This window comes from Alnus glutinosa, chromosome 12, assembly GCF_958979055.1.
Source record: "Alnus glutinosa chromosome 12, dhAlnGlut1.1, whole genome shotgun sequence".
NCBI classification, from domain to species: domain Eukaryota; kingdom Viridiplantae; phylum Streptophyta; class Magnoliopsida; order Fagales; family Betulaceae; genus Alnus; species Alnus glutinosa.
In genome coordinates this window covers 1,655,317-1,758,093 of record NC_084897.1, presented here as the reverse complement: position 1 = coordinate 1,758,093, position 102,777 = coordinate 1,655,317, and the positions used below count along the sequence as shown (strand labels likewise).

The 102,777-nt window shown below is 35.7% G+C and overlaps 10 protein-coding genes and 1 pseudogene across 13 annotated transcripts; 7 read left to right on the top strand and 4 right to left on the bottom strand.

The window, feature by feature from the left end:
* Positions 1–1,286: 1,286 nt before the first annotated feature.
* LOC133851844 (vacuolar protein sorting-associated protein 51 homolog) lies at positions 1,287–11,908 on the top strand. The gene is given in 21 exon segments (XM_062288439.1): positions 1,287–1,620; positions 1,825–1,964; positions 2,078–2,132; positions 2,249–2,356; positions 3,046–3,144; positions 3,274–3,351; positions 6,291–6,368; positions 6,639–6,785; positions 7,108–7,208; positions 7,335–7,402; positions 8,091–8,164; positions 8,310–8,376; positions 8,728–8,843; positions 9,310–9,576; positions 9,697–9,813; positions 10,309–10,380; positions 10,482–10,532; positions 10,754–10,981; positions 11,066–11,242; positions 11,391–11,477; positions 11,479–11,908. Coding segments are annotated over 21 exon segments (2,349 nt in total). The 5' UTR covers positions 1,287–1,434; the 3' UTR covers positions 11,512–11,908.
* Positions 11,909–13,558: 1,650 nt separating this feature from the next.
* LOC133851778 (bZIP transcription factor 53) lies at positions 13,559–14,713 on the top strand. Its single transcript, XM_062288354.1, has one exon. It carries the CDS (start codon positions 14,052–14,054, stop codon positions 14,478–14,480), a length of 429 nt encoding a protein of 142 aa, XP_062144338.1. The 5' UTR covers positions 13,559–14,051; the 3' UTR covers positions 14,481–14,713.
* Positions 14,714–26,286: 11,573 nt separating this feature from the next.
* LOC133851483 (uncharacterized) lies at positions 26,287–26,949 on the top strand. The gene has a single exon (XM_062287920.1). It carries the CDS (start codon positions 26,287–26,289, stop codon positions 26,947–26,949), a length of 663 nt encoding a protein of 220 aa, XP_062143904.1.
* An 8,241-nt stretch (positions 26,950–35,190) lies between these two features.
* LOC133851421 (probable glutamyl endopeptidase, chloroplastic) lies at positions 35,191–42,012 on the top strand. Of its 3 annotated transcripts, none has more exons than XM_062287844.1 (11): positions 35,192–35,583; positions 36,047–37,034; positions 37,286–37,414; positions 38,073–38,372; positions 38,455–38,913; positions 39,065–39,130; positions 39,687–39,747; positions 39,842–39,991; positions 40,159–40,296; positions 40,555–40,856; positions 41,695–42,012. In XM_062287844.1, the coding sequence occupies exons 1-11, from the start codon at positions 35,295–35,297 to the stop codon at positions 41,711–41,713; spliced, it is 2,901 nt and encodes a 966-aa protein (XP_062143828.1). In that variant the 5' UTR covers positions 35,192–35,294; the 3' UTR covers positions 41,714–42,012. The 3 variants fall into 3 exon arrangements, with proteins under 3 accessions (XP_062143830.1, XP_062143828.1, XP_062143829.1); XM_062287845.1 differs by having other exon boundaries at positions 35,193–35,583; positions 40,555–40,868; XM_062287846.1 differs by lacking the exons at positions 40,555–40,856; positions 41,695–42,012 and adding an exon at positions 40,405–40,494 and having other exon boundaries at positions 35,191–35,583.
* Positions 42,013–43,989: 1,977 nt separating this feature from the next.
* Positions 43,990–51,803, bottom strand: LOC133851875 (cytochrome c oxidase subunit 5C). Its single transcript, XM_062288480.1, has 2 exons — positions 51,646–51,803; positions 43,990–44,388 (listed from the first exon to the last, which is right to left on the bottom strand). Exon 2 carries the CDS (start codon positions 44,362–44,364, stop codon positions 44,173–44,175), a length of 192 nt encoding a protein of 63 aa, XP_062144464.1. The 5' UTR covers positions 44,365–44,388; positions 51,646–51,803; the 3' UTR covers positions 43,990–44,172.
* Positions 51,804–54,113: 2,310 nt separating this feature from the next.
* LOC133852270 (uncharacterized) lies at positions 54,114–57,351 on the top strand (annotated as a pseudogene).
* A 6,231-nt stretch (positions 57,352–63,582) lies between these two features.
* On the top strand, positions 63,583–66,930 carry LOC133851770 (uncharacterized). Its single transcript, XM_062288344.1, has 2 exons — positions 63,583–64,169; positions 66,273–66,930. The coding sequence occupies exons 1-2, from the start codon at positions 63,740–63,742 to the stop codon at positions 66,818–66,820; spliced, it is 978 nt and encodes a 325-aa protein (XP_062144328.1). The 5' UTR covers positions 63,583–63,739; the 3' UTR covers positions 66,821–66,930.
* Positions 66,931–69,984: 3,054 nt separating this feature from the next.
* LOC133851688 (protein trichome birefringence-like 6) lies at positions 69,985–72,674 on the top strand. The gene is made up of 5 exons (XM_062288224.1): positions 69,985–70,769; positions 70,857–71,049; positions 71,134–71,324; positions 71,617–71,775; positions 72,217–72,674. The coding sequence occupies exons 1-5, from the start codon at positions 70,081–70,083 to the stop codon at positions 72,524–72,526; spliced, it is 1,542 nt and encodes a 513-aa protein (XP_062144208.1). The 5' UTR covers positions 69,985–70,080; the 3' UTR covers positions 72,527–72,674.
* Positions 72,675–73,274: 600 nt separating this feature from the next.
* Positions 73,275–83,624, bottom strand: LOC133851505 (histone-lysine N-methyltransferase EZA1). 2 transcript variants are annotated; one of them, XM_062287946.1, is made up of 17 exons: positions 83,483–83,624; positions 82,885–82,986; positions 81,668–81,939; positions 81,280–81,441; positions 80,756–80,840; positions 80,448–80,603; positions 80,274–80,321; positions 80,123–80,194; positions 78,571–79,214; positions 77,495–77,648; positions 76,580–76,800; positions 75,288–75,419; positions 74,873–74,960; positions 74,714–74,761; positions 74,505–74,633; positions 73,912–73,989; positions 73,275–73,839 (listed from the first exon to the last, which is right to left on the bottom strand). In XM_062287946.1, the coding sequence occupies exons 1-17, from the start codon at positions 83,519–83,521 to the stop codon at positions 73,648–73,650; spliced, it is 2,622 nt and encodes an 873-aa protein (XP_062143930.1). In that variant the 5' UTR covers positions 83,522–83,624; the 3' UTR covers positions 73,275–73,647. The 2 variants fall into 2 exon arrangements, with proteins under 2 accessions (XP_062143930.1, XP_062143931.1); XM_062287947.1 differs by lacking the exons at positions 82,885–82,986; positions 83,483–83,624 and having other exon boundaries at positions 81,280–81,446; positions 81,668–81,808.
* A 2,542-nt stretch (positions 83,625–86,166) lies between these two features.
* Positions 86,167–92,038, bottom strand: LOC133851482 (DELLA protein RGL1-like). Its single transcript, XM_062287919.1, has 4 exons — positions 91,732–92,038; positions 91,378–91,670; positions 87,880–88,714; positions 86,167–86,801 (listed from the first exon to the last, which is right to left on the bottom strand). Exons 1-4 carry the CDS (start codon positions 92,036–92,038, stop codon positions 86,167–86,169), a joined length of 2,070 nt encoding a protein of 689 aa, XP_062143903.1.
* A 7,193-nt stretch (positions 92,039–99,231) lies between these two features.
* On the bottom strand, positions 99,232–101,954 carry LOC133852472 (DELLA protein RGL2-like). The gene is made up of 2 exons (XM_062289238.1): positions 101,006–101,954; positions 99,232–100,196 (listed from the first exon to the last, which is right to left on the bottom strand). Exons 1-2 carry the CDS (start codon positions 101,803–101,805, stop codon positions 99,452–99,454), a joined length of 1,545 nt encoding a protein of 514 aa, XP_062145222.1. The 5' UTR covers positions 101,806–101,954; the 3' UTR covers positions 99,232–99,451.
* Positions 101,955–102,777: the final 823 nt, after the last annotated feature.

Below are 102,777 nucleotides of genomic sequence, written 5' to 3'. Positions count from 1 at the left end.
CCTGATTGGATAAGTAGTTAGGTAACCTAAATTTTATCTGATCAGATAAGCCCCATAAGTGCTTTATCACAATCACCTGCCTGAATTTGAGAGATATTAGGGCAGAGAATTTGAGGGGATCATTTTTCCCAAAAAAAAATAATGGTTCAAAAAAGTTTGCGTCTCTTTCGTTGCCTCATGTTTGCGACGTTTTACAAGCAATTTTGAGAATGTTTGGAATTGATTTGAAAAATAGAGCTTTTAAAGTTAAAAACAATTTGTTAATAAGAGCTTCGTTTTTAAGCTTTTGTTAAAAGTGCGTTTTTAATCATTTTCAAAGTAAAAATCAAATAAATACTTTTAGAGTTTTTTTTATCAAATAGCTATTCCTATAGGAATGTACTATATTTCTCACAAAAAACCACTCATTATTTTATATTTTCTCTTTTTTTGTTTTATTTTAAAAAAGAAAAACGAAAAACGAAAAAACCCTTACAGTAGCTGGCCTACCACCTAAGAAGTCGGGGGTGGTCGCACCACCCCCGGAGCATTTGAAGGTGGCACAGGCCACCCATTGGTTTTCAATTTTTTTTTTTTGTTTTGTTTTTTTTTTCTTTTAATAATTTGAGTTTTTTTTTTTTTTTTTAAACTTTTTTTTTTTTTTTAAATAATGTTTTGTTTTTTCAGTAATTTTGATTGGATTCCAATTAAAGTATATGAATTGTTACTAAACTAAAGATTATGAATAGTTATTCAATTCCGCTATATTTCAATTTCCCAATGAAATACTCATTTCAAAAATCAAACGAATCATAACTTTATATTTGATACAGTTTTTTAAATACTAAAAGTACTTTTTGAGCTCTTCGACACAATTCCAAACATGCGATTTATGGTGTGTTTGTGATTGCTGATTTCGTAGACAATAAGTGCGATTTAGTTAAAATCGCAAAACATAATTCATTTGAGAACTGGGTTTTTAAAAATTGCGATTTAAAAACGCAAAAAATCTGCATTTTCAAATCGTATGTAATAAGGTGTTTTTTTGAAAACGCAGAATTTTAAAGGCTAATTTGAGATTTTGAAGACTAAATTGTGTTTTTAAAAATAACATTTTCAAGTCACACATTTTAAAATTATTATTTTAAATTACACTTTTTGAAATCGTAAACCTAAATAGACACTTAACACGACTGTGACAATGAGGTTTGCCTTTCGCAAAACGAATGTCGTTTTAATTGTTATCGAAGCTGCGAGTTTCTGAACGACATCGTTTCACTGCGCCGAATCTATCCGATCTTCCACCGGTTCACGGACCACAATTCAAACGTCTTCGCAACACCTCCACGACGCTCTCTACCTGATCCTCCTAGTGCCAAACGACACCGTTTTCTCAGTCCGTCACGGTCCAAATCTCCGATCGAAATCAACTCAGCAGCGAAATAGGAAGCGAAAATGGCGGCCGTCGACGTTCCACTGGACGACAAGGCCAAGCGAATGAGAGATCTACTCTCGAGCTTCTATTCCCCGGATCCTTCCATGTCCTCCTCCCCCGATACGACGTTGTCTTCCTCCAAACGCACCACCCTCGACGCCATCAACTCCCCCTCCTTCGATCCCGACCAGTACATGAATCTCCTGGTTCGCCTTAACCCTATGTTGCTTATGTTCAGAGCTCAAATGCCTGGTTCTTGTAGAAATGAATGCTATATAGTGCATTGATTGGTTAGTTTGAATTAGAGAGGGGAATCTGGTTGAAATGAAGTTGTGTGATGTTATTGAAGATGACAGGAGTTGATTGTGGGAAGTTTTGGTTCTTGAACATGTTTGATTTGAATTGTGCAGGTGGAAAAGTCGAATTTAGAAGGGCTTTTGCAGCGGCACGTAGAAATGTCAGCGGAGATAAAGAATCTCGACACTGACTTGCAAATGTTAGTCTATGAGAATTATAACAAGTTTATTAGTGCGACGGATACGATCAAGAGGTAATTCTTTCCATTTCTATGATATGCTGATATAGAGTTTGGTTGTTGTGGATCACTATTGTGTAATTTTGTTATATATAAAGAATATTAGTGTAACGTTGTGTTTTGTTTAGGATGAAAAGCAATATCGTAGGCATGGAGTCGAATATGGAACAGCTCCTTGATAAGGTGTGTGTGGAATTTTTCTTTGTTCTATGTTTGTTGAAATGGGGTTTTTGTTTTTGAGCTAAAATTGGAAAAGAAGCTTGGAGTAGGAATCACGTCCACTGTGCCTATGGATGCAGATAATGTCTGTGCAATCTAGAAGTGATGGAGTGAACACTTCACTTTTTGAAAAGAGAGAACACGTAGAGAAATTGCATCGCACCCGTAATCTCCTTCGTAAAGTTCAGGTATTCAAGTAGTAGTAACGAGTAAATGTTTAACAGTGGCACCTCCTATCTGTTGCTAGAATTTATGGTCTGAATTTATTTTTATTTATATATGTTTTTCATTTAGTTTTCTCCTCAATGAAAACTGAATCTGTCCCTTAAGGTGAACCTAAGCTTCTACAGCATCAATTGCAAATAATTAAGTTTTGACCAATGGGAAGGGCATATATGTTATACAATAAGTATGAGATGCCTTCTATCAGCTTTAATACAAGCTATTTGACTGGGGAACTTGCTGGCTTTCTAGAGATGACGTGTAGTAAGCTATACTATTCGATATTGGGGTTTTAGCACACATGCTCCTGTTAAGTTTACAGTAATAGTTGTATCTCAATGCAATGCTTTTTATCTTGGTTTTATTTTTATTTATTTTTGTGTGTGTGGGGGGGGGGGGGGGGGGGGGGGAGGGACTGAGAGAGGGGTTTAATGCATTTCTTTTAATCTTTAATGGGGGCTTGTATTGAGATCCATTGTGGCAAATTCTGATAAAATGGATACATTCTATGTAGCAAGAGGGTAAAGAATTGTTTTCTTTTTGCTCACAGCATGGCTCTGGGATTCGTTTCTGATAAATGTATGATACTTATATGTAATTTTTGGAGTTTTCCACGTATGAGTTACACAGATTTCATCTTTGTGATAAAGAGCAGTTCATTTATGATCTACCCGCTAGACTTGGAAAGTGTATCAAATCAGAGGCCTATGCTGATGCAGTCAGGTTCTACACTGGAGCTACGCCAATTTTTAAGGTTATTTGTTTCTTCATCAGGGTGTTTTAATTTTTGGGTTAATCTTTGTATCAATTTTGTTTTTGGGGCATTAGTTTCTAGTCACATTGTACCTCATTGGTGAACTGTTTCTCCATTTTCCTTCACTAGGCATATGGAGATTCATCGTTCCAGGATTGTAAACAAGCATCTGAAGAAGCAATAGCGACAATTATAAAGAACTTGGAGGTATAGTGTCCTTTCATTTTATACCGGTCAGGTTGGCTTTGTTCTTTACATGTCATTGCAAAGTCCCCTTGCCACCATGATTTCCAAAATTAGAGAAAAAATATGCGGATTTAAACTCACTATTCTTCACAACCAAATGGGTTGTCTTTGCAACAGATACACGCACAAAAAAATGAAAAGAAAAGATTTTTTTTTTTATTGCTAACATCCTCAGCTGAATTTAACAGTCATGTGATGACTCTGTTGTTCAATTTTTGGTAGTGACTTGTTGCAAAAAATATTTTCAATCATGTTTATGCTCTCTATATTTGGAGTGTATCATGAATTTGTAAGTGAGCTTTCTATTTTTTATGTGCATATGAAGCAGACATGCATCTATTAATCCATGGATCGATATAAAACGGCGGTAATTATGTAAAACAAGTTGCTACGAAAGAGAAATGAGAGCCTAACCCTAAGAGGTTGGCCCGAGTGATAAGTCACTTGGCCTTGGAGCCTCATGAAACATGAAGACTAAGGTTCGACCCCCTTTGAGTGCAAACAATTTCTTGGGGCCACGTCCGTGGGCGAAAGCCCAAGCTTTACTCGACCCGTGTGGAGGGGGCGCTTTGCACGATGTCCCAAGGATGTAGTTGGGGTGAAGCCCGGATACCCCGGTTATCAAAAAAAAAAAAAAAAACAAAGAAAAAAAGAAACGAGATCCCCTTCTGTTGAAGGAGGTCTTAATTTATTATGTTTGCTGTTAGTAATGATGTTGTACTTCAAACATGGGATACATATTCATTCCATATGCACATCTTAACGTTTAGATGTGAGCCTTAAGGCTGAGAATCTCTTCAAGTGAACTGCCACTGGTTGAATGGTTAGGTAGCACTGTTCTCATGTAGCGCTCCTGGAATCAAATCACAAAAGATTGGTGAATGTTGAGTTGTTGACAATGGGCAAGCTTAGAATAGAACCCACCCACAAAAGAAAAAAAGAAAGAAAGAAAAAGAAAATGTTGAGAATTTGTTGAAAGTGAACCTCTAAGTACAATTTTCACATGCTGTCACGGTGAATCCCCATGAATTGTACTTTGAGGCATACTGGACAAAATTTTATAGAAAGGATTCCAAGATATCCACTTAGCCAAAAGATTTTTTTTTTTGCAAGATCTGAGGATTGGAATTTATGGATACTTGTATGCTACAGCACCGCAAATATAACCATTCCATTGTGTTGAGCAGCAATAGAATGTACATATGAAGGTGATAGATAAATAGAAGTACAATTTTGTGCTGCATAACTTGCTGACAGAGAAAAAAAAGGCCCTTTTGGCGGAGATCCAGTCCCTTGATTTGCTAGAGGAGGATAGGTCCCTTGAAGAGGAGGATAGAGAGTTAAAAGGGCTGTGCTGAAAGCAGATTTGGAGAAAGTAGTTCTTATGCAAGAGTCAGATGGAGGTAGAAATCAAGGGTGACTTGCTTGAAAAAAGGGGATCAAAATACGAGATTTTTCCACCGTCTTGCAAATTCCCACAGGAGGAATAACTTTATATCCGGTCTTAGCATTGATGGTTTAGATACTTCCAATCAAGAGGTAATCAATGATACTATCATTCAATTCTATATGAATCTCCTTACAGAAATGACTATTTGGTGGCCCAAATTAGATGGTTTGGAATTTCCCTCGGTAGATGCTGGGGAAGTGGATTGGTTGGAGAGACCGTTTCAAGAGGACGAAGTCTATAAGGCGTTGCTAAGTATGGATGGAGATAAAGCATCGGGGCCAGATGGATTCACTATTGCCGTTTTCCAATTGTGTTGGGTGATTGTGTAGAATGATCTTATGTGAGTTTTCCATAATTTTCATGAGGACGGTCTATTTGAGAAGAGCCTTAACGCAACTTTCATCACGAAGTTTGGACAATTGGAAGTAAGAGATTTCATACCTATCAGCTTGGTGGGAAGTGTCCTATAAGATTTTGGCTATTAGAATGAAGCAGGTGTTGGGTTCACTCATTTCTATTAATCAGAATGCTTTTATAGAGTATAGACAAAGAGGCTTTAGTGTCAGATTACTTAGAAGCTCTAGGCTCTTATGCCCATTGGAATTCGAGTTTTCTCAGGGCGATCCAGGATTGGGAACTTGAGTCTCTTGTTACATTCCTCGATCTTTTATACTCTTTGGAAACCTTTTCGAGTGAGACAGATAAAATGTTACGGTCCCTAGCCCGTAATCACAGGTTTGAAGTGAAGAGCTTCTACAACACATTATAATCTGGAGATTCTTCCTTTATTCCTTGGAAGAACTTTTGGAAGGTGAAGGCCCCATCTCATATTGCTTTCTTCACTTGGACGGCAGGCTTGGGTAAAATCTTTACGATTGACAACCTTAAGAGGCGGGAACTTACTCTTGTCAACTGGTGTTGTCTTGATAAGAAGAGCGAAGAGACCATAAACCACCTTCTCATCTATTGCGAATTTACTAGAGAGTTATGGCACCTGGTTCTCATTCTTTTTGGAGTCTCTTGGATCATGCCGGGGACTATTTTAGAGTTACTTCATTGTTGGATGATGCAAGGGTGGCGACAATCCAAAGAGGCCATTTGGAAAGTCATTCCTTCTTTATGTATGTGGACTATTTGGAGAGAAAGAAATAGTTGTCTTTTCGAGGACTGCGAGACTAATGTGCTTCTCTTAAAAGCCTCTTTTCTTAAGCTCCCTTTTAAACTTGGCACTTTTGTTCCTAATTTCTCCTCCTCTAATCTTGTAGATTTTGTTAACATTTTAGATTTTCGATCCCATTAGGGTGGTTGCCTCTCTTGTATACTTTTTGTGTACGCATCTTCTTTTTCTTCTTCAATAAATTTTTATTCATAAAAAAAAACTTGCTGACAGTCATTAGTGTATCCAAACACTCTCCTAATTTGACTTTGTTTGTTTTCTTACTTTATCTAGGGAAAGCTATTCTCAGATTCTGAATCCATACAAGCAAGAGCTGAGGCTGCAGTGCTTCTTAAGCAGTTGGATTTTCCGGTTCGTACTGCCCTTTTCACAACTTTTTTTTGTAATGGAAACATTTGATGTATGGATATGTTGCTGAAAATGTTATTGGTGAAAAGATGAGGACTATCCTCTTTCGTTATTTCTATTTCAAAAGTCTCATGTTGCCTACTTGTTGTAGAATTTACAGCATAAATGTGAAATATTATTTGCTCAAGTGGATTCTACTCTTAAGCAAATATTATCAAGATTCTTTTGATCTATCGAAGTGCATATGATGACAGATTTCCCACATATTGGCAGGTGGAAAGCTTAAAGGCTAGACTACTGGAAAAGTTGGCACAATCTCTTGCAGAACTTCAGCTTAAGACTGAAGAATTAAGCATTGCTTCAGTAGATTCTTCTAAAGAAGGAAGCATTCCTGGGACAGCTCCTGCTGCTGCTCATGAGGTAAGTTGTGACAATGTAGCATCTTTTTCGTCTCTTAAGTTTAGCAGGTAGGATGTGAAGATTCGTATTCCCTACCCCTCCTTGCCAAAAAGAAAAAGAAAAATGAATCTTACTGTTATGGGTATTGAGTAGAAATTCCTATCTTTGTTTAATCAAAGGATGTAGGTTTTCTTTTTGAAAAAATATTTTTTTTTTTTCGTTGTTTTATGTGCTTTATGATGACTTTCTGTTTGGAGTTACAATGTTTATCACTTTTCTTAGCTGCCCGTAAACAATTGTCAGACTAATCGAGATGACACTTGTATCAATTTTCTAAATATAGGCTTCTGTTCGTGAGTTTGTGGAGGCTGTTCGTGCTTACCGAGTAATATTTCCTGATTCAGAAAACCAGCTAGTTAAACTTGCACAAGACGTGGTTACCAAGTAAGTGAGTATCTTCATCAATTTTCCCAATTTGTTTACGGTTTCTGCTTATTATTCATTTTGATTGATTGAAACACAGCAGCATGAAGAATTTGTTCAATTAACATGGTGTTTTTTTTTTTTCAGGCACTTTGAAATGACTGAGGAATATGTAAAGAAACAGATTTGTTCTGCTGAGCTATTGCATGTTCTTCGTAAGTAGAATAATTGTCTTTGCATCATGTTTTATCCTACAGCTGTGATTCCCTTCTACACCAGTATATACTTTTAACTATTTTTTTGAGCCTGTTCTTGTAATCTCCATCATTATAATAAATTTCTTGCACAAATGCTTTAGTGCGATGATCAATCCTCTTCTGCTTCCTTTTTTATGTGAGAATGTATTCAAGGCTAAGTTAACCAAGTGCAGATCTTTGTGTTATGCGTAAGCTGCTTTCATGTGGCACAACCATGGAAGTCCTTGCTGATACAAAAAAAACTGCCACCATAGCTCTGCAGAAGGGCATTGTGGCAATACCCAGAAGCTCCATTCATGTTAGGGTTATGAGTTCACCTTTGGACTAAGTTGCTATGCCTACCAACTTGGGATCATTTGCTGCATTTGTGTCATTACCTATTGAATGCTAGGTGTAGTGTCTTCCAATTGGCTGTTTGTAGTCCACTAGGGATATGAGAGGGTTTCTTTTGCTTCCTTCGAATGATGGTCTATGAAATGTAGAATGGTGCTTTAAAAAAATAGTATTTGCTAATTATGGAATAAATTCGGCCGTAGCTCTCTTATCAGTTATATTGCAGGTTTAATGAAAATAATTCAATATTATAATTTAAAGTCATTTCCTTATCATTTTGCATTTCTTGCGATGATTGCCAATTTGCATGCAGGAATTATTTGGACAGATGTACTCCTGATGGATGAAGTGTTACATGAGGCTGCTCTCCCTGATTATTCTTTGGAGGTTTTTCTTTGAAAATCATCTGAACTATTGATTAATGTTAATCTGTGCTTGCATTTCTTCTGCCCTCCCCTATCATTATATGTTCTTAATGATTTCCTGTTGAAGGATGAATTGGTACCACTGATTTGCCCCTGTATGGTTTCAGGCTGCCAAGGTTGCTCTCAGGCAGTATGTTGCCAGCACATTTTCTCATCTTCTACATAATATCTCAGGTTATTTATACTGTAATTTTTCCAACAAAATCTTAATTTTCCAATTTGATCCGAAAGGAAAGACATTAAAAAACACGGATTGATTTGTGTTTAAATAAATAAATAAAAATAAAAAAGAACAGAAAATGATAAAGAACTCTGTCCCACGAGTTAGCTGCTGGTTTATTGCTTGGGACATAGAAACACCTTAAAGTGGCATAGACTCTTATATTTAGAATAAATTGATGGTTGGCATATTTCATGTTATGTTGAATATTAGATCTTAATAGTCAAGCATCTTTGCTTGAGTTAGTTCAATCTTATCCTTGGAGAGGCTGAAAAGTTCTGAGTTAAATTTTGTTTGAGATGCAGGTTCCCTTACAAAAGTCCATGTGAGACAAAAGGATGGAGCAGAAGTGTATTCCTTGCAGATTGCCCTGGAGGCCAGCAAAAAAGCAGTGCTTCAAGGCAGCATGGATGTCTTACTGGTAATATAGATGCTTTGAAAATGAACTTGCTTATGCATGCAGGTTTCATTGGTAGATCTTTTCTGCTCATAAACCATATCATTTCAAATTAATGTGCTTCAACCTTAGATATTTTTCCACTGACATATTTTAGCATGCCGTCTGTGCTCTCTCTCTCTCTCTGACCCCAAACAAAAAAAAGGCAAGTATTGCTTGGACGCGTAGATTTAAAGTGCATGAAGTACTCTACAGTTTTTGGAACATGGATTTTAAATATCTTTTCAAAAGTTTCCCCAGTGTTCATTCATGTTAATTATTTTTATGATTAAGTTTTTTTTTTTTTTTTTTTTGGGTGCAAAAATTAGTGACTTACCCTTGTTTTTGAGTACCTGCTCTTTTTATGTATCATCGCTCTTAATCACCCTTTTTATTACGCATATGCATGCCTCTTCATTTAGGTTTTGAATCTCGTATTCTGTTTTTCCAGGACTTCCGCCAAATTCTTGAAGACAACTTGGATCTACTAGTTCAACTGAAAGACTTTATTATTGATTTTGTCCAAGAAGGATTTCAAGATTTCTTCAGGGCGCTTGATGATCACTTCCTTTTGCTTTCAGGAAAAAAGAATTCAGCCAGTCTAGGTCAAGGTTTTGCAGAGGGAACACAAGTAGACAAAGCTTTTGCCGGCCTTGTCCTGGTGCTGGCTCAACTTTCTGTTTTCATCGAACAAACTGCCATTCCGAGAATCACTGAGGCAAGGAGCCACCTGATTGTGTTTTATGTAGCATTTCTTTTAGAAGCATCAACTACTGCAATTATAGTTCTCTCATTGTGCTCAGGGGCTTGTTTTGAAGTTTCATCTTCTACTTGTCAGGAAATAGCAGCTTCTTTTTCTGGTGGAGGTGCTAGAGGCTACGAATATGGGCCTCCCTTTGTTCCTGGGGAAATTTGTCGAATTTTTCGTTCAGCTGGAGAGAAGTTTCTGCACCTTGTATGAGCTAAAACTTCTGTAGTTTGGTTTCTAGTTTCATTTGGGCTAGTAGATTAGGGAACAATGATGTGGGTTTTGGATTAGGAGATTACATCATGTTTTCCTTACATCTCATTGATGTGTCCTCTTTTTGTTCATTCATTTTCTAAAGTAGGAATACTGCACCTATTTTATGACGTTGATCTTTGATTTTGATTACTTATTCCGTCGCTTTGAAAAAGGATGATGGTTTCCAGATAGGGGATTGCAAATTGGCTTTATGTTAGCCTGCCTCTGTCTATAGAATACAAATCCACTTTGGAACTGTAAATATGCCTTATTCCATTTGGGTTAATCAAGAGTTCGTTGAGAGTGTTACCCTTGTGATGCCATTTCCCACTTACTGTCTGACGTATCTTTTTTGTATGCGCCTTTGGCTTTGGTCTGTTTTGAATATTTTATATTCAGTTGCTTAAACATATGACAACAGATAATAATCTTATTTTTTCTTTCCAGTATATAAATATGCGAACTCAGAGGATATCACTTCTCCTGAAGAAGAGGTTTACAACACCAAATTGGGTCAAGGTAAGTTTGCTTTATGGCTATGTTCCATTGATTTGAAGAAAATACCCACCATATGAATAGCTTGGTTTTGAACTTGTCTGATATTCGTAAAATTTGTGCAGCATAAGGAGCCCAGAGAAGTTCATATGTTTGTTGATTTATTTCTCCAAGAGGTAATTACATCTGTTGATTTTCATGTTTAAATTCTGTGGTTAATATCTTTCCAATTAAATGTTAAGATTTCTGAATTGTATGTATGACTGCCTGTTTTTGATAAATGTTACTTTCCTGCAAACCCCAAGTATTTAAACTTGTATTGCATGAACCCGTACATGCCAATTAATTCACAGCAAAATCAAGACACACCTTTAACTTCCTTTGACTTCTTTACTAGCTCGAAGCAATAGAAGGTGAAGTAAAGCAGATTTTGCCTCAAGGGCTGCGAAGGCATCGTCGCAATGACAGCAATGGAAGTACTACCTCATCAAGGAGCAATCCATTACGAGAGGAAAGGCTGAGTCGGTCCAATACCCAAAGGGCCAGGAGCCAGCTCTTGGAAACTCATCTAGCAAAATTGTTTAAGCAAAAAGTTGAAATTTTCACAAAAGTTGAATACACACAGGTACTGAGTTCTCTTAGTGTTGGTGGAGAAAATAATTGCATTGGCACATCAACAACATGAACTGAGCTCGCTTGTAAACTGCAGGAGTCAGTGGTAACAACAGTAGTTAAATTGTGCCTTAAAAGTTTCCAAGAATTCGTCCGACTCCAGACTTTCAATCGGAGTGGATTCCAGCAAATACAGTTAGATATTCAGTTCCTAAGGACTTCTTTAAAGGAAACTGTTGAAGATGAAGCCGCCATTGACTTTCTGCTTGATGAGGTAAAAGAAAATAGTTTGACCATGGGTTCTGAACATTTGACCTCCCATAACTTTTCTATTAGAAATTGTGTAAATATTTTCCAAGAGAGATAAAGGGGAAAGTTAGGAAACCATCTCTGATCTCTTTCTCTCTCTCTCTCTCTCTCAGGTGATTGTTGCTGCTTCAGAGCGTTGCCTGGATCCAAATCCTTTGGAACCCCCCATTTTGGACAAACTTATACAGGCAAAATTGGCAAAAAAACAGGGATCAGAGTCCAATCGCTCCATAAACATCTGATGGTGGTGAGATCGGTGATCACAATGACCTTTAATTCTTGGTCTCTCAGACTCTTCCTTATTTGAATTCCTGCACTAGGGTTTTCTAAATATGCTTTGTTGGTCAAAGTATCAAATGTATATCTGAGAAAATGAACGATTCTATGTAGCTTCTACCGACATCCTTGTGTTTCTGTGGGGCCGGGGGCCAATTGAGTTCATCTTCGAGGCCCATGATGCTCTCTAATTGTATTTGCCTTGGCCGTTGGCGGTGTAATAATTTACTACTGTATGAAGAGTACGGGAATTTTTCACCCATCGATAACTTGATAGCCCTTGGTTTTGTATATTTGATAATATATTACTGTGATATTCATGATATGACAGCTTCTTTTTCTTTTCTTTCTTTCATCAATTCCTTTAGAGAAAATTGTAAAATCAGTCCACGTGGGTGATCCACCGATTTGCAAACATCCTTGTGCTAAGCCAAAAAAAAGCAAATAGATGTGTCAGGTTAGATCCAATCGTACAAAAACATGTGTCACCCACAATAATAATAATTAAAAAAAAAAATCTAAGCATAAAATCTCCTTTAACCTCCCATCCCATCTCTGTGAATTTTGGTACCATATCTGTAATTTTTGTCAAAGTAGAGACTTTTGGATTATTTCCAACTTTATATGGGATAGTTAAATTACAAACCCCCCCCCCCCCCCTTTTTTTTTTCTTCTTCTGTTTTTTTTTTTAAAAAAAAAAAAAATTAGGAATCAAGATATTCATGATGTTGAAGCAATTCTTCCGACGGTTAGACCAAAATGATTCGCTGGTTCTCGGAAGAATTAAGGACGCTTCGATGCTTAAGTTAATATATTATTTGACAAAATAACTTAGTAAAAAAAAAAAAGCTTTTAGATATAGAATGTATCTGAGCATGGTCTTTTATCTTTGGGAGAATATTGGTGTTGTTTGGCAAATACTTGTATAGAACATAATAGAGGGTTGTTAATTTTGAAATTAGTAAAAAGTGATGGTGTGATATAAAGTAAAATGAATTTGTACAGAAAAGTGAAAAAATTTTGTATCATATAAATTTTTTATTTGAATAGTAATAAAAAAATTATTGATATGATATAAAAAAAAAAAGTTCGAATATTTTGACGTTGATTATTATTGAAAAATATAAAAAAAAAAAAAAAAAAAATGAATAATGACGCCTACTATTTTGTTCCGTTCCTGGCTTTTCTGAAACAAGCCCATTGTCTTTTAACATAAGAAGATCTGAAATGATGCATAGATGCTTGCCACATGATAGTCACATATCTCTTTGATTTTTGTTCAATTATTTTTTGAGTAATGATTGAATACCACCCAAAGACACAACTTTTCATCACCTTGCCTATGTGGCAAGGTGGTCCCCTACTACTTTTTGAATTTTTTTATTCTTTAAAAATAAATTAAGGTAGGGAACTACCTTGCCACATTGACAAGGTGATAAAAAATTATATATTTAACCTTTGGGTAGTGTTCAATCATTACTCTTATTTTTTATCTAGTGACAGTGGAGTAAATGTATAGTTATTTCCCATATAGCTGGCTACTTAAGTGAGGTCCACTAGTAATTTATTGTAGATTTCATAAGATAAATTTATGGTAAAATTTTTAAGAGATAAATGACAATTTTAAATATGAATTGTAAATATTTATGGTACGCGCTATCTTTTTGATTCAAGACAGCTTTAACTATAATTCTCATACAACTGCCAGGGCCAGCCAATCAGTGAGAATACAGAATAATAATATAGAAAAAAATAATTTAAGGAAATAAATTAACCTTCTCTAGAAAAGGAATATTCCAAAATAAAACCAGAATAAAAAAAGAAAAGGAAGAGTAGTTGAAGTGCCTTGAACGTGATCCAGCTGTCGTCACCGCTTACGCCAGCCTTGACACCGACACCAAACCTATCAAAATCCGCCACCTCTTTATTATTTATCATTATATTTCCTCACCCACCAACACCCGCACACGTTTTTCCTCTATAAAGCCACCTTTCCGGACCTTGCAAAACCTTCTTTCCCTTCGTATTTATCCATTTCTTTAATCTTCGCCTCATCTCCCTCTTCCACAAAGCGAAACGAAGACTTCTTCTTCTCTTTGTTCATTTAGCTCCTCTTGCAATTGCAATAGCAGTTTGGTTTTCTGATTGGGTTAAGATCTTTGATCCTAATCTCTGATCTGATACAAATCTAGGGTTTTAGGCTCCGATTTCCTCAATGAATTTAGATTTTCTATGACATACACCATCCTCATGCGTCGAATTCGTTTGGTCCACTCGTTCTCGGTTGTATTTCTGTACTGGTTCTACGTTTTCTCATTGAATTATTTCCAGATGTAATTGAAAATCTGTGTTTCTGATTGCTTATTCCTCAAATTTTTAGTAGTCTAACTCGTAGAACCCTAATTTTCCGTGAATTTCACGATTTTCGTTTCCTAATTCATTAAATTAAGAATTAAAACCCCCGATTTGGTGACTCTTTTTTGGGGGAAAATATACTAATGGCTTCGATTCAAGGACCTGCGAGCTCTGGATCCGACGGCGACCCGAGATCCGCAACGTTCGACGAGAGGAAGAGGAAGAGGATGCTCTCGAACCGTGAATCGGCGAGGCGGTCCCGGATGAAGAAGCAGAAGCAGGTGGAGGATCTGACTGGCGAGTTGACCCGGTTGCAGATCGCGAATTCTCAGCTGTTGCAGAGCATCAACGCCAAGGAGCATGCCTACTTGGGAATCGAGTCCGGGAACAACGTTCTCAGGGCTCAGGCGATGGAGCTGACCGATCGCTTGCGGTCCCTGAACTCCGTGCTTCAGATCATCGAGGAGGTGAGCGGGCTCGCCATGGATATCCCGGAGATACCCGACCCGATGTTGAACCCGTTGCAGTTCCACCGTCCGATCATGGCGTCCGCTGACATGTATCTGCTTTGATCAAAGCGATCAAGTAGCGTACGAACATCATCAGCAGCTCTTTCCTGTGCGAGTCATTTTGTCGTCTAGATTTACGTGGTTTTTTAGCTTTACCTGGTGTCGTTTTAAATAATGTCGGTGCGCTATGAAGCGCGAGCTTGATATGTGTATGTGGGTCGTCTTGGTTCTCTCTCTCTCTGTTTGGTATGTAAAAAGAGTTTATATATCATTTTGGCATTGTCGTTTGATTCCTATTCAGTTGACTCTAGCTTGCCGTTCGTGTTTAACAAACAATACACCAACTACATTTAAAAGATTTGGTATAAATATCTCATATTAAGGTTGGATGACTGTTTCCAAACAAGCCGTTTCCACAAAATTTGATTAACAAACAATTCAATGTTTGATTCTCTTCGTTGATATTGAAACTCAAATAATCGTTTTGATTCTAGTAGTCCATGGTGAAATTTGGATGATTGAGCTAATATCCTAAAATTAAGGTAGTTGAGAAACTTGGGACCTCCTTCACAAACTGAATCAATTGCCTCTTTATGGTAGTTTGATGAACTCTAAACCTCCTTCACAAAACAAATCAGTTTGAGTAACAATGGTATGTGGTATGACAGTTTATTCATCAATTTCGTTGATTAAAAAATAATGGTAGAAATCATATTTTTATTTTATATTGTGTCATTTATTGCTTGAAGAAGAAAATAATTTAAGAACTAATTAATAGTGCCACATCACTAAAATAAAGTAAAAAGAAAGTAAAAAGTAAATAAAGTAAAAAGTAAGATAAAAATGTAGTATATATCACAAGTGAATTTGGCTTTCAACCTCGGTTTCAATTTTTTTTCTTCTGGGTTTTAGGGTTTGATGGTGGAAAAAATGAGACGAGGAAGTTGGAAGGGTCTTCCAACTGGTAGTTATCCGAGAAAAGCCTCAATGGTTTGTGGAATACAAATGGCGGCACAACCTTATCAGCATTTTTGACCATTTTTGACCAGTAAACAATTGCGTAAGCAACTTCACTTTTCTAGCTGGACACCAATCATTCAAACGAGATGATTGAAAAGTGAAAAGTGATGATTTTTCCCCCCACCCCAGATGACTAATTGAAAACCCCTTTCCCGTCTCCCCCAATTTTTTCCCCCACCCCCGAGCCCACGCAGCAGGCTTTTGAGAATTATTTTTCACATTTCTGCCCTTTCACTCTCATCCAGCTTTTCTTTTTGCTTAGAAAAATCCAAAAGCTGCAACGGATAGTCGGATAGATATGACTAAAAGACATTATTGCCCTCCAAGAAAAAAAAAATTCCCCTTACCAAAAAAAAATAAAAAAAAAATAAAATTCAATCATCCATAACAGATCCAAACGTGCCCTTACAAAAATCACCATGACCATCTATGAGACGCAACAACAGTCTTTAAAACGGATCCGGCTTACTACCGCATAGATGCTGTTGTTTAAGACATAGGTTGTAGTTTAAAACTACGTCGTTTTCTGACATCCCAATAATACTCGCTCTGCCTGAAAAAGAGAAAGAAAAAAGAAAAAGAAAGTTAAAGAGAACACTTTCTAGTTCTCTCATCTTCTTAATTTCTTTGTCTATGCAACTGCAATGGCATTCCCCTACCCACAAAGCCCAAACCAAAACCAAGATTCCTAATCCTCTTGCTCTCACTGGTCATAGCCGCCATTTGTAAGCATAATAGTAAATAAAATGCTAATTAAATTCAAGGACAACCAGCGGAATTAAATATAAATACTTCTAGCTATTTTTGCTCAAACATATGAAGAAGTTTTAGTGATAAACAGAAATTTTGCAAAATAAAATTTAGACTAAAGATCTTCTGACCTATGCCTACAGGTGCCAATAAATGGATACACATGGCTGTTTATATAGGTAGGCCAGGGACCCTCATCTTTAATGGTTTAGTTGATTTTATTCCTCCCATCAAGGAATTAATTCGGAATAATTAATATAAAAACCGTTATTTTCATAAATCAAAATGTGGAATATAAAAAACCGTTTAAATCATATTGAATATATTTATTAGAATTACTGTTACAGTAATTAAAAGCCGTAACCGTTACATCAAATTAAATATGACATAAGGGACACTTATGTAATTTCTTACATTCTCCTACTTGGCCCTTATGACACATATAATTCCTTATGATGTCCGGTTCTTCAATATGATTATCACTTTATTTATTCCAACAATTCATGAAATCTTCACACTCACATAAGGAATACTACACATGAATCATAGCGGTAAAACTTTATATAATAAGTTGTCCCTTCCATGTATTATATATAAAATATTCCCGAAATGAGCACTATATGGGCAATCAAACTTTATGAATAAACTTCTCATAAGTTATTCGGGTCCTACTTTAGTTTTATCCCCATGGGTGATATAACAAATGTGCACAAAACTTTATAAACAATAACTTGATGTCTATAGACCAAATAGAGAGAAACTAAGCAAAAATGAATTAATGAATTTCATATACTCCGCATGACTTTATACTTTATTTACCGGTAAACTTTTAGTCATGGGATCCGCAATCATTAATTTAGTACTTATATGCTCAATAGACATTTTATGTCTCCTAATATTATCTCCCATACTAAGATATTTGATGTCAATTTACTTCTGCTTCTACTCTTTATTCTTATAAAAGAAAACTATAGTAGAATTATCGCAGAATATCTTTATGATCTAAGTGTAAAATCGACAATATTGAGACTTTTAATAAAATATCTCATCCATCATGCCTGTGTAGTGAAATTCATAGCATGCAAGAAATTTTAACTTTCTTGGTAGACGTAGTAATTATAGTCTGTTTTCTGCATCTTTATGATATATGCCTCAATAAGAAAATATATACCATAAAGTAGACTTTCTACTATCTACACAATCAGCAAAATTCAAAATCTGAATAACCAACCACCACCAAATGGTAGTGTATCTTTAGGTTAAGTTGTTTTCCTTGGTTTCTTATATATATCGCAAGACTTTATTTGCAACACTTTATTGACTCAGTAATCTTACTGTCAGTCCAATGGTTATAATCTAATGCAAGTCTATAATTGCATTAGGTTGCATGATGCAGATGCTTACAAAAGACCTTTCATTTGCCCTTTGTTCCAATACATTTTGGGACATTTAATATGTACTAAATTTGTCCCTCTTAATTGCTACTGAAGGTGCAAAATCCTTCATTGTAAATCTATCCAAAACTTATTCAATGTAGGCCTTCCGAGACAATATTAATGTGCTTTATGTCTCTAGTGAATCTTTATGTCAAAGACATAAGAGGTTTCACCCAAATCCTTCATTTCAAAGTTTTGTAAAAAATGAACTTCATGTAGCAAACCTGAATTACCACTTGCAAAAAATACTATCTACATACGGGTCTAGAAAGATTACTTCACTCCCATTGACCTTAAGGAATATACACTATTTAACAAGGTTTTCAATAAACAATAAAGGATTAACCTTGTAAAAAGTATATTATCGATGAGAGATATGTTACAACCCATAAATAGAATTCTTTAATTTGCAAGCTTTCTGACTGTTATTTATAAAACCTTTTGATTGTTTCATGTAAACCTCATCTTTAAGATCTCCATTCAAGAAAGTTGTTTTCGCATTCATTTGATGTAGCTCTACCTTAAAATGAGCTACTAATGCTATGATTATCTTGCTGAACCATTCTTGGACACTGGAGATAATGTTTCATGGTAATCAATGCATTTCCTTACGAGTAAAACCATTGGCTACGAGTCTGGCTTGACCTTTTAGCCATGGACTTATCTCTTACTTCATGGCATTGAACCACAATGTAGAGTTTTCTCCACTCATAGCATGTGAAAACAATTTTGGATCATCTTTATGTCTAATGTCAACATCAGACTCTATGAGGTATACAACATAATCACTAAGAATTGTTGATCTCCTTATTCTATAGGATTTTCTTAATTCTACTTCCTTTGCATTTTGCAAAGTCTAAGTAGATTCAAACCGAACCTATTATTCATGAGTTGACAATTCCAAAACTGATTGTAGTTCAAGGTAATCAATTTGATTTTCCATAAGTACAATCAAACATCCTTCATATGAAGGAGTCTTAGTCAACTCTCGTATTTCCTCTAAGTAAAACCTTTGAGGATAAACACTCCTACTAGGTTCAACATCCTCTAAAAATTTTACAATCAACAACTTTAGGATTCTATGAAGGATAATAAAACCTAGAACCCCTTTGAGTTCACTGTATAGCCTATAAAAAAATCCGCTGGTTGTCATTGAATTTAATTTCCTTAGGCAAGGATTATAAACCCTCTCCTTAGCAAGGCAACCCCTTATGTGTAAATTTAAACTTGGCTTCCATCTATTTTATACTTTAAAATGTGTCTTAAGGACAATCTTAGATAGAATCCTATTTAACATATACACAACGGTTTTCAAGACTTTACTCTATAAGGGTAATAGAAGATTAGTATTACTAATCAATTCCCCTTTTGTGTGTACCTACCATAATACTTTTTGCCTATATTAGATCTTATGATCTTCATGTTGTTTCTCTTCTTCTACCTTATAGGTATTGAAAGCATTCAATACCTTAGACTTATTATTTTAGAAGATAGAGATACATAAATCTTATATGGTCATCATTAAAAGAGATAAAAAAAATATCTTTGACCATTTAGGCAATAAGTATGAAAAGGTCAATACCTATCAATGTATATCACCTCAAGAATTTCAAAATGCTCTCTTTAACATCTTTAGTGGTCTTGTTGGTATGCTTTCCCTTATGCAGTCCACACAAGTACCAAAGTCAGTAAATTACCGACTTTTATTTTCTGTATGGAGATATATTTCAATCTCCAAAGCCATAACAATAGCATTTTTTTAAAATTCTCAAATACTCTACTTTACGTCAACAAATATGCATAAATAAACAATAAATTTGCTTCAAAGTTGGGATATAGATAAATTTTAATAAACTATCAACTAATATTCCACCCTAAATAAAAATTTCAAGTTAAAAAATTGAAATTTTATTTAACAAGCTAAAATATAAATTAAACTTTTCTTGAAAATTATGGAATATTTAAAACATTATTGAGGTCCAAAAATAACTGAATTTTAAAATTAATCTATAAATCCCAATAACCTTCAATTATAAACACGTGTTCTGCATTTGTTAACAATGTGGATTGTTAAACCATAATCAATTCACAACATATTTGAGTGAGTCACTAAAAGAGATTCATGACATACTAGATATATGAGATTATCTTTATTTTAAGTCATTTCTCATACTTCATGCAATCTTTCTTTATATGCCATTAATTTTCATTATTGCAGGAGAAATAGGTGTCTTGATTACTATAATACTTTATTGGCACCTTATTCTCATGCTTTTAACAGTTGGACATGATTGCATTTATCGGTCTTTTCCTTAACATGAATAACCATGTGAACACTTTATAGATTCTCTCATATTCTTGAACATACATGGTTAGAAGTTACTTTACTAATCATTTCTCCTTATGTATACCTCAAGATAAAATTCTATATTTAGTTAGAAGAGAGAATTCAAAAAAAAAAAAAAAAATGAAATAGACCAATAATGACTCAAAAATCTCAATCTTTAGGGACTTAGGCTAAGTTATAATATCCTTCATTCCTATAATGGGATTAAAAATACTTTAGAAATTATAAAAAGTTTATCTTTAAAGCTTTTTTCATTAGGGTGCTGGCCAAGTTTTGTTTGAACTAACATGAGATTTTATGAACACATAATTTAGATGATTAGATCACTCCCACCGTTCATACTTAATAATCTCATATGGCATACTTAATTTCGTGGGAGTAGGTGGTTTGTCCACACAGAGCGCCAAGTTTCTAACACCCCAAGGGAAAAAAAACATATTAATCATTTTTCAGTCAGAAAAAAATATTACCTTAAAGTATTGGAATATAAAACTACCAAAAGTAGAGTAATATGAATAGTTGCAATAACTAAGAAAATAAAATAAATACTTTAATGCTATGAAGTAACTTTATTTTAAATTAGCCAATGCCAATTTAAATAGTAAATAGTAAATTTCAACCTACCTGTGGGCAAATGTTGCATCACGCATGAAATTTACCCTTTATTAATAAGACTAATAGATTTAAACATTAATAAATAAAATTCTCCGTACCTGTGGGCCTAAGAGAAACTTTACTTTTAATGCTAAATTTATTATCTTATTCTAATTAAATCATAAAAATAAAAACGTCCATGTGAGGACAAGCAATTAAATTTATAAATTAATTACAACATGATGTTAATTTTTCTATATGAAGTTCAAATGTGTACGACCTTTATGTAATTATTATAAAATTAGGATGCTGTGGCTCTTCCAAAATCATAATAATTATGCTGCAATTCATGAACATCTAATAAATTATTTACGATGTTCATACGTGTAATCCTGATGTAATTATCAATAAAAAAATGGGATGTTGTGGCTTTTCCAATATTATTATGATAATTACGTGTGTGTAATCTTGATGCAATTATCATTCAAAATTGGGATGCTTTGGCTTTCCCAAAATTATCATAATAATTGCAACTTCATTAACATCTAACAACTTTATAGATGCCAACAAATGGTCCCAAGAATATAACAAACCAATACTTTAATGGGGTAAACATCATTTTCCAAGGTGCAACCAGGTGAGTTCCTAGGAAAGTGAAGGGGGTCACTTGGATACACTTAAATCCTAAGATTTTCCTAACCAGAACTTTTCTAAACATTGCATTATTGGCATTACTGTAAACACACCAGCATATATGGTATTGTTAATTATTCTTAGGTTTAGGCATCAAGCAATTTATATATAAATAATATAAATTAAACAATCAAATATATTCTCAAGATTGTATATTAAAGAAACAATAATTTTAATATAGATCAATGCAAATTATAAAATCGCAATATGATGACATAATAAAATACATGGCCCAATGGTTTAGTAGGTGGCCTTAAGCCTTTTACATTTGGTCAACCCAAGTTTTAGACCCCAAATGAGCCAACTTTTTATTTATTTATTTTTAAATTCTTGATGGGCTACTGAAATGGGTTGCTATATTGGATTAGTCCAACCGGGTCAACCCACTTAATCGGGTCGGGCCAAACATTCAAAGTAAAAAAAATCTGATCGGGCTTCTAGGTTTCTGTATAGGGCTAGCCCAAACCGGGTTAACCCACTTAAATGGGCCTTTTTTTTTAACATCTGAATTGAGTTGGGTCAAAATTACCTTGTTCCTCTTCTCTTCCCTCATTTCCACAAATGGGTTCTCAACTCTCACTGTCTTCCTCAAGAACCCTGGAAATCGTCTTCAACTCCAACAACTGGAACCCCCGCGAGAGAACCCACACAGGCCACGAGAAGTACTTGTACTGGGATAGCAGAATCGACTGCCCCAGAAAGCACTGCGACTCCTGCGAGGGTCTGGGTCACCAGGAGTCCAGCCTCAGGTGTGCCCTTGAGGAAGCCATGTTTCTCCAGAGGTATATATAACAGTGTTTGGGTTCGTGGGCTTGTCCTTGTTTTGCGTTTTGACGCTGGGTTTGGAGTTTATGGTCTGTTTGAATATTGTTGACAAAAATGTAGGAAAAGCTTGCAGAGATATAAGAAAGAAGATGAGAGAATTAAAAGGGTTCTCTTTAACTTTCTTTTTCTTTTTTCTTTCTCTTTGTCGGGCAGAGCGAGTATTATTGGGATGTCGGAAAACAGAAAACGACGTAGTTTTAAACTACAGCATCTATGCTGTAGTGTAAAGCCGGATCCCTTTAAAACATCTTAATCCAAGCCGACTGTCATTTTCTTTTCTTCACACACTTCTGATTCCTTTCACTCTAGCAGCACCGCTCTCCACCGTCGCTCGTGACTCTCCTCTCCAGCGTAGCTCGTCCGAAAGGTAATCCCTTAATATCTAGATGTCCAAACTAACTCAAACGTACACAAAGACATATTCCCAGTAATCCCTTTCTGGCCTCGGTTTCCCTTGTTCGTTGTCTTCGATCTCCATCCAATTTAGATTCTTCAGTGCATGCCAACCGCTTCTACACACACAAAATTTTCTTCTAAAAAAAAAAAAAAGGTGGTGCAATGGCCTCTCGCCACCATGGCCAGCAAATCTGTTTGATTTTTTATTTTATTAAAATATTTTTCAACTTTTTAATTTTTACAAAAAGTAATTATGTTTTTTTTTTACTTTTTTTTTTTAAATTTTTTTATATATAATAAAGAGTGAATTTTTCACCTCGCCTTTGTGCTTGACAGTTACCTAATTACTTTTTAATGCAGGGATACTGCAAAATAGCGTCCATTGATGAAAACAAATCTGGTTAGCCACTCACTCAAGTATGAAGTACCTGCCCAGCACATATCTATTATCTAGGGCAAGTTCTTCTTTTAAGTTGTTTTGTTGTTAATGATCATAGAAATAGATTGGCGTTGAAGGCGGAGCAGGAGTTTTGCATATTCAAAGGGAATCCAGGATGTCAAAAATTCATATTATTTTCCCTTTTTATTTATTTATTTTTTATTTTTATTATCAAATGTTTTTTTTGATATTGTTGATACTTTCCGAATATGTCAAAAATATGCTATATATTTATAGGCTAGGTCAGGGATTCTCAAATACAGTAAACACCGTATTGATCCTTACATCAAGGAAGCAATATTATTAATTGATTTTAAAATCAATTAAACGATTCCATTATAGTAGTTTAAATTAATAGAAATTACCATAACCGTAATACCGTATATTATATTTATGAATTAAAATATAATAAATACCGTATATGTGGTATATAGGCTATATATGAAAATAATATCTTACAGTTGAGTCACTTACCAAATTCACATAATATACCAACATTTCTTTTTTCATTTTCTTAGACTATTAGTTGCATGATTTCTTTAAGACTCTAACTCTTGAATTTTTAAAATTTAAGGACAAAACCAAAAGGGAAAAAAAGATTTCTTTAATGAAACAATTTAAGAAAATTTCCTTTGATGCCGTGGTGAAACACAATAAATTTAAGCTAGCATGTGGGAGATTTTTTTGGGATTTTTGTCTACTTATTCAAAAAAGAAAGTATATAAATTCTTGGAATATTATGCAATAATGCCTTTTGTGATTCTGATTTAATTGGTAGCCAAGATTTTGTGAATTATGACCAAGTTTTAAGGGGTCAAAACAAAATATTTCTCACATGTTTTTTCATAAAGAAGATTCATGAATTTATTCTAACATATCAACAAGAGAAAAGCTTGAAATTCCAACACTTCTTTTTAGAATTTGATTTGAACCTGATATGTCTTATGATATTGTGTCACATTTTAAAAAATAATAGATCTCATGGGATTGAGACACATCATGTTGAAACCAAATTCTAGAAAAAAGTGTTTGAATGTTTAACATTCTTTAATTGAAATTTAGATATTGGATTTAAAAAATTAAAAATATTCAACAATATATGAAAATCGGTTATCGATAACCGGTTTAAAATAACCAGATAACCGGCGGTGGGTAAAAACTGCAACCGGTAGACCGGTGACAGTTACGATTATTAAAATAGGAATAATCGAGAACTCCGATTACAGTTACGGTTATAAGCAAATAACCGTAACTGGTTAGACACCCTTCACATCTAGAACACTCTTGGCCAGCTGTGAAACGGATTTCCATATCGTCTCCTTTTCCTTAAAGGAAGTATAGGCCTTTGAGCGTTTCCGCGGCCGCGAATCAATTATTTCTGAGTAATTTTCTAATCTTTCATCAATGGCTTTGATTTTTCTGATTTCGTTCTTAATCTTAGAGTTCAATTTTTGGGGCATATGATGCATGGATTAGTTAGGGCTTTGTTAAACGAATTTCTTTGGCATTGTGTGCGGTTCATTATGTTTCTTTTGATGGAAATTTTTCCTGTGATGGATTGTCTAAGAAAATACATATATTTGTGCGAGCTGGTTTGATTTTGTTGCATGTTGTGCAATTATCAGTGGATTTCTAGGATTTTTCGTTTCTCATGCATGCATGTGTTAATACAAGGGCTGTTAAGAACTTGTGTTCCTATTACATATATTGGCAAGAACTCTATTTATTGAATCCTTCATCTGATAAACATTCAATGTCTTATGGATTGGAAACTTTTGTTATACATAATTAAGCATAACAGCTTCTGAGACAGACTGATTCTTGAATGAAATAAATCTTCTTGGCAAATATATTTTAAGATCTATAAACTGCATGAAATACTGGAACCATACTGGTAACTGAGCCTTTATCTTGAATTGATGACAAAAATTTATATGCTTGTTATGTTGCTTAGGCAGTTGTCTATTATATTATCTATGCCCTTCTAATTTGGTTTTGTATGTTTCTTTTGTAAAATTAAGAAACTGAATGAGTGCTTTCATTTTGTATGCTTTAATGTTGTATGTTTCTTTTGTATAAATAAATTACTGCTTTCATTTACTCTGGTAATGTTATAAAGAAAATTCTGCTGGCAAGAAATGGAACATTGCCATTAATTCTCTAGACACACGTTCAAGCGAAGTAGATTTTTGAGATTTTTGAGATGTATGAGATGTTGAAGTGGTTGATCTTTCAATTTTGATTTCATGATAGCTGGAAGTGGTTATTTTAAAACCAATAAAAAATAGTATATATTTAAAGTAGAGAATATTTAGAAAGTTTGGTATTTAAAGCTTTTGAAAAGTAGATAGCTAAAATAACAAAAGTGAATTTTCTAACTAAAATTTACTTAAACTTTGACTAGTTCACTAGGAATGCTCTCAAACCCTACCCATTAAGTGGCATTAACAAACCTGATTCCTACTAATCAGATTTGTAACTCTCTCTCTCTCTCTCTCTCTCTCAACTTAGGGGTTTCACCGGAAATGGCGTTCTTGCTTAACAAAACTGGCATCGTTTCTAATTTCTGATATCATATTTCCCATGTATGCACACTATCTCTCTTCTCTACGCAATTGTCCTGGCTTCGACGTCATTTTATTCCGATTTGTGCTCTGCTCTGCTCTGATAAAGCAGAAAACGGAGGACGCATTCTTTCTCACACGTCGTGCGTACCATATTGAACCCAGGCCTCGCAAGAAAGCCGTGAGTCTCTCTCTTCTATAATTTAAATAATTTGATTCAGGCGAACTCGAGTCGAGTGCTCAAACTTGAGATAGATCAAAATGATCGAGTTCGATCATGAATTTTACATTGACGAGTCGATCTTGAACACAAGTTTTAGGCTCGTGTTGAGCTCGAGCTTGATGCTAATTTAAACGAGTCGAGCTCGCACAACTGATACTCGCTCAGGATCGGCTTGATTACTCTCCTGTTCACGATGAACTCTCCACTTCTAGCTTTTTTATCAAATTTTTTTAACAAAAACTCACAAAAGATACCATTTAACAATAAGTTACAGTTATTTAACTCTTGATAATAATGCTTTCAAAAGTAGAAGTTAATTTTTTTTTTTTTAATGATGGTTCTCTTTCATACTTTTTGGTTCAAGGGATGATTTTACCAATAAAATAGAATATTTAGTTAAAGTGAAAAAATATTTTGAGAGTTTGATATTTAATGATTTTGAAAAGTACGTGGCTAGTTAAATCAATTAAAGTATACTTTTAGAGTTAAATTTAAAGAATTTTTGAAGAATTCAATGTGAACACTCTAATAAAGAATCCTAAGATAGTTTATTAAGGAAAATAAATTGTTTTTATTAAGCAGATGGCATTTAGAGGAGGAGGGCGAGGGCGAAGGCGTGGATTTGGAGGTGGTTCTGGTTGTGGATTTGCCAAAGAGGAGCCATTTGAGTTTTTTCCTGAAATCGAACTTCCTAAGGTCCCAACTATGACTAAGGAGCAAGAGGCCCTAGTAATTGAGCAAAGAAGGCTAGAAAACTTTTGGAAAACTTCTCCCTATTTTCTTGAGGAATCCATTTCCAAAGAGAGTATATTTTCTGACAGTTTTCACAAAAAGAGCCAAGGTGTAGATATAGAGAGATATTCTGACCGCAAAAGGCCAAACAACAGAATAGTCCGCGATTCACTTGGCCAATATTTAGTGCTCAGTAGATTTCCTAAGGAACTCGTTGAGGATTCGAAAGGGAAACAACCAAGCAGAAAAAGAGCTCGATGGAATTTAGACTCGGAGCTGCAGAAGTTAGATGTTTTTGAGAAGCTTGAACAAATGGCCGAGGGCGAAGGGGAGGATACAAAGGACAAGAAAGGAGGCGAAGATGGGGATGAAGATGAAGACGAGGAAGAAGGCGTTAAAGAAGAATCTAGTGATACTGATGGTGATTACAAGCAGAACATAGATTTCGATGACGATGAAGATGACTATATTGATGGCAATGGGGATGGTGGTGATGATGAAGGTTTTTATTAATTTGGTTCTCTAAATGTATGTTGCAATTATTATTACAGTTATTATTGCTCAGAAACCTACTGAAATACAAAGAACGTACTTTGATCGAAACCAACCATACTATACTAATGATCGTCTTCTCTTAAGATAAGAGAAAATACTCTTATTCTTATACTACTTCTACTAGCCAACTCAGATAACTAGCTACTAATCACGAGAATTATATATATATATATATATACTTCTACTAGCTACTTAGATAAATACTGCTACTCGAATTAATCAAGAGAATTATCTAGATATTGAACACTTATCCAGATCGATATAGATGCAATATTAAGTAATTCTCGTTACGGCGAAAAAATGATGTGACAAGATTCTTTCAAAATCTTGGAAAATAAGTAATTCTATTTACTCCTGGATTTGAGAAATTGCAGGATACTGGAAATCCCTATCCAGATTAATGAGCTCGATGTAACAGTACTGTTGTTTCAACCATTTACTTTTATTTGTTTGACACAAAGACTTTGGAATTTCTATTTCCAATTTATATGCTGTAGTTTTAAGGGGAGAGATGTGAAGATCAGGGCATGATGCAGGAACCAATATGCAGGGTTTGTTTGAATTTGTAATTTTAAAAAGTATAATTTAAAAATAACGACTTTAAAAATGTATTAAAGCGTTTGATAAAATTACACTTTAGCATTTAAAATTGTGTGTTTTCAAAAAAACATCATCTTGCATGCGATTTGAAAATATAATTTTTTAACGTTTTCAAATCACAATTTTTGAAAAACGCAATTTCAAACGGTCTATTTTTTGAGATTTGTTTTAAAATCACACTTATTTTTTACGAAATTGTAATTCCAAACGCACATGAAAAAAAAAAAATACAACTCCAAATGTGTGTGTGTGTGTGTGTGTGTGTGTGTAATCATAACCAGACATGCAACCAAAATATAAAAGCAGTAAAACAATTAATAGAGATATTTTGATAACGAAGTAGAAACTCTTTGCAACAAAGAGAAAAACCACTATGGACAGCAAAATCCAGGAAATCTACTATTCAGAAGAAATAGCTAGTTACAAGACATTCGTACTAACAAATCACATTGCAGTAGTCGTAGCTTGAATTCTAACACGTACATATACGTGAACGCCTCTCAATCAGACCTCATGTCTGAAGAGTTCTTTAATGGACTCCTTTAGTTTAGAGCTTATCCCTAAGCTAGACTTCAACCATTGATCAAATTACACACAATAAAACTCTAAGAGAGTTAGCACATCTAACAATATCTGCCTAAATACCCTCTCTTAGCATAGTGAAATTCAATACCGAATTCCTTACAATACACAGCCTCCAAGCCTTTTTAATTAGGCTCAAGAAATCGGATTTCCATAGGCGGCGTCTGGACAGGATATTGGGCGTCCAGACGGTAAGCAACATTCTTTATAAGTTTGCTGAAGTGCGTCCGGACCGGACAGCTTGCCCTTGCGTCCGAACGGTTGCCAATTGCTTCTTCTTCTATTCTGTGACTTTAGTTGGCCTGGGGATATCCCCAATCACATAGAGCTAAAGCTTGTAGCCTTTAAGAAAATTCCTCATAGATTGAGACCAAACAGTGTAATTGGTGCCATCTAAAGTAACATGAATATAAGCAAGAACCTCGTTTTGTGCCATCTGGAGAGGTCAAAAGCAGAAACAAACCAGAAAAATGAACGAAAAAATAAGAAGAAAACACCTGGTATGCGATCAACGGTCAATGGGGCTGACGTGGCACATTAGGTGATTGGCACGTGAGATGCACGCGCGAAGAGTGGCGGCGCGTGGGCGGGTGAACTAGTGGGCAGAAACTTCTATCGGCGCGTGGAGGCGCGTTCGCCGTTGGATGGGGACGATCTTGGTGTCCCTGAGCAGCTAGGAGGCTGAGCTATTGATCTGGGCAGCAACTTGAGTGATCGAACAGCTAGATTGGCGGCGAAACGGCAGAAGCGACTAGCGGCGGCAGAATCTTCAGGCAGCGCGTGTGGGAGAGTGAAGGCTCTGATTTGGCTGTTCTTGACGGCTCTGGCACGGTTGTCCTCCAAGGTTTCGATTGGTATATGAACTAGCTCGAAACAAGGACTGTGAGAAGGAGAACTGAGGAAGACATAGCGATGAGATATGACGGAAGCAACGACGGAACAGGAAAAAATTTGGGAAGAGGCCGAAAGAAAGAAAACAAAAATAAAAAAATAGAGGTGATTCAGAACCTATGCTCTAATACCATGTTGAGAAAAAAGTTGTATATTGAATCACATGTAAGCTGTACATGAGGGGCCTATATATATAGGCTAGTAATGAAAGAAATACACATAACAATAGCCCATGTGGGACAAAATATATATATATATATATATATATATATATACATAATCTAACAACGAAAATTTAATGCCCGAAGCGTAATTCATAATTGAGACTTGAAATGTCATTTAATCCAATACTTGCAGCACTGCGTATAGTGAGTTGCTAATAATAAAGCTCTTGTTCCAAATTATTTGTTGTCTAGCTTGTGGTTGTGACTGCACTTGTAAAGAGCTCATTTTCTCCCTTTTCCCTCCGCCCCTTTTCCGTTTGTTAATGCTTTTTAGAGTTTTATTATTATTATTTTTTTGTTTGAAAAAATGTTTATTTTTGCTCTTTGTATTTTAGATTCTGTAATTTATTTATTTATTTATTTTTATTTTTTATTTTTGTCTTTATATACGTGCTATTTGTTTGTATTTATTCTTACCCATCTAAATATTAAAAAAAAAAAAAAAAAAAAAAAAAGCGGATGAACATTTTCATTGTGGACAAAGTTTTACTCAATTCATTAAATTGTTATTTGTCTTTAAAACATGCTATATTCATATGGATGTAAGAAATTCATTCTCCAAAAATAATTTTTAGTTTAATGGACTGATTCACCCGACTCAGTGTGGTAGAATTTTTTTGTCATTTCAGTATTACCGTTTGATAGATCTTTAATTATTATTATTTTTCTATTCAAATGGGGAAAAGGTTATAAGGAACCGTTTGATCTTTTATTGAATGTCTAAAGTTATAATATTGTTCGAAAAAAATACCTCCGTCAAATAAAATAAAAAAAGTAAATAATTTTTTATACTATAGAGGGGTTAAATGTAGTAATCCTTTGGTAAACAAACTAATAATTTGGTAGTCCTAAGCTTTAATTTTTTATTTTTTGTTTTTGAGAAAAAAATAGAATAATATTCGGCTTTCGTGGAACTTTCGTGCTTTTAGAGGTTTTCAAATTCCATTTGGAAAGTCTTATTAGCCAAAAATATTAAATGAAAAAAAAAAAAAACAAACTTGCTTTTCATGAGAAAACCACGTTTTGAAGCAACGTGTAGCGCAACCTCATCAACGTGTCAAGATGATATTTATGGTTCGTTTGGATTTGTAATTTTAAAATGTTTGATTTAAAAATAGCGATTTTAAAATGTATAGTTTGAAAAAATGAATTTTAAAACCGCAGTTAAGCATTTGATAAAATCGCAGTTTGGCCTTTAATTAATGTAATGGGATAAAATTCCCACAATTTAAGATGAAACATAGATAAAATGTTTAAAATGCAAAATTTCATTTTGATAGGGAGATATAGCATTAGGGCTATATTCGAGCCGAGCCGAGTTGAGCTTGGAGCTGTCGGACTCGGCTCGAATACATTATTAGGGAGCTCGGATTCGACTCGAGCTCGAGCCGAGTTTAGAATCTATGTTTGAATTCGCTTGTCAAGAACCTAGTCAAGTTTGAACTTGGCTCGAACTCGGCTAGGTTCACGAGCCGAGACTCCAATCGAGCTCGGGCGGCACGAGCTTGATTGGAGTTTTGTAAATTTTTACCTTAAAAAAAAAAAAGAAAAAAAAAAAAGAGACTTCTGTTGCTGCAACACCCAACCAGCACAAAACCACCGTACAAATCTGTGACCGCGTGGGACGGCCACCTTGACATGCTCCGTGGCTGGAGACCACCCAGCAGTGGTCGTGCCACCAAAGCCAATACCGAAGACCTATCAACAACTTCTCTCAGATTCATGCTCACCCTGTCGATTCACCGCACGCCAACACTTCCCTAGATCGAAGATAGCGGCCCACTACCACCATGCGGCGCGGTGGCCATAGACGCGCCAACATTACCACCCACAGTGCAGACTGCCGAGTGCTCTCCCTCTCCCTCTCTCTCTCTTTGCATTTCCTTTCTTCTCTTGTTTTTCTTCTTTACGTTTTTTTTTTGGTCCTTGTCTAGTTGTCTTTTGTTTGACAGAACGAGGGGGGAGAAGAAATAATTCAGCCTGTGGCTGTGGCATTATCTTATTCTAATTTCTAGATGGCATTATTTTATTCCAATTTCTAGATGTTTCTACAAGATGAAAGACAAAATAATTTATAAAATCTGATTCCAGATTTTTCCAAATAAATTAAAAACTGAGATAAATTATGAATTAAATGAAAAATTTAGAACCAAAAAAAAAAAAGAAGCTATGTAGGTTAGATGGTTTCTTTTGTAATATTCTAATTTAGTAATTTAGACACTATATTTTTGTAAAAATATTGCCGAAAAGCAATTGATATATATTTTTTTGATATAAAATAATAATAAAATAGTTTAGTTTATTGGGCATATATTTCTTCAATTATTGGGCTAAATCTATTAACTAATAACTAGTAACATATTAAGTAATAAGTTAAAACTATAAACTATAGTATATGTCTTACATGACTACGTAAGTGACTAATACTATTATATTATATATAACTATTAACTATAGTATATGTATAATGTGAAAAAGTAGTAAGTCTATTATACTATATATAACTAATTAACTATAGTATAAGTATAGTATATAATTATATAAATTTTTTTTTTTTGACATGTCTATACAAGATGGGGGAGAGAAATTCGAACTAGTGACCTCCGCTTCATGACTCATGGTCCCCAACCGATTGAGTTACCCCTTGAGGACATAATTATATAGTTATATACTAACTATTCAATATAGTTATTTAGCATAATATACTAACTATTAAATATTTTAGTTAACAACTTAACAGTATGTCATAATATTATATATCATAGTTATAAGTTATAACTATAGTTAATATACACTAACACATTAATTATTAGCATATAATTATATTTTAAATATGTTATAACTAGTAATATCATAATATATATTTAGTTAACACTTAACTATAGTTAATATTTACTATTTAGTATGTTAATACTTATACACTATATGATTATAATTATACAATCTTATATTTATATATGATTGGGTATATATACATATATGTGTGTGTGTGTGTGTGTTATATTTATAAAACCTATTTTTATACATATATATTAATAAATATGTCTATATATGATTATACACGAGCGAGCTAACAACTCGAGCCGAACGAATCGAGTCGAACTTATACAAGCCGAGCTCGCGAGCTTTATCCGAGTTGAACCGAATTTATACGAATATGTCTCGTTTAATATTCGAACATATTATTGTGTTCATGAACGACTCATTTATTATTCGAACCGAGACTGAATCGAGTTTAACCGAATCGAATCGAGTCGAGTTCACGAGCAGCTGGGCTCATCTAACACCCCTATATAACATGCAATTGGGGGAAGTCAAGATGTCAATATAAAATATGTTAGAGTTACATATACTTGGGAAGTATATGTGGGAAAGTTTTCAAAAGGGATTACATGTAATTCAGTAATTGGAGAAATTTTAAATCAGGTATTAATATAACAAAATATAGTGATATAACATGTTGGGGTTATATGTACTTGGAAAAGAATCCAAGTGAGATATAATGTATTTATTTATATGCTGGGACACTTGATCCAGGAGATAACTCCCTAAATATTTAAATAAAGTCTTAATATAAGATATTAGAATATGTAAGTCTTAGCTCAATACTAATATAGTGTGCAAAGTTAAAAACCCTTATACTCCGTTTGTTTGAGCGTAAAATATTTTCTGTATTTTTTGATATTTGGTGCAATCGAAAATGATGATCAACGAAAATCATTTTCACTTTGACTGTAAAAGCCTTTTTAATTTTTGAAAAATGATTTATAGTTTTAAAAATCGAAATCGATTTCTAAATTTAAAAATTCTTCATTCTTGCAGGAATGTTTGTGGGAATCCGCCACCACTGGGCATTGAAGTTTGTTGGTAGCCCGAGTCTATTGCCGAAGGTTCCTGAATTTTGGTATTTGATCGTTGAATTTCGGTAAAACAGATTGGAATCTGACCGATGCCGAGTCTGCTGGAAACCAGAAACGTCCGGCGACCAGATTCAACATAAATTGGTCGAAATTCGGCCAGTTTGGCTGGAATCTTCGGCGAAATTTGGGTTGGACGGATTCCGGCAAAACTGACAGGAATCTGGCCAATACGATTGGAATCCGGCCGTATAGGGCCAGATTTCGGCGAAACTGTCCAGAATCTATCCATTGCCACTGGATTCTGGCCTTCATCGCTGGAATCCAGCAACAGTAACTGGAATCCTGTAAAAGTGGCTGAAATCTTGTCGGCCAGTGACAAAATCTTGTCACCGGTGATTTTTTTGTACGAGCCAAACGTCGAAAAATATTTTCAGGAAAATTATTTTTTCTGAAAAATGATTTCGTTGAAAATATTTTATAACGAAAAACATTTTACGTCAAAACAAACGGAGCATTAATGTTTAATTTTTGATGTGATAGAGTTATTTTAATCATTTTTTACATCTCTTCTATTGGGACACAATAAGAATTTATATTCTCAAATTATATCAAAAGGATTCTTAGTTATTATAGAAAATTTATTTTTCTCTATGTTTAAATCTTCTATAGAAGGGGGAGAGTTTGATATTACAATTTACAAATCATTCATTAAATATTTAAATTAAATATTTGTTTTCTCCTATTTACAAATATTATATCATCATATCAGAAGCCAACGTGAATCCCCAGTCAAATTTCCCTTTGTTTTTCCTCCTAAGTTTACTATTAAGCTTAGTTTATTAAGATAACATCACATTCACTACTTTACACCTAAGTTTATTTCCCTTATTTCTAACTAACCTGCTACCTTAACTAAACTAGTTATAGTCACGGTCATCTCACATCAAGGTACTGCATAAGAAAGAATTGCAAAATCCATAATCGAATAATTAAATTAACTAATCCCATCATTACAAAAACTTAAATATTATTTTGGCTTCACTATTTTTCACGAGTAATGCTACATATCATCCTTTTATTATTTTTTTTGTCCTCCCAAAATTGATGTGGCTCTTAAATTCACCATTGGATCAAAATCCAATAATGATCTATCATAAATTCAATGGTGATTTTAAGAGCCACATCAATTTTGGAGGGATAAAAGGAGGACAAAGGGATGATATGTAGCATTACTCATTTTTTACGGTTCCCAATGTTAGGTGTTACACTTTTAGCCACATCACACATGGGTGGTTTGGTAACCTTCCAAAGACCTATTTAAGGGTGGCTGAACCATCACTTTTAACCATTGGGGTGATTTGATTACTTTCAAATATCGGTTGGTCGTGGTCCAACTACCATTTTCACAATATGAATGATTTGGCCACCCTAAAATCTTAGATCAATAGTGACCTAACCACCCAAATTGTAGAAGGAAGTTGTTGAGAGAGAAAGAGAGAGAGATACACGCTTTTGGTGGTAGTAGTGGTAGACGGGTAGTAGCGATGATGGTGGAGTTACGGTAATCATGGTGGAGATCGGGGTTGGAAAGTGATTTTTTTATAAAAAAAAAAAAAAAGATTTAAACAACTATTGATGATTTAGTTAATTTTAGCCACGAGTAATGCTACACATCATCTTCTTATCTTCTTTTTGTCCTCCCAAAATTGATGTGGCTCTTAAAAACACTATTGGATCAAAATCGAAGAGTGATATATCGAAAATTCAATAGTAATTTTAAAAGCCACATCAATTTTGAGGGGACAAAATGAAGATAAGGGGATGATGTGTATCATTACTCTTTTAGCCACTCATTTAAAATCAACCACGTAAATTAAAGCAAAAAGCACCGTAGGACACCCTAAATATCACCATCTATCTTCTGTCCCCACCCTCAGAAGAGTTAGAACTCAGAAGCATCTTCTTTTGCCTTTTTAAGCATGCACTCTGGGCCATAGAAATTTTTACCTGGACCTCTGGAGTTACTTTCACGTTAGGCCCTAAAATGAAGATTCCAAGAACGACTCCACCCATGCACTCTGCGCCATATACGCCTACCAGTACTACACTGTACTAAAAAAGTAGGCAATTCAACGCATTAAAATCCATGATGCACCTTCACAAAGTCTATCACCGCACCGCTTCTCTCCTCTCTCTGTCTCTTTCGGTCTCGGCTCTATCGCCACCTCCCACTACCCATTCCTTTCTCTCCCTCACCCCTCCCGTCATCCTCAGACTCCGTCCCGTTCGAAACGCCGTCAGGTCCTTCAAGACCACCGCCGCCGCCATGACCGCCTCTAGATTGCGCAATCTCGGCCCTGTCAACGCCGTGGCCGGCGAAGACTCTAATGGCGCCGCTTCTTCTTCTACTACCGCTTCTCCAACTGAGAATGAAGGTAACTTAGAATAAAACAGGACTTTTTTTTTTTGTTTTTAATCGCTTTCATTTAATTTGTTTTTGAAAGCACTGGGAATGAGAGGCTGGGAGCCAACAGTTTGTTCAATTGAAGAAGCTGATTTTTAAGCAAGCGCGCGAGTCGCTTGATTGCTATATGGGTCTGATTCTGATTGCGAAATTGATTTATTTTTTATTTTGTTGAGTTTTATGATTTTGATTTGGACCTTGCTCCAGCTTAATAGTGCTGTATTGGTCAACTTGGATTTGTTACATTCTTGAGCTAGTCTTGTCATGCGTGTGTTGCTTTGAATTTGAAGCTAATTCTGTATTGGACGTTTATTGCAATGGAGTTCAATTGCTTTTTTGTATATCAAATTTGACTTGAAATGGTGTATATGGGTATAGACTATCATTATATATCTCAAGTGGGCGTCTTGTATTTTGTGATTCACATTGTGTAGATGATTCGATGCTGGGAATTGGGTATTGTCTTCCTCCGCCAGAGATTAGGGATATTGTGGATGCTCCGCCGCTTCCTGCATTGGCATTCTCACCACATAGGGATAAAATACTGTTTCTCAAGCGGAGAGCTCTGCCTCCACTGGCAGAGCTAGCGAGACCGGAGGAAAAGTTGGCCGGTATTCGTGTTGATGGAAAGTGTAATACTAGGAGTCGGATGTCATTTTACACGGGTATTGGGATTCATCAGTTGAGGCCTGATGGTACACTTGAGCCCGAGAAAGAGTTACATGGGTACCCTGACGGTGCTAAGATCAATTTCGTTACATGGTCGCATGATGGTAGGCATTTAGCATTCAGTGTCCGGGTTGATGAGGAAGAAAATGGCAGCGGTAAGCTTACAGTATGGGTTGCTGATGTGGAAACAGGGAAGGCTAGACCTTTGTTTCAGTCGCCTGATATCTATCTGAATGCGGTTTTTGACAATTATATTTGGGTTGATAATTCTACTTTGTTAGTTTCCACCATCCCGTTGTCTCGTGGTGGCCTACCAAATAAACCTTTCATTCCTGGTGGCCCAAAGATACAGTCCAATGAGCAAAAAAATGTTATTCAAGTTAGAACCTTCCAGGATTTGCTAAGTGATGAATATGATGAAGATTTGTTCGACTACTATGCAACTTCGCAACTTGTGTTGGCTTCCTTAGATGGGACAGTGAAGGAAATCGGCCTACCAGCTGTGTATACATCATTGGACCCCTCTCCAGATGGGAAGTACCTTTTGATTAGTTCAATTCATAGGCCGTACTCTTTCATTGTACCATGTGGAAGATTTCCTAAGAAGGTAGATTTGTGGACTGTTGATGGGAACTTTGTTAGGGAACTTTGTGATTTGCCCCTTGCCGAGGACATTCCCATTGCATTCAATAGTGTGCGGAAAGGGATGCGTTCTATTAATTGGAGAGCAGATAAGCCCTCAACACTTTACTGGTATGTAACAGATATTATACTCTTGTTTGTCTGTGGAAGACATTAGCTGTAATCTTTTGTGGCCCCACTCTAGTTGGAAACTGTTGTTAATTATAAAAGGTTTCATTGGAGTGTTTGTTTAGAATTGCATAAGATAATGCAGGATGATTCAATATGGAGGTTAGTTCCATCTCATTGTAAACATTCAGATATGTGTTTGACAATTAACATTTTTTAAATGCTTGGTTTGCTCTGGCTGTTGAGGTTTTTAGGGCAGAGACACAAGATGGAGGTGATGCGAAAGTGGAAGTTTCTCCACGTGATATAATTTATACACAGCCTGCTGAGCCACTAGAAGGTGAACAGCCGGCGGTCTTACACCAACTTGATCTCCGTTATGGGTATGACTATGAGCTATGTGATTGCTGTTTTATCCACATAATTATCTTCTGATAAACATCTAAAGCTGAATGTGTTTGGAAGAACTCTGACATTGTTTGACCTTTCTTCTATTTGTTTGGCAATGATGCATTGTTTCCCATGAACTTTGTTTTAGAAGACTTGCTAAGCACAAGAAGGTACTAATATAGTATGGGATACTTGATGATAGGTGTACTACGAGGCAGAGTTGGATTAGGGTCCACATTAGTGAACTTAGCCATTAACGAAGTTATATATATGTTTGATTACCATGCCTTAACATATCAAAACGAAATTTTTTGATAACTATACATTAGGTGCTTATTTTCACTTTAAAATTTGGGATATTTACTCTTCTTTCCAAGAGTGCTTATATAATGGCATTTGTACATAAGTTATAAGTATATGATTGATGCACTGCCTTAGACCCTTTTTTTTATTCCTTAATTTTACGGGATCATATAACATCCATCAAGTCCAATATATTGTCAGATGTCAGGGGTGCTTGCCTTTTGTGTCCATAGTCAAAGCCGCTGTCAGGCGCAATCTTAAGGCCATCTGTAGCTTTGTTTGCAAACCTGCGTGAAAGGTTGACCTAGAATCTCGTTTTAATGAATGTGAGCTTTTCTGTCTCCACAGTGGTATTTCCTGGTGTGATGATTCATTGGCTTTAGTTTATGAATCTTGGTACAAGACACGCCGAACAAGAACCTGGGTGATTTCTCCTGGATCTAAAGATGCTAGTCCGCGCATCCTATTTGATAGGTCATCAGAAGATGTGTACTCTGATCCTGGCTCTCCAATGTTGCGGAGAACTCCTGCTGCAACTTATGTGATTGCGAAGGTAAATAAGGAAAATGATGAAAACACTTATGTTTTACTGAACGGAAGTGGTGCTACACCAGAAGGGAACATTCCATTCCTTGATTTGTTTGACATGTAAGTGTTTAAAAATAATTTTTGGTGTGTTGCTTCCTAAATGCTCATTGCTGCCATGTGGTTCTAAACCAAATTCTTTCAGAAATACAGGCTGCAAAGAACGAATATGGCAGAGTGACAAAGAAAAATATTACGAGACTGTTGTTGCTTTAATGTCTGATCAGAAAGAAGGGGATTTGCGACTTGATCAGTTGAAAATACTGACTTCGAAAGAGTCGAAAACTGAGAACACTCAATACCACATTCTGAGCTGGCCAGAGAAGCAAGCATGTCAAATTACGAATTTCCCTCATCCATACCCACAGCTGGCATCATTACAGAAAGAGATGATCAGGTACGAGAGAAAGGACGGGGTGCAGCTGACTGCAACATTGTACTTGCCACCAGGCTATGATCCATCAAAAGATGGTCCTCTTCCGTGTCTGGTTTGGTCTTACCCGGGCGAATTTAAAAGCAAAGATGCTGCTGGACAAGTCCGAGGTTCTCCTAATGCATTTGCTGGCATAGGTCCTACATCACCCCTTCTTTGGCTGGCTAGAAGGCATGGTTTACCTCCTCTTCCCCTTGTTTGCTTGTACTCTCTTTTGGTGTCTTTCATGTGTCGTCATTATTCTCTTTCCAATTGCATCTATTGACGGTATGGCTTGTTGTGAACATGATGGACAAACTTTTGACAGCTCCTTTACTTGTAGGTTTGCTGTTCTATCCGGACCAACAATTCCTATTATTGGTGAAGGCGACGAGGAGGCAAATGACAGGTAACTTGAGACAATGTTTCCAGGAATATATGAATAGTTTCAAGGATATGGGAAGCCCATCCTAATCATATGATAAAGTAAATGTCACTATGGACTCGTTTGAAATTTTCATTTGATTGATGACATAAGAAAATTCATCCCATTGTTAACCAAATTTGTGAAACAGAAGTTGTGAAATGGGCGTGAAAAGACCATGCTGCAGTGGGGGAAATGCTTTAAAACTTGAAGGATTAAAACAAGTAGGCACTGAAATTTGAGATGTCCTAGAATGGGTGAGAAACAAGTGAAAAATGAAATTGCTTTTATAGTGGTTTGACACAAAAAACTAAGAATTACAAGCGATAAATATTATCCTCAAATCATTGATGTTTCTTTATTATACCTCAAATTGTACTAGAAATGTAACATGGGGCTTTCTTTTCTTCAGTCCTTTCTTCACTTAACGAGGACGTTTCAACTTCTTGAGCTTTCATATGAAGCCTGGTTGTATTTGGTTTTCCTTTCCAGCTATTTGAAAGTTTCACAAAAAAAAAAAACTTTGAAATTCCTTGAGCAGGTATATAGAGCAGTTGGTCGCGAGTGCAGAGGCTGCAGTTGAGGAAGTTACCCGACGTGGAGTAAGCTGCTTCATTCCTTTCTATATGAATTTTGTTTATGTAGTTCTGGGTTTGTACTTCTGACCCGAAGTATTCTGATGCTACCCTTGTTAAGGTGGCTCATCCAAACAAAATTGCTGTTGGGGGACATTCCTATGGTGCATTCATGACTGCAAACCTCCTGGCACATGCCCCGCATCTTTTCAGTTGTGGAGTTGCTCGCTCTGGTGCTTACAACAGGACACTTACTCCTTTCGGTTTTCAGGTAAGACACCAATGGCAGAAACTCTTTACTCAGCTAACTAGATGCTTAGGAGGTGAACCTTTTTTTTTTTTTCTTTTCTTTTTTTTTTTTCCTTTTCCCAACAGACATTGTGTCTAGTGTCATATCTTAACTCCTGATGGTTTAGTGAATTTATTATATTGGTGTAGAATGAAGAGAGAACTCTTTGGGAGGCCACAACCACTTATGTGGAGATGAGTCCTTTCATGTCAGCTAATAGAATTAAGAAGCCAATATTGCTTATCCATGGAGAAGAAGACAATAATTCTGGAACTTTAACAATGCAGGTAAAAGAGGAACCATTTTCCCTATTTAGTTTGTTGATTCTCCTGTCCGGTTCAACATTTTTCCTGTGTTTCCATTAACTAATGAATTATCGGAACATCCTTTGATAGATTTAAACTTACCCACTCATTAGTTTCAATTTTCCAAATAAGTCTTTCCACGAGCTGAGCTTGAAGCTTGATGGTGGTATGTGGCTAGCTCCTTTGTTCTTTACCTATTTGTTTACCCACCACTTAATTTTGTATTTGCTTGCCCTGCAGTCGGATCGCTTTTTCAATGCTCTGAAAGGTCATGGTGCTCTTTGTCGCCTAGTGATTCTTCCATTTGAGAGCCATGGCTATGCTGCACGGGAGAGTATCATGCATGTCCTCTGGGAAACTGATAGATGGCTGCAGAAATATTGTGAGTCAAATACTTCTGATATAAATGCAGATATTGATGCATCAAAACATGATGTAAGCAAAGGGGCAACGGATTCCGAAAGCAAAGCAGTTGCTGCAAGTGGTGGTGGTGGTCCAGAGGCGTCAGATTTTGAACATGAAGGATTTTACTCTGTGCCAAGGTCATCATTATGGTAATTTTTTTTTTTATGAATGATCATTATGGTAATTTCTTCACCATTTATAAGAAATTAGAAGAAAATATTCGGATGGAAAAAGTTAAATAACAAAATTTAATGTACCTTCCCAAGGCCATGACTCTTTTGTTGATATCCTTCTCATGCTTTTCATTTATGAAAAGATACCAATAAATATTATTTGACAAATTTGGTTCATTGGAATCAGCAGGTGCTTAAATATCAGTTTTCTATGTTTAGAACAACAAAACCAGTATTATAAGAGTCGTATATGAAAAATTTAAATACAACATGTTTACTTATCAAAAAAAAAAGAGTCGTATATGAAAAATTGGCTACAAACAGATTCCTTCAGAGTGTATCTCTTAGAACAAGGAAACTTTTGGCATTAGACTATTAAAAGAAAATAGAAAAAAATAAAGAATAAAAAATAAAATCAGATGGCTGGTAGCATTGACTAGGATATCAAACCATCACTGTTTTGTTCATGCCCATCCATCTGAACCCTCTTGATGTTGGCTATCCTTATCTGGCAACTGTGTTGCAAGTTGGGTTTTCAACATTCTACTTGCTAGTCATGTAAAATATAGGGGAATGTTGAAAACCCAGCTTAATATTTAGGCTATCCTTATCTGACAAATAAGTAAACTCAGCTTTTCATTACTAGAGAGTACTCCAGTATCATTAATTTGTTGCCTAATAAAATTTTCCATCAATACTCAGGACCTTTTTTGTCTTACAAACATAAACCTAAAATATATTAGACATTACATGCATCTTATCCACGTCAAATGTCTTAATTTTAATGACTTTTCTTTTTCAGAATACTTCGAACTATGTAGTGTAGATTGAATTGCTTATCATTGGCCACAAGGGAGTAAAGTTGGATCATGAATATGGTGTACAAATCGACGTCAGAACAGCACAGGCATACATCAAATTTATGTGGTGCTTGAACATTGCTTCGGAAGTATAATTCATAACTGAGACCTGAAATGTCATTCGATCCTTGTGAAATTCCAGTACGAAAATTTAATGCCCGAAGTGTAATTCATAACTGAGACCTGAAATGTCATTTGAGCCAATACTTGCAGCACTGCGTATAGTGAGCTGCTAATAATAAAGCTCTTGTTCCAAATTATTTGTTGTCTAGCTTGGGGTTGTGACTGCCCTTGTGAAGAGCTCATTTTCGCCCTTTTCCCTCCCCCCGTTCCGTTTGTTAATGCTTTTTAGAGGGTTTTTTTTTTTTTTTTTTTGTGGAAAAAGTGTTATGATGTAATATAAAGATAAAAGTAGTTTTGGATATTTTGTGCTTTGAGTTGTTTGTTAATTTTTTTTTGTTCTCTCTTTAAAGTGTTATCAAGCAAAGCTAACAGAAGAACAATAGTTTAAAGGATTGTCTTTGGGATGTTGTAGCATTCATATGAATTTAGAGTAATGTTATATACCATATTTTTATCTCATAATTATCTTGAAAGGTTTTAACTAACCTTTAATTTTTTTATTTTTTTTTAATAACAATGATTTATCCAAAGTGGGTTTAGGATTGTTAGAGTATTCTCACCAAATTTTACTCATCAAAATAGTTAAAAATCTTTTTTTTTTTTTTTTTTTTTTTTTTTTTTTTTTTTTAATTTCTGGTGAGCTACTTTATTAAAATTTCCATAGCAGCTTCACCATTTTAACTAGTCAATATTTACTATTCCATTTAAATAATAATTTTTCAGATTTTTTTTTTTATTTCTCTATTTAATATTTTTACAAAGAATCTTTCATATCCATAAAATAATGACATTATTGTGTGAGAGAGATGAGAGATGGGAGAAGAAAATGAGAGAAAAAAGGAAAAAAGTGTGCTGATCATGAGCATTCCTAGTAGCCTCACTAAAATCAATTTGATGAAAATCCTGAAAAACCACTCCCAGCAGCCTCACCATTTTAACCAAAAAGATTTGATGACTGAAATTACTAACCAAATTAGATGAGACATTTTCACTCAACAACTCACTGACCAAATTTTATTTCACCTTTCTCTCTCACATGATCAGCACACTTTTTTTCCTTTTTTCTCTCATTTTCTTCTTCCATCTCCCATCTCTCACACGATAATGTCCTTATTTCATGGATATGAATGATTTTTTGTAAAAAGATTATATAGAGAAAAAATAAATAAATATGAAAAAATTATTATTTAAATGGAATAGTGAATATTGATTAGTTAAAATGGTGAGGTTGCTGGATGAATTTTAATAAAGTGGCTCACCAGAATAGAAAAAAATGATTGCTAGTTATTTTGGTGAGTAAAATTTGGTGAGGCTACTAGAAATACTCTGAGAGAGAAAGGTGAAACAAAATTTGGTGAATGAATTGGTGAGTAATTTCACTCATCAAAACTTTTTGGTTAAAATGGTGAGGCTGCTGGGAGTGGTTTTTTAGCGTTTTCATCAAATTGGCTCATCAAAATAGCTAAAAAACTATTTTGATGAGGCTACTAGATGGCAATATTGTGAGATAAAAATATAGTTTCTAGTATTACTTGTACACTTATTATTATACTCTTGATCCGGCAGGATGAGCGCCTTGATCGGTAGTTTCAGACTTTCAGTCTTTCTCTTTATTTGCTTTGGGCCATCTTATATTCAACAAAATTATGGGAACAATTCCCATTTCGTTGGATGGTTCTAGCCAAATTTCAATGTGCATCTAATGATCTCGTATGGACTTTTCCTATATCAGACAACTGACAATAGATAGATATATAGGTGAATTCTTTCGATTCTTCAAATTCAGTCAATTAAATTAATATCTATCTTTAGAAACTATGAGTCTCACAAAAATTTAAAAAATGCACGTAAAAATTACTTAACTCTAAAAACAAATGTCGAGAATCACTTGTTATTAAAACAAATATCAGTTTAACATATAGAACTCGAGATTTCTTTTTCCAATCCAATTTGAAAGAAAACTGTCCAAATACATATTCACATGCAGACAGAGAATGCCTCATTTGCACCAGTCTGCTTTGTTTTAGATGTAGAAGTAAGTTCCACGTACGCAGTATAAAAGTGAGCAGCCTGGCATTTTCACTTGAGCAACCATAAGACAAACCACAAGCAAATACCATGAAACTTCATGAATTTATATCTAAAGCAAACACTGTACTCCACAAATCAGTACAATATGTTTATTCCCTTAAATTCCAAACTAAGCTCATCTTAGATTCAGGAGCCAAATATAGGGGAAAATAAAATGATCAAACTGCTGAATGTGTCCATAGACACATGACAGAAACTAAGAAGATTTATTCTTCGGCAACAACGCTAATCTCACCCTTCTCCAACAAGTCATAAAATTGCCTCACTTTCCTCTGCTCATTCCAGTGATGCATTTTCCAGAGGCTACCGGCTGCCAAACCAAGTGCCAGCCCAATGCATAACTCCTTGACAACACTTGGTCCTTTCAAGGTGGCATGAGCAACCCTAGAGCCAGCCATTGTGCTTCTTAAGCTTTGTACAGTCTGCAAATGGAGAGAGGCCATTTTCATTATTTTTTTCTCAAGAGGCACAAAGGTAAAATTAACAAGCCAATCAATTAAAATAACCAAACAATATTTCCAACGGATAAGTAAATGCTGGATTACAACTGTTATTATAAATTAATATCATACTCATATACGTTCAAAAAACCAGTAAGCGAATTTGTTATGGAGTATATTACAGATTGAAACAAGTCTTACTGCAGTCTATCAAAGAACAAGGACAAGCTCGTTATTGCAACTTCGATAAGGTGAAAATCTTGATACCCATGTGCTGCTACAATCAATCTTAATTGCAACTTGACCAGCATCATACTCAGGCATTGAGTTGTACGGTTAGATATTCAATAACCAAGGGCAGACTTCAACCAAGAAACCAGATTAAATTTGTTTATAAGAAAGCAAAGATCTGTGGGCAAACTTATAAACTTTTTTCAACTACTTTGGCACAATAACCTGGATCAGGATCTCTTATAATTTCTTTAAAATTGTAGATTCTCAAATTATGTTAATTTAGGTCATTTTATGTATCGAATATCATGAAAAATGCTACCTATTAAAAATGTGACATGTTAACAATGAGAATTGAATATATTTTTACCAGGTTCTTATAATTTATGTCGTAGAAAAGCTTTGAGCAAAAAACTGTCTTTTAGTTCAATAAAGAAGAAGCGTCTCTTCAAAAGTGAATAAAAAGCCTATTGGAATATTTTATTTATTTATTTATTGCCTCAGTAACATGTCATATCTTTAATATGTAGTATTTTTCACATCGTTCGATGTAAAAAAAAGGTCTCAATTCACATAATTTGAGAATCTAAAATTTCTTTGAAATTGTAGAGGATCCTAATCCCAATAACCTTTAGGTATATCATCACTGGTCCATCATACAATGTTCACTTTAAAGTCCAAATCTTTTCCTGTCAATTATCAGTCCCAAGAAAACATATACTTTCCTTTCCTCTTTCTTTTCAAGAAAACCCAAACATTCAGAACGCAAATCAGTTCAAATAACCAGAAAATAAAATAAGTGTTAAAAGCCAAAATAGAGAAATTACTTTGTTATGGAATTCATTTCTCAATCTTAGTACAGCCCATCAAAAGAACTTGCACAAGATAGATACTGAACATTATAATTATCTAACACATTCTGACGGCTAAAAAAAATCTTAGGCAACATCATACCTAGGCAGTGAGTAAATTTGTTTTACATCAACCGAGAATCCTATTTAACAAAGCTTAAATTAGGCACACCAACCTGGCTTGCCAAATCCCAATCTTCTTTTTATATACTCAGCCAAACAAATATGTCATGGGCCTATCAGGGGACTAGCCCATGGGTATCAATCTGCCATGGGTTATTACCAATAGACAGCTAAGAAGGAATGACGCAGCAGGAAGGTGTAGACCGTTGCAAGGAGAATTCTAGAAGTATTCCAGAATCTGTTATTCTTATTGTTCTTTTACTATTTTACCCTAAGTTTGTTATTGCTTACTGTCAGTCGTTTAAGGAGAGAGAGAGCAGAAGATTCCTAACCGAGTCTATATAAGAACTATGTAGTAAGGGAATAGAGGTACTTGAGAATTATTGCGATCCTTCCTTGGAGAGACTGAGCCTCTCGAATCGCTCAGAAATATCAATACCAGTATTATTCAGTATTTTCCCTTCCCATTTCCTCTATTAATCACAAATCCCCTTACATTTGGTATCAGAGCCGTCGCTCCTTCACCCACTGCTTCCTCACAAATTTTTTTTCCATTCTCCTTTGTCCTAATCTTTCCTCATGGCTGACGGTACCCGCTTGTTCCAGTTATCCGAATCCTTGAAAGAGTGTCAGGATGCCCTTCTTCAGCAGCAGACCACCACCAATGCCTTCCAACAGCAACAACTCACCCATAATACCTCCTTTCAGCAGCAACTCACCGAAATGTCCGATTTACTGCGCACCCTCGTCACTACTCATGCTCGGCTTCCTCCCGAACCACACCTCGTCGCACCTGGCCACTTTCCTCCTCAGGGAAATGTGGGTCATGACGTTCCTCCTGCTCAGGGGCTGGAGGCTCGTGTTGAGCCTCGGCAGGGCCGCGATGATCGTGGTTTCTTTGGCAACCCAGGCTGGCACCATCAAGATGACCGTCGTCTCCAGTTTGACGACCAGCAGGATCTTCAACCAGGCGACCGTTTGATGACAACTCGGGCCTTACGTCTCGATTTTCCCCGTTTTGATGGTACCAATCCTGCGGGCTGGACTTATAAAGTTAATCAGTTTTTTGATTACTATCAAACTCCCCTTTATCAGCGCCTTCGCATGGCCTCTTTCCACATGGAGGGCGAGGCCCTCATCTGGTTCCAGGATGCAGAGAAGTCGGGGCAGTTTCCGACGTGGGATGCTTTTGTCCATGCCCTGTTAACTCGATTTGGGCCAGCTTATGACGATCCGATGGAAGAGTTGATGCGGCTTCGTCAATCTTCTTTGGCGGCTGAATACACCACTCAGTTCGAGGCTCTATCTAATCGGCTTCGTGGGGTCTCTGATAGGAACCGCTTGAGTTGTTTTCTCAGTGGTTTAAAGGATGATATTAGACTTCCTGTCCGTATGTTACATCCTACCAGCCTTATTGCTGCGTTTGGCCTTGCCAAACTCCAGGAAGAATACTTGCAGAGTTTCAAACGACCTGTCCGTTCTGCTACGTCTTCTTTTTCCTTTGGCCGACAACAGAGCTGGACCCATGCGGGCACTGTGTCCTCCCCTGTTCCAACCGCTGCATCTGCTCCATTGGCTTTACCGGCCAAACCACATGCTGGACTCCCAATCCATCGTATTTCTCCTGCTCAAATGAAGGAACGCCGGGAGCGGGGCCTTTGTTATTACTGTGACGACAAATGGCAACCTGGCCATAAATGCAAGTCTCCTAGCCTGTATCTCCTATCTGGCTTAGAGCTACTTTCGGATGAAGCTCCAGAAGATGTTTATTATGATTCCACCGACACAGTTGAGCCTACGCCGGAGTTTGACGTAGTGGAATGCAAAGACCCTGAGATTTCCTTAAATGCTATTTTTGGTTCGCTCGGTGCTAAATCCATGCGGCTTTTGGGTTTTCTCCTCCAACATCGAGTAAGCATTTTGGTTGATTCAGGCAGTTCTCACAACTTCCTGGATCAGTCCTTGTTGCTTAAGGTCCCACTCTCCCTTGAACCTACTCACCGTCTTCAGGTTAATATTGCGGATGGCACTTCCATTCCATGTTCAGGGATGGCCTCTTCGGTTTCCCTTCGGATCCAGGGCCACACTATCATCTCAAATTTCTATTTGATCCCTTTAGGGGGCTGTGATGTTGTCCTTGGCGTTGAGTGGCTGCGCACGTTGGGCCCCATCTTGTGGGATTTTACCCAAATGACTATGTCATTTACACTGCAGGCCCAGAACCTTACACTCACTGGTGTACCCCCTGGCGAACTTTCAGTAGCTGACGGAGCCCACTTTCTTCAGTCCAACTCTGCCGCTACTAAGGGCCTCCTATTGAAGTTGCTCTCTTGTGATACAGCTCCACCCCCTACGGCCTTACCAGTTCCCATTCAGACACTCTTGGACTCCTTTACAGAGGTTTTTTCCACACCCACTGGTTTGCCGCCTTCTCGTTCCCATGATCACAGCATTGTTCTCAAAAGTCCACACCCTGTCAATATTCCCTCCTATCGCTACCCTTATTTCCAAAAGGCTGAGATTGAGAAGATCATACGTGAGCTCTTAAGCACTGGGGTCATTCGCCCAAGCCAGAGTCCTTTTTCGGCTCCAGTCCTTTTGGTCCGGAAGGCTGATGGCAGTTGGAGGCTCTGTGTGAACTATCGCGCCCTTAACCGTGATACTATCAAAGACAAATTCCCAATTCCGGTTATTGACGAATTGTTAGATGAACTCCATGGTGCAACTGTTTTCTCCAAGCTTGACCTTCGTTCCGGTTATCACCAAATCCGGATGAAGCCCGACGATGTTCATAAGATTGCGTTTCGCACTCACGAAGGCCACTACGAGTTCCTCGTCATGCCATTCGGCTTGACAAACGCTCCAGCCACTTTCCAGGCCCTCATGAACGAAATCTTCAGTCCATTCCTACGCTGTTTCGTTCTCGTCTTTTTTGACGATATATTGATCTACAGCCAGAATTTGGAGGACCATGTGCACCACTTAAAGGCAGTTCTGGAGGTTTTATTGCAGCACCATCTTTTTGCTAAACAATCCAAGTGCACATTTGCTGTGGCTGAGATTGAATACCTTGGCCATTTTATCTCTCATCAAGGTGTTCGAGCGGATCCGGCAAAATTGGACGCCATGCTGAATTGGCCTCTTCCGCAGTCGATTAAAGCCCTGCGCGGGTTTTTGGGCCTGACCGGTTATTACCGGAAGTTCATTCGGCACTATGGTATTTTGGCTGCTCCCTTAACGGCTTTATTAAAGAAGAATGCCTTCCACTGGTCTCCAGCTGCGTCGACTGCTTTTGATCAGCTCAAGAAGACGATGATGACTCCTCCGGTTCTCAGGCTTCCCGATTTTTCTATTCCCTTTGTGGTAGAATGTGATGCTTGTGGGACGGGCCTCGGCGCTGTTTTAATGCAGCAAGGCCGACCATTGCTTTTCTCAGCAAGGCCCTTAAGGGCCAGGCACTCCTTCTCTCTACTTATGAGAAAGAGTTGCTTTCCCTAGTCACCGCTGTCCAGCAGTGGCGGCCTTATCTGCTGGGACACTCTTTTACAGTACGTGCAGATCATCAGGCTCTTGAATTTCTGTTGGAACAACGGGTGGGAACAGTCTTCCAGCAGCGTTGGTTGTCCAAGCTGCTCGGCTACGATTTCCAAATAGAATACAAAAAGGGCCGTGACAATGTGGTTGCTGACGCCTTATCCAGGTTGCCCGAGTCTGACCCTTCTATTTCTCTCATCTCTTTTCCGACTCCTACTTGGATCTCGGATTTAAAGGATTCTTATCTCTTGGATCCATACACTGCTGCCTTGTTACTTACTCTGCAGCAGGGAAGGGCTGCTCCTAAGGGATACTCCTTGCAGCAGGGTTTGATCCTTCGCAAAGGTCGACTTTGGATTGTGAAGGATTCACCGTTTCAGCAACTACTCTTGGAATTCATCCACGCCAATCCCGCGGCAGGACATTCCGGGTATCACAAGACCATCCAGCGTGCCAAGGCAAATTTTTTTTGGACAGGGATGCGTGCTGATATTAAGAAATTTGTTCGTGAATGCTTGGTTTGCCAAACAAATAAGCATGAGACACTGCCCTCCCCAGGCCTGCTCCAGCCTTTGCCAATACCTTCCCGGATCTGGTTAGACATCTCCATGGACTTCATTGAGGGCCTTCCGTTGGCTCATGGTTTTTCTGTTATCATGGTGGTCATCGATCGTTTTTCCAAATATGGACATTTCATCTCTTTGGCTCACCCGTATACTGCTGCTACCGTTGCTCAAGCCTTTTTGGCCAATATTTTCAAATTACATGGGCTGCCGGCAAAAATTGTTTCAGACCGTGACCCGGTGTTTACTAGCTCTTTCTGGCGGGAACTATTTTGTCTCCAGGGCACTACTCTTGCCTTCAGCTCAGCCTACCATCCCCAGTCGGATGGGCAAACTGAGGCTCTCAACAAGTGCCTTGAGACTTACCTTAGGTGTTATGCGGGTGCCAAACCAAAAGAATGGAGTATGTGGCTTCCTATGGCTGAGTGGTGGTATAATACTAACCACCACTCCTCTACTGGTCTTACACCGTTTGAGGCGGTTTATGGCTATCCACCACCTTCTCTTCTATCCTACGTTCCTGGCACCTCAGCTAATCTTGCAGTCGACTCCCAGTTGAGGGATCGTTCTACTGTCCTTTCTATTCTTAAGGAGCATCTTCGCGAGGCCCAGCATCGGATGAAGACTCAAGCTGACAAACATCGCACTGAACGTGAATTTCAGCCTGGCGACTGGGTTTTTCTGCGCCTTCAGCCTTATCGTCAGAAAACCGTCGCTCTACGCCGAAACCTGAAGCTCTCTCCTCGCTTCTTCGGCCCATTTAAAGTCTTACGTCGCCTTGGGTCGGTTGCATATGAACTGGACCTGCCTTCTGACGCGCGCATTCACCCAGTATTTCACGTGTCTTGCTTGAAGAAGAAACTGGGTCTACATATCACACCTCTTTCCACCCTTCCGCCAATCGATGCTGCTGGTGAAATTCGCCCCGAGCCAGAGGAGTTGCTTGCACGACGAATGATCAAACGCCGCGGCAAAGCGGCTACAGAGGTCCTTGTTCGCTGGATGGGTGCTTCTTCGGCCGATGCTACTTGGGAGCTTTTATGGGATCTTCAACATCAGTACCCGCACCTTGTGGGCAAGGTGCTCTGATGGGAGAGGCCTTGTCATGGGCCTATCAGGGGACTAGCCCATGGGTATCAATCTGCCATGGGTTATTACCAATAGACAGCTAAGAAGGAATGACGCAGCAGGAAGGTGTAGACCGTTGCAAGGAGAATTCTAGAAGTATTCCAGAATCTGTTATTCTTATTGTTCTTTTACTATTTTACCCTAAGTTTGTTATTGCTTACTGTCAGTCGTTTAAGGAGAGAGAGAGCAGAAGATTCCTAACCGAGTCTATATAAGAACTATGTAGTAAGGGAATAGAGGTACTTGAGAATTATTGCGATCCTTCCTTGGAGAGACTGAGCCTCTCGAATCGCTCAGAAATATCAATACCAGTATTATTCAGTATTTTCCCTTCCCATTTCCTCTATTAATCACAAATCCCCTTACAAAATACATGTACAGACAAACCCTAACTTTTAAGCAAAAGACGAGTAAAAACAAATCAAAAGCAAAACTTCCCATCAAAATTTTTTCTGCCTTACAACCTGAAAAAAAAAATATGAAAGATTCGAAATCCAAGCATAGAAGAATGCGTGTTTGAGACCCAGTTAGATGGGGTTCTCTTTTTGGTCTTTTCCGATTCATTAATGACTTAAATCTGAAACCCAATACTAAGATTTCAATAATTCTCGATCATTTTCTCACCAACCAAACATACAATTAAATTTATATATTATTAAAAAAAAAAAAAAAAAAAAAAAAAAAAAAAAAACAAGAACAAGAACAACAAAAGATCAAGAAACAAACTAAGCAGATTGAAAGACTGAAAAGCTATGTAGAACAGCGAAAATCGTATATAATAAAATCCAATATCGTAAAGAAGAGGTTACCTGAACCTAAGTGGTAGACCGAGTCGTCGTTGGCTGAAGAATCAGATTTGTGATTTGTGAATACCACCGAAATGGGAACCCCTTTTCAGCGGTGGCTGTGACCTTGGCATTGGTTAAATCTCTGTTATGCCCCCCTTGTTCTGGGGGTGGTGGGGTCCTCTAGAGGCAGTGTTTGTTCGTTGGTATTATTGTATTCTGCACCGGATTTGGATTTCTTTTCTCCTTTTCTTTGTTGGGCTCTAGGACATTACTCATGAGGCTTGGCCCAAAAAAGTGAGCATGATAATCAGGGGCCGAACCCGATTTGGTATGTGGGCTTTACCCCAATTACTCTTCAAGCTCGTGCATGGATGAACGAAATGGAGAGGATCCATTTTACGGTTTATGTTAAATTTTACAGATTTGATAGTAAATATATTATTATCTTATTTTAAACTTCTAAATAATATGATACTCTATACACTCTTAGATCAACAAAATAAAATTTGAACCGCAACAAAATATATTTATTTGGTTTCCGCTTTCCAGCCCGCCCTTGGTTAAACGCCTCCCCACCCGCCCCCCCGCTCCCCACAAAAAAGCCATAAACTTGTTTCTCCCCAAAAAAAAAAAAAAAATTCACCGTCAAAAACTAATTTCGAGTCTGTTTGCAGGGGTGGAGCCACTTGAGGCTTTGCAGCCACCCCTAGCCTCAAGTTTTTTCCAAAAAAAAAAAAAAAAATTAAAAAAGAAATTTAAAGTTTTACCCCTAAATTTGTTTTTTTTTTTTTTTTTTAGTTTTGACCCTCCAAATTTATTTTTTTCAATTTGGCCCCTCCAAATTGTAAAACCTAGCTCCGCCCGTGTCTGTTTGGAATTGTATTGAGAAATAGAGCTTTCATGTCATAAATATCGTTAGAGAGAAAACTTCATTTTTAACTTATTCTAAAAGTGCATTTTGACATTTTTTTAGAGCAAAAAAGTAAAATAAAATAAAATGTATTTTTTTTAGTTTTTTTTACCAAATAAACCAATTTTTGTTTTGTACAATTTTTTATCTATTAAAAATATTTTTTTAAAACTCTTTAACGCAATTTTAAATTGGTTGTTTTATTTATTTTATTTTATTTTTATTTTTAAACCACTCTAAAATTCCTTGGCCTAGGGCAGGGTTGGTTTGCTAGGTAGGTTGACTAATATGGCAGCTACGGACCAGGATTGTGATTTCTATTAAACAGAATTAAAGATTGGTCCAAATGTCAGTTCCAGTTGTCACTCCTATATCTAATTGTTACTATCGGAGGGCTTCTGGCATAATTTGAAGCATATTATTTTCTCACGAATTTACTCTTTTTCCTTTCTCTCTCATATTGACTTCCTCAATTAATTTCCCTACAAGAGAGGAACAGCCCCCTACCAAAAGAGGGGTAGCCTTTCCTCCCCACTTATTTGCTTGTGTGGTTTGTAAATTTTATTTTCTATTTTTTAAATTTTAATTTTTATTATAGGTGGTATTTATGGTATGAGAAAAAATAAAAATTGTACTTCCATTTATTTTTCTATTCAAAATGCGACATATGATCACATTATTTTTTATTTTTTTAATTTTAAGGCTTTTAGAAAAAATTAAAACAAAAAAAAAAATTGTAGAGGCGGCTGAACCGCCCCCATAGGCCACGGAAGTAATTCGGCCACTCCCGTGGCCAAATGGAAAAGAAAAAAAATATATATATATTTTTACCTTGGGAGTGGCTGAACCATCCTCATTGGCCATGTGGCCAATCTGGGAGTGGCCGAACCACCTTTTTTTTAAAAAAAAAAAAAAAAAAAAAGTAGTGTGGCCACGTGTTGCATTTTAAATGGTGTCACTTGGCGTTGACGTGAATTTCTGTTAGTTTTAGATGAAAAAATGAATGAAAGTACCGTTTTCATTTTTTCTCATACTATAATAAAAATTAAAACTATAGAACAAAAAATAAAGTTTACAAACTATAAAGATCAATTTTGTATTTAACTCACCATACAGTACAACAACAATAGGCGGCCGCTTCACTACGAGGAGAGGCCACCTCTTATGGAATTTAGATCCTCTTCATTTCTCTCAATTTAGTTATAAAGTAAGGATATAATTATCTTTTTATATTTCATACAAAAATAACTATACATCTCCTTTATAAGGAAATGAAGAGAATCCCCTCCATTTTAATATCCTGTTCCCCTCTTACGAGGGGCATGTAACCCCATTAGTTATTACATATAATTCTCAAGATCCAGTACTATTTTAGTAAATAAAAAAATTTATTTTATATCATATCCCAATAAAATATTATATAATAAAAAAAATTTATCCCACAAAAATTTTATAATACTAATGTGATTATTAAATTAAATATTATTAAAAAAAAAAAAATCTTCCTACCCCTCATGATCGATCTATTCCCATTCCTCAGTCACAGTGGCATACCAACTTCCAACTCTTTTCACTCACATTCCTATAAGACAAGTTGTTTTGTCTCTTAGTTTGTGTGTACGTGTCATGGCCTTGTGCTCCACCAGAACTCTGTTCATCCTCTTCCTCCTCTCAGCGATACCCATTGCCTACCTCATCTCTCTGGAGCTCGCCAAGCCCTCAACCCACGTCTACCGCTACCACAGCTCCGGCTGGCTCCGCGAGTGCGCCAAGTGGGATGATCTCAATCGTCGATTCCTCGTCTCCTTCATCGAGGGTGGCGTGGGCCAGGTCTCTGTCCCTGACCAAGACTCCGCCGAGACCGTCCTCGAGGAGTTCACGCTCGTCAAGGACGTTGACTTGGCCGGAAATGCGTCCCTCGGGCTCTCCATTGACCGGCCAAGGAACCGGCTTCTGGTGGCTGTCTCCGATGCCATTCGGAACCGGTACAATGCGCTGGCGGCCTATGATTTGTCCACCTGGAAGCGCTTGTTTCTAACCCACCTCGTTAGTCCAAGTAAGTATTAGTTTTTTTTTTTGACAGCTTATGTAATTATAAGTTTGATGATCTGTAAGTATTGTAGGACAAAGTTTTCCTCCCGTCCCTCCTTCGTCATTTTAGTCATTTGTAATTTTATAATCTTTGTTTCAATGGAAAATATTTTTAACCAAAAAATAATAATTTTTTTGAAAATATTTTTTGGCATTTGGTTTTTACGAAAAAATCACCAATGACGAAAACCACATGAGATTTCGTCACTAGCTGGCAAGATTCCTATCACTTTCACTGGATTTCAGCTATTGTTGTTGGATTCCAAAGATGGAGACTCAAATCTGGCGGCAATGGCTAGATTTCGGTCAGTTTCGCCAGAATCTGGCCTAGTACGTCCAAGGTTGCAAGAATCCGGTACAAATAGCCAGATTCCGGCCAAACTGACCGGAATTTAGCACAGTACTAGTCAGATTCCAAATTCCGGCAGAAATTTTCAAATTTTAGCACTGGCCGGATTCTGGCAATCATATACAAAAATTTGGAGACCTTCAGTGATAGATTTGGGCTACCAACAAACTCCAATGTCCTGCGGTGGCGAATTCCTAAAAATATGCGTGTAAGAGTGAAGAGTTTAAATCCAAAAAATGATTTACGGTTTTCATAAATCGTTTTTCAAAAATTAAAGAGACTTTTACGGTCAAAATGAAAATGATTTATTTTGACCATCATTTTCGGATGCACAAAACACTGAAAAAAACAAAAAATATTTTACGCCCAAATAAACAGAGCATAATAGAGCATGTAAAATACGAAAAATAAACATAAATATCAATTTAATTGATTGAGACAAAAAAAACTTGATCTAATTTCGTTTAAAAGAAAACTATTTCCATGATCGAAATCTCCTTGAGTTGGAAATTTTAAAGATTTTTATGATAGTTTTATATTTAGTGATAATGATTAATCATATTGGTAAGAAAATCAAAATGTTAGGTTAGGGCTGTGAGCATTTAGATGCTCTCCGGTTCAAATGAACGGGAGGGGATCCTATTAGTGTTATTGAAGGAGTAATATTTATTACTCCTTCAATAACACTAATTGGACCCTCTCCAATTCATTTAAACTAGAGAGGATCATTGTTTGGGCCGTGAGGCAGTTCTTCTTACTGACTCAGAAGTCAACACGGACATAGCCTATGGAATTAAAATATGATTGCATTGTAAATTAAGCTATTACTCTAAGGTCAAATATGATTATGGTACATAAACTATATATATTATATTGGACAGAAATTTCCTACAATCCACATATAAGATTGACATGTGTCTCTTGGCATGTGAGAATCACATATTATTTAAATAGCATGTATTTTTTACATGTTTTTTTAATAACATTAATAAAAAAAAACATGTGATTCTCACATGTTAAAAAAAAAAAAATGAAAAAAAACTGAAAAATATAAAAAAAATAAAACAAACGAAAAAGAAAACCCATTTTTTTTTTTTAATATAACTTCTTATTATTTTAGATTTTTTTGAAATAATATTTAATTTTTTTTAAAAAAAATTAATAATTTTATAAAGGGTATTTTTGTCATTAGGAGAGACATTGACATTTTTCAGTAGTTTAAGAAAGGAGATTGACACAATTGATAGTTTGGAGGAGATATTGACAATGAAATAATTGTTTGAGAGAATTATATGCATTTTTTCCATAGTAAAATAAATTGCAACCTATATATTGCGGTCAATAACATTGTGTATTGTAAGTCGAAATTATAATTGCAAAATCCATGATACTCTGAAGGGGGCAAGTGAAGATTTCAATTTTTTTTTTTCCTTTTTTTTTTTTTTCCTTTTTGGTTTTTTCTTCTTCTTCTGTAATGGATGTGGGTGCAAAGGAATTTTGCGGGGCAACAAGAGGGAGTACTTTCAGCATTCCATTGTTTAGTCCAAAATGATTAATCATGCCGCCACAATAATGGAATTTGTTTTTTTTCTCATAATTTACAGTGTTTTGATGACTCGTAGGTGATGAGAAATCGTTTGCGGATGATGTAGCAGTAGACGCAGAAGGGACTGCATATGTTACTGATGTAACAGCTACTAAAATCTGGAAAGTTGGGGTTGATGGGAAGCTTCTATCAGTCATTAGAAGCCCGCTTTTCTTTCCAAAGGAGTGGTACAAAGCTTTGATGATCGGACTTAATGGAATTGTTTACCATCCTGACGGTTTCCTGATTGTAGTTCATACGGTTAGTAGCAGTTTGTTTAAGGTAGATTTAGCAAAGGGAGACGAAGTTAAGGTAATAGATGTCGTCAATGTCGTCGGGGGGGGCCCCTGTCATTTGCAGATGGTTTGGAATTAATCTCTGCAACTAAGCTTGTAGTTGCCGGGAACCCTTCTGGGAGATTGGTGGAGAGCTCCGATGGGTGGGTGACAGCTTCTGTTGTGGCAACATTCTCCGGGCCAAGGCATCGTTTGGCCACATCAGCAACCGTGAAGGATGGAAGGGTGTATCTCAGCCACATGATCGGTATGGGATACCCTAAAAAGAAGCATGCTATTATTGAGGCCGTTTTTTCTGCTTGAAACTGGGAGGATTTATTTCATGCCTGGTTCCAACCTATGGTGAGAATATTGCGGTTATATTTTAGGCACATGCATCATATGAATATTATTCTTATTCGTATGATTATTGTGGTAATTATTCGCTATCTGCATATGAAGTAATAAGCGTTTTGAATTACTATCTAAATCTATATGGAAGATTAAATAATGCGATTAATACTATATGGAAACTTAAATAAATTAAGATTTCATTTGTTACATAATTCACGATTATCAGCCACAGATGATCATTATTTTATAGAGTAATCGGGATTTGGATTACCCAAAGAAAAGAAGAAAAAAACAAAAAGTAAATGTAGTGAAATATGATTTTGAAATGATAGTGACAAAAACCTAATATAACTTAACAGTCTTAAACTTACCAAATTAAAAAGACTTGTTTTTGTGAATTTAATTAAATATATATAATATATGTTATCTAGAAAGGAATGCGGATGTCCTAAAACTGCTATCCGCATATGCAGATAATGAATTTTGATAACCGCACTGGCATATGCGGATAGCGAATGCGGATGATCATTATCCGCTCGCATTTTCACTCCTACTAACCATGTTAGATTTTAAAGATCTAATAGTGTAATAGTATATATGTTGTCTCGTTATTTAAACATTTCAAATGACATGATATTATATACACCATTAGATATACTAAAATAAAATTTAGACAATTAAAAAGAAGAGGATCTTTATTCCCTGTTTAATATGCATCGAACAATTATTAGGCCATGTAAAGATCTTTGGGGTTTTCAAACTTTTCCACTATAGGAGATGGCTTTTTTCAGAAAAAACAAGTAAAGCTTTCAGACTTTCAATAATAAATCAAGTATTATCAACTTGTGCAGTAAGTACAACATCATGAATACAAATAGGATAGTTTTGAATCAAAGCCTACCATGATGGTCTCTCTTTTGATGCATTACATTTGTCCAGACAGATAAATAAGGTTTCTCTTGAACATTCTATAGCTTGGCAACACCTTTTCGATCTCCCGGTTGTAGAAAAGTGGACCCCTCCTCCATCATCTACTTTCAAAATCAATTTTGATACTGCTATACGGGACACATTTTTAGCTTAGGCGGCTGTTTGTAGTGACGATCATAGACAAATCATCAAAATGGACACTCAAATTAGCCCCCCTTGCCATCCAAATATGGGAGAGGCACTAGCCGCTAAACTTGCTAGTCAATTGGCTTTATCTCTCCATCTTACGTGTTTTATCCTAGAAGGAAATTCCCAAATCGTCATCTTAGCTCTTCAGCATATGGATATTGCTCAAAATTGGCATATTTCTTCCATCATCCACAATACCATTGATTCGATTCCTGCTACCTCCTCCTAGTCAACGCGAAAAGTTAATAGAAGTGCAAACTTCTGAACCCATTATGTGGCACATTGGGCCGTAGCCAGAGTCACATCTGGCAGCATTCCCTCCTATCCCCCCCGCCCGCGCCCGCGCCCGATTCCCTCCATTCAAATTGTTAGCGGAAACGATCCACCCACCTAGTTTTTTTATATGTTTAGCTTGTTTTTCGTCTGTTTCTGTACTTTCTTAAGCTATATTTTCTTATGGCTTTTGGTTGTTGTTTTCTTTTCAAAGTATCTAAAAAAAAAAAAAAAAAATCCAATGATTCCTGATTAGTTGCCTTCGCTAGGTGGTGAGCTGCAGAGTTTGTTTACCTGTTGATGCGTTCCGCATGCCGTGATTGAAAACAGTTTAGCACCATCTTTGTATTATCAATCAGCTGTTCTTATCGATTCCAACAACTTTCTTCTCTTTTCAAAGCTTGCACAACTTCCAAGTTTCACAGCCTTCCAAACAGCAAACGCTTTAGCTATTAATGTGGGGTCTGTCCTTTTAGTTTTGTGGGCATCTGTTTTAGAAGGGCACTAATAGGTTATACCTTAATTGGTGATTTAATACGAGAGCATAAGCTAAAATAGAGTATCATGATTAAAATAATAATAATAATAATAAAAACACTTCTCTATCCCCTAAATTACTACGACTTTTTTGCTGTTACCCATGCTTAGCCTACATGGCCTTAGGCTGTATGGGCTCGGTTGACTATTATGCCAGCTACGGACCAGGATTGTGATTTCTCCACAGAATTTTATATTGGTCCAATGTCACATTTTTCCTCTGAGAGGACTTGGTGCATTAAATGGTCCGTTTGGGTGTTGAATACGAATACTATTCGAATATACTGTGCGAATTACGAGGTTTGACTTTGTGAGATAAAATTTGAAAAAATTTGAAAAAGTTAAATAAAATATGATTTATTTTTGAAAAAAGTTGAATATTATTCAACTTTATTCAACTTTTTATACGAAACAAACACACCATAATCAGGAATCCAAATCCAGTACTTTTGGCAAAATTTGAAGCATACGATTTTCTCATGAATTTGCTCATTTTTCTTCCTCTAATAAGGATTCCTTGATATTGGCTTCCCTAATTGTATAATTTGAGCAGCCTCCCGGAAGGGGACTACATAGTCTACCTCTCCAAGGAACTTAGTATGAGATTAAGGGTATGTTTGAGATTGCGAATTCGTAAATAAAAAGTGTAATTTTAAATCAAATCGCAGAAAATAAATCTTTTGCAATTTGAAAATACAGAAAATCTGTCTTTTCAAATTACAAGTAAGACAGTTCTTTTTTGAAAATGCAAAATTTTAACTTACGATTTAGAATGCCAAACTGCAATTTTGCCAAATGTTTAACTGTGTTTTTAAAAATTGAAAAGTGTTACAAAAACACTCATTACACACTCCCTCATACACCCAACCTAAAAAAAAAAAAAAAAATTCCCTTAAAAAATTACTTTTTTCAAATTTCACATTTTAAAATCGCTATTTTTGAAATCGTAAACCTAAATGGACCATATGCTGTTCAAAGTAAGTGAGTTTCGCATCCCCTCTCTGTAAAAATATCTGAATTACGTGCAATTTGAAAAGCCAATTGTAAAAAATCTCAATCAATCATAAAAGGTAATAAAATGTATTTTCATATCCTTATGATTGATTATGAAATTTTATTACAATCACAAGAATACAAAAATATATTAATGTAATTGTCTTTTAATTGGAAATAGTTAAACACAAGTTGGCTAAATTTATAAATAAGAAAGACATTTATTATTAAAATACCAACCTGTCCTAAAGAAGTGATGCTTGACTTCATTTAAACAAAACGCAATCATGAATGATTTAGGCCTGAAATCTATTTGTTAAAGGAAAGCTTAGTTTGAAAATCATTGTTAAACATGCTGTCATTTTCCACGTTTTGGAGTTTGGCGGGGATATAAGGTTAGTTTGGATTTACGATTTTAAAAAATGCTATTTAGAAACAACGATTTTAAAATGTGTGATTTGAAAAAAAATGATTTTTAGAAACGCAGTTAAACGTTTGGTAAAATCGCAGTTTAACCTTTACAATTTTACGTTTTCAAAAAAGCACCCCATTGGCTGTGATTTGAAAAAACAGTTTTATGCATTTTCAAATTGTAATTTTTTAAAAACGCAATTCTCAAACAATTCATTTTCTGAAATTTAGTTTAAAATCGTAATTTTTGTCTACAAAATCGTAATCCCAAACACATCCTAAGTAACCACGTAGGCTCATTCACACTGTCTTTACATGGAAAAGACGTATGGCTTAGGTGTTTTAGTTTTTTTTTTTTAAAATGCTTCAAATTTAATTTAATTTCTTTTTTCTTTACTTATAAAAAATTTAGAATTAAATATAAACCTTACATATATATGGTGTAATTGTTTTTTTTTTAACCTCATCTGATACAAATCCATGGAAAATAGTCATACAATTACATGTGGCCATGTGCCAAGCTTAGAAGATAATGAGTAATCTACAACTCACCATCACCCTTACAAAGAAATTCACTCAAAACTCATAAGGAAAATGATTCTTGCACAACAATTGTACACAACTGTTGTGTAAGGTCTTAGCTTAGAAATATAGAGTGAGTTTCATGTGATGGGTTTCACCACATGAATCTCACGTAAAACCCATCACAACAGTTGTCTCATAAGCTTCTCCGCAAAAAACCTATTTATTATCCCTAACCACCAACAACTAACAAACCAACAAGAAACATCACACCCAACAATAACTATATATAACCTCCGGCACTAATTTTACCATGTTAAATCATTTCCAAGGAACCTCTCACATTAACATGGCACGCATCCCCATATATGCACGTAATGTTCTTCTTCCTCGCTTTCTCCGTTTGATTTTCTCTCTAGAATACAAAATAATTTAAGCATGGAAAGCTCTCTCAATTCTTTAGAGTTCTGAGGACTTTCTTTTTTTTTTTTTTTTAAATAAAATTATTAAAAAAAAAAAAATTGCTTGAAGAGAGTATTTTACTCATTTTTCTACAAAATTGAGTCACAGAATGCAGGCGCAAGGGAAATGTCATTGTAAAAATGAATCCTTGTCCCTATCTCGTCCTTTGTCATGACACTTCGGTTTAACTTGCAGGTGGCACCCATGTACACCTATTGCTATAATTTTATGGGGTTTGATTCCTACACTTCACCGGTATAATAATTGTACAACAGCTTCTCATATGGGGATGGGCTCTACACACTGGGTCCCACCCCAATATAAAGGGTTGTTGTGTAATTGTTGTGATGATGTTGTAAATCCATCATTTTCCTAATTTTATTAATATTTTTAAGAAAAACAAAATTCTTATTTAGTCCCTTAAGCTTGTAGTTGTACCAAACTATCTTTTGACATATCAAAAGTATTTTTAAGGATATATGGAGTAAGCTATTATTTTTCTAAAATTAAATGATTCTTGTCGTTCAGCTCCTCAAGCCTCAACTTGTTTCCATTTTTTTTTTTTTTTTTTTTAAATGCCTTTATAACCTTTTTAAAATAAAATTTTGACCCTCAAAAAAGTTTCTTCTTAACTTTGCCCCCACGCCTAAAATTTTAGTTTCGTCCCTGTATGCGATCTATATATAAAAACTAATTGTCGATTGACACGTTTTATAACCAATATGTCGACTTATTGCAAAATTACAATTTTGTTGTAAAAAAAAAAACCGCCCCTCAAAGAGGATAGCCTTCCCTCATCCTACAAGAAACAATCAACCGCTTCACAATGAGGAAAGGCCACCTCTCTTGGAATAAGGATCCTCTCATTTTCATTTGAAGTGCTAATATTGACATCATATATATATATATACACACCGATAAATGTATTAATTTTAAATGTTATACTATCCAAAGAGATCCTAGTCCCTTCTCATGAGGAGCTGGCATCCCCTAAGTCCATATCATGGAGTATAGAAATGTTACATAGAATTCTCTTGATCCAATAATTTCTAAGTATACCAGCTTCTGGAGCTTCTTTCTCTTGTTTATAGAAAGATGCTCTAAAAACTTTTAGGCTTTCATTCGTCTGTTTTGAGACTTGCTGCCTCCTTCTTGAGTGCATTTCCGAGGAGGAGGATGGGACCCCTAGCCTCCTCTCCTCCCTTTTTTCCTATTTCTCTTTGTGTTTCCTTGTTTTTCACTGGTGGATTTTTCCCCGCCGTCCACCTGTACGTTTTCCGTTGCTCCATGTCCCACCTGCGCCCTACTCCAACGCATAGTAGCTAGCCTCCTCGAATGGGATTTGATTCTTCGATTTGGTTCTAATCCAGGCCTGTTAATCCTTGCATGTCCGGCCACCATACGTGCCTCTACCTGTATCCCTTTTTTTTTTTTTTTTTTTTTTTTTGGGAGTTTTTGAGTATAATCAAAGGGTTTCGCGAAGGTCATGCCCCTACCCATTCGAATAAGGTTGAAGGTCTATGCCCCGCCCGAGTCCGCTTTCATTGGGGCTTTGGGTAGCGTTGAAGGGTTCCATGGGAGTCATGCCACTACCTTCCCCTCTTTTGGTGCCTTTAACGCTTTATGCGGCCTATTTCTTAGCTTTTGCCCAAGATACATAGGATCGAGCTATCTTTGATCCATTTGGGGTCATTTCAGAACCCATTTTCTGATTTGTGTTTCCTTTTTCAGCATTATTTCTTTTGATTTGGTTTGTTGTTGGGAGCTCACCCATCCTTTTTTTCTTTTGCAACTCTTTACTTTTTTAAGGAAAAAGATAAAAAAAACTCATTACACACACACTCACCCTCTCACAAGGAGTGTGATCCACCTCACATGAGCTCCACCTCGCATGAGAGGGCGGGTGTATAATGAATATTTTTATAACACTTCTCATTTTTTTTTAATAAATGTTGTACTTACAGAAAAAATAAAAAATAAAATAAAAAATAATTTTGCAGTAAATATATAAATAAAGATATTTCTATATATAAATAGCATTGATCACATACCAAGAAAAGTTCATCTATAAATGAACAAGCTAGAAAAAGTCCAAAAGAGAATCTCCAACCCCTCACCCATTCACATTCCTCACAGTCGCATACCAACTTCCCACTCTTCACCCACATTCCTTCCTATAAGACACAAGCACAGACACCCATATTAGTATATTACTCTCTCTGTTTGTGTGTGCCATGGCCGTGTGCTCCGCCAAAACTCTGTTCCTCGTCTTCCTCCTCTCAGCGATACCCATCGCCTACCTCATCTCACTGGAGCTCGCGAAGCCCTCAACCCACGTCTACCGCTACCACAGCTCCGGCTGGTTCCGCGAGTGCGCCAAGTGGGACGATCTCAACCGTCGATTCCTCGTCTCCTTCCTCGAGGGTGGTGTGGGCCAGGTCTCTGTCCCTGACCAGGACTCCGCCGATACCGTCCTCGAGGAGGTCACGCTCGTCAAGGACGTTGACTTGGCCGGAAACGCGTCCCTCGGGCTCCTCGTTGATGGGCCGAGAAACCGGTGCCTGGTGGCCGTCTCCGATGTAATTGGGAACCGGTACAATGCGCTGGCCGCCTATGATTTGTCCACGTGGAAGCGCTTGTTTCTCACCCACCTCGTTGGTCCAAGTAATTAGTTCGAAACTCCACATCTCTTATGTTTAAGGGTAATGCTAGAATTATAACAAGTGCACATTTTCGAGACATATTGGGGTGGAGCTCACATATGAAGCCTACATTGTGTGGGTTTCACCCCAACATGTCTTGAAGTTGTGTACTTGCAGGACATGGATCAAAATTTTATATTTAATACCTCGTACGAGGTACATTTGTTAGAGAAATATTACTTTTGGATACATGTTATTTAGCATTCTCTCAATAGGAAAATGTTAGATTTACAACACCAATATAACAACTGTATAACAATCCCTCACAAGATACTGGGGCCACCCTCATGTGAAGGGTTGTTGTACAGTTATTATATTGGTGTTGTACAAGAATCAAATCTCTTCTTCTAATATTCTCAATTGACATTGTATGCTCAATACATTTTTAGATCGGTCTTAATTAAAAAGAAATAATTCAAGATTTGATTAAACATTTGAGCATGTCACGTCAATTTAGAATGCCGGTAGAATGCTAAATAACATTTCTCTTTCTTTCGTGTGGTAACAACTTTATTGCCTTAGTTTATTAAAAGAGTAATGTTATAATTATATTTTTATCTTACAATTATCTTAAATGCTGACGTGACAGTCCTAACCAATTTCTGTTATTGTTAAAAAATAAAATTTAAGAGTTGGTCGGGACTTTTACGTCAATATTGTAGATTAATTATGAGATAAAAATGTGATATATAACATTACTCTTAACTTTTATTCTGTCTTTAGAATATGTGATTATTAATTTATTATACGTATTTTTTTATAAAATTAACAAAGCACGTAAAATTCTTCTATTCTATTTTTAATAGGATTAATAGGATATTTGTCAATATAATATACTGTGATGAAAAAATTTCATCTAACCCAATTTGTAGAATTCTTGAAATCTCCGTGAGTTGGAATTTTTTTTTTTTTCAGATTATTATAATAGTTTTATATTTTAGTGATAATGATTAATCATATATATTGGTAAGAAAATCGAAACGGTAGGTGAGGTAGTTATTCTGAATGACTCAGAAGTCAACACGGACATAGCCTATGAAATAAAAATATGAATAATGTATTGTAAAGCTATTACTCTAAGGTCAAATATGATTATGGTACGTAAACTATATATATTATATTTCTATTTCGTCCGTGAATCATCCTACCCTACAATCACCATATGAATCCAATTTTTGATGGGTCGGGCTTTTCTTTTTTAGTAGTATTCCTTGTTGTGTTCATTCCGTATTGGTCTAATGAAAACAGATGTCAGTTTAATAGATTAAGTTAGAAGAATTTTCTCTGACTCAATTTGAAAGAAGACAGATGTCAGTTTATTACTTTGACACATTCATTTGTATGATTTTTAAGGTTCTTTGATTTGTGTGGCATTCTGGCCATTCAAATATCTTGAATATGAAAATTGATATATGTGTACCATTGTATTTGGTTTATAAAGCTTTTAATTCATCCAAAAAATAATAACAAAAAATAATAATTAATTGGTATATGGGTGCAGAGGAATTTTGTGGGCAACAATAGGGATTTTTTTAATTTTTTTTCACCATTCAATTGTTTAGCCAAATTGTTTTTCTCTAATTTGTATGGTTAGTCTAAATATTATGAAACCGAATAACCATGCCACTGCAATAATGGTTGAAAAATGAACTTTACAAGTAAATTACTAGGAACTGGTAAATCACCACTTATTCTAAAAGCTTAAGCTAATAGAAAATGATTGATTTAATTATTTAATTAATATTCTATCACGTACAGGATCAATCTTCCTTTTAATAAGTGATTCACAACACTGAAAATGTGGTGACTTGATGGAGACAAGATTTGTCGAACTCATGACCTTTGTTCTGATACTATGTTAAATTACCACATATCTCAAAAGTTCAAACTAATAAAAAATGAATACTTTTAATTATTATTCTTACATGAACATGCCATTTGCATGACATGATTAAATAATGTATGTATGCAGTCCTCACTATAAGGGTGGGATCTACAGCTCACGATTTTCTGTCAGATATTATTATATTATTTTCTCATAATTTACAATGTTTTGATGGAGTAGGTGATGAGAAATCTTTTGCGGATGATATAGCAGTGGATGCAGAAGGTAATGCATATGTTACTGATGCAAAAGCTAATAAACTATGGAAAGTTGGGGTTGATGGGAAGTTCATATCAGTGATTAGAAGCCCACTTTTCACTCCAAAGGAGTGGTACAAAACCATTGTTGGACTCAATGGAATTGTTTACCATCCGGATGGTTTTCTGATTGTAATTCATACATTCAGTGGTAGTTTGTTTAAGATTGATATATCGAAGGGAGACGAAGTTAAGGTAATAGATGTCGTCGGGGGGCCGCTGACATTTGGAGATGGTTTGGAGTTGATCTCTGCAACTAAGCTTGTAGTTGCAGGGAACCCTTCTGGGAGATTGGTGGAGAGCTCCGATGGGTGGAAGACGGCTTCTGTTGTGGCAAAATTCTCTGGGCCAAGGCATCGTTTGGCCACAGCAGCAACCGTGAAGGATGGGAGGGTGTATCTCAGTCACTTGCTCGGTATGGGATACCCTAAGAAGCAGCATGCTATTATCGAGGCTGTCTTTTCTGCTTGAAATGGGAAGATTGAAGCCGTTTAATATCAAAAATAGATGTAGGAGTATTGTGTTGTTTTCGGATTTTTGGATTTTTGAATCTATCAGTAATTAACATTTTTCTGTTTTTTTATTTTTATTTTTCAGTCAATTCCTTCCAATTTTATGCTTCGTGCACAAGTGATTGATTGTTTATCTGGAGGGAAATGGCCTAGACTTTAGGGACTCAAGTCTCTACTAGACCCTGAATTGGTGTATAATATTGGTTGGGCTGGTCCTGGTCTACCTCTAATTAGGCCTCTTTTTGCACTGTCTCCTACGCTAACCTTGAAGGGCTGCATGGGTCGAGGCACAACATTGGTCTGGTCCAACCGTCCAACTAGTTTCTTCTAACTTCGAGAGCCTGAAGGACCCTCGGTACTTGGGTTTCTAACTTGGAGGGCCCAAAGGGCTCTCGGTAATTGGGTATACCACATGTTAGTCTACATTTTATAAAAATGAATGTCACGTGAATTGTAATGTGACAATTTATATTTTAGCGACTAACGTGATAACTGATTAGTGTTATTCAAACGGTTAAATTAGTTTGTAAATATGAGATAGGCCATATAGCCTGTCACGTGTGAGTTCATCTTTTAATGATTAACGTAACAAATGCCATGCAGGCTATCCCGTCATATTCTAAGAAACTTTAGTAAAAACCGTAAGATCACTCTATTTATTCTAAAGTTTAATTTAGAGAAGATAATCTTTGGAAGTGGCACGTGGCCACCCCTAGTTATATATATTTAATATATTTATATATTTTTTTTTTTATAAAGAGTGACATGTGTCTTTTTTTTATTTTTTTATTTTTATGCTGACGTGACACCTAACAAAATCTGTCAAATATTTTAATAGAATTTGACTCTGTGGAGTAAATTATTTCTTTGAAGATTTGTTAACTGAATAACTTTTACACAACAATTGTACAATAATACTGACATGTAAGTGAATTTTAATTTTAATATATATATATATATATATATATATATATATATATATATATGAGAAATGATCTCTACACCCATTTCTCACAACAGCCCCACAACAAGTTGACGTGGCTGGTAATATTTTATTATTTTTTTACAAAAAAAAAAAGAAAAGAAAAGAAAAATAATAATAAAATATTACCAGCCACGTCAGCTTGTTATGGGGCTGTCGTGAGAAATGAGTGTAGAAATCATTTCTCTATATATATATATATTAAAATGATGGATAACATTAGGAGAAAGAAAAACTCACTTACACGTCAGCATTGTTGTACAATTAGTGTAAAAACAGCTAACGACATAAAAAAAAAAAAAAAAAAAAAAAAAAAAAAAAAAGAGAAAAAAAACCATTCAATTCACTTTAATAGTTTAATATGACAGAAAACAATTTATAATTCAGACGAACCAAACCCTATAATATTATTAGATTCCGAGACAAGCGCGCACATAAACCCACGTACACATAGGGCACACCAAACCCAAGAACGCGCACAGAACAGACACACGTATAAGCCGCCACCGCATTTGCGCTGGCTTTGATCCTGACGACGCACCATAACGTAATCCTGGAACCGCATTTTTTGGAAACGACAACTGTGTAGCGTGTAACCCGTACTTTATCTTTGTTCAGTTAATGAAGAGTTTTTTTTTCAAATTGAGTTGATAAAACAATCTTAAATTTTGTCTATCGAAATAATATCTGTCTTTATACTATATTATTCTTATATACATTTTAATATATATATAAAGACATTAATTTAATAAATTCAATTCAATTCAAAAAATTTATTTTTCAACAAAATAAAAAGGTGCATGACAAGGAGCGCAGGCAAAGTCACATCATAATATATATATATATATATTCCAACACTGAACAGGTCAGGGGTGGCACGTTAAATCCCATCCAAATTTTATTTATTAATGCACACCTTCAGCATTATAAATTATAATACTCACGTCCAGTCTTAAGTTCTCAACTCTGCCTCGAATGAGTACCAAATAAATAAATAAATAAAATTAAGATTCGGTCACAGATGTCGACATTATTATCCATCCGGGGTAAAGTCTGGTTCTTGAAAATTTGTTATAACTGTTAAAATATAGATTAAATAATTAATTTTTTTTTTTATTAAAAAATATTTCACTAGTTGAGTCTTATTTATTAAAAAATAGTTTGAGTCCACACGTGAGATGTAATGTTAAAATATTAATTAGTAATTAAATTTACATATTCCTATCAAATTAAACTTTTGAAAAAAATTATGATTTAAGAGTCTCATCCCTTCTAATTGGTAACATCAATTGCAGGAGAAGCAAAGGCAACACCATATTGTCATTTTATCTTGTAAATTAATTGGTAATAAAAATTGAACAAAGAGAATTATGAGATTATTTTGGGCAAAAGGGTAATAATAGCATAGGCAACTTTGATAGAGAGATCATTCATCTTTTCTTTTCTTCTTCTTTTTTTTTTTTTTTTTGGTTTTAGAAAATGGCAAAGCAAGCATCCATCTAAAACAGAAATACTTAATAAAAAAAATAAAAAACAGAAATAAACCTGTTGGATTAAGATTTGGAAAATCAGGAATCTTCTTAGACCACAAAGCAAGGTGCTTTAAAAGGACTTTTTAGTTGTTCTAAAAACTTAGAAAAGCTATTAACAAATGCTTTGATGCTAATTAAAGTCCAATCTAATCCAATAAAATAAGGAATACCCAAAAATAAAGCAACAACCTTGTTCTGAAGCGAACTCAATTCCAACTTGAATCCTAAATTTAAAAAACGTTATAGATGTTCTCTGCGTTTGAAGTTTGTAACGAATGCAGATTTCATGGAAAAAAAAAAAAAAAAGAGGTAAATTTTTATTTATTTATTTTCACAGAAATTTCAAATAGAAAAATAGATGAGAAAATAAAAAAATGCAGAAAAATACTATACCAAAGTATATATATATATATAAGCAACATGAATAAGGGAAATGCATTATTAGATTTAAAAAAAAAAAAAAAAAATGAAGATCAGAAAAACCTGGAGGGCAGTTTTGGTAAATAAAGTTAGCGTTACTTTCCCGTCACCCCTGCCTGCGTCTTCCTGCTGCAAACAGTTAATACCCCGTCACATGCCACGTAATGCTTGTTCTTGAATTTTTTTTAATGGAAATGCATGAGTCCTTGAGGCCACCAACTCTGTACTGTCTGTCTTTGACTCTTTGGTTAAAGCGTTCATCTCAGTCTTGACGCCCAAGCATAGATGGAGAAGCAGAGAAGTTTCTCCTTGAAACCCACAAGACTACTGGTATTTTCCTTCACAATCACTTCCTCTGTCGTCTTCTTCACCTTCTTTACTATCTGGGTCATCAAATCCACACCTTCAGTTCGCCAAGAGACCCTTTTCCGGTTCAATGAATCGTCCCTCCGTTTGGGTCTCAGATCAGTAACTGTTCAGACATTATCTACTTCCGGTGGAAATTTTTCAGCAACTGGTGAGAAAAAGTCGATTGATGCCCACTATAGGAGACTCGAAAATGTTTCTGGGTTCGCTTCGATTTCAGTTTTTGGTGGGCTACGGAGAAAGGAAGATGGGCCTGGAGTTCCAGTAGATGGAGGAGGCAAAGGTGATTTGTTAAGAATGCATGAGAGTGTACCTGAGACTTCGTCTGAGAAAATTGAACTTCCAAGTAGTAAGAGGGGTGCGGATAAGAGGATTCGTGCAACTTCATCCGAGAAAATTGAAGTTTCAAATAGTGAGAAGGTTGAACAGAGGAGAGTAAAAGATTGTGATTTAACAAATGGGAGGTGGGTTTATGATGAGAGCTATCCTTTATATACAAATGGTTCGTGTCCTTTCATAGATGAAGGTTTCAATTGCAAGCGTAATGGAAGAATGGACAAGAACTACATGAAGTGGAGATGGCAACCACAAGATTGTGAGATTCCAAGGTAATACTTCCTTGCTTATTACTTTTCAGTCTTTACTGCAAATGCAATTTAGATGTAGTGAGTTCCTGATGTTGGGCTGTACTATAGGTTTAATGCAACGAAAATGCTGGAATCGATCAGAGGGAAAAGACTAGTTTTTGTGGGAGATTCAATCAATAGGAATCAATGGGAATCCATGCTGTGTATGTTAATGGGAGCTATTAGAGATCCAAAGAGGGTTTATGAGATCCATGGGAGGAGAATTACCAAAGAGAAGGGAAATTATAGTTTCAAATTTGTGGTAATTCTGCAGTACTGTTCTTGGCTTTCCGACCTTTTTGTTTGTGGTAATTTCGAGTGTTTGAGTTTGAGGTTGTTTTTGCAGGATTATAAGTGTACAGTTGAATACTATGTGACACATTATCTAGTTCATGAGAGCAAGGCCAGAGTAGGTCAGAAGCGGGTTCAGACCTTGCGAATTGATAGCATCGATCGCGGCACATCAAGATGGAGAGGTGCTGATATTTTGGTTTTCAATACTGCACATTGGTGGTCACATTACAAGACAAAAGCAGGGTAAATGCAGCCTTTAGAGATTCAACCTTTACTGTTTGAAAACCATAAAAACTTATATAGAAGTTTTGGGAGAAAGCATAGCTATGCTTCATTGTTTACATGATTTTCATGTATATTCAGCTTTTAAGGATGTTTTAACTATAGTGAACTTGTACTAAATTTCTTGTAATGGAAGTGTTTAATTTGTTGTTTGTTTGCTGGACTAAGTTGTAATAATTTGCATGTGTAATGTTTAGGATGCTGGTTTTTCATGTTCTGTTATTGTTTGTAACCTCTGCTAGTCTCATAACAGGATCAATTACTACCAGGAAGGGAACCAAGTTCATCCCCGGCTTGATGTTTCAACGGCTTTCAGAAGAGCTCTGATGACTTGGGCATCATGGGTTGATAGGCGCGTCAATCCCAGAAAAACCCAAGTTTTCTTTCGAAGTTCATCACCTTCCCATTTCAGGTTTGCCCTGATACACTGTCATTGATATTGATGCTGGTTTTTTATGGGACTGGCAATTTTTGACAAAACTCACGAACCTAACACGAAATTAGCAGGTTAAGATTGAAGAGTCTGACCCGTTTAATTAAATGGGTTGGATTGGGGTTGATATAGTCACATCCTCATGTCTCGACACAATTTGAATCCGACATTAGGATTGACAATTTGTGACACGAACCACGAACCCGACATAAACCCAATACGAAATTAGCGGATTAAAGTTGAGAAGTCTAACCCCATTTAATTAAATGAGTCGGATTAGAGTTAATCTTTATAGTTTTATAGTTGTGTCTCGACAATCGACACGATCCGAACCTAACACGTGAACATGAATTGCCATCATTAGTTTTTGAATCTCTTCATTCATGCCGGATGCTGAGTAGTGTGTGATGTAATGAATAGGGGAGGGCAGTGGAATTCAGGTGGGCATTGCCTGGAAGCTACTCAACCCCTCAACGAAACTTCAAGCATCAGTTACACTGAGAAGAATATTATTGTAGAGCAGGTCATAAAGCAGATGAAGACTCCTGTTACTTTCTTGAATATTACTGATTTGTCAAGTTATAGGATAGATGGGCATCCATCCATATATGGAGGAAAATCAGGGAAGCGCTCTTCTTCAACCATTCAAGATTGTAGTCATTGGTGTCTTCCTGGCGTTCCCGATACATGGAACGAGATTTTGTATTTTCTTTTGCAGTCTCAACGATAGAAAATCCTTTTTCTTTTTCTTTTTTTTTTTCTTTTTATTTTTCTTTTTATATTTAACGCCTGTTTGATTTAGGCTGGCTTGTATATTTTATTTTTTCATTTTTTTGGGAGATGTACAAATACAAATATTATTCTCACTTATTGAGGTTCATGTCATTGGAACAAAGAAAATACTTCGATCCTTCTTGTTATTACTAATTGAGAGCATTAACATTCGGCAAAGCAAATTTATTCTCTATTTTAACTAAAAAATGATTTTTCTCTATTTTAACTATTTATTTTTTTAAAGCATTTTCAAAGTACTTTAGATCCGATCCACTATTTTAGCTATCAAATCTTATTATTCTATTTGTACTAAAACTCTTATTATTCTATTTAAATATTCATTTTCAAGGATTTTTTTCTTTCTTTAAGAGGAGAGAGAATGTTATATATATATATTTTTTCTTTCCTTCAAACTTTGTTAAGAGAAAATTCTTCAAATGTAGTTTATTAAATCAACATATATTCTTAAAACAAATGATCATTACTTGCATTTTTAAAAGTGTATAGAGAATCACATGTTCTATTAATCTTGTTAAAAATGAATGTGATTCTCCCATGTTAAAAGGTTAGAAGACCGATGTTAGTTTAATAAACTAAATTGAATGAATTTTCTACGAATATGAGGAAATATATTACCCTTGTCCACCTATCATTGACTGCAATTCAAGTCTTAAAATTACTTCAGAAAAGAAAGAAAGAAAGAAAAAAAAAAATCAATCTTGAAATATCACAACAATTCAAATCTTAGTAAACGCCTAAACGGCATAAATTCATAAACAACTTTATATGGCAAAGAAAACAATTTACATTATCAAATTAACAACGATGCATGCATGCAGCCTCCAGCAGCATTGTCGAACTCCTCTACTTATTGCCTATTATAGTTTTGAAGTATTAGAAGAATTTCTAGCTTATTTCCCATACAATCACAATGATTTGACATTATTACTATAAAATCTTTTTGTTCAATATTTATTATATCTTTTCTAGTAGAGGTGATGGATTAAAAAAAAAATCCTCCGGGGGTAGCCAGAAAAATGGGCCACTAGTATGTACATCCTGAGCCAGGGCGAATGTCTAATGAGATTGGTGTTTCTTTGCTCTGCCTTGCGAGAGTGATGAATCATCTCTCTTGGAACCCTCCGGTTTTCGAGCCCATGCGGGTGCTTGATCCGGCCCGTAACGATAATCATAGAAAAGCTCCTCACTAGCTTCAATATGCTCCTTGGCAAAAATGCCTACTCGATGATCTCCGGCAACCAGCATTACCTGTACAAGCAAATGTATTAGTTCAACCGGCAAGAACTAATTCATCAGGGAAGTTAAACAAAGTCGCATTACCTTCGCATAGCAATTAGGGTTTGATGAGTGGTTTGCGAATTTCAGCTTGTCTCCTTTGCGGTAAGCATCAAGGACAAACTGTGAACAAAAGAGCTAGATGCTTTGAGATTTGAGGCATTCTATGACACTAAGAGATGGAGCTACAGCGTATATTATTTTGCTATGAAGGCAAGTTTAAGTAAAAGACACCAAGAGAAGCAAACAGGGAAAGCAGGAATTGGAGAAAGAGGGAAGCGCTTGAATTTTCATTCAAAGCTAAGTTGTTTGTTGTATAAGGGGCATCCCTCAGGCACATAACTCCAATTATATGCTGTATTATGATATAAAATATTTCCTTTTGTAGACCCCTATCTTATTTATTGATTTGAAAAAAAAAAAGGCCTAATGAAATGCACATGTTTATCTAAAAGCCTGCATCAAAACTTTTCTAATGAAGTGATTTTCTGTTGAAAATGATATTCAACAAGAACAAAAAGTCTCCAATCTGTTGATCAAGTGAAAAGGGCTGGTAACCTTTAACTTGTTATGATGCACGCCTGACACCTCAAATTTTTAAAGAATCATGGAGATAATAAACAATGAAGATCACTTACCTGATCATTCAAGTCAAAAAGGAATGATGAGTTTGCGCGATCATAGATTTTACCCCGCTTATCTGCTTCTCTATGGGAGATCAATTCACCAGTATACTCTCCAAGATAGTCATTTTTGTTCACAGGGTTCTGCAATCATATCATCCAAAATTCAGGGAGGAGACTTGGCTGAAAATTATTAGGAAGCAAAAAACAATTCATCTTCTAACCTTCAAAAAGGCCCCCCATCCAGCAACGTCAGACTTCGCCAAGAGAATCTGGCGATCATAAAGGAGAGAAAAAACAAACGTTATGGTAAATTCGCAATTGTTTTAATCATTTTGATGGGCACACTATCAATTTGGTTCTAAACACTAGGAACCACTCACTCTCTGTTGCTGCCTTAGAAAGAGCCTCATGTTTCCACATTGGCCGTCTCCACGACTGGGTGGCTCACCCAATAAACCATCTCCACAACTGCATCATGTATGTGATTTTAAAAGCACCGCTAGAGATATAAGGAACAACATAAAATGATACTAAAATTTACACAAAACCAGAAACAGTTGTTACAAAACCTATATCTTATGTACTTCAATTTACAATTGTTAAAAGTAAAAGTGATCTATAAGAAACTCATCAAAACCGGCAACTGTTAAAGACAGAAAAAATTGCAAACAAAAAGAAAAGATACCAAAAAATAAAAGAAATAAGATGCCTCATAAATAAGGGAAGACCAATCAATAAGATGAAGTTTATCCAGCGTCTGTGAAGTATTTGCATCAAATATATGAAACTCATTACCTAACCCAGCAATTTCGGCAAACATCTGGGTCACACTCACGTCCAGCAGCAAAGCAAGGGCATTGACGACTTCTGCATTGACTTTTTGCACAATGGCATCCCCTGAACCGATTTTTGCAACTCTTTGAGCACCTGAAACATGTATACAAATTCTATTTCAATTCATTTTTCAGGTTCATAATATGCAACTAGCGAAACTTTCAGCAAGCAGAGGAAAAAAAAAATCCAAGCAAATGATTCACATATCATGTTTAATTTGTAACCAAATGCAACTAATTAATTTTTTAATAAGCACAAAATGATTTACTTTAAAAAAAAAAACTCCAGCATAAAAATTCTACTTGATGTGCGCTGCAGGATATCTGTTTGACCACCCCAAGGCATATCAGTAATTTTGTTCGGTCCAAGGGCTAAGCTAATTTGTTTTCTACATTTTATTTGGAACAACCATCTTGTTAATTCACATGGAAATCTACAAATGCCATCGTGTACCTGTGGGTGCTTCCAAACAACTTATAAAACATGTGTAGCTTGCTGCGGTGGACCTTTTTTTTATTTTATTTTTTTATAGGTAATCGCAAATTCATTAAAAGCATAAATGTGCTGTTAAAGTATTGATTAAATGATTAAATTTACATTTTCCTATTAAATCACCACTTATCCCGAAAGTTTAAGTTGATAGGAAGAGATAAATTTAATTATTTAGCCAATACTTTCACATGTTAAATCACTACTTATCCTAAAAGTTTAAGCTGATAAAAAGAGGTAAATTTAATAATTTAATTAATACTTCAACACTCCCCCTCATGTATGGGCTCAAACTCTCTTTTTAATAGGTGAGACCTAACACGTGAAATATTTAATTGAAATGGAATGTAAATGACAGTTAAGGTTCAAACTTAAGACCTTTGCTCTAATACCATGTTAAATCATCACTTGTCTTAAAAGTTTAAGCTTTTAGAAAGTGTTAAATTTAATAATTTAATTAATACTTTAACAAGCGCAATCCAAGTATACAGGAAGTATACAAAAGAAAAGCCTAGCAAGGAGCGGAGAAGAGATCTAAAACACATGTTTTACAATTATATGGAAGAACCTCTAGTGACTTCACAAGCAGGCTTTGGTTTTTTTTTTTTTTGGTTAGTTTACCAGCAGGCTACCTGGCACCTTTTATACAACATATCTTAAATTTTGGCTGGAATGTTTATTGACCTTGATAAAAATGAAAACATTTTCACAACTTCAACAGCGATATACATATATTTTTTTTTTTAAAAAAAAAATCAACATACCCGCAATATTTTTCACAGCAAGTTCCATTATCTAGACAAGGGCATTGCTTTCCACACATGGACTGGCATCCACATGGGGAATATTGCTTAGAAGACTGGTTTTTCCCATCGGCAATTCTTTTCCAAATTGATGGGTGGCCAGCAGATTTCCAAGAATACTTAAACTTCCGTGTTTTCCCCCTTCTACGAAGCAGCCGTGATCTTGCTGGCATCTCTTGGTCCTAACACAAGAGAATACAAATAAAAGAAATGAAGGCTCTATGTTGCAGATCTAGCTAATGGCCACAATGCCCACAGCCTCTAAAAAATAAACGGTAACTAATGCTAATAGGTTAACAAGCAATTGCTGAATAAAAATATCAAAAGTCAAAAGATAACTTGCAGCAACCATGTCAGTTCGATCACCTGTTATCCATTCTATTTTTGGGGGCAACATATTGCTCCAGATGATTCTTCCACTCATAAGGTGTATGGGCTAATTTACAGTAAGTAAATCCCATACTGCTGTAGCGAAATAATAGTTACTACAGTTTTCAGTCAGTTGAAGCACATGGAACTCCTTGGTCAAATTAGTCATGCTACGTTTGGTAATATGATTAATTGGAAAAATTGTTAATTCAAATGGTTGAATCTTGATAGGTGTAGGCTTACAGTCGTGCATAGTCAACCCTTTGTGCTTAAGAAATTTAAGAATGTTGAAGATACATGAGTAACTCACAAACAATGGCCATCTGTAGGGTAACCATTATACCTTATTTCTCATCAGTCAATAAGAATACATTTACAAAACAAGCTCGATATGAAGGGGGAAGAACAACCCCTGCGCTCAACTAGTAAGGTAGTGATTCCACAACCTGGTTTGAATCTCAATGGAGCTACAAAAAATCAAAAGGAAAAAAGAATTGGAATGCTTACAGTAAATTCCGTATCAGCTTTCCCATTGTCTTCCGTAATCGAATTTGGCACAACCAGGGATCTGTGCAGCATGGAAGCCCCCCCATCATGCATGTAACTGGATACTTCTATGCAAGTCCTTAAGCCAGAAAGTAAGTTCCTGGCTATGAGGCAACTGCAAAGCATGAATCCTACATTAAGCGCAAATGAAGAATATCCACATTGCAAGAAAATTTAAATCCAATGTATTAAGTCAGACATCTACAAGAAAAAAACAGTACAAGCATATTACATTATATTTGTCTTTGATCTATTAAATGTCCTCCTTTCATGGCCAGTCAACCTCCATGGCTGGCCATGGATATGGATTTTTTTTTTTTTTTTTTTTAAATGTGTTATCTGAGGGTATAATTGTAAAAAAAAAGAACAGAAAAGTTATTAGATGAACCAGACTGGAATATCTGGCTCTGTATAAACATTTGTTTTCTTTCAAATTCAAGCCACTTATTCATTTCTCATTTGTCTAGCCATTATTTTCTCTCCCTCTCTCAAATTTTTTTGTTCCATCCACAGAAATGACAATCAACTAAGGGAAGCATGCTTCATATGCGACTGACATACTTCCTAAATAAGAAATGCATCATAGAACCCACTGCTCAACCAAGTATTATGTTTTATGTAGTTGTTGTATAGGCAGGTGATAAAGTGGCACTTATCACACACCAAAATTATCCTATCAAGTTAATGTAAAACACTGACATTAACTTGTCATTACTTTAGAAAATTAAAAAGGACACTTATTTCAGTAATGGACAGACATAAATAAACAAGCCATTCTAAGAAACCGAACATACCAATGAAAGTCTGACTTCATATTGATTAAAAAAAAGCTGGAAATTTCAAACATAAATAAGCACCCTTGGAAACTGAATTGGATGCTATCCCCGAGTTCTTCTCTATGACATTGCACTTTTTTTTCCAAGTGACTCAAATGGCAGTCATCGATACCAAAGAAAGAGACTATTAAGATCCTTATTCTATATCATTATTAGACACAAGCAAATTGTAAAAAGAATGCAAAGCAAAAGGCCCCATACCTGTTTCTTCCAAACATCTCTATACCCTTTAAATACAGTTCTTTCTCAATAGGTTTCCACTCAGAACCACATAACTCCTCAACTCTTCTTACTATGGGATTAGATGAGTGCTTCAATTCAGGCACTTCTCTGGTGTCTTTTGGTCCATCTCTGATATTTTCCTCAGACCTATCATGGGAAGCGCTAACAGAACTGACAAATTCTCTTGAAGTATGTTCAGAAGGTTCTTTCGGAGAGTATTTGGGGTTTGTTTGGCTTTCACTATTGTCACTTGAAGTGCAATCCAGAGCTGGTGTAACTTCACTACCTACAATTTCTACATCCAAAGCTGATAATTTCTTCTGTTTCTTACTGGAACCCTGGAAATCATCAGAAAGCAATGTTGAGTTATGTAGCGCTATATCAGTGTGCTTCATGACCTTGCGCTTCCCCATACTTTGGTTGTCTATTGCTGTGACAGACGTATCTGAAGTCAAGGCAGCAGCTTCAGAACCACAAACAGCTTCTGAAGCAACAGGTACAATTTTTCCAGAAATGCATCTTTCATCCTGTATAATGTTCATACTATCATGAGCACCTGGCTCTCCAGCATTACAGGACACAGGAGTCCCAACCCTGTCATCTGAAGTTGTACCTTTGAACCTCTGCAAAGCATTAATAGTTGAAACTTCTAGCAAGCCTTTGACAATTCTTAACAGCAAGAATGTGTGACATGAAAGTCAAACTTCACAAGCAAGAGTGGCAGAAACCCGTATGAAAAACATGAATGACATATGATTATGAGAATAAAGAGGATTTTAATGAAAGAAAAAGATGAAGGGGTTTGTGTGGTCAGCCATCTGTTGAGTTGAGTAGGGCAGTCATTTATCATAGATGAGCAAAACAAAAAATAAATTTATGCAAAAGTGACAATTTTGTGTAAATAATAAAAGCACTTACAAAAATGGATTTTCTTTTTTCTTATATATATAAGTAATTGGCCCCAAAAGCAGGGGAAATGGGAGATTCGAAATAGAGACCTCCGCTTCTTGAGATGTGGTCCCCAGCCAATTGAGCTACCTCTTGAGGTTTAGATTAAAATGGATAATATGCAGAAAAAGTATGTGTCTCATTGATACACAAACATACATGAACACATTTGCACCTAATCAGTGCCAGCGACCATAGTGCTAAGTAAACTTGATAACCATGGCCTCCCAGATTTTAAAACAAATTGCCAATGCATGTTGTTTTATTCCGGAGACTCCGGGAACTCCCTCCCTCCCTCCCTCTCTATTTCTGATAAGTATCATTAACAAACAACCCCTATAGCCAGATGCTAGTCATCTTCAAGAAGGCACCAAGTGTAAATATGTGGCTGCCATATTTACTTGAGTGTAAAATGAACATTATCCAACATCCACATCAGCACGCGCGCGCGCGCTCACACACACACACACACACACACACAGAGGACTAAGGTGTCTCATGCATGGAATAGCAAAGGACCAGAAATAAAGCAAGAAAAAAAAAATCAAATCACGTCTTCTAACATCTCAAGTGCAGTCCATACCTGAAGGTAACACTGAGTACTGCAAGGAATCAAGTCTCCTTCATGTTCAGACCAGAATGACTGCTTTTCAGTCTGTCAAGAAAAGCCATCAAGTAAATAATGAAGCAATATTCAGATTTAGTTCAGAACTATAAACAATGCTGCTGCTTACAGGATAGATTAATGCTTGAGAACAGCCATGCAGGCGGCAGTCAAACAGCTGTTGGATAGATGCACGCAGATAAGCATATATGTAGAAGCAATTCGAGGATTATATCACACACTCCAACACTCATGATTCTCTTCAGAAAAGAATAAAGACGAGAAATGGTCTAAGACCACATACCATACAGCGGCGACAGAAAAGGTTATCAAAAGAATCTAAAGCAGCACCGAGGCTCTTGTCCAAAGATATGCCCTTATCAGATCCACTCTCCCCAGAGTCTTCAGAGTTGAGGTCATGTTTCTCATGATACTTCTCATTGAGTGTCTCATACCGCTCCTGCAATTTAAAACACAAAAACAGAACTCAGCAATAGAAAAGATGACCACAACAAATTCACATAGTGCTGATCATTTTCCAAATAAAGGAGCAAGAAACTTAAACTATCATCCAAAACACAATAACCAAGGTCTTATGTTAAGCCAAATTACCTGGATTTCCAAAGTGGTACCTTCAATAAACTGGCTCACAAAATTTACTACTTCATCACTGAGCCCATGCTCCTGAAAAGCCATCCTGCCAGATTCAAAACAGAACATACTTAAAAGAAAAAATATTTGTAGTACGGAGACCATGAAAACCTTGAACTGGATCCTCAATTTAGTTTTGAATTCATACAAACGTGGCATATAAGATAAAGTTGGAATTTGATGAATACACAAGCATAGAGAGTAAATAGGACCGAGCTTTAAACATATTTGACGATCACTATATGCCTTTCTTTGTCCCAATTATCACTTTGATATATGCTTGTGCTCAAATCATTTTCTCCTCAGAAGGATTGTCATTATCAATAATGTAAATTCCAAGAACAGGACGCGAATAAACTGCTCTGTACAACAATGTAATGCCAAGATCTTCCTCTGACAAGAGTTGGACCACCAAAGTCTATACTGGTTTCTGTTTAGAAATAACATTTCTCCTTTGCAAAGTATAGCATCTCATTTGAACTTACCATAGAATGCGATCTTCAATCTCAGAAAATTCATGCTTCTCTTCCTCAGGTTCTGTAATGTCATCCTCACTGTCACTACAGACCAGTGCTTCGCCACCATGTTGATCATAGTAGATTCGTCTCTTACCAACTACTGACTGGTCGTCAGCCATTCTCTGATTTCTGTGCTGTGTGCAACAAGTTTAAGATAGGAGGAACAGAAATAAAATCTTCCCATGAAACAAAACAAGAGAAGAAAACATATTTATTCTGTGCTCAATATGATTCCGGATTTCTTCTTTACAAAGAGGTAAAAGAAAGTCTTAAAGAAGAGCACTAAACATACACATATCAGTGAAAGGTCCAATCCAGTATACCCATATATAGAGGAATTTTTTTAACTCCATACCTGTCCAAAAATATCCAAGTTGTATAAGGTGGTAACCTCTCAACATGTGGAAGTTTGGTACTCGTTGACAGTACCACTTCATGACCATTAAAATAGTCCTTATCTCCCAAACCTTGTGCAAATCCATTAAACTTACAGAGAGGACGTTCAATTCTTGAAGAAAGAATTTTAACAACCCCATTCTCTGTGGATGAAGCCTCTTTTCTTGATGTCACTGATATGACCTGAGAAACGTGACTTTCTAGCTTCCTTCCATTCGTCTCAATTTTTTCCTATGCAAGATATAAAAGGATTTAGTCAAAAAGGAGTTAGGCAGGCTTCTTCTCACTCCTCGTGGATTAAGTGATATGTAAAACCAAATCCAATGACATGCTTGTAGACTTGTAGTCATTATAGTCAAAAAGAGCAAGACCTATTTCCACACAAAAATTCACAATCAAAGGCCCAATTCCAACTGAGCTATTTGGTTGCTTTATATAACAACGGATAAACACCAATGCAATACACTTAGAGCCTGTTTGAGATTGCATTAGAAAATAAAGCTTTTGTCTATAAAAAAGCCTAAAAGAGCTTTTTTTTTTAAAAAACCTCATTTTGCGTTTTGGGCTTTTTTAGAACAAAAGTCAAATAAGTTTTTTTAAAATTTTTTTACTTAACAAAAAAAAAAAAAAAATTAAAATTTTTTACCAATCGAACCCATTTTTGCTAGGCACAACTTTTATATACAAAAAGCACTATTTAATCTCATTAACGCAATCCCAACCCCAAACAGGCTCTGAGTCATACTTTGCACAACAGACAGGGCCTAAGAATTCCCCGAACCATATAGAGAACTTACATTGCCATAGAACCAAAGAAATGTATGATTCTCCCTACTCAAATAAATCATATAAGATATAAAAATCGGTAAAGTTAAGCTTTTGGTTAATTAGCATACTACTTGATAAAGTTTCGAATTTGATACTAACTTTTCTATATCAAAGAACAACTATGGATTTTTTTTAATTTATTTTATTTAAAAAATAAATAAATTGGGTTTGCTCCAACCAGTGCAAATGCTAGTAGAAAATGGACTAAACTATCTCCAACACCACCACCACCACCACCACCACCACCACCACCACCAACAACAACAAATATAATCAAGCAAGTAAAAACACGAGACTGTAACACTGAGAGTTGCATTGGTCTCAAAGAGCATGAAAAATGAGACTTACTTTGATCGAAACAATTCTCTCCTCTTGAATTTGCTTCTTAAGCTGATTTATCTTATACGACAAGTCTTCAAGAGCATCACTTGACTGTTCTCCACTTGATTTCTGTCAATACATACATAAAAGTAATTTTTCTTTTTATCAAACCACAATAAATTTACTTTGTCCTGGCAAGTGTCTGTATGGTTGAAGAGAAATTATGGCAAAACAATTCAAAAGTTGTTAAATGTAACAATAATTTCATTTTGAGCTGAATGTTTGTTGTTAAATTCTAAATAGTTTGATTAAACTTCCCCTAATGCCCCGTTTGGCTGCAGAGAAAAATAATTTCTCGGCAAACAAACGGAGCTTTTGTACGACGAGAATAATGATGAAAGCGCTACTCCTAAACAAAATTTCGAAATTTTAGTTCACGAAATTTAGCTACTTGATATCAAATCTGTGATCCAAAAATCCAAATAATAAGATAATTAATTGTGACACTGATAAGAGAAGCTTCGGTAAATAAACGAATCAAAAGCACTACAGGAATTGGCGGATTCGACGATCGGAGGAGAGACACAGAGGAGAGAGAGAGAGAGAGAGAGAGAGAGAGACTGACTCTGAGCTTCGTCGAAGAGTCGCTTCCTTTGGACACCATGGCAGCTCTGCTCTGCGACTCCAGCGAGCAAGAGAGAGAGAAAAAAAAAAAAAAGAATTAACATTGGGATCGACACGTGTGAAGCCCGGTGACGTGGGCTACACGTTGAGAATAGCGTTGCCTATCGAGATATGCGTTTGATATCATTCCAAGGTTTTTATTGACTTTTGAATAGGCGTTTGTTTGTTGTTTTTTTTTTTTTTGTCAAATTAAAATATTATTTTTTGTTTAAAATTTTTAACGACATAAAATGTAATAATATGATAAAAATATAATCAATATTTATTATTAACATATCACATTTTTAATATATAGTATTTTTTATGTCGTTTGATGTATGAAGCGACCTAAATTCATATAATTTGAAAATCTATAATTTTGTCACATTCTTAATATTTAGTATTTTTCATGTCATTTGATATATGAAACGATCTAAATTCACATAATTTAAAAACTTATAATTTTAAAAAAATTGTAAGAAATAACCCGGATAAAAGGCAAAGAATAAATGTGTCTTCAATTATTTAAAGGACACAAGCTACACAGCTTAGAAGATAAAAACACAAGAAGTATTTTCTCAATTATTCATTATCAGAATTGTAAAATTTACATTACACAGCTTTATCTCCGGTATTATTGTATTAATACATTTTTTTTTTTTTTTGACATGTCCACACAAGAAAGAGGGGGGTTTCGAACTAGTAACCTCCGCTTCATAAGGCGTAGTCTCCGGCCGATTGAGCCACCTCTTGGGGACAAAAGGAAAGCTTGTGTTAATACTAAGATGAAAGCTTTGAGCAAAAGGAAAACTAAGCCCATTAAGGAAGTTCCTACAATAAACGAAAATTGAAATCAAATAAAATCCTAATTTAAAGAACGGAATCAATCAAATAAAATCTTCAACAAATAAATTCCCAACTGGGCAATCACGTCTTTCCTTCTTTGATTCTTGCCATTAATGCGCCAACTACTCATAATCTACTGGTCACAGGAGCTCTTGGAGTGGCCCCTCAGAGTGGCCTCTCGGAGGGTCTCTCGGAGTGACTTCTCAGATAACATCTCGAAATAACTTCTTGAAATGGGCCAATCACTTCCTTCCTTCGACCCCACCAGTGCGACACATCTTTTTTTCTTGTACTTCCATTCTCAAAGATTGGTTGTTATCTTTCTCAACCAATAAGGGATGCTTGACTTGAAGTCTATTGTTGGAAAGAATCCATTGTTGGGTTCCAAAGGTAAAGCTTTTCCGTCGTCACCGCAACTTGTTAATAACCGGACAACCAAGCTCTTTGACCAAGGGTAATGTTGCTCATGAATAAGCCCGCTTGTTGGCAACCCCGCCGCCACAACGAACTCCTCCCGTAAAGGCCCCTTAATTGGCAAGATGAGTCATTCGGTAATATGAGCCCCTCGACAAAGGCCTCTCGACAAGATGATCCCTTTGGTAATACGAGCCCCTTAGTAAAGGCCTCTTGTCAAGATGAATGCTTCGATGATACGAGCCCCTTGATAAGCTCTTCACAAGGCTCCAACCGCTCTCTGTACAGACCGCTATGTGCTTCTTGTTTGTGCCCAACAAGCACCGCGGGGGGGGGTACTTGTCCTACATCATTATGTTTTCATCACCTAAAACAAGAGAAAGGGTCCAAATAAAGATGAATGCTACAAATAAGTAGTGTTATTTTTATTATACATAAATATTAGATCAGAGCATTCCTAATAGCCTCATCAAATTTTACTCACCAAAGTAACTAAAAATCACTTTTCTCTATTATGGTGAGTCACGTTTTTAAAATTCTCCCAGCAGCCTCACCATTTTAACTATTTATTATCATTATTCCATTTAAATAATATTTTTTAATATTTTTTATTTTTTCTCTATTTAATTTTTTTACAAAGAATCCTTCATGTCCATTAAAGAATGACATTATCGTGTGAGAGAGATGGCCGGGGGAGATGAGAGAAGAAAATGAGAGAAAAAAGGAAAAAAGTTTACTGATCATGTGAGAGAGAAAGATAAAAAAAATTTGGTGAGTGAGTTGGTGAGGGAAAATGCCTCATCTAATTTGGTTAGTAATTTCAGTCATCAAATTTTTTTGGTTAAAATGGTGAGACTGCTGAGAGTGATTTTTCAATGTTTTTATCAAATTGGCTCACTAAAATAGTTTTTTGGTGAGGCTACTAGGAATACTCCAAAGCTAATTTAAGATATTGGAATTGTAATCCGATTTGTAAAAGAATTGTAGTACTCAAAACATTTTCCTTTTAGGTAAACAAAATGAGGAAATAAAATAAAAATACCATCCCATTTTATTCTTCTCAGCACAAGCCTTACACTAGCAAGGTACCACATACTTAACAATAATGGTTAGAGTATAGGGTAAATATATAAGTAATAAGACATGTAATTTTTCTAGACATTGGCTTTTTTGGATAATCATCTTATTCCACATCTAAAATCATTCCCCAATATTATGGCTTTTGGGAATAGCTATAACTTTTACACTAACCGAGTACATGTACCCTTTAACTTCATATATTTTAAAATTAATATTCAAATTCATAACCATAATTAAACATGGTACGGAAGCTTTTTCTTTATTCTTAGAAACCATATATTATACAATATTTGTTCAAGAAAATTCTCAAGGGAACTTCCAAAGTGAAAGGGAATGAATTGGGGTTCCCTTCCACCCAACAATTAGACATTTCCCATTCTGATCAATTGTGCAAGAACTCCTACAAGCAAACAGTTTGATGAACGAGCTAGCTTGAAATAAGGATGTCTCACTAAATCCAATTTCCACCATTCTAAACCTTGCGAAGAACACCCTCCAAACATCCATGGTTACATTTCGTACAGTCCTTTCTCTACCCTCCTTTGCTACAATGTTTCGGATCTGACCACCCAAAGCTCTTTCGATTCTCATCCTGTCCTCATCGTACTGTTTCATGCATGTCTGGAGGCCATCATTGAGGGCACTGAAATAGAACAGTGCTTCAATGAAGCGATTCACAAATGTGGGTGAATTGTGGTTTGCTTCGATCTCAATGACAACCATCATAGATGGGTTGAGGCTTTTGATAACTGTCATCAAGTTTTCCAAGCAACTAGGCCTTGACACCATTATCCTCAATATTAAGGGAGCCAAAACGATCACTGCTTCATCATCTTCAGTTTCGAATAATTCTTCTTTGACATGTTTCATGTCTGATAATAGAACTGACTTGAATGAAAAGGGCAAGTTCAAAGACTCGGCAACACTGGCTAACCTCTTGCCTGAAGAAATTGATCACAAGGCTATGGAAATATTAAAAGAATAGCGGAATAAAAGAAAATAATCACAACAGATTTACGTATGTAGTTTTGTCTATGATTTATGTCCACATATATTAAAGTCTTAGAGGCTATATTTGAAATACAATTGTATTGGTATCCTCTGTGTAACAACATTCACTACATATACAAAGTATTTCCTATATGGTATCATAGCTAAATTTGAAAAACTTCAATTTTTGTTCATCTCAAAATGGCCAACCTCCACTTCTTCCATTACCTCTTCCTCTCCTTATAATATGATCGTAATTATTAGATATTTTCTGTGTCGTGCTAGAGTTCAATAAATAGTATATTTCTGTTTATTTTATAGTTTAATAAGAAATAGATTTCTAATTCAAAATCTTTCCATATTAGAGTTGTCATAGTCTTAAAAGTCAATACCTAATTAGTCTCTTATGTAATTAGTATATAATCTATTGTTTCTCTACTTAAAGGGGAATTATCAATAAGAAAAGTATGGAGTTGATTAATTGTTTCAAAATACAATTTAGGAAGTCAAAGGCTCTTTCGAAGTAACCCATTGAAAATCACGACTCTCTCGAAATAGCGGATTTATCATTTTTTTATATTTTGTTACTAGTGAGCTCGCATCACTAGTAACAAAATTTCCTCAAAAAAAAAAAAATTAGAGGTATTTTGAAAATATATTTTGACACCCTTCTATTAGGATTTAATGAAAAATCCTAACGAATATGTGAAATTGAAAAAAAAAATTTAAAAGATATATATAATAAATTGAAAGTTTTTTAAGTTTATAGGATAATTACAAATGTGATAAAAATTTACAAAAGTTAAGTGGAGTTTCCCTATTCTTAACCATCCCTATTCTGAGCTTATTTTGTCTTATTTCTAATGAGAATACAAGTCCCTTTCAAAAAACACCATCCCTAATATTTATAAGAAAAAAGCGGTAGATAAATATATATATATATATATATATAAGGTAATGATTTGATTACCTTGTGATTGATAATCAATCGCAACGATTTGATTGCAATAAAATATATTCGAACATTACCTGTCTCCTCTATGTCTGTTGATGATCCAACAGCAGTTATCTTAAGAAGCTCAATGGGGCAATCCGGTGTTCTCTCCGCAAGAGCCTGCATCAAGATTGTCCAGTGGACTCCACACCTGATTCCCAAATCTATCAAATGGATCTTACGCTCGAAAGCTATGTTCTCGAGTATGGCTTGGATGCCTGCGAATAGTAATATTTGCGTGAAAGGAAGCTGTTTGTAAACTGTAAGGAACGTAGGAATGATGATCATTTCATTCTTTTGCTGGAATCCCTTTAAGGTGTTGACACTTGCTGGAGATTCGTTTTCAATCCTTTCTCGAAGCGCTTGAGCAAAATGAAAAACAACTCTCTGGACCGGATTAGCTCGGGCAGAAGACATCCATTCACAACGTAAAACTAGTCTGCCTGCACGATCATATTGTCGGTAGCCGACATTATCAGCCGCCGATAGAAGAAAGTGCACAAGTTCCACGTCACTTTTCTCATCCTCGGACAGACCCGAAAGAGCAAAACCAAAAGGGTGCATGGGCATGTAATTATCATCGTACATCTTTATAGAGAATTGTACGTACCTTGCTCCAGCCACCCTCATGGCTTCTTCCGTTGACAAGCCACAAGTTTCAGTATCACTAGTACTTCTTATGTCGTTTGATATTAATTCCCTCTTCCCACTTCCATAATTTCTTAGGAGCTTTAAAGAAGCTGACGACAATGGATGTTGTGTCATTTGTTGTTTATCGATCGTGTTCAACAAATTCTGAAACTGTTTTCGGCGCTTGGGGTAGTGCTGCAGTTGATCTTTCAACAAATGAGCTCCTTTCTTAGCTATGTCCTATTGATGAAATTCATATTGATCATCAGTACAGATAGGATTAGCCTCGCCTACTTCTATTAATTCAGACACGTGGATTCCATGAAAATTAAATGTTGAGAAACAGAAGAAGATATTAGCCGCCATACAAGAGCAAAAAGCCAGAAATTGACAATTGGCAATTTCATTCGATGGAGACAATGTAGTTACATTGATCTCAGAAATTGGAGAATAAATTAACCGGAAATGAAACATAGATTCCTAGGCGGCAACCATGAATGTTGATGTCTCGATATATCCATCACAGCCAGCGGCCATGCATGAAATGCCAGGGATTTGATTAAGTAAAGAGGTAGCTAGGGAAATTCATGTCTGCAGTCACAAGGAAATTTGACTGTACTTAATTGATCATGTTTTCATCGCCTAAAACAAGGAAACGGATGCAAACAGAAGATGAAAGCCTGAAAAATAAAAATAAAAATTAGAAGTAGTTTTACTAAAAACATTCCACCTAGAATTCCTAAGAAGTTCAGCCTGCTGGCTAGTACAGACAAAGTTAAAGACTAAAGGGAAAAATATAATTAACCCCCATGAAGTTGGACCTTTTTTTTTTTTTTTTTTTCGATCCGGTGTCTAATGTTTAAAAAGTGACAATCGACTTCTCCTAACTTTCAACCGCACATTGGCAAGTTTGGCTATCCGTTAGGCTTTTCCGTCTTCCTTGATTGAAAATGAACCACGTGCGTCGCACATGAGTTTTTAAGGGATGAAGTCCCCAAAATGCCCTTGAGGTACGTAAAGTGTTTAAACAAATAAAAACAGACAAAAAAAAAAGTTGAATAAAAATTGTTTTAAAAAAAAAATTGTTGAGTTTCATAAATCATTATTATTATTATAATACATCAGTGTGATTTTCTGCCTTATTATTTTGACAATGACTCTATTGCATACTGTTGCATGTGGACTTCTAATTAAATCTTTTATAAATTGCTGAGTTTACCACCTAAAGACATTTTTCATGTGTATTTTATTCACCGAGTCGTGGACTTAAAGTTTGATCTGTTTCCACATATAACACATTCTTATTTTACTGCGAACCTTTCCTTAGAGGATGGAGCTTGGGGAGCTAAGCAGGAAGTTGATGACTTTGAAAAATCTTGCCATACTGGTCTTTGAGGAGTTGGACCATGGCTTGTAGGATTGGTTGTGGTTCAAATATCCCCATGATCATTTCGGTTATAAGTTCATAGGAATTAGTTTGTGGGTGTGGTACAATGTGTTTTGTCGCACCAATTTGAGGACTTGGACATTTTTTTATTTGTGATGTTTCTTTGATTATTAGACTTGATTTGTAATATTCTAATAGTTGACTTGGTGATCAGTCTTGACCGAAATAATTAATGATCTCCCTATGTTTAAGTTATGTTATTCTAGCTACTTTAGTTTTCGCCCCGGCCGGTTGTTATGTAATATGATGTTGAAATGGCTATCTTGTTTTACAAGTAATGTACTTAGTCTTCCACTGTGAGCCCTTTGGTCAGAGGGTCCAAGATTTCTCGAAGCTTTTTTACCTAGTAAATAAGTTTGGGGAGGCATGCATACTAAGTTAATTAATGTTGGAGGCGTTACAAAATCAAATGCTATATGAAACCAAATGCTCATGTTATTTTTTATGCATGCATGATTGGATGTTTTGTGTCATTATATACCCTATTTACAGAAAGTTTCTATATAAGAAAGAAGAAGAAGTAAAGAAGGAGCATATGTTAAGGTAGAAAAATGTTTTAAGAAACTATTAGGCCTAACAAATGAGAGAAGGCACAACACGATACTAGCCTGTAATGGAGAGCACCACATTAAGAGATCGATGTTTAATTAGTTAAGTGAAAGTGTTGCTAATCACCATGTTTTTCCAAGTTGAGTGCACGATCATTAATTAGATGGTCAAGGTGCATATGCGGCCACATATGTTGCTAGGTCGTTGAAGATTGGATCGCGCAACCTCATGTATACGTGTGTAATAGTATGCAAGGCGCCATACGTAAAGTGAAGAAAGACTTTTTTACGAGTTCAGAAGTTATGGCTTCAATTGATCACTTCCATCCTTACAATTATTTTCTCATTAATTGAAAATGCAATTTAGAAAATTAATTAGTACATTACAACATTTCCATGACTTGGGAAATTTCCCTAGACACTGAAACCACATTATTTGCAAGTAGAGAACAAAGAAATTCCAATTGGCATCTATCAAGACATGAAAACCTAGTTTGACTGGAATAAACAAACCAAGAAGAAGCAACTAATCTAAAAACAAGAAAGAAGCAACTCTTAAGAGAATCAAGACCATACTAAAAAATGGATAGAATTTATTTATTTTCCCTTGTGAAACCATGATATTACACATGTTTACAGAAACACACCTACCCTCACATGCATGCTCGGATCCTCCTCTGTAATAATCGAGAGAGAATCACTTATAATCATTTATAAATCACAATCTCACTTAGTAAAGAATCAATATACGACCAGCACTCATGCATGAGTGTCATTATATATGATCTACTTATTCTACGTAAGTTATTCATCTTTTCAATATGAGATTGAAATGTTACTCAATCTCTCTAGCGGAACTTCCAAAGCGAGAGGGAATGAATTGGGCTTCCTTTCCACCCAACAATTACACATTTCCCATTCTTATCAATTGTACAAGAACTCCTACAAGCAAACCGTTTGACAACCAAACTAGCTTGGCTCAAGGCTGCCTCGCTAAACCCAATTTCCACCATCCTATACCTTGCGAAGAATGCCCTCCAAACATCCATCGTAACATTTCGAATATTCCTTTCTGCACCCTCCTCTGCAACAATGTTTCGAATCGCATCACCAAAAACTGTCTCCATTCTCATCCTGTCAGCATCGTATTGTTTCAGGCAAGTGTCAAAGCTGTCATAATATGCACTATAGAAGAACAGAGCTTCAATGAAGCGATTCAAAAAAGAGGGTGAATTATGGTTTGCTTCAGTTTCAATGACAACCATGATCGACGGATAGAGATTTCTTATCACTCTCATCAAGTTTTCCAAGCATGTAGGCCTTGAGATCATTGTCCCCAGAATATGTGGAGCGAAAAATGATGACATATTCATCATCTTTAGTTTCGAATAATTCATCCTTGACATCATTCATGTCTGGTAATAAAACTGGCTTAAACGAAAAGGGCAAGTTCAAGGACTCGGCAACATTTGCTAACCTCTTGCCTGTCTCCTCTATTCCTGTTGATCCGACAGCAGTTATCTTAAGAAGCTCAATGGGGCAATCACGTCTCTCCGCTAGAGCCTGCATCAAGATTGTCCACTGGACTCCGCACCTGTTAGGAAATAAATTAAAATATTAAATTTATTTTTTTATTAGTTTGAGCTTTTAGAACAAATGATGATTAATTAACATGGTATTCGAGAAAAAAATTATGAGTTTGAACCTTATCTTCGTTATTCAATACTGTTAGAAAAGTAATAAAAGCAGAAAAACAAAATGCTCTTAAGATGCGTTACAACGCCACTTTTCTTAAAAAATTATTTGCCCCTACCAGATGTGGTATGCAAAGGGTTACATTAAATATTTTTCTAGAATACAATGAAACTCACAAATCATCTGTTGTATAGTTTCATTTGTCCAAAACAAAACTAAATGTGAATACTTTCAGATTTTTCTATTCTAGCAAGAGACACCGAATACCAGTTATTTATGTATGTTAGATCAAAGTAGATTTGACCTTACAGTTTACTTTAGTAATGGTCTAGTAAATCCAACCTCTGGATGTACCCAAAAAGCATATTATGGTTTAAATCAAACCTCCATATTGAATGATCTTGACAGTTCAAAATTAAATTGTCATGATCAAAGCGCCAATACTAACGCCCTACAACTCACACGTGTGTCGGTGTGTGCGTCTCGTACTAGAGTATCCATAAGTGTGTTGGGCCTTTTAAATGCCAAGTTAACTATTTCTTTTCTTTTTTTTCACGGCGGATTCTCTTCATTCAATGCTTTTTAATACCTTCCATTTAAAAACAATCACAAATCACAAAATAAATATATGCATTTTGATTTAATCAATAGACCCTTTATGTCTCTTAATGTTATCTCTCGTACTGAGATACTTAATGTCGATTTACTTCTGCTTCTACTCTTTATTCTTATAAAAGAAGATTATAGTAGAATTACCGCAGAGTATCTTTATGGTCTAACTGTAAAATCGACAAGATTGAGACTTTCAACAAATGTCTCAACCATCATGCCTGTGTACCAAATTCATAGCACGCTAGACTTTTAGCTTTCTTGGTAGACGTAGCAACTATAGTCTGCAAACTGCATCTCTAGGATCTATCCTTCAATAAAAAGATATATACCTTAGAGTAGACTTTCTACTATCTACACAATTAGCAAACTCAAATCTAAACAACTAACCACCTTCAAATGGAAAGTGTATCCTTAGGTTAAGTTGTTATTCTTGGTTCCTTGCATATACCGCAAGGCTTTATTTGCAGCACTTTATTGACTCAATATACTTATTGTCAGTCATATGGTTATGTATAATGCAGACGCTTAAAACTTTTCATCTGCCCTTATTCCATACCTTTTGGGACATTAATCTGTATTTAATTAGTCCCTCTTAATTGCTACTGAAGGTGCAAATCCTTCATTCTAATTTTTTTTTTTTTTTTTTTTTTTGTCCAAAACTTTTTTCAATGTAGGCCTTCCGAGACAATGTTAATATTCTTTATGTCTCTGTGAATCTCTATGTCAAAAGACATAAGAGGTTTCACCCAAATCCTTCATTTCAAAGTTTTGTGAACTTTATGTAGCAAACCTAAATCACCACTTGCAAATATAGGACTAGAAAGATTACTGTACTCCCACTGACCTTAAGGTATATATACTAATCAACAAGGTTTTCTATAAACAATAACCTTGTAAAAAGTATCTTACCATTGAGAGATCTATCACAGCCCATAAATAGAATTCTTTAATTTGCAAGCTTTCTGACTGTTATTTATAAAACCTTTTGATTGTTTCATGTAAACCTCGTCCTTAAGATTCCTATTCAGAAAAGTTGTTTTCGCATCCACTTGATGTAGCTCTGGATAAAAAATAAGCTACTAATGCTATGATCATCTTGATGAACCATCCTTAGACACTGGAGAGAATGTTTCACGATAATCAATGCTTTCCTTATGAGTAAAACCATTGGCTACGAGTCTAGCTCGACCCTTCAGCCATGGACTTAACTCTCACTTCATGGCACTGAATCTCAATGAGGAGTTTTCTCCATTCATAGCATGTGAAAACAAATTTGGATCATCTTTATGTCCAACGTCAACATCAGACTCTGGGAGATATACAACATAATCACTAAGAATTGTTAATCTACTTATTCTATAGGATTTTCTTAATTCTACTTCCTCTGCATTTTGCAATGGGAGAATAGATTTTGAACCTGTTCTGTATGAGTTGGTTGTTCTAGAAGTGATTGTGGCTCAGGATAATCAATCTGATTTTCCTGAATACAATCAATCATCCTCTATGAGGAGGAGATTTGGCCAACTCTAGTGCTTCCTCAAATTCCAATTTATGTGAATGAGCACTCCCACTAGGTTCCGTATCCTCTATAAATTTTACAATCAACAACTCTAGGCTTATATGAAGGATAATAAAACATTAAAACCCTTTAAAGTTTACTAGATAGCTTATAAAAGATCCGCTGATTGTCCTTGAATCTAATTTCCTTAGGCGAGGATTATAAATCCTCTCTTTAGCAAGGCAACCCCATATGTGTAAATAATTTAAACTAAGCTTCCATCTATTTCATACTTTAAAAGGTGTCTTATGGACAACCTTAGATGGAATACTGTTTAACATATACACAATGGTCTTCAAAGCTTTACTCTATAAGGGTAATAGCAGATTAGTATTACTAATCATTTCCCTTTGTGTGTACCTACCTTAATACTCTATGCCTATATTAGATCTTATGATCTTCATATTGTTTCTCTTCTTCTTCCTTATAGACATTGAAAGCATTCAATACCCCAGCTTTAATATTTAGAAGATAGACATACATAAACTTTATATGGTCATCACTGAAAGAGATAAAAATATCTCTGACCATTTAGGCAATGAGTATGGAAAGGTTAACATATTTCAATGTACATGATCTCAAGAATTTTAAAAGGCTCTCTTTGGCACCTCTAATGGTCTTGTTGGTATGCTTTCCCTTATGCAATCCACACAAGTACCAAAGTCAGTAAATCACCGACTTTTATTTTCTGTATGGAGATATATTTCAATCTCTAAAGCCATAACAAAAGCATTTTTAAATTCTTAAAGACTCTACTTTACGTCAACATCACTATGCAGAAATAAACAAATAATTTTGTTTCAAAAATTGGGACGTAGGTCAATTTTAAATAGACTTTAAATAAACCCCAACCAATATTCCACCAAAAAATAAGAAAAATTTCAAGTTTAAAATAAAATTGAAATTTTTAATAAGCCAAACTAGAAAATAGATTTCAAAAAGATTATGGAATATAAATCATTTTTTGAGGTCAAAATTATAACTGAATTTTAAAATTAACCTATAGATCCCAACAAGCTCAAATTATAAACACGTGTTATCCATTTTAAAAAGGACTCTGCATTTGTGTTGACAATGTGGATTGTTAAACCATAATCAATCCACAATATATTTGATTGAGTCACTAAAAGAGATTCACGACATACTAGATATGGAGATTATCTTTATTTTAAGTCATTTCTTATACTTCATGCAATCTTTCTTTATATGCCCTTAATTTTCCTTATTTCATGAGAAATATGTATCTTGATTGCCATAATACTTTATTGGCACCTTATTCTCATGCTTTAAGTGTTGGACATGATTGCATTTATTGGTCCTTCCTTTGACATGAATAATCATGTGAACACTTTATAAATTCTCTCATATCCTTGAACACACATGGTTAGAAGTTTATTTACTAACCATTTATCCTTACGTGTGTTACAAGATAAAATTCTACACTTAGAAGAGAGAATTCAAAAAATTGAAATAGACCAACAATGACTCAAAAATCTCAATCTTTAGGGACTTAAGCTAATCTATAATATTCTTCATTCCCATAATGGGATTATAAACACTTCAGAAACTGTAAAAGGTTTGTCTTTAAAGCTTTTTCTATTAGGGTGCTGGCCAAGTTTTGTTTGAACTTACTAAATGTTCATAAACAACCTTTATAAAACTTTGGCTCTAAAACATTCAGGAATAAATCCCTGATGACTTTAGTGACATGAGATTTCATGAACATCTAACTTAAGTGATTAAATCACTCCCACCGTTCATGCTTAATAATCTCACGTGGCGTACTTAATTCCGCGGGAGTAGGTGGTTTGTCCACACGGAGTACCAAAATTTTTAACACCCCAAATGAAAAAGCATATCAATCATTTTTCGAGTCAGAAAAATATTATCATAATGTATTGGAATATAAAACCACCAAAAGGTAGAGTAACAGGAATAGCTGCAATAACCCAAAATTAAAATAAATACTTTAATGCTATGAAGTAACTTTATTTTAAATTAGCCAATGCCAATTTAAATAGTAAATTTCAACCTACCTTTGGGCAAAGGTTGCATCACGCATGAAATTTACTCTTTATTGATAAGACTAATAAATTTAAATATTAATAAATAAAATTCTTCGTACCTTTGGGCAACCGAAAGAAATTTTACTTTTAATACTAAATTTGTTATCTCATTCTAATTATGTAATAAAAATAAAAACTTCCCTTTGGAGATAGGTAATTAAATTTATGAGTTAATTACAATACGATGTTAATTTTTCTATATGAAGTTCATGTGTACGATCCTTATGCAATTATTACAAAATTAGGATGCTTTGGCTCTCCCAAAATCATAATAATCACGCTGTAATTCATGAACATCTAATAAATCTTTATGAGGTTCATGCGTGTGATCCTGATGTAATTATCATACAAAAATGGGATGCTTTGGCTCTCCCATAATTATTATGATAATTACGTGTGTGTAATCTTGATGCAATTGTCATTCAAAATTGGGATGCTGTGGCTCCCCAAAATCATTATGATAATTGCGACTTCATTAACATCTAACAACTTTATAGATGCCCCCTTAATAGCCCCAGGAATATAACAAACCAATACCTAAATGGGGTAAACAGCATTTTCCAAGGTGCAAGCAGATGAGCTCCCAGGAAAGTGAGGGGGGTCACACCGGACACACTTAAATCCCAAGACTTTCCTTGCCAGAACTTTCCCCGACATTGCATTCTTAGATATTACTGTAAACACACCAGTATATATGGTATTGTTAATTATTCTTAGGTCTAGGCATCAAGCAATTTATATTTAAACAATTTAAAATATATATTCCTCAATTCATGTATTAAATAAACAATAATTTTAATACACAGTACTGTAAATAATAAAGGGAATAAAACTTTAATATGATGACATAATAAAACACATGGCCTAATGGTTTAGTAAGTGGCCAAGGCCCTTTACACCTGGTGAACCCAGGTTCTAAACACCATAAGGCCTAAATTCCCCTTTTAAAAAGAACTTGATGGGTTATTGAAAAGGGTTGCTGTATTGGGCTGACCCAATTGGGTTAACCCACTTAATTTGGGTTGGGTATCTGTATTGGGCTACTATATTGGGTTGGGCTTCTGGGTCACAAGACTCCAAATGGGCTACTGTATTTGGGCAATTGGGTCAACTCACTTAATCGGGTCAGGCCTCTGGGTCTATGTATAGTGCTGGCCCAAACTAGGTCAGCCCACTTAAATGGCCCAAAACTACATAGGTTTTAAAAAACCCTACCCGAAAATATATCCAACCCAAAAACTTTAATGGGTCGAAACCCTACCCAGTCACCAACCAACCCGACCCGTAATGTTCCAGATGGGTTGAAAACCCTAAAAATGGAACCTTAGCCGCCACCTCTTTATGAAAATACCCATATCAAAATTACAACAACTCAAAATTAGGCAGTATATCATAATACACAGAATAGTGATAAAACAAAAAATAGTTTTATCAAATTTATGGGTTTTCACAAACAGTACGTGAACAACAAATATTCACAAAATAATCGCTAATGCGTTTCTATCATGTCACAAAAGACGAAATATTGCTCAAACAATATTGACAAACAGAAGTGAACAATACCAAATAGAATATACTTGATTCAATATTGATAACCAATAGTAAAATTATACGCTAAGCAAAATAGCACAGAGGATGGCTCTGATACCACATGTTAGAAATAATCAACATATTATTTAATCTAACATGCGCAGCGGAAAACGAATAAACAGGATTCAGGCTTACCTCTAGCCATGTTTGCTCAAGCGTCTCCACGATCCATCTGAAGAACAAGAAAGATTATTTGAGGGATCTTCTAACCTATGCCTATTGCTTGATGGCTGTACTGATGGTGTACACAGGCACTCTATTTATAGGCTAGGTTAGGGACTCTCAAAATGGTAAACACCGTATTTGTTTCCTTCCATCAAGGAAACAATATCGTTAATTGATTTTAAAATCAATTAACCGATTCCATATTTACGGTAATCTAAATTAATAGAAATAACGATAATACCGATTCCATATTTACGGTAATCTAAATTAATGGAAATATCCATAATGCCGTATATGTTTATTGAAAAAATAATAAACATAGTAAATACCGTAAATGTGATATAAAGGCCACAACCAAAAAGGAATAATATATTACATATATACCCTATTTACAGAAAGTTTCTATATAAGAAAGAAGAAGAAGTAAAGAAGGAGCATATGTTAAGGTAGAAAAATGTTTTAAGAAACTATTAGGCCTAACAAATGAGAGAAGGCACAACACGATACTAGAGCTGTAATGGAGAGCACCACATTAAGAGATGTTTAATTAGTTAAGTGAAAGTGTTGCTAATCACCATGTTTTTCCAAGTTGAGTGCACGATCATTAATTAGATGGTCAAGTTGCACATGCGGCCACATATGTTGCTAGGTCGTTGAAGATTGGATCGCGCAACCTCATGTATACGTGTGTAATAGTATGCAAGGCGCCATACGTAAAGTGAAGAAAGACTTTTTTACGAGTTCAGAAGTTATGGCTTCAATTGATCACTTCCATCCTTACAATTATTTTCTCATTGAAAATGCAATTTAGAAAATTAATTAGTACATTACAACATTTCCATGACTTGGGAAATTTCCCTAGACACTGAAACCACATTATTTGCAAGTAGAGAACAAAGAAATTCCAATTGGCATCTATCAAGACATGAAAACCTAGTTTGACTGGAATAAACAAACCAAGAAGAAGCAACTAATCTAAAAACAAAAAAGAAGCAACTCTTAAGAGAATCAAGACCATACTAAAAAATGGATAGAATTTATTTATTTTCCCTTGTGAAACCATGATATTACACATGTTTACAGAAACACACCTACTCGATCTCACATGCATGCTCGGATCCTCCTCTGTAATAATCGAGAGAGAATCACTTATAATCATTTATAAATCACAATCTCACTTAGTAAAGAACCAATATACGACCAGCACTCATGCATGAGTGTCATTATATATGATCTACTTATTCTACGTAAGTTATTCATCTTTTCAATATGAGATTGAAATGTTATTCAATCTCTCTAGCGGAACTTCCAAAGCGAGAGGGAATGAATTGGGCTTCCTTTCCACCCAACAATTACACATTTCCCATTCTTATCAATTGTACAAGAACTCCTACAAGCAAACCGTTTGACAACCAAACTAGCTTGGCTCAAGGCTGCCTCGCTAAACCCAATTTCCACCATCCTATACCTTGCGAAGAATGCCCTCCAAACATCCATCGTAACATTTCGAATATTCCTTTCTGCACCCTCCTCTGCAACAATGTTTCGAATCGCATCACCAAAAACTGTCTCCATTCTCATCCTGTCAGCATCGTATTGTTTCAGGCAAGTGTCAAAGCTGTCATAATATGCACTATAGAAGAACAGAGCTTCAATGAAGCGATTCAAAAAAGAGGGTGAATTATGGTTTGCTTCGGTTTCAATGACAACCATGATCGACGGATAGAGATTTCTTATCACTCTCATCAAGTTTTCCAAGCATGTAGGCCTTGAGATCATTGTCCCCAGAATATGTGGAGCGAAAATGATGACATATTCATCATCTTCAGTTTCGAATAATTCATCCTTGACATCATTCATGTCTGGTAATAAAACTGGCTTAAACGAAAAGGGCAAGTTCAAGGACTCGGCAACATTTGCTAACCTCTTGCCTGTCTCCTCTATTCCTGTTGATCCGACAGCAGTTATCTTAAGAAGCTCAATGGGGCAATCACGTCTCTCCGCTAGAGCCTGCATCAAGATTGTCCACTGGACTCCGCACCTGTTAGGAAATAAATTAAAATATTAAATTTATTTTTTTATTAGTTTGAGCTTTTAGAACAAATGATGATTAATTAACATGGTATTCGAGAAAAAAATTATAAGTTCGAACCTTATCTTTGTCATTCAATACTGTTAGAAAAGTAATAAAAGCAGAAAAACAAAATGCTCCTAAGATGCGTTACAACACCACTTTTTTTAAGAAATTATTTGCCCCTACCAGATGTACGTGGTATGCAAAGGGTTACATTAAATATTTTTCTAGAATACAATGAAACTCACAAATCATCTGTTGTATAGTTTCATTTGTCCAAAACAAAACTAAATGTGAATACTTTCAGATTTTTCTATTCTAGCAAGAGACACCGAATACCAGTTATTTATGTATGTTAGATCAAAGTAGATTTGACCTTACAGTTTACTTTAGCAATGGTCTAGTAAATCCAACCTCTGGATGTACCCAAAAAGCATATTATGGTTTAAATCAAACCTCCATATTAAATGATCTTGACAGTTCAAAATTAAATTGTCATGATCAAAGCGCCAATACTAATGCTCTACAACTCACACGTGTGTGCGTCTCGTACTAGAGTATCCATAAGTGTGTTGGGCCTTTTAAATGCCAAGTTAACTATTTCTTTTCTTTTTTTTCACGACGGATTCTCTTCATTCAATGCTTTTTAATACCTTCCATTTAAATACAATCACAAATCACAAAATAAATATATGCATTTTGATTTTGAAAATGCTTTAACATTTTGTAGTTCTATTTTAATTAAATATTTTACGTATTGGATTTAACAATATTACCTGATTCCGATATCTATCAAATGGATTTTACGCTGGAATGCTATCTTCTCCACTATGGCTTGGATTCCTGTGAACAGCAAGATTTGCGTGAAAGGAATCTGTTTGTAAACCGTAAGGAATGGGAGATGGCTACTGATGATAAAACCCTGAAAGATTTCATCAATATTTGGCTCAAATACTCCCTTCCCTGTGGCCCTTCCTATTTCCTTTTCGATCCTCTCTTGAAGCGCTTCAGCAAAACGAAAAACAACTCTCTGGACAGGATTAGCTTTGGCAGACGAAATCCATTCACAGCGTAAAAGCAGTCTGCTCGCACGATCATATTGTCGGTAGCTCACCTTCTCAGCCGCGGCAAGAAGAAGGTGGGCAAGCTCCACATCTCTCGTCTCATCCTCCGACAGACCGGCGGCCGAGAGGGCAAAACCAAAAGGATGCCCGGGCATTAAATAATCATCGGACATCTGGGTCGGGAATTGTACGTACCTTGCTCCGGCCACCCTCATGATTTCTTCGGTTGACAATCTGTGGCTGACAGCAGGAGTACTTTCATGAGCACTTTTGTCGCTTAATATAATTTCCCCCTTCAACTTCTTGAACCCATTTCCATACTTTCTTAGCAGCTCAAAAGAAGCTAAAGAAGATGGATCTCTGGTTGGGATTTGCGCAAGCTCTGTAGGTGGGAAAACAGAGTCGAAGTGAAATTCATCCAATATCACATCATTTGAAATGGGTTGATCTTTCAACAAATGGGCTCCTCCATATTCAACAGTAGAGATGGGATTAGCCTCTTCTACTTCCATTTCAAACAAAATGGTGTGTTTTTTGTTCTCTTTGTACACTGCTTTGTCTTTCTCAAAGTCTTCAGGAGAATTAAGCACAACTGCCTTGGATTCTATGATTCAATCACAATCAACCGTTATATAATATCGACCCAAAGATATAGATTATCTGCTAAGCTCTCGGCTTAACAAAATAATAATTCGGGAAAATTTTATCTCTTGAATCAATATTGTAACTATTATTTGTTCAACTTATTACTGTTGGTTTGGGTTTACAATTTTAAAAACTGTGATTTCAAAATAACATTTTTAAAATCTGTGATTTGAAATTTTGATTTTTATAAACGCAGTTAAACGTTTGATAAAATTGCAGTTTAGGATCCTCTCAAATTATTTGTTCGAATTTGAGAGAATTCGGACAAGTGATTGTGAGAAACCACTTATGAAACCTACTTGACTTAATAAAAATTAGGCTGCCCAACAACTTATCCGGTTAGGTGAGTCCCATAAGTAGTATCTCACAATCACCTGCTCGAATTCTCTTAAATTCAGAAAAAATAATTTGGAAGGATCTTGATTCCATAATTACGTCTTCATTCCATCCATTTTAATGTCTTTGGCTAATGAAAGAGTCTTGTAATTAATTACAACCGATTAATTGATAGTTGAAAAGGATTAAGAGTGCGTTTGTGATTGTAATTTCGTAAACAAAAAGTACGATTTTAAATCAAATCACGAAAAATTAATCGTTTGAGAATTGCGTTTTATTAAAAATTACGATTTGAAAAAGCATATTTCTGTTTTTTCAAATCGGAGACAATGGGTTGCTAACCTGTGATTTTAAACATCAATGCCAAGGATTTGATTAAATGCTATAGTCTATAGAATATGCTTAATTCATATTGTTTTCATCGCCTAAAACAAGGGAAAGGATCCAAACAGAAGATGAAAGCTATACAAATAATTAGTATTATTTATACGAAAAACATCCCA

What these genes read in the sequence shown, in the direction of transcription:
- LOC133851483 (XM_062287920.1), top strand. Translation starts at nt 26,287, where the DNA reads ATGGCATTTAGAGGAGGAGGGCGAGGGCGAAGGCGTGGATTTGGAGGT.
- LOC133851421 (XM_062287844.1), top strand. Translation starts at nt 35,295, where the DNA reads ATGATGCACCTTCACAAAGTCTATCACCGCACCGCTTCTCTCCTCTCT. An exon ending in TTCTCCAACTGAGAATGAAG is followed by an intron (nt 35,584 to 36,046) that starts GTAACTTAGAAT and finishes CACATTGTGTAG; the next exon opens with ATGATTCGATGCTGGGAATT. An exon ending in GACGAGGAGGCAAATGACAG is followed by an intron (nt 39,131 to 39,686) that starts GTAACTTGAGAC and finishes TTCCTTGAGCAG; the next exon opens with GTATATAGAGCAGTTGGTCG.
- LOC133851778 (XM_062288354.1), top strand. Translation starts at nt 14,052, where the DNA reads ATGGCTTCGATTCAAGGACCTGCGAGCTCTGGATCCGACGGCGACCCG.
- LOC133851505 (XM_062287946.1), bottom strand. Translation starts at nt 83,521, where the DNA reads ATGGTGTCCAAAGGAAGCGACTCTTCGACGAAGCTCAGA. An exon ending in GTACCACTTTGGAAATCCAG is followed by an intron (nt 80,604 to 80,755) that starts GTAATTTGGCTT and finishes TTTAAATTGCAG; the next exon opens with GAGCGGTATGAGACACTCAA. An exon ending in TTTTTGACTTGAATGATCAG is followed by an intron (nt 73,990 to 74,504) that starts GTAAGTGATCTT and finishes TTTTGTTCACAG; the next exon opens with TTTGTCCTTGATGCTTACCG.
- LOC133852472 (XM_062289238.1), bottom strand. Translation starts at nt 101,805, where the DNA reads ATGGAAGTAGAAGAGGCTAATCCCATCTCTACTGTTGAATATGGAGGA. An exon ending in TTGATAGATATCGGAATCAG is followed by an intron (nt 100,197 to 101,005) that starts GTAATATTGTTA and finishes ATTTCCTAACAG; the next exon opens with GTGCGGAGTCCAGTGGACAA.
- LOC133851770 (XM_062288344.1), top strand. Translation starts at nt 63,740, where the DNA reads ATGGCCGTGTGCTCCGCCAAAACTCTGTTCCTCGTCTTCCTCCTCTCA. An exon ending in CACCCACCTCGTTGGTCCAA is followed by an intron (nt 64,170 to 66,272) that starts GTAATTAGTTCG and finishes TTGATGGAGTAG; the next exon opens with GTGATGAGAAATCTTTTGCG.
- LOC133851482 (XM_062287919.1), bottom strand. Translation starts at nt 92,038, where the DNA reads ATGCAGGCTCTAGCGGAGAGACGTGATTGCCCCATTGAGCTTCTTAAG. An exon ending in ATCTCTATCCGTCGATCATG is followed by an intron (nt 91,671 to 91,731) that starts GTTGTCATTGAA and finishes GCTTCATTGAAG; the next exon opens with CTCTGTTCTTCTATAGTGCA. An exon ending in TTGATAAGAATGGGAAATGT is followed by an intron (nt 88,715 to 91,377) that starts GTAATTGTTGGG and finishes TTTCATCAATAG; the next exon opens with GACATAGCTAAGAAAGGAGC.
- LOC133851688 (XM_062288224.1), top strand. Translation starts at nt 70,081, where the DNA reads ATGGAGAAGCAGAGAAGTTTCTCCTTGAAACCCACAAGACTACTGGTA. An exon ending in CAAGATTGTGAGATTCCAAG is followed by an intron (nt 70,770 to 70,856) that starts GTAATACTTCCT and finishes GCTGTACTATAG; the next exon opens with GTTTAATGCAACGAAAATGC. An exon ending in ATTATAGTTTCAAATTTGTG is followed by an intron (nt 71,050 to 71,133) that starts GTAATTCTGCAG and finishes TTGTTTTTGCAG; the next exon opens with GATTATAAGTGTACAGTTGA.
- LOC133851875 (XM_062288480.1), bottom strand. Translation starts at nt 44,364, where the DNA reads ATGGCTGGCTCTAGGGTTGCTCATGCCACCTTGAAAGGACCAAGTGTT.